A 131,584-nucleotide genomic window follows, 5' to 3' on the forward strand; every position below is an offset into this window, starting at 1 on the left:
ACTTACCACCAGGTGAGATTGCAATCAAGAGCCAACTTGTAGTGGAATAAAAAAAGAAAAAAAATAGTGCCCAGTTATCATGTTAGCATGCAAATATGTTCTTGCTTTTTGAACTGCATAATTTTAAATTGTTGATATTGTCCGTCCAAGAGCTTTCTCTCGGACCTCGGTCCTTTAGTATTCTTTTCTCCTTGAATAAGCTTGCCCCGTCAATGAAGAAGCTGCTTGTAATATTAAAATAACAGCTTTAAACGAAACGGCTGGACTAATACTGTCAATGGTGGCAAGTGTAGGCAGGTGTACCTACCTAGTATCGCACGGGGCGTTATATTGGCTACATTTTATTTTGGAAAACTTCTACGAAAAGCGTAACCGTAAGAGACAAAAAGCCATAGCTTATCTATTTTTTTATAGAAACTCTAACGATACGCATAAGCGCACTGATTTTTTTGTGTGATGTAATCAGTTATAAAATATATTCTACACAATCGCAATCACAAAATATACATCAATGTACCTAAATATAAAAGTTGTTTTTTTATTAAATCACTCAGGTGTACTATTTTATAACCAGCGTTTGTAGAAAATAAACCTAATGTAGAAAATCATTGAAAATTGCGAGAATAGTAAAATAGTGACTCATCAAGTGGCAGGCTATGTAGTGTCCCCAATTGTCGCAAACCCATTACGTGCTTAGGTACCAAATACCATTTAGAACCTTTTTAAATAAGTGTACAACTGACCTTAATTATATATAACAAATTAGGTAGGTAGGTACTAATACTTAGTTGGGGAAAAGATTAAATATAGATGTTGCCTGACGAAATAAATCTATATTCACATTGTATCTATACTAATATGATAGATGCGAAAGTTTGGATGTATGTTCGTTACTAAATCACGACTTAACGGATCTGGATGATATTTATCATGCTTATAGTTTGTAGTCTAGAATAGCACACTTACCTATGCTCATTTTCGTTAAACCTAGGCATCACCTAAATCTAGAAATGTCTTAAGGATTTAGGCTAAAAAAACGTTTCATCAACTCTTAGGTGATAACTAAGTATTGTTGATCTCCTTAGATTACGTGTTACTTATTCCGGCGTTTCGGAATTATACGCGTATGTACTAAGTAATTTATTATCACTCGCTTATTGGGTGAAGGAACACATCGGGAAGAGAAATCGTTGTATGAGAGTTCTCCGTAATGTTTAAATTTATAAAATTGATAATTCCTCCAAGTGTAGGTAAATACACTAATAAAAATTATAAAAGTTATAAAAAAACAATGTGTCATCTCTTGTTTCAAACATTGTAATATGGACCTTCGAAAATGTAGATCGAAACTGCAAGGTTTCCTACTAGATGACGCTAGTCCCTATAAGACTAATGTGAAAGGCATATACTAATTTCGGCATCGACGGTAGGAGAGCCGTAGTTTAATTGGAGAAAGAGCTCAGGCCGCGATTGCCAGAGAGTCGCCTTTCAAATCCTGTTGGTTCCGAAAATTTTTATATGCATTTTAAGTTTATAAAATTGTTATGTCCTCCAAGTGTAGGTAAATCACTAATAAAAATTATAAAAGTTTCAAAGTGCTGTGTAATGGATCGGTAATGAGTTCATAATGATGATGAATGATGATTCTATCTCGAGCGAGATGAAGCTCGAACCGACATCATTTTTTTTTAAATTGAGAAACTTTCGTCCAAATTACTAAGACTCACAATCATAAACAATCAATACAATAAAAATGTATTTATAAAAAAGGAACGCGTGTCGCCACACAGCTGCTCTCTGAGTCCTTGACACAGTTTACAAAGTAACAGTTCACTGAAAATTTCACAGACGATCACGTGTGAGTGTCTATTCGTATATCACAATTCCCGTGACTTCAGCCAGCTTTTAAAAATAATGCTTTGTTACTTGGTAGGTGCGATAATCTATACTTATAGTAAAACTTTAACGGGTCCAGCTCTGTACTACATTGAAGATATTTTGATACTGAAGTCAAAACGGTATTTTTTTCCGTTTTTGTCCGTCTGTTTGTCAATCTGTCTGTCTGTCTAGCTTGTTTTTCTGTCTGAATCTCGGCCGCGCATCACGCTGAAACCACTAAATGAATTTAAATGAAACAATATTATTTAAGTTCATGCTACGAGGTAGGACATAGGATACTTTCTATCCCTTAATTCAGCACAGTCAGCACTGATTTAAATAATTATTTTTGTGCGTTTATAGTATCAGTATAGTTTTATCTAAATTTCGCGTGGTTTTGCTGAATATGATTATAAGTGAAACCATCGCTTAACACTTTACAGGGCATACAAAGAGCACGTCTTGTAACGTCACGCCCTTCAGACCGGAAAACAGCAGTGCAACAATGCTGCTTAGCGGCAGAAATAACTATGGCAATAGTACTACTAACTAACTAACTGAACTATTTATAGGCAAGTGTACAAAGTGTCATTTTTATGCCATTAAAAATAATAATTACGTAGGTAAATCTGGCGCGGCCTCAGAGGATAAGACATTGTAATATTATCGTTATCAATGGCATTAAAACTTCTATAACTAATGGTTTTATTAAACGTGATAAGACGTTCATCTTGAGCCTTCAGCGTAAGTGGCAAAGATTGTTGGACACTTATTTACTTACATGCCTGCTTTGAAGAAAGGTGTATGATACCGAACAATCTTAAAGCATATTTCACAAGCTATTATTTATTTGGCTTAGAAAGGAATGTTGTTTAGAAACAAAAATATAATCTATTATAACAAAGGCATACACTTCTTTATTTATCACATTGTTTGTGCCAATTTATTTTATGTTATAACAATCGTTAAAACCGGCCAAAACGCAAACCTGAGAAGGCCTGAGAAGTGTAACGGCTATACGCTAATGATAATGGGGATAATCTTCACCTTCGACAGCGTGTACATCGGACCGATTGCCATCCACTGCTGTTCCACAGAGTTTCAAAATCCACGGGCCTGGGCTAGGTACTGGTTTTTATCGGTTTGATGTCATATGTCAACCTCGTTGACAGTTGTCAACCGTTGCGGGGTCGCCATTCCAGCACCTTGTAACCCCAACGATCAAAGTTTGGTAGTACAATATAATATTCAAGTGAAGATGCTTTCGAACTAGGTACGAGATAATGTGCTCATTCGATCCAGGAGATGACTAAACAGCCACACTATTACAATCTTAAGGTATACATCTAAGTCATAGGATAATAGGGAAGTATCATATTTTTTGCACAATACTTAGGACGATCGCATCGGAGTGTGATAAATACAAACTAAAATAGTTTTTCTTGAATTACCTAATAAACCTTATGGGTATAATTAGGTAAAATAATTGTATAGGGTCATTTCGCCTGTTTGCGTCCACTTAGTGGAGTTGTTAGGTTTGAACGTGAAAAAAAAAATGTCCGTGCGGTAGTTTTTAATCAAATATGGTTGTAATGTAGTCCCTATATAGTCTTGTCAAGTTTAATGCACAGTTTTGGACAACGCATCTGATGTTTTATTCTACACAGGTACAAATAGCTGAAACAGGCGATTTTCCCATTTTGCGTCCACAAAATCCAGATTGCGTCCACCTGTTTAGAAATAATTAGGAAGGGAAATAGGAAATAAAAAGGGAAGCTTGTGATTTTAATCAAAACATTTATTTAATACCTAATTGCTGATATCATAAAAGTTAACATAAATTGCACTTCAGGATATTTTTTTTTCTCCTCCAACTAACTCCATTAATAGATTCACTATTATTTCGAATATCATGTCGATGGCTTTATGCGGTTCTATTTTACCATTTCGGTACAAAGCCTTTAAAATTGGCCAAGTGCGAATCGGACTCGCGCGTTCCGTGTTTTATTTTAGCAATAGAAATACATCATCCATGAAAATTTCAACTGTCTTACTATCACGATCAATGAGCTACAGCCTGGTGACAGACGAACAGCGAAGTCTTAGTACTGGGTTCCTGTTTTTACCCTTTGGGTAAGGAACCCTAAAAATGGAACAAAATTCAAATATTGGCATATACATAAAATAATTTTCGTATAATAATTGTATATTTTTAGGTTAGGTAGGTTATAAAGAGTATATTTAAATAAAATTATATAAATTTTACTCTATTATTTTCGTGTGATAAAAAGATGGACGCAAAATGTTATAGGGTTTCTTATGTAGGAAAACTGTGCGTCCAAGTCTGATTTTTGACATTCATTATCTTTTTTTATATTTCTAATAATATGGACGCAAATCGGCCATCATATTATGCATGTTAATGTTGTTAAAATTGATAGGAAGTTTATATTGTTTTTCCCATGTTATCGTATTTAATTAAACATCTTACTCTTATCTTAATCTTACTGAGAAATAGTTAGAGTAATCTGCGTCCACAGCGGACGCAAAGTGGTTTTTTTATAAATTTTATGTACCAGTTCGCGTCCACCTTATATAAAACTGTCAGTAGAAAAATATAAGCACAAACATCGTTATTCCTATAGTGTGGTTTTACAATTAAGGTCTAGGGATAACAAAGTATTCTAAATTTCACATAAACACCTTAAATACTTACCGTGAAAAGTACAGCAGCTCACTATTTTTTTTACAACAGATTCGCGCGTCAGCACTTGTTGGTTGCACACGCAAGATTAGTTTATTTTTCATTAAATTTGGGTTGCACGCACAGATCTTTTGTTTGTGTGTGAGTACCTGTCATAGGTCCGAACATCAATAGAAGCGCTCTTGTTTAGATTGGTGTGTCGGTATTGTTATTTTTCACTGTTGTTAAACAGTGTACCGTCGTTTGGACGCGAATTGGGCGTCGGACGCGAAAAGGCGAAAAGACCCTAAGTTCTAACGTATTCCATACTTGGAACAAAGTCAAGAAAATAATGCGAAAATCTTTCGTTAGTTTCCAAGTATCCGCACATTGCAAACGTCCTAGGTTTTTGACAGACTCTTTTTGTCTTTATCCTTTTTTTTATTACGGGCTGGAAATCTTCTGGGATTCTTACCCACTCAAACCCCCTTGGTCGCCACCCTTGACACGTGATGGTAGCTCCAGGATAATTATATCCTAAAAGGCAATGCAAAATCTGTGAGTTAATTTATATAAACTATACAGATAAGACGCCAAACCTTTACAGCACTTGTGTCATGTGTCTCAATATTTATAAACGGTATTGCTAACTAGAGATTCGAGCTCTGCTGAGCAGTAGTCAATAGTCATTGCGTGCGTGCGCACACTCGGAAACATGCACCGGTGAAGACCGAAAGTAAATATATCGTAACTAATGTAAATAAACAAACGTGAATTCTCCTGTGACAATTTTTCATTTACATTCAACATGAATAACAGTTACAATATGAAGGAATTCAGCTCCACGTAAGTATTTATCTACTGGGGATTTTGTTAAAAATGTTACGCGCTAGTATTTTCTGTCATACTTTTTATGAGACTTATTTCATACTACGCACTTTAGAAAGTCAGATGCTGAATGAATATTAACGATATTTTAATGATACAATTTCTTAACAGAAATAAACACTAACAATATAGCATTTTGTCTCGGTCTGTCATATTTCAAAGTTTTCCAGAATACGCTCAACTAGGTTGCAAAGGAAAAGCAGGTTTGTTAAACCAGAATACCAGTTGTTTGCATCATGATTTCTATTTTCATTTTTAATAACCATTATTCTGAAGTTTAGATCGTGGATGTCAGATAGAGATATGCTTCATAATAACGCTCAAATTTTTGTTGTTAAAAATATAATATATGATAACAATGCTGTATAATATTAACATTCATGCTGCATTGAGAGGCTAAAGACCTGCAATGCTACTCAAGTATTATTTGGTGGATTACAGAAACCCCATATTAACAGACAAATAAGGAAATCTCGTTTAAGATTTTAGTCATTTAAGTTTCTTCACGTCATGAGATCATCGTTTAACGTTTGCCGATTCAAGTCTGCGGACCTGCGGTATATCAAAAACCAGTTTACAAGAGGTGCAATTTGTAACTCGTTTCTCAGAATCGGCTCCAACGAATTTCATGAAATTTAGTATACAGCTGGTTTCGGGGGCGATAAATCTATCTAGCTAGGATTCATTTATATTGGAATCTCGGAATCATTTATATTGGACATACGACTATTTTTTTTAAGTCGACTCTTTCGCGGACGAAGTCGCGCGGGTCCGCTAGTAACAATAAAAAAATACAGGATTCGTCTCTCTAAATCGAGTAACATTTGGGCCATTTTGCTTTGATGTTACAGTGATTCGATACTCGAAAAAAAACTTCTACGATTGCAAGCTCGCAAATCTTATGCCCACTGCCCACTGTTTTTAGTTTGACCCAGTTTATATATTAGTAGGGCATTGTATTATACCTATTCTATTCCGATTCGCATTATTTGGCGGTTGTTTTTCTTAATAACTTCTATGTGGTATCTTTTACAGGCTACGTACATTAGGTAGTTTTGATATCCCAATCTAAGAGAAAGCTACAAAATAGAACACTGAAATTTTATTTTAGATCACGTCCCGTCGGAGTGCATTTGCGTTTTGTAGCGTTGCATTTGCGTTTTTAAAAATAAACTAGCAACGAAATATACGGAGATTAGTGCCAAATTCCTATTGCATTGATAAACCGCAATCAACTCGTGCAATAAATAATACTTTGTAACAATCTATAAAAAAAATACTGAGACAGTATTAAAAATAAACATACTTATTTTTATATGTAGACAGCTGTATTCATATCAAAAATAATAATCATATGCAATTACTTTCGAAGCACTGAGAAGGCTGAGAACATGCAAAGGTATAAGAATCCCAAACATGTGGAGTTATCACTGACTGAACCTCTATGTGCAAGGAAGATATCACATATTTTATATGCATCTTTTTTTTTTTTACCAGCCTTTGCTCTCAACTTCGTATATTATCGTTTTTTAAAAGAATACCGCGGCTACCGTTTATTTAGCTTAACAAAAAATACCTCTCCTAAGTACCAATACAACGTGTAACAGAATTACGAAACAATATTGAACGATGCATAAGTAAATTTCTTAAGGAGTCCACTATACTGAAGACCATATTGAAGATAAAAGACCGATACGGGCATATGCCATATAGCACCTACGCTAAACGATGTGTACTTACCTAATAAAGTGACCGGAGTCACATGATTTTAATTTTGCATGTGATGTTAGGGCTGTATCTGATTTCTTCCAGTAAAAACTATGGCAGTGATTTACACTAAACTGTTAGATTTTCGGTTTCACAGATACGTCTAAGAGACAGTACATGTACCTCTAAATTCTGTGAAGTTCGGTTTTTATTTACAAGTTGTATATATCTAGGAAGGAAGCTTTAACTATGCAACATTTCGCTAAGTTTGATTTAGCTGCAAAACCGTGCATATTATTTAGTTAACCAAGATTTTTTTTAATTCCGAAATATCGTAGAGATTTTTGGATTGGATTTCTAGTGGAATGCTGTGGCCGTGGCTAGACATTACCGTCAAAGAGGAGCCGATACGATAACGCAAGCCAAAGATTTAATATTAACTACCTCATCCCTTAAGATTGCAGTCAAGAGCTATAAATCAAAAAAAGAGCTCGGCGGCTTTATGTGCTGGAGTAACGGCAATCCTAACTACGTACTGATACTGAGATTCTTTGGGCGGACAACCCAATACCTTATCATTTTGATCCAACCCGGAAGTAAAATACAAGACGTAGGAATCATAAATCGAAAATGCTAACCATTAAACAAAAGAGACAGTTAAACTTATAGGTACCCAAACATAAAAAACTGTTAAATACATATACCTAAGTCACAGAATTAAGAACATATAGAATCCTCATTCAGCAATTATTGTAATCTGTATGCAGTGCATTGTGTCCAAAAACAGTGAAAACGCCCAACTTACGTCTCACTTTACGACTGCGGAATGTTGGTAGCTCACAAACTTTTCCCGTTTTATTGTAAACGTTTAGAACAATAGATGTAAACTACATACTTCCAACTGCTAAATGGTATGAAGTGACTAACTAACTGAATTTCGAAAAACAACTCTAAAGTGGAGTGGTTTTTGATGCTTCAATATTAGTCGTGTACACAGTTGTATGTTCCTAATTATTTGACCTCAGTTGACAACAGGTAAAACGTGTAACCGTGTTTCCAATTTATTACCTAACGCAAGCCATGCAGTAATTATTTCTTTGATCTTAATCTTATATCGTAAAGTGAATAGATATCTATGATACTGCGCATTTGCATAAAGTAACGTAAAACCGCGTACCTACTTTAAAATATACTAGTTTGGTTTTCATCTTTTTAACCCTTTACCCGTGTTTTATTCTGTTTATTCGCTATAAACTGTAGCTGCATCGTTGGTCTATTAGTTCAAATACTCAACTCCGGAGCATCGCGTTATTAAAAAACATTAATTACAATCCTGCAACCATGTCCGGAGAGAACGATAGACACTCGCCAGTCCCAGTGAAAAGATATCACAAAAACAATATATTTCATCAATATTTCAAAAAAATCTAAACAATGTTGGTAGATAAAGGAAGATAGAACTCACGCCAATACGCTAAGCAATTATTAAATAGATTTATACTTATGTGGCAATTACGATAAAACGCATATTTCCCTAACAGGTACCTACCTATGTACATATCTCTTACAAGCAATAATATAATATCTTGTATAGATTTTTATTTTATAGCATAGGCTTTATTTGAATAGGCTATATTTTATATAGCATATAGGAGTATAGGCTTTATTTCATAGTATAGAGCTTTTGTAATAAAAATTGTTGCTGCCTGCGCCAGAAGTTGGAATATGGCTTTGCCTCGGAGGGCACGTTTAGCCGTTAGAACAGCGTTCCCACCCAGGAGGCGCGTATCCTCTAGGACAGGAAGCCTATGTTGATAATGATTTGCAAGTTCTCGACTCGACTACATCCTTATTGATGGTACCTAGCTAAGTGTGGATGCAGTCCAAACTCAAACGACCAAAATAAATCGTAGCAAGTTTATGTTGGTATGAATATATATGAAGAATCCTACTCATTTTTGGCATTTTATACATTGACTAGGATTTATATAAAATTATATATATATATACCATACTGTAAATATTATAGATACGCATGTATTTAACTACCTAACTGTACTGTATCTAAATTCAGATTGTGTTTGTTCATTGAATGATTGTTGGTGTTTATTGATATACTTATTGTTTGTTGGACTTAAAATAAGCAATGTCCAATCATCACAATATCTAGACAAAGTGAAGACAATGCGAGGTATGTGCTATGAAAACAATGATTTCTTTTGTTATCAATCTAACAACAGCAACTGAACACTAGGCTAGGCTATAAAATAAACAATTATGTAAAACTGAATAGTTGCGGTTATCTCAGAAAGAGGCCATTATTCGGACTCTTGAATCATCTCAATGTGAGGTATACATTTAACAAAGTAAAATTGTAAATAATTAAGTAAGTATTTCAGCTACCTACATACAGGATTAGAATTATAAATCAGCAAAATATCAGTTGTTTACTTTTTTATAAATCTTTCCATTCTTTAATAAAGCAAACATTAGTAAAAAGCAAGAAGAAAGTAAGTTGCCGCGCATCGCTTACAGATGTTAAATATCGAAACTATATAAGATAAGCAATACAGTATTCAAAAGTATCACAGTACTACAGTATTAAAATCTTTGTTTAAAAATAAATGTTAAAATGTTTCATTTTCATTTCAAACCAAAGTTCAAAATTAAAACATTCTTAAAAATTGTTTATTTTATAAATCAGTTATAATATAACAATTATAGAACATGTGGCGACACGCCAACAGCCTAGCCGTTCTGTCCCAAATCCCATTAGATCCTACTTTCCTATTGTGTATACTAATATTATAAACTTGATAGTTTGTGAGGATGTATAAATGTTTGTCACTCTTTCACGCAAAAACTACTGAATGGATTTATATAAAACTTTATAGTAATATAGCTTACACATCAGAATAACTTAGATTATCTTAATGTACAAAGATAATAATAGAAACATATTTTTTCACAGAGCAGTCATCACAGAAAATGGAGTTTTCCCTTCTACAATTTCAATCAACACAATTAACACAAAATGTAAAGAAAATGAAGTTGAAAATGCCTACGAACCTTTTCATAATAGAAAAATGGAACATCCTAATTCGTAAGTTTTAGATACATACATTTTGCTAGATAAGGAAACAATAATCAAATCAACTAAAATGGAGCAGAATAAACGCTAGGTTCTTAAATGTAAAAAAATACAGGAACCATAAAATAATACAAACAAACAAGACATCAAGAAATAAGAACAGCAAATTGTAGGCATGCAAATTGCAGTTGCAAATTATTGCTGCAAACAATCTCTTTGTTGATGTTTGGAAAGAAGCTTTTAATTACATTTTTTATACACTTTCAGGGACATCAGATCTTTTGCCAATCTTTTAAAATCCTCATTGGGTTCAGGAATACTCGCAATGCCTGCTGCATTCAAAAACGCTGGGACAATTGTTGGTATATTCGGCACAATATTCCTAGGATACATATGTACGCACTGTGTTTATTTATTGGTAATTATATTAATTTTTACAATTAGCAATCCACAAAATATACCTTGACATTTCTTTTATATTTAAGTTGGTTGACAAAGTGAACCTCTCTTATGTAATAGGGATAAAAAGTTTTGGCGTTCTGAGGTTTTCCCACTAACATAATATTCTACAAATAGAAGTTGGTCTTATCATTCAAAATTTATCGATCTTTCAATCATCAAATCGATTGCTCTGAAAATCCATTTTACTCCTGATAAGATTAATTGGAATGTTTAATAAGTATTAACAATTTGCAGGTTAAAACTTCACAAGATGTATGCAGAGTTACAAAAGTTCCATCTCTTGGATATGCGGAAACTGTTGAAGCAGTATTTGCAACGGGTCCTCAGCCGTTACGGAAAATGTCAAAAGTTATGAGGTAAAAACTAAGTTTTTCGTATAAAATGAATCGAATACCCAAGATTCTCAAATCGAATATTGATGGGACAGACATTTTTTGTTAGCACGCAATATCTATCTGATATCGAAGTCAATGCCATATTCATTAAAAGATTGATTGTAAAGACCCACCATCGCCATAGATTCTAAAGAATAGATATAATATTATCTACTCAGAAAAATCTTATAATTTTTAGACCTAGAGACAATGCACCTCAGTATTAATTTTATTCTTTCCTTTCTTCATCTGTTAGTTTTTTTTATTGATACATGCCCCATGTAAATAGCAGTTCGTACACTATATTATGTTGTACTAACGCTATTGACTTTTCCTTGTAGCGAAATATATTGGAAATTATAATGATTCGGTAAAGTAAGACTGAAGTACGACTTTTTGGATTTAAATTTGGCGTTTACGTTTCCTCTGTGGCTCGGAGAGCCCGTTTACCCGTCAATCCCGGTAATTATCCATCTCCTTACACCTGATATATTCGTGAACTAAGAGTTGCGTGATAATTATCGTTAAGTGCTGGAATGGTGACCTTGCATCGCGAAACTCTGCGGGAAACTTGGTAGACAAGAAACCTCATGTGAGTCGCACGGAGCAACTGGACGCACGTTGCACAAGACCGTTGAATTTTTGAGACCTTGCAGGATCTCGAGGGAGAAGAAGAGGAAGGAAAGACCTTTTTTCAACAATGGAAGTCCATCGGTTGATATAAAGATGAGGATGGTCAGAGTTTCAATGCATTATACATGTACGCTGATTTGTGATAAATCAAACAATCTTTTCAAAATCAAATCAACGACCTACCACTACCAGTGATCGGAACGTCAAGCTTTCTTATACATTTTTCATCACTTAATACCGCAATTGTCTATTAAATTGATGAGCTTATGACACATGAATGAATCTACACAATCATGTTTCAGGATATTTATAGATTGGGCGATGGCCATCACAATTCTTGGCGCTTGTGCTGTCTATGTCATCCTGCTCGTGGAATCCGTTCAGCAGGTATTTTGGACAGATTTCAACACTATATCACATCACTATTAATTTTCCAAGTGATTTCCATTTCAATTTGAAATAACTAAAATTGCATTTTTCAGATCGTCGATTATTTTTATAAGAACAACAGTCTTACTACCACATTGTACTGCTTAATGTTCCTGGTGCCAATTTTAATATTCACGCAAATCAAGAATCTCAAATATATAGCTCCCTTTTCTGGGTTTGCCAATGTGTTATTGGTTTTAACTTTTATGATCTGCCTGTACTACATTGGCGCCGAATTCCCTAGTTTCGACTCAAGACCAATGTCTGTTCCCGTTGGACGTTTACCACTATTTATCGGGTTAGTGCATTTTGTTGTTATTTAATTCGTATATTTAAAGGATGTTTTCATTATAATTACATTTAAAATATTAATAGACATTTAATTCAAAATTTCCTACCAAGAGAAGTACCTATACCTTACGGCCATGAGCCCCTTAGATATTACGACCATATTCCATAACGATCTTTGTGAGAGCCACCAGCAATGTTTTTTAACTATATTATATTTTACTTTTTTATGATAAAGTAACACTGAATTTGTTTTTTTTTTAGTACAGTTATATTCGCAATGGAAGGCATTGGAGTAGTGCTGCCAGTAGAGAACACTATGGCTAAACCTCAACATTTCCTGGGCTGTCCAGGAGTATTAAATATCACAATGACGATTGTAGTCCTACTTTACATGATCATGGGGATTTTGGGATACCTACGGTATGGAGAGGCTGCAGAAGGAAGTATTACGCTGAATCTGCCTACCGAAGAAATGTAAGTATAACAAACATTATAATCAGATTTTGTTAATTATAAAGCAAATTAAAAAATAATTATCATTTAAAACAAGATATTTTACGTAGCTTACGTACCTACTATTAAACTGTTTAAATAAAGTTCAGTTATATCGCATAAAAATATATGGTTTGTACGTTATTTTGATTTCAATAAAAAAAAATATTTTCTTTTAAGGGACTTGAAAGTCATGGGTGTTCTGTTATCAAATTGATCATTTTAATATATAAGAAGAAAAAAACATAACTAATGCTCAAAAATAGCCTAACGACAACATAGCATAAAAAGCGTTCCCCGCATGCGTTTAGTTGGCTATTCACAATGATAACGGATTAACTGCTGGCCAACCATGTGTTGCATGACAGTCACTAGCACCAATCATGTATTTTGTGATTCAATTTAAAACGTGTGCAGACTCCTCTATGTTTTTTTCGTTCGCTCATTATAAAAGATATTTTTTGTTTAATTATTTTTATAATTCTTTCCAGACCAGCATTAATGGCAAAAGTATTCATCATCTTAGCAATCTTCTTCACTTACATTCTACAGTTCTACGTGCCAATGGAAATCGTGTGGCGTAATACAAAACATTTCGTAGGCCAAAAATACCATAATATTGCTCAGGGCGTTATGAGAGCGTTCTTCGCTATTTTAACTGGTAGGTAGCACGTGTTTTAGTAAAATAATGGTACCTTGTAAAATGACTATTGTGACTAAAAAAATGCTACCGAGTAAGTAATAAAAAATCAAATGGCAGCGAACTTTTGTTTCGCCTGACAAACGATCCAATTAAAGGGTCCTTCTCTAATATAGGAAAAACAATCGATCATCGTCATTATCACTTCAATCGATTGACGTCCACAGCTGGATTTAAGTCCTTTGTAGGGAGGTCCAAAATGCACGGTCCTAGGCCGTTTATTTTTGCGGCACCCAGCGACTCATTGGATTTCGTCTTTCCATCTCGTTGGGGGCCAACCAACGCTAAGTTTACTGGTGCGGGGTAAACGTTTAATGCCACTTCAGTTAAAAGAATTAATATAACATAAATAATTCATGAAGTAACGCAAATGTCCACCAAAGGAAAAGTAATGGACTTTGCTAACCTAGCCTTAGTACTTATTAGCAAAATGGAAGTTATCGTAGTATATTTTCATTGATAATGTTACAATATAACTAAACTGTAAAGTTTATGCCCGCGTGTAATGGTGCCAAGAATGCTGGCTGCATGTCCGCGCTGAACAGCTAAGCAGATTATTTGTGCAATAAATGGGCCAGACCTCCTGTCACCAGATGAGGCTATCAACCGCGATGTAACTATTTTGCAATTAGAATCAATGGCCGCAGGGTATCCACGGCAGATGGAACAAATATGGCTCCCGGTTTGATGCTGTCTCCCCAATATGAGATGAGGCCAATACGTCAACCTCATAATGCGTCCTACTAAAGCGCCCGTCCCCGTTCCGTGTGGTAGTCAATTTGGCCACAATTATTTTAAAGCTACTGCTATTGCTAGATAAAATCTGTAACACAAAATTTGAGACTCCAAAACGATACGGGATAATGTTACGATACGTGAAAGCGACTCCACGTTTGTGAACAAATCTTATACCAAGGGTAGTCATCTTACAGGCATGAAGATAATAATGAGTTAAGGCGGACACAAGTGGCCAAAAATCGCAATAATGATTTTAATAATAATAATAATTCCTGTATTTGTAAGTTTTTGTAAGAGATTGCAGGGGTACAGAGCAAGATCTTATTGAAATGTAATTAATACCAAGTTACAATGAACCATGAATAGCATGCAAATGTTTAAAAAAAAAGAAGTTATTTTTTTACATTTACCAATTCGCTACAAAAACAACTGGGATTTTTTTTTATAATTGAAGGACCAAGCAGATGGCAAGTCCATCCAACCAACGCCTACAAAAAAGCAAAACTTCGCAGGGCATGCTAAGAACACCTTTAATTACACCGGCAACCACGCACTTTACCGGAACCGGACCGGAATACTGCTGCAGAAATATGCATATTTCTGCGGTAGTACTTCCCTGGAAGAACTCTGTTACAAAAGCACTATTACTAATAATGATTGTGATGTGGATTCATTTAAAACAATGCGGTGTCACACGGCAGTTGTCAAAGATAGGGTTTCATATAAAGATTTTGTATTTTCAGTGATTGCGGCCGCCTCGTTACCACGGTTAGAACAAGTGATTGGGCTCGAAGGTGCATTCTTTTATTCATTTCTGGGCCTTATTGCTCCTTCGCTAATGGAGCTCATCTTCTGCTGGGAGCGGGGACTTGGAAAGTTTAACTACATCCTAGTCAAGGATGCTTCTCTCATCGTCTTCGGTATCTTCGTTTTAGTAACTGGAGTTATGCAGAGTATTAGAGAAATTATTAGGACTACTTAACGTGTGATTTCAGGTGATAATAGTTTTAATAAGTGTAATGTTTGATGAGTTTGTAAATAATTGTGACAGATGTAGGAATCAAGTATTATTTTTACATTTTTTAATTATTTAACTTAAAATGGTCTACTTACATTGCAGTGAGATGGTATTACATACAGGATGTGAGAATGCAGTCTTTACAGATGTCCCGATAGAATGTCTGTCGCAAGTCAGTTTTTATACCTAGATGTTACACCATCTCAATGCTTAAAGTGATTAATAGTACCTTAAAAATCTACAGTAATACATTATAATAAGATATTTGTTAATCTGTTTTATAATTCTAATAAAATGGTATAATATCTTGTGATATCTATTTATTTATAAAAGTTAAGTATCTAATTCTTTACCCGCGGACGTTCCAGAATATTTTTTTCTGCTACACGTACTACTGTTAACACAATTTTTTCACCACATCCTCGATGAAAAGGTTGGAATGAAAAGGCACAAGAAAGCGAGGATAGCGGAAATCCTTTCAGCCTCACCATACAAGACTGATGTATAAGAAATTTGGCATGAGCAGGTTTAGATAGTACGGTTAGACGACAGCGTCCTTCTCTGTGAACTATGCCAATGAAAGGTATCACTCCGTGCTTTGATTTCCTTTCCCATTATACCCCGGGAGTTGGGGCAGAATGCGAATTTCCCGTTTATTTCATATAATAATAGAACTGTCCTATCCCTAGATCCCATAATATTTTTTTGATTAAAAACGCTGACGCAAAATATGCGCTACGGCGTGTACTATTTCGGTTGAAAATCGAAACCAAGATGGAAATAGTCCGCAACATGTCCCCATAGTAATTAGCTAAGGACAAATTAGCTAAGGACAATATTTAAATGAGCTGATTTGTATGAAACGTAACGTAATTACGGAATATGGCTTACTAAAATACTGAGTGAATGAACGTAGGTACTGTGGCGAACAACTCAAAAACAAATCTTGTAAAAGCCTTAATTAATTTATTTATTTTCGTGGGGAAATCCTCCTGATTACCCCGCGGGGAGGCGCAGAGATTATGTCAGACTCTTGCTGAATAAAACCCCACGGTGTTCCAACTCTCCGCTTAGGGATGGAACAACAGGAGCGCATTCACACAACCGCGACTCCGCCAGCGGAGTCCGCCGAAGCAGACCCATCCAGACTTACGACGTACCCAGTTTCGCCAGTAAGAAGTGTGCTGGAACAGTAGCCCGCCAGCCATCTCAAGAACCGTACTGTGGGTGACGGACAACCCCGTTCCCATCACCCACAAGTCCCTCGAAGGCACCAGGAGCATAACAGGTGGAAAAGAAACACCCTCCAGCCCCCGGCCTTCAATCACCAACGGCGAACGCAGCGAACGTCCGCCGTCAACCTGACCCTACAGCCCTATTCCTGGATGGGACACAAACCCTCCAATTGATGGGGACAACCGACCAAGTCCTCCCACCACCACACTCCAGCAGCGAAAGATTCGCCGCCCGCGCCCTTTCGCCAGTCACATACCTGGTCGGACCTTCCACCGCTTTGGGTCAGTTACCACCTGGGTCTATCCACTGCGCCCTCCGCGTGAGATAGCAGGGACACCTCATTGGGTTATTAGCCATATATATCATAAGAGAAATTGTCCAGTATTTTAATTTAACCGCTTTAATTTTAAATTTCCTTAGTATGTTTTTAATTATTACCAGTTAAAATTAATTATTTCCCATTTTAGCAGACCATTCCATATTTATTTTTACTGAACAATTATTGTCTTTATCTAATATTTCGATATTTTAACTAAACGCTTCACTATTTTATTCACGAGTATAGTTTCACATTTTTCTGGAAGATTTCCAACAAGAATTCCAACAAAAAAAAACACGTAGCAACACATGATAATAAAAATATTTAATATATCTAACGACGCGACGGTTGTGGATTGCCCGGAAAAAAAGTTTAGCAAATACTTTTTAAATTGTTGGTATTATAATACCTAAACATTCGATTATTGCATTTAATTTCGTTATCCTTTGTAAAATACTAGAAACTAACAGTAATTTTGTAATGTTTCACTAACGCTATAGTGAAATACTATTAAAATTGAGGAGGCTATACTGTTGATTGAAATTGAGTCTAAGAAGATAACTTAGTTTTATTTTAGTCCTGATTCTATTCTGTTCATTATTCTGAGGTTAAACTACAGACCTCAGTGCTTAACTGTTTGTCTGTGGTACCTATCAACTTTTTTTTTTTCTATGTATGTTTCTGTCGGTTTCTGTAGTAGGTAGTTAGGTACGCTTTCGACGTCTTTCAAAAGCAAATGTACACTTTCAGATACAAGACCTATGTGTTTCTACACTTGATGAGCAATACATGCTTTATATCAGCAAACTACCTATTAGCCAACAGGCATACAGTATTCTAGTAGCATATTGTGTATTCAAGGCTTCATTATAGCCTTATAAAGCATGTCGTTATAGCTTTTGTTAGTATCTAGAGCCGTGACAGATAATTAAAAAAACGAATAAAAGACGCGCCAGTTTTAAATATCCAAACAAAATTGTAAATGGATGAATAATATTGTAAATGGATATTTTCCAAAAGTAAATTTATAGCTAAAGAATATTTAGAATTATTTTTATTTTTTCATTACAAATTTCTAGAAATTAATATAGTTTAGAAATTAGAATACCAAAGAAATACATCGGATCTGCGTCATTCTGACTTCCAAGAAGTGCGAACAAAATTCTAAATTCTAATCTAGGTCAGACAGCGAAGCAAGCATGGTTTTGCAGTCGTCCAGTGATCTATTCTTGGATTGTATTTTCATGTTAAATGGTTTTGGACAAGTTACATTTACCGGTGCGGTAACAGCAAGATTTTTTAGCACGTCCAATTCACTCGACTCACTACTCACATTGCGTGACACATCTTACAATGCACGAAACCTTGATTTAACAACAATACAATACTTACAGAACGAATAAAAACTGAAAAGTTGAAAACCCACATGGTTATAAAAAGTGATTAGTTATTGAAATTACTTCTGTGATTGTGGTATCCTATCAAGTGATTTTATTTATATAGATAAATATGAATGCGAGCCCTAATTATGTGAGTGTTTAATTATTGTAGATAACATTTGATTATATTACATAAAATAAAATTGTTTGGATTGATTGTCGTATGTAATCTCTACGTGTGCCGTGACTGTTGTTTTCTTATCGCTTTACTGGATAAAAAGAAAAACTGCAAGTATTTTTAGTCCAGTAGTATCTCTTAGATCCGTAGGATAGCTAGTTTTTAACAATAATAATGAGTTTGGTTAGTACATAATTTATTCTGATTTCCTCATTGTATGGTCAAGTGGTTATTTAGTTATTGATGCTATCATTCATTTCTAGCATCGCGAAGCTAGCTTGACGTGGGTTGTATCGTTCACGACAACATTCGATTATTCGATAGTTAATTATGTACATCACAAAGTTAAACTAAGTTCATTGTCATGCTCGCGCTTAATTACGGATTCTAAACTATTACGCGAAGTTCATCTGACGTGCTTACCAAACTTGGTATTTTGATAACATGGGTAACACACTGTTATCGGATTTCCTTAATACAATTCCAGTGCGTAAAACAGAGCCTTTATAAATAAAAGTTATAAGTAACAAAGTTTGATAAAATCTCATATCTTATATCCAAGAAACCGTGTCAAAGTTAAACATTGGTTTTAAATAAATATTTTATAATTTTAAGAGAATTCTATCATTCTTATTTTGAGATGTATTAAGATTGTGTGCAAATGGGCTTTACTTTAGTGTTTGCGTTTGATTCAGTTTTAGATAATAACTAGAAATTATTTGTCACAGGTACTACCTATTGTGTTTGGAGTTGGGGCTGTGGTAATCTTAACATCGGTTTTGGCACACCTTGTATGGGGTAAAAAGACAAAAACCCTCAGGAAAAGTAAGCCACTAATAACATTAGTGGATTCAAATGTAAAGTATCCTTTACCGTTAACTGAACGTGAGGAAATCAGCCATGATACAAGAAGATTCCGATTGGGCCTACCCACTCCAGAACATGTTTTGGGTAAGTTTGTGATTGTCAGATGCATCAATTTCAAAATGATAATTATATCTTAATCTTATGTTCTTTTCTCAGTTATAAGCTTGTATTAGTTATTTATTGAATTTCCGAATTATCTATACTAATATTATTAAGTTGACCATTTTGTTTTTATGTTGTAACACAGTCTCAAAGATCAACCGTCTTATTTATATTTCTGTTTATTAGAAATGTTTGCAATGTATCTTGCTTATACCTATAAGTTAATATGGCTGATAGCTAAGTGAAGGATACAAATGAATCTAAACGCCTAATATATTTTTTAGGGAAAACTACTTAAAATCTATCAAAAAATTGCTAGTACATTTTGTTTTGTGTACAATTTATATGTAATATAGCAAACAATATAACATCACAAATAAAGTTAATGTTTGTATTGATATTGTGCTTATAATATGCTTACCTTTTGTTTTTCAAATAATCATATTGCAAATAATACTTGTAAGTGCATTTCGATAAGGTGGATCCTCGTTTGAAGTGGTGTTATCAGTAGCTTTATTATTTCAGGACTACCCATAGGACAACATATACATCTATCAGTCAAAATAGATGATGACCTTATTATCAGAGCTTACACTCCAGTATCCAGTGATGAGGAAAAAGGTTATGTTGACTTGGTTGTAAAGGTAAACAAAAAGAGATTTAATAATCACTTTTTATAAAAACTGAACTGAAAAACTTTAGAGGTTTACCAACTAATTAATAACAAAGAATAACCAGTCTGGTTAAATAATAGCCAGAACCTGGTTATGCACAGAGATTATGAGTTTATTTCTTTCATAGACTAGTAATATCATTATAAAATTAATTACAATTTACCTAATAAAGTTTTCTTTTGATGGAACCAGTACAAAAGAAAAACATTACTATCTTTGTAGCAATTTTTCTTGCTCCTATTTCAATATCGTTATAATATTATTAACTACATATTTAGTTTCGTTCTTGATTATTGTCTTATGTTATTCATTTTAATATACTAGCTGTGTTAGCAGCCATACATATAAAGTTAAAGTTAACTACACTCACACACACATAATTTCGAAAGGGGGTATTTGGACTTGGATCACTATTATTTCTCATTTAAAGAAAGGATAATAATTTCAAGTACATAATTCACATACATTTTAGTTTCATACAAAAGTAACCTGAGAAAATAACTAATTACAATGACTTGACATCACAATAATTGTGTAATGGTTGTGGGGATCACAATTAGAGTCTGTTTTGTTAGGCTACACCCATATTTCATCTGCTGCAATTCATGCTCTACATAAAGGCCTGTCAATTTAACCTATAATGGAAGTAAAGATGTCTGTTTGGCCTGTGCCCTGTTATTAGTACCATCTTCCTGAGTGAAACTATCTAGGCGGCATAGTGTTAGTTGATAGTTCGTATTTGGGAATACTTAGCTACTTCCCTTAGTCACCTGTATTTGCCCATAATTGTTAATTCGTGCAACCATATTTGCTTGTTTAGGCCCTGTCATCTTAGACTGAAATGAATGAAATTAGGCAGCTGCCTTGTTACCTGGGACGGGGGCGTGTCCATTGTTTCACTTTAAGGTGATGTTATCGGGGCCAGATAATGTTTTTAGGGCTTTGTGACAGTCATATAAGAGCTGAGAGCATGCTTTCCTACCAGCAACTGCTTGTACAACACCTTCGTTATGTTCTCACCTCTCAGATCTAATGTTATTTGAATGTTTGTTTAACTATGATGTTGGTTTTTTGGCCTTTTATTTGGATTATATCATATCAATATCACTCTAAGCAACTTACTTCTATACTTTTGCAAACTTTTATGTCTAAAGACTTTTGCCCTTATAGGTTTATTTCAAAAATGTCCATCCCAAATTCCCTGAGGGAGGTAAAATGTCACAATACTTGGAAAACATGAAGCTAGGTGACACTATTGATGTACGCGGGCCGTCTGGTAGACTGCAGTATGTGAACAATGGTGCATTCCTGATAAAGAAGCTAAGGAAAGATCCACCAGTCAAAATCACCACCAAAAAGTTGAATATGATTGCAGGTCAGTGTAAAAATATTTATTTAAAACTATTATTTTAAAATCAAAGAGAGGAAATTTTGAGCAAAGATTATTTTATTTAAATATTAATTATTCCTTTTGTTGAATTCCCTGAAGCTGTGGTGATCTTTTTGGTCTTATAAATGAGAGGTAGAGGATCAAACCTGGGCCGTTTTGGAACATATGGTCAGTGAATTTTCTCCGGGAGGTTGTGGCTAGTTACCACACACGTACCGTTCACGAAGTCGCGTAGAAAACGATTAGGGTTAGGGTTTAATTTAACCGCCAAAGGTTACCCTGCTGGTAATTGTAGTAGAATGAAATAAAATAGTGAAATAAAATAAAATAGTTAAATATCGACATTTAATGACCTTTACACATCTCTGTCAATTTTTATCAACCTTTTAGAATTTTGAATAATAAGTTTTAGCTCACAATGTATTCCTAATTTTGCCGTCTTACCACTTAGGTACGAGTATAAAAGCCATACAATAGAGGAAAACTAGCTTTGCGGTTTTTTTTTTTTACACGATCTTATCTATTGGGCTAAAATATTTTAGAATTCTATATACCTAATAAATGTTATCTATGTGCTTAGTGTCTCGAAGTTTCAATGATATTTTTATCAGTAGGTTATTATGATAATAATTGTCACGTAAAGATAATTTGGTCTCATTGATTATTATCAATATTTTGTCTAGTTTTGAATTTAATTTTAGTACCACCATATAATCGCAATGAATATATTTCTATTCAGCTATACGAGATAACCGATTTACTATATCTTTTCTCTGTCCAGTTATATATTACCTAACTGTCATCTGATTTGACCTCTAAATCTTGTAGGACGAATTAAATGATAGTGATAAAGAGTCAAGTTGTTTATTTATGTTACGCCGCTGAGTGCTACTAAATGAGGTTTGAAGAACCTAAAGTATTAAAAAATGTATGTCGGTAGTTCTTAACAGCGAAAAAAGATATCTTATTGATGAGATTCTTGACCATATTTCTTAAAATACGTTTTACATTTCAGATGTTTTTTTTAAGTGCGTTTCCTTACTCATTAATTAAAGTATTGCGATAAAATATAAATAACTATATGGATATGTAGTTATTATAATTAGATAACATAATATCTTGGTAAAAAAAAAAATAATTACTAATTAAAGTACTGGTTCTTCCTTCAAGTGTACGTTAAAACACATAAAGATATACAATTTAACTTATACTGAAAGCAACATAAATATTGAAAAAAAAAAAAAAAAAATTGCAAAATCCAATTTGGTCATATCACGCTCTATAGTGACGGTGAGTAGCCACTGGACTAACGATGTACTAGTGTCTACTGGTTATTTTTTTTCCTGGGTCGGAACCGAAATGGTTAAAAATTAGGTTTTGCTATCATGATTTTTGTTTTGTTCCCATATGCCGTGTAGAACTTTATGTTATCACGAAAATGTGATAACAGTATTAGAGTAGCGCGGATCGAATGCTCTAAATCCCTCTGTGTAAATGAAAACCGAAATATTACTTCACAGGTTTTAGAGTTAATTAAACCATTAGTTTTTACTAAAATAAATCAGATACTGCCAACATCACATGCAAAAGTAAAGTCAAGGGACGTAGCGTAGGTACTATGCACGTGTCGGTCTTTTATCTTCAATAGGGTTGTCATAAGTAATCAATTAGAATGTTTAATTAGTTTGTTTTGAAATATGATTATGTGATATATCTGTTTCAGGCGGCACTGGTATCACACCAATGCTACAACTTGTAAGGCATATATGCACAGATCCATCGGACAAAACTGAGTTGAGTTTGTTGTTCGCAAATCAAACTGAACAAGATATCCTTGTGAGACCCGAGCTTGAGAAATATCAAAGGGAGCATCCCGAACAGTTTAAACTGTGGTACACTATTGATAGAGCAACTGAAGGTAAGTCGCTTATCATTATTTTTTGCCTCTGTGTAGGGTGCAGTTTTTTTTTTTTAAGCCAATGCTTTCCGATTTTCATCTGACAATCCTGATGGTAAATCGGAAAGCATTGCCAATGAACAGAGCAACACTTCGAACGGCAAGGGACACATCTTAAAGTGCCGCTCTGTGCAGTGGCGTGCACTGGGTTTCTTACCAAGGTATGCATACAACAGGAGAATTGCATAAAACGACATAAATTCTGCTCATATACGAGTTATGTATCAATTTTAGGGTAGGAAGTGCATGCCACTGGCTCTGTGTCCTGTGCCTGTAACTATATCGCCGACCACGCCTCTCAGGCCGTCAGAAATAGGCACGGCGGTATTTACGCTAACGTGCTATCACAAAAACCTGCCACTAGTTGTCGTGTCGTGTTTTGTGTTTGTATTCTCATATTTTAAATTTCTTGTTTAAAATTTAAAAAAAAATTTTTTTTTTTGCTTTTGTTAAATGTCAGTTTACGAGTTTTTTAAACATTACATCGTAACTTTCGATGGTTATAGTCATTGTCTAAAAGTTGGTGAAACGTTTTTTATCAGGCATCCGATTTAGTGAAAACCAGTCGTCTAAATTATAACGTATTTTCAACTAAATGTTACTGTATCATTGAATGTATTATTTTCAGGTTGGCCATACAGCACAGGTTTTATCAACGATGAGATGATCAAGAACCATTTATTTCCTCCCGGCGATGACGTTATTGTACTCATGTGTGGACCTCCCCCAATGATAAACTTCGCGTGTAACCCTGCCTTAGATAAATTAGGTTATGCAGAGAATCTACGTTTCGCATACTAGTTTACACGTGAAATCTATAGAATTATTAAACTCTGGCATTTTACAAACTCGATCGAATTTTGTTCATTCATTACGTACATTCCGTCGTAGGTATACCGAATTCACACTGTTTGCGCACAGAATTTTGCGCAACGTTGTCTTACGTTACACTAGTGACTAATACATGTGGCCCGGCCCCACTTCCCCATTTGGAGCCTTATATATGCATTTTTTGGTCTCGCAATCGACCTGTAGTCAGTGACTTGTCTATAGACAGGATTGGTCACTTAGACAACCTGAGTCACATCTCAGAGACTAACGCAACATGTCTACTAGTATGTAGTATTTTTAAGATACAGCCAACGACACTTCGATTATGTGCGTTCAGCATTTTACATTGATACTAGTTTTTTATATGACCAAAGCTTACAAAGGGAGCGTTCATACGAGTAAAATACGTGAGATGTTGAAGGGGGCCCTCCCCCCTTTGGTTGAGTCAAATCTCATCTAATCTTACGTTGGAGAGAGGGGGGGGTCTCGGCCAATATCACGCTTTTTTTTTTCGACACGACAGGGGGGGGAGGGACAGAAAATTCAAAAAAACACGTTACGTAATTTAAAAAGGTTGTCTCAGTGGCGTGAAAACAGGGTTCTTGACCAAGGTCATCAAGGTCCGTCGCCTTTATAAGTTATTCAATTTTTTTAGGGTAGGCAGTGCTTCTGTGCATGTATGAAGTGCACGCCACTGGGTTGTTCATAATTTTTGTTATTTGTATAATAATTCTATTGTTAACGCTTCTTAGATATAGGTATGTTGAATCTTTGAACTGGTTGTAGTGGTAAATGTTTTATAAGGCAATAAACTATTATATTATTATATAGGTATTATATTTTTGTGTTCCTATGTTATTTCACAATACAAACTAATACGAAACCCTTAAAATAAACTCCTCAATCACACAAAGTAATCTTTTTACATACTCGTAGTACAATACAAAATCGCTCCAGCTGTTTGTAGGGCTAGTACTTTTAAACTACGCAGCGGATTTTAATCTAGTTTTCAGCAATAGGTAGACTGATTCAATAAGAATGTTTATAGATAGGTAGGAAGGTATATTATAATGGAAAAAAGCAATGAAATTCAAATATTTGTAATGTGATGTCGTAAAAAACATATTTTTATGCATTATTATTGCAAACGCTGGCTAAACCTTTTCATCATCATTCTCATCGTATCAACCCATTACCGGCCCACTACAGAGCACGGGTTTTCTCCCACAATGAGAAGGGGTTAAGGACGAAGTCCAGTGCGGATTGTTGGACTTCACACACCTTTGAGAACATTATGGAGAACTCAAGTTTTCAGGTTTCCTCACGATTCCTTCACCGTTGAAGCAAGTGATATTTTAATTGTAAAAAGTTATGTGAACTTAAAAAAGTTAAAGGTGCGTGCTGGGTTTCGAACTCGCCACCCCGAAAGTGAAGTCGAAGTCCTACCCACTGAGCTACCACCGCTTCGCGGGATATAAATCACTTGACTGCCCACATAATTTTCAACGACCTCCTGGCGCAACGGTGAGCGCTGTGAATTTTAGTAGGAGGTCGATTCCCCGCTGGGTTTGGAAATTTATTATTTCTGATTTTTCTCTGGTCTGGTCTGGCCGGCTTTGGTCGTGGCTGGTTACCACCCTACCAACAAAGACGTGCCGCTAAGCGATTTAGTGTTCCGGTGCGATAAATATTACTACCATACTCCCTAACAGGTTAGACCGCTACCATCTTAGACTGCATCATCAGGTAACACAAGGTGAGATTGCAGTCAAGCGCTAACACAGGCAGGAGACAAAAATAATATCCTGACAAGGGATATAGTTAACGTGTCTACGTGCTAAAGCACGGGAGCATGGAAAAGAAGAAATTTACCCCCGTTTATTATTACACATATTATTTTGATATTATTTCCACTTGTGCGCCAGTGCTCTGAGAGTTGATAAAGCTGTGGTCAGTGGCGTGCACAGGGTTTTTGACCAGAGTATGCATAAAGCAGGTACATGGCATAAAATGTGAAAATTCCCCTCTAATAAGAATTATATATAGAATAATTTGGGTATGCAGTGCTTTTGTGCATGTATGAAGTGCACGCCACTGGCTGTGGTAGAAGATAAATTTTCATCCTTTCCCCGGGGAGAAGAAATTCTCCTGCCCATACTAGCCGTGCTGTAGTGGAACAAAAAAAAATACATTGCTATTTAATTACTAACTAATCACTCCCCGGTGATTCACAGACCAATATAGCCCCAGGAGACTGAATTATCAATATTGCTATTTTCGATAAACCCCAATACTTTCTTCACTTCAAGCTTGACATTCTTTCGTATAACAAGTCATGGATTTTCAATTAGAAAAGTTATCAGCTGATCTTATAGACGAGGACTTTGCCAAAGTTTTTTACGGTTTACACTTTCAACAAGGCATAATGGGGCGGTTGAATGTGAATATCAAATACGGTTTTGCAACCGCCCCGCCGAAATTATACTTTTTTTATGCAATCGCAATTTGGACGACGGCCATTTTGTCCTTAATCGGTGGATCACTACAATGTGAAATGGCGGAAAATTCCATATTAATTAACTTTTATTTTAAAATTGGCCACGTCCTTAATGTTTTCCTAGTGATGAAATCCGTTGTAAGAGATATGCTTCAAGGAAATTCAGGCAGCGAGTTTTACGTAAAATTACAAAAAATTGACCGGGATTTAGATTATAAGGACGGTAAAGAAATTAATACAAATCTTGCAAAGCTTGATGTATATCTTACTATTTGCCGCATTACAGGCGCGGTTATTTTTGTTACGGTATTCAATGTTTACTGCTTCAAAAGTTTCTGCCCTTTCGCCATTTTTGCTTTGTGGCCTGAGTTATCGAACATCTCTGATACGGTCGTGGTCACTTTTGTCATTTATTTTGTATCAATTCGGGTTAGTTATATTAACAAGACACTAGAAGCTATTAAAGACAAAAACCGAAATGAGATGAAATCGTGTGGAACGATTTTGTTATGCGTGCGATCTTGTTCTTCGGATGAAATAATATGGAATCGATTGTTAAATGGTATGAAGAGTATTTCAACAGTAATGGCAGACTTTATAGATCTTTTCCAGTATCAGGTAGGTTCCTTATTGTATCTATAGCTTATGAATGAATACTTACACTTTTATTGTACACCAAAGAAAAAAGTAGTTACAGAGAACAGCGATGTCAAGTTAGTCTTTTTACAATTAGACGGTCGATTGGCGCAGTTGGCAGCGATCTTGCTTTCAGAGTCTTAGGCCGTGGTGGGTTCGATTCCCATAACTGGAAAATGTTTGTGTGATGAATATGAATCTTTTGTGTCTGGGTGTTTACATGTATAATATAATTATGTATATTATTCATAAAAATATTCATCAGTCATCTTAGGTACCCATAACACAAGCTAAGCTTACATTGGGGCTAGATGGCGATGTGTGTATTGTCGTAGTATATTTATTATGTGTACATTTTAGTTTAGTTTCAACAGGGCCCCAATTTTTCTATTAGTTCCCCGGGGCCCTTAATTACATGAGCAGACTGCAACCGGCACGGCTCCTTTTTAGGGAATCTCATTTTTAACTCTACTTATTTATCAATTTTCCGCCCAGATATTTTCGTATACGTGCCAATTGATGATATGGATAATGATAACTATTCAATGTAGTATATTAACGATTAAAAATCAAGTAAGTAACCATTTTTTTTTTCAAGATATAGATACTTACGTCGTACCTTTGCGGTTTTCACTGACAATGTAGAATGGTGATAACAAAAGATTATAGTTTGTAGTAGGCTTAGAGTGCTTAGACTATTTAGCGTTTAGAACCCTTAATACTTTAGTATTAAAGTGACGCTTGTATCAATCAGCACCATATTAAATAAATAGTTACTTAGGTATCAAGCAAAAAACTTAAGGATAGGATTGTAAGAGTTATATTAAGACTACCCATAAGTTTTTTATAACTCTTAAAGGAGATTTTCTTCGCTTTATATCATCTGCATACCCTGTGCATACCCTCTATGCACGCCACTGGTATCAAGAGTGGTAACTAGTAGCGGACTAACCTGTTAACAGAATGGCAGTCTTATTAAACCCATATCTCAAGTCGATCTCTACGCGGTATCGTACCGTAACGCAAAATTGCTTGGCGGCATGTCTTTATCGGTAAGGTAGTAATCGGCCTTGGTAGTCGCCTCCCACCAGATCGGACCTAACAAAATTCTGAAATTATAAATTCCCAAATTGCCCCTACCGGAAATCGAACCCGGGACCTCCACTTACAAGACCACAGCGTTCACCATTGCGCCAGGGATGCCGCCGAAAATTTCAATAAATAAAGTCAACATTATCACATTGCAGCTTCCACTACATAATATAATGCCTTCAGTACTCGTCTGTGCAGGTATGATTGTCTTCAAGGCTTATTTTTTGGCTGTTTGCATCACAGCAAATTTGTTCACAAACAAATTGGAGAAGGCAAGAAAAATTTGCGTCGATATCAGGCATAAATTTGAAGACAGTATGTATATTTTTATCTGTTTATTTTTTATATCAATATTGACTGTAGTCGTTTAGATCATTAACTAAATGGATTTGACGGCTGTCTTATGAATAATAAAAACGAACGTAATCAATCTAATGGATCACTTACCACATATTAAAATGAAATACATGACACAAAGTTTTTGAAAACGTAATGTTTTATAATTCAATATTTTTAAATACTGACCGACCCGTTATGCGGCCTTTATCTTGTAGCACCGCCTTAGAAAATTTAACTCACTACATTCGGTATCTCGACAACGACGTAACCTTAATAGCTAAGAGGACCAAAAATCATCAAATCGGCCAAAGAAAAGCACAACGAAATTTAAATAGGTACCTACATATAAAAGTAGGATTCTTCGTCAAGGCAATCTCGCGAAAGAGACAAAATAACTCTAAAGTTAGGCTTATAAATAAACTAATAATCACAAAAGTTGACTATAGTCGTCGTGCCATAGTGACCAAGTCTGTCCAATGTCTACTATTCATTGGTAAAAATACATAAATAAAATTAATATTTTGGTGTACTTCGGCGGTATCAATTCAATCAATTGCAGTAGTTCTATGCAAAATAAAAAGTATTCGAATATATAGTTGACAAACATATATTCGAATACTTTTTATGTTGCATAAAAAAAAACAAATAATTTGACAAACAAATTAATTTTTTTAATTTTTTATCACTTGTGTATTGCTTTGAGTTACTGTAAATTGGAAATATTAAAGGTACTCCTTTAATATTTTAGTAACTCTGAAAAAAAGCAAAACAACTGAAAAGAATCATTGTGTAGGTAGGTACCTAAAATTATTTCGAATTCGACCATAATTTACACACAACTTATTTTTCAGGCATTTCCAGACACAATGCCAAGCGTATGCTGCTGTTATTAGAAGCAATGAGCGACCTATCCATTTATGACATTTACACATTAGGCATTCGTGTACCAGTAAAGCTAACGGCGATCATGGCTACATACACGATAGTCCTCTTGCAATTTGCATTAGAGTAGGTCGTGGTAGTGGCAGCCCGTTTTAGTTGTCATTACCTAGTCTATGAGTTTTATTTCCCAAATAGTTGCAATCATGAAAACTGAATATCTATCATCCGATATATTAGAAGAAGGTCATCTAAAACTGTTTTTGCCGTTTCGTATCGCACAAAAGTTGCTGGGATCTTGCAGAGTGGACGCTAGAGATAGATTTGTTACCTCACTGACAAAGGCACAAAAGCTTTACACCATATTATGTGTATTAATCTGTACAGCATTATATATAAGTATTGCTATACACTTTTTGCCGAAATTCTGGTCTTATCAAAATTTATATTACTTGATTTTGAATGCACTTGTATTGCATTACACAACGTTTATCTGCAGTATTATACACGTTCGCTTCATTAACAACGAAGAAAATGTGCTGTTTTACATTAAAACCCATGAAATTGATCGTATGCTCAAAATTGATAATTATAAAATAATAAACAATTTCATATTTTATACAAACAAAACAACAGTTATACTGAGTATAATAATTTTATTGACGCTATTCGCTAGCACATTATTCGAAGATATAGTAATCTTTTCCAGTTTCATCGGACTTTTTTACAGCGAACTTACGTGTACGTTAGAATGGTTATATTGTTTAAATCTCTTAATGTTTTTCTACCTACGTCTGCGTTACATAAATGCAATAATAACTAATCACATAGACGGCACTGGGGATATAAAGATCGAAAATCTGGACAAAGTAAACTTTCCCAGTATGAAAGTTTTACGTTTTGTAGCATCAAGAACACATGATTTCGATTCTAGCGAAACTGACGTTTATCTGAAACATATTTTCGACGAGCTATTCCGATTTCAAAACTTGTACAGATTTCAGGTTAGTATCTATATACTTACCATCATTGTTTATGTAGATGTAGTATAGATACCCATGTTGTAAATGTTAACAATATTATGAGATGTGAGAAACTTACTTTTATTGCTAGAATCTAGATAAATTTATTGTCCTGAAATTAGAAAAACATCCTGAGACCGCCCACCACCACCAGAACTTTAAAATTAGTCCGTTATCAAGTCCCAATCAGATCTGATTTGTATAAGCGATAATTTAAAAAGTACTGTTAAAAACCTCTAAAAATTAGCAGTTTGTTTATTATTATTCGTAACATTAATATTTTCCAGTGTCTAGGTGTTTATCTATATATTGTAAGTATTTATGTATATTATTCATTAAAAAAAAAATCAGTTATCTTAGTATCCATAAAACAAGCTACGCTTACTTTGGAACTAAATGGCGATGTGAGAATTTCGTAGTGAAATAGTTGCGTAACAAACATACACATACCTATATATAGATATATATACTCTCGTCTTTATTGCAGTAACAAGAAGCATCTTGACGGCCGATTTGCGCTGTGGACAGCGACCCTGCTTGCTGAGCCAAGGCTGTGGGTTCGATTCCCACAACTGGAAAATGTTTGTGTGGTGAACATGAATGTTTTCAAGCGTCTGGGGTGTATATTATAAGTATATAAGTATTTATGTATATTATGTATATAAATATATTTATCAGTTATCTTAGTGCCCATAACATAAGCTACGCTTTCTTTGGGGCTAGATGGCGATGTGTGTATTGTCGTAGTATATTTATTTACTTATTATTTATTTTAGAGATATACATTTTAAATATAAAAAAAATAGCAATCTTAAGAATACTAAATAAATACCTGTGTACTTTACAGATATTACTCTTCTGTTTTAAATTCGTCATAAGCACATTACTTTCGTTTGAATATGGACTTTTGGCACTGCAAAATAATGTGAGTACACTGAATCATCATCATCATATCTCAACCGATTACCGGCCCACTACATAACACAGGTTTCCTCATACAATGAGATACAATGAGATGAGAGTTTAGGCCGTAGTCCACCATGCTGGATGAGTGTGAATTTGTGGACTTAACACGCCTCGAGAACATTATGGAGAGCTCTCAGGCAATGTAGGTTTCCTCACGATATTTTAACTTGCTTGAATTAAGCATGTTCACGCACGTAACTCCTCAAAATTATAGGTGCGTATCGGGGATCAAACTCTGTCCCCCCCGAAGCTCTAGCCACTTGGCTATCGCCGCGTTATCTAGTTGCTTAATGTACTGTTTCTTTTAGATCCTGACGTGGTTAGAGTATACAATTTTACTAACAATAACTTCTGTCGACTTGCTCACGATTATTATCATTTGTGTACGAACTGAAGCGTTTTCGAGGGAAATTAAAAAGACGAAATATTTATGTACTACTGTCCTATCTCTATATTATGGCGGTAAGTATTTATATATAAATGCAAATTGTTTATTAATTTCAATATTAAGCAAACTTATAGTATTAGAAGCTAAATTTAACTTAAAAGAATTAAAAAAAATCGATCGCGGCATAGTATTAGTACATAGCGGTCTACTGATATGTCTTATACTAAACTTTGTTGATTATGTTACTTTCTTAATATTCCTACAACGTACTAATTATAATAGGATTTTGATATACAACGTGTAACGGAATTACGAGATAATGTTGAAATGTGCAATATAAGGAATCACCCTTTAAAAATATTAATTCAAAAGAACCATATTTATTTTTCCACACAAAGTAATTCAAAACGTAATTCGAATTCCACACAAAGTAATTCGAAATGTTTACTTCTGTCAACCCTATTGAAGATAAAAGACCGACACGTGCATAGCACCTACGCGACGCGACGCGTAGCTAATAAAGTGACAGAAATCACTTGATTTTACTTTTGCACGTGATGCTGTATCGGGCTGTAAGGCTGTATGTGAATTATTTCAGTAAAAACGATGGCAATGGTTTACTCAAAAACTATTGGCGTTTCGCTTTCACAGATAGGTCTCACAAAATAATGTACCTCTAAAGCTTCTAAAGAATTATTTTAATATTAATAGTACAAACTCAACTAGATATCAAGGAAAGAGGTTCTTTCTTTAGATAAGAGGCATTTATCAGTTTAAATAAATTTTAAAATGCATTTGTTAAGTTCAAGATATACCTATAAGTATACCTAGTTTCAAATCAATTAAGTAAGATTTACATGATAAATAATGGAGTAGGTCAAATGAATTATTGGTGTGTTTTTGAACATTTTTTACGTTTTTCAATCTATGTTATTATTTCTTAAACATGCGGTTCATTAACCATAATGAAAAGAAATAGATATCATTACTTTTTGTTTACGTATCTATTGCGCTGTGAGCGAAAACATGTATAGATTTTTTAAACCTCTTTTGCCGTGCTCAAAGAGTGCGTAGTGTGAATTTTTATTTAAAATTATTATTTTTATGGTCGTTACGATGTTCCTTTACTAAAAGGAGCGTGGATAATGCAGCAAAAATGCCCCTTTTCTGCGCTCCTTTTAAGTTATCAGCTAAAAATGTATGGGCGTCGAAGAAATTAAATTCAAATTGTTTTCAGGGCCCTTAAGACAGAAAGCAATGAAGATGCTGAAAATTATCATAGAGAGACCACCCCGATTTTCGGTGTACGACATGTGGCATATGGACGCTGCCACTATGATCAATATGATTAACTTAGTTACAACACTAATGGTCACGCTATTACAGTTTGCTTTGCTATAAATAAAATTAATGTTGTTTTTTTTTTATGTATACAACGGGTAACCGTATATTTCACATATGTATGTAAAATATTGAATAAGCATATTTATTTTTCCATACAAACTAATTCAAAACATTTTAAGTGTTTACCTATGACAACCCTATTGAGGATAAACGACCGACACGCGCATAGTACCTACGCTACGCGACGCGTTCCTAAGTGATGGTGAGTGATGGAGTCGCATGATTTTTATATTGCATGTGATGTTAGGGATGTATCTGATTTCTTTCAGCAAAAACTATCGCAGTGGTTTACTCAAAAACTATTAGGTTTTCGGTTTCACAGATAAGTCTCAGAGGCAGTAAATAATGTACCTACCTCTAAAGCCCGTGACGTGTTATTTCAGTTTCCATTCACACGTTATATAGAGAAGCGCTTGACTTCAATCACACCTGATGGTAAGTGATGATGCAGCCTAGGTGGAGCGGACTTGCTTCAAAAAAAGTATCATCGTCATCATCAACTTTTTAACAGCCTACATTAGCCCCGTAGTGAGAATGAGATGGCTCAAGGCTGTAGTCCATCACTCTGGACAAATGCGGATTGGTGTACTTCACAAGCTTTTGGGACCTTTCTTCTCTCAGGCATGCAGGTTTCCTAACGATGTTTTAGTACACCATTTAAACCACATGATATTTTTAATTGCTTTAAAGGGGTTTTTTTTTTAATGAGAGGGGCCGAAGCCCTAACCGCTAGCCTATAACCGCCTTTTTAATATTTCTATAATTGTTTACACATTATGAGCAGAAAATAGAAAACGAAAAAATATTAAAAAAAGATCAATTTCAAAATTGGTAAAAAAAAACTAAGCATACAAGGATAGATATATCATATATTGTCAAAATAGAATAACGTATTTAATTAAACAATATTAAAACACATTAATTCTGAGTTATTCCAATACATTTTGATTACTGAAATGATCGTCAATTTATACATTTTGCATTTATAAAAACTGTGTAAATATTATGAACTATGCTTAACTTAATATAAAATGGACGGAATATTGTCGTTTAATCACATCATAGGCACTAGATTATGTTATTCTTAATTATAACAATAAGGCTTTACAATTTCTAGCTCTCAACAATAACATGGGTCTTTGAACTAGTAAAAAAAAACATCATAATTATAATCGATGTCATTTTTTCTGCTTTGGTTATAAATAATTGACAAATGATGACAATGGTGTCATACTATCTTCTTCTTATTTTTTTGCTTTTATTGCTTTTAGGTGTGCCAATTCGGCACGTTGTACTTCGCCAATGTCGCGTATACTTTGGAAGATCCACAAAGGTGATTGTCAAAAGGTAAACAAAGATTTTCAAAGTTTTTTTTTATAATAAATTATAATGTGATATATAGTCATCCTATCTACATCCTATTGTTATTGTCAGTTTCGCAAAAAGTTACATTAATCATTTTTCCCATGATGTCTTCATATTTATTTATTTACATTCTTTAAAAAAAAAAAAACAACAGAGATTAAACTTTTAAGCAGCCTTTGGTAACAAATTATTCTGTCATGTTAAAATACTCAGCTGTTTGTCTTCCCTAATGTAGTCATTAAAAATTAATGTACAACGATTTTGTTCTGCTATATGTATAGTAGATTATGAGTCAAGTAATGTTACATTGCATTTTACAGTCGAGACGGTATTTAATGAATTTGCTAAGAAAGCCGAGAGTGTAAAAAGTAATGTACCATACGCGTTTCATATGACGTTTTCCATCACACTTGCGAGGAAAAAAAAACAGGATAAACTTTTAAAAACGTTCTCTTAAAGGAACTAAACATATTATGCTGACAATACAAAATATTAATTACGAAAAATGGCAAAAAGGTGAACTGATATACAGCCAACATAGTTAGTTGCATAAAGCCTATATTAAAAATATAATCAAGGTAATATTTTCGTATTTAAAACCTCTTTATATTAAATAACTTTATAAAATTTAACTTTCGGGTATCATAATAAATGAGGCGGTAAAAATATTTAGAATTATATTTTGTTCTTTTATGAAGGAAATGCCTACTATTATTTCCCACATAAAACCTCTGTGTTAGTTAAATCAAAAGAATCTGTATTACACAGCTAAATTAAAAATGGCCCATCTGCAAAAATATAAGTTGCAGTGAGGTAAAAACTAAACTTAATTGGGTCATTATAAATAAATCACAAGTACGGTAATTTTAAATAAAACACGCGTGTCCTATATCTTGGAATGTGAGCATTATAACGATGTGATAAGGTCCAAGTTACGAGCAAGTGTGATGAAAAATATAATGCTTAGATCATATGTTATAGACTAGTCTGTACTGTGCTTAATACTAGCCTGAACTGTGCCTAGTACTCCGATACATTGCAACTGTTCTTACACATTATATTATATATACAGGGATAAGGCATATAAGATCTGTGAAATAATAATACTCGCTACACAAACGAAGTAATACTGCAATTCAAATAAATTATTTACAAAATATCCCTTTAATATAATACGCAAATTAAAAGAGCTGTCTATTCTTGATTTTTTATACCAAAACTATTTAGTATATGTTAATTTAATATCATCAAATGTTTCCAGCATTCAAATTTAAAACAAGTTCTTAAGATGCAGTTCTTTTAAACATAGTAAAATAGATATCGACCATATTATTAAAAAAAAAAATTTTTACTTCAAATGAAGATGGAATTAGTAAAAACTAGATGACAATTTAAGATTTATTTAAAGGACAACGCTCACCCTTAGAAAAAACCCAGACGTAACTGGTGAAATATTTGTCTCGGTTTTCTCTTTACAACTATGTAACTTGTATATTCCAATATCAGAGGCTAACTTGTAAATATATTGCTTTATCTTTTTGTCCAAGCAAAGTATTTTAAAAGGAATTTTCACTTTTACCCCTATTTGTAACAGTGAGGTTTTACTGATGCCCAATAAATAATATAAAAGGTAGATAGTGGATATTGAGTTTCAGCTTGTTATAATCAGTAGATTCCATTCTAAAATGCTGAATTATATATGCTTTTTAATACTTCACTTAAAGGTTATTTATGCTAAACACTACTGATATTGGATTTTTAGTCAGATAGGTCTGTTTTGTTTTGGTTGGATTGTGCATTCTCCTTTAATCTTAATTCTTTAGATCCCATATTAATTGTGTCCCAAAGTGATTCAGTCTATATTACATGATTTTTTTATTAGAGTTGTATATCAAAACAGTATGTTTCTTGCCATTGAGATGGTGCTTATTAAAGCTAAAAATAGGATTGAATTAGAATTTACCGACCCACTATTACAGCGATGATCAAGGAAGCAGAAACACCATATGGTTTCATCATACCAGTCTCTGAAAATATAAAATTATCACTGAAAAACACATGTGATACTTATATTGAATGAACGGACGCCTGCCATTGCCAGACAGGTGATCAGTCCACAGTAAGGACCATTCCACCCTACTTATAATAGTGTTTCTATTTGTTTATTTGTAACTTATTCATGGATACAATCTAAAATTTATCACTTATTCTTTTTTTTGTATATAGTATAATATTAAAATACTCAGCAAATAAAAAATTGTGCAGTTTGAGGACCCTTCTTTTAACTCCAAATGTAATTTAAAATGAATAGTTTGATGCTTTAAATTGAATTGTGTTATAAGTAACATTTATGTAGGCACATGGAACAATGTTTCATCAAGTTACATTTTGCACTTTGGTTGATGTTACTTGTTTATTTAGATAGATTTATTTATAAATAAGCACTATCAATTTCAAAATAATAGAAATGGTGCACAAGTCGATTATACTTCAAATAGTCCATCAGTATGAAAATCAAAACAAAATATTTCAGATGCAGTTTAAATCATTTCTGCTGTTAATCAATATGAGAATGTTCAATACACACATCTGTTAATTTGGTTTAAGCTAGTATTACTTTTATTGCTTTAATTAAGTTACCTTTTTATATCCAATTCTTTGATAGTATTATTGACAAAGTTTGCTAAATTGACATCTTTGGCTGCAACACGGCAACCTTCATATGTATCAGCTGGTATATCAGTTCGGAATGCTTTAAAATTACTGAGACAATCTCTTGTGATCACCTCCTTGGCTGAAAACATAATTTCATTGAGCACATTTATAATTTTAATTACTCTAGGTAGGTATAGCATAATTATCATTCTGATAGTGTAAGTGTGTGTAGAAGTCGCGGGCAACAGCTAGTTATTTTATAAATCTCTCATCTTAGATGAAGACGGTCTGTGGCCAGTGCAATATTAATTTGGCTGTTAATGATTTTTAAAATAGCTTAAACGATAATTGTACCTACTGAAATTATAAAATGAATCAAAATTGTCATAAACGCAGTAATCCTTAACATGTTGATTTGCCACTACCAAGCATAGGCCTCCTTTCTCTTAGCAGAGCAGGATTATGAACATATAACAACACAACATATAACACAACATTCCTTAATGGTGACTGAATCCAGGTACGGAGGGCTTTTTTGGTCATAATCATATGTCAACCAAAATGGCTATGCAATGGTATGGGAGTGAGACCTATGCAAGCATATAAATCTGACCAAATAAAATAATTTGGCCTAGCAAGAAATGCAGAAACTTCAAAGTTAGTAAAGCTGCACTAACCTGTCCCTATCAAAGCGAGGCAAGAAGGCCACCAAAAGGTGATCACTGGAGTCTATTATAAAACTTACACTTCTTACCCTCTACCTCACATTGGACCCAGCACAATAACCACTAGAGCAACTTTAAAATTAATATAATTTACATCAATATTTATAATAAAAAGTTCAATCTGGTGTATTTAAAATTGAGGCTTTGATATAGAGGTTTGTTCTTGAAATTTGATACTTACCCCCTTTCCTCTCAATCAATTTAACACAGACATCTTCATTGTCGAGACAGGGACTCCCTAAATATCCAACTCCTCGCCAATTGAATGGTTGCCCACAGCCTGGAGTGGCTGTTGTGCATTGATAACACCATATTGCATTACCTAACAACAAAATTTTGAATATATAATTAAAAACCAAAAACTTTCTTTCAAACATCTTTGGTATGGAGAGGTCCGAGGTTCCCTTGGAGAGTGCATAATTTTACCAGGCTTAGTGTGGGCGTCCAGCTAACATAAACCAGTCAGTATAGGGACCTGACACCTGAGTTTTTACAGGAGATGCCACACAGTCAAGCTTTCATGTAAAAAAAGTGTATTTTCTAACATTTATTCAATAATTCTTCTATTGAATAACTTACTAAGTGGTATCAACTGTAATTTTCAAGTATGGTTTCTGAAGCTCTGCCAGATTGGGTGGGTTCTTTTATAAATTGACAAACTATGACACTGCTGACTGCAAAATAAATAAAATACTGCAACTATGTATTGCAATAGATTACTGTGGACATTTTTTAAATGTAGGATACTACTTCGCATTCCTTACTAACAAAGAAGCTTTGTTGTGCAAAATCCATTATTTCACTACCAAGTACTACCATGAGACTTTTGAAATGGTCTTGTAAACCACACCCTAGTGCCCTGCATTTTACAATGGCAGTTATTATGAATATTACTTACATCCGTTAAAAACTGCTGACAAAATTATAGTAAACACAATTATCTGCATCTCTGATGTGTGATTAGATTACTTGTAAAATAACATTAAAGGGGGAAATTTAAAGAGAAAATTGATCTTCATTCGCACACACCGCAGACCGCGTCTATTTATTTTTTATTTAATTCAAGTTTTTAATAACCTGCTTTACGGCTTTGGATTCTAGCACAGATTATTATGATGCTACGTAGGTTCTGAATTTTAAAGTCTATCTATATTTATTTAAATCTGTAGTCTGTGTAAAACAAAACACTCACCACAGACTACCAGCAACTTCATAAATAACATAGGTGTTTATATCCTCATAGTGTAAATAAGAAAAAAATGATTTATTTTAAAAAAGCGTGGCTAGTATTCATTAATTTATTCCTTTATATTTGTTAAAATATTTTATACTATTCTTAAATCAAATTGATTAAATTTTTTTTTTTTTTTTTTTAGTTTGGTTTTCTATATAAACCCATCTAAAACGGAATTCCTTGAAGGACCACATGAAACCACAAGCAATTAGATGAGGGTAAGATGCGCTCCACGAGATTATTATGTCTACCCATTTAGGGTCTACTTATGTCATAGAAATAGGACGAGAAAATGGTACACATAATTATCTCTTAGTGGAAAAGTTTTGAAAATTTTTTTTATGCACATCCTTTCCCTAGCCTTTCCCTGTGTAAGGTAAAAGTGACTGCTTAAGTTATTACCTACATACTGCAGTAAAATCATATAACCTACAATGTTAAAGCCGGTTTTCCACCGCGAAAGGAATAATGAGCGGGAAACGATTAGGCGGGACGGACTCCACTTGTAAGAAATAGTTCGATCCGACCATCTCACCTCTTTCTTTGTGGTAACACTGCAATGTAATTTGTCATTGCGAGTCTTTCGGATTCCGTAATGAGTCCGTTCTATTGCCTAGAGCTGAGCGAGTTCATTCCAACTCTTTCGGCTCGCTCAGTCCTTTTCGCTCGACTTTGTATTGGTGGAACTGGAAACACAAGTATGCAGTTTACTCTTGCGAGTTGAACGGAGTCCTTTATGGGTCCGCTCCGATCGCGGTGGAAAACCAGCTGTAGTCTGATCTTAAGTTCGTAAGGTTAAGGTAAGATCTATAAGGTTTAACTCTGACTTTAACTCAGATTTAAAAACAGTTAAAACGAGACACGCAAGCTCTTAGGTCTAGCATATTATATCTGTCTTGTTTTAACACTAAGAGTTGAGCGTCTACATAAGTCCGTCGTTATAATATCCTTAACTACAGTTTACTCGAAGTGGGAATTAATAAAATTAAACATGATAAGTAGGCAGACAAAGAATAATTAATTATTGTGCTGTAAAACAATAATTTAGACTTCAGTATCTTCAACTGGTTGTTCCTCTGGGAAAATCGCCGCCCTAAGCATCATTAAATCTTCTTTATTCAAATCGATGCACATTGTACCAATAACATCCTCTATCCCTATAGTACCGTCATTACTTATATCAACTTCTTTAACTAGATTTTCTAAGTTCTTTGGTGGCATCTTGTGACCTTGTTTTGCTAATATTTCCTTAAAATATTCCCTGTCTATTGTACCGGCATTATCCGGATCTAGCACCTTTAACGCTGCACGTAGTTCTTCCTCAATCGGAAAGTCCCTTTGTCGCAATGTCACCATTTTTAAAAACTGATCATAATTTATATGGCCTTGAGGATGCGGTGGCCTAACACAAAATGCTATGAGTTCTTGTAACTGCTCTGGTGTATATGTCATTAGAAGTAATGCTTTCAGCATGTAAACTAATTCTTTTTCAGTTATGTATTCATGAATATCAGTGTAAGCTGGGGTGTAGTTTTGAAATACTTCCCAGAGCTGTTCAACTTCTGCCGTTTGTTCTGGTCTTAGTTCAAATTTAGGTTTAATAGCTTCTGAGGAATCACTGAAATCAAATGGTGCAGCTGGATCCGGAGGAGGAGGCTCTACATATTCCTCCTCTTCAAGTTGCTCTTCAAGTTTTTGTTCATCTTTTTTTTCTTCAGCTTCAACTTGCTCACCTTCTAATTCTTCCCCAGCAAGTTCTTCACCTTCGCCAATTACTTCTGGCCTTTCTTCTCCTTCAGTATGTTCTCCCTCGATGTGTTCACCTTTTAACTGCTCTTCCTCAGTATGTTCTCCTTCAAATTGTTCCCCCTCCACATTTTCTACTTCTGATTTAACTAATCCTTCTCCACCAAGTTCCGCATTCTCTCTACCTTTAGTTTCAAAGCCTTCACCGGCATTTGTTAGTGGAGTTTCAGTATCTGCGTTTTCAGGTTCCATGTCTTTATTTCTATCAATTTATGTTTACCAGTTACCACAAATTTACGTGAAATAGAAACTAATTTAATTCATACCAGGAATTTATCCTTGCATCTGGGTTTCCCGAACTGCGTCCTTAGGATAAGTACTAAATTTTCTGTGAGTCTATCATATAGACTTAGACTTTCAAGCGACATAAATTCGAGAATATCTATAAAATCAACTACAACTTCATCACGTACACTATCGATAAAATCGAACATTTAGGAAGTCCTTGATAAAGGTAAAATGATCAGAATTGTGACAAAAACAATAAATAGAAATTATGACAGCCATACTTTAAAGACCGAGACCTAAAGACTTTTTTATCTTTGGTTGTAATAGTAGATATCAAAATGAGTACCTAATCACTGGTCTGTAAAGAGGTCAGCATGTAATATTAAGTACACACGCCTTTTGAATTTAAACACTATTTCAAGGTACAATAATACCTGTGATTTCTTTTAGATACCACGTTAGCAGTTCTCCGTAAACTAAGTAAAAAAATTCTATCAATAATACTTAGTGTTCAAATGGCCTATCTAGTAAAACTCTTAACTTTAACACTGCCTATTCTCTGCTTGGAACAAAAGCTTCTAAACGATTATAGCGCCCAGGTACCTAGTGTGTACCTACCTACTAAACTTGGCACGGATACAGTAAGTAGATACCTACAATATCATCCTTCAATCATGACAAGCATTCATTAATTGCTTACTACTGTAGTGAGTGATTTTCGGAATCAATTCAAAAGTTTAAACCACTAAATGTTGGTGCATTGCAGTTGCTACAAATTACCTACTACATAACATTTGACTAACATTTGATTTATTTTTTATTTTATACCCGCATATCTTAATCATCATCATCATCATATCAATCCATTGACATCCCACAGGCACGGGTCTCCTCGCACAATGAGAATGGTTTTAGGCCGTTATTTACCACGCTGGCTGGCCCAGTGTAAATTAATAAACTTCACTCTACTTTGAGTACAGTACCTTGAATACCTAGAGATCTTAGTGATGGAGCTCCTTCGCCGTAGAAGCAAGTGATATTTTTATTCCTTAAAACGCACATAACGTAGAAAAGTTAATGGTGCGTGCTGGGATCCGAACTCGGCCCCTCGAATGTGAAGCCGTAGTCTTAACCAGTAGGCCTTCACCGCTGAACCTTAGTCGATTATAAAGTTGCATCGTTATATTTTATATCTACACTAAAACTTAACAGTTAGTTTGTATGTCTGAAACGGTCAGTCAGAAATAAAAAATCTTCGTTTGGTGGGCTATATTGAGTAAATGGTCGACTATGTAGCATTACGCTGCGATCCCTAGTTGACGCGGGTTAACCCGCAGGGCACAGCTAATAATAAATAAATAATGTGATATAATAGGATTTGATAGTTGTATTATCAAAATATGTATTAAGACATATTTTATAAAAGATAATAAGTACCGAAACAGTGACCGGTTAGTCTTCAACTATAACGCGTTCATAATAATAATATAATAAAAGTTACATCGGTCCACGGCCAACGCTTTCAAAAAGCGCATCATGAGCATTGGAGAAAGATGCCGGCAAACGATGGTGAACGGTCGCTATGACGGTGGTGTGCGTGGGCTGTGTGAAGTGAACAAGAGGACGTTTGAATTTAGAAGGCGGATCGCGCGGGAATATCACGCATGCGCTCATTCAACTTGTTTTCCCGCGCACGTTTTGGCGGGAAGCAATACCATTGTTCGATTTTTAATCTAAATTTAGTTTGATTTAATAATTCTAGTAGGCACCTCCTGTGGTAACTCTACTTTGGTGTGAAGTGTTGTTAATCGTCGTTGATTTTCAAAGATCTGTCTCCTACATTCCAAGATGGTAAGTTAAAACTTTTAATTACCAGAAATTGGGACGGGGACATTTAATTAATTATTTGCCAAAAATATAACTATGGGATAAAAAAGTCGTTAATAAAATACTTAGGTAAATTATTTTCTATATCTAGGTAATCTGCGACACCCAGACAAATCTCTTTTTCCAGGTTCTAAAAGGGCCAGAGTTTTTTTTAAGAAATTACTCTTAGATCTATGCGAATATGATATTCATTTTTATTAGTTTCTTTAAGTCTAAAAATAAAATACTACAATAATATTATAACATTTAAATATTTAATAGGATGTTAGTCTTATAACTTACAATTGTAACATACCTTTGAATAGACAAACGCAAGTAAGGACGGATTGACAGATTGAGGTGATTTTTACAAAAAAGGAATCCTCCTTTTGTGTAAATATAGATAAGGTAACCCTAAATAAAAATACCAACTTTAGAACTCCGTTTAGTTCTATTTAAAAGTTATAACCTGCGACATTCTTAAATGCTATGTCGTCTACAACTCTACATACAATATAAAATTAAATTCAGCAAAATTGTCTTCATTAAATAATTAAACTCCCCGTCCGCGTCGTCGCCGCAACTCACTTGCCCAACACAAATTACTTTTGGTGTACAACTTAGCAGACCATGGAACTTACCCTTTCTTTGTAAACTCGATACCTATACTGCAATTACTATTGTTTTTACTTTCAACCTACCGCTTTGTATTCTTACCTAATGGTTCCAAGAAAATAACTACCGACGAAGTTTTAAAAAGAGTCCTAGTATTTTAACACTGAAATATGCATGTTGAACATACATGGTATCCTCGTACTTAAAATAACTGAAATTGGCTAACTAAAATATTAAGAGAGCGAATGTTAAGTAGCTAAAATTCTGAAATTTGGCAACTATTAAATAAAACCCAATGTAACCTTACTTATCCTGATTTTAGATATTAGACAAAAAGACAACACTTTTTTGAAGCGATTTATTAACTGAGTAGTATTTATATTTGACCGCTCTAATTTTTAATTGATTAATTATTGTTGGTTTCGATAAATTATTTCTAACTTTCAGCAGATCATTTTATATTAAAAGTAACTAAACAATAATTATTGTTATAAGTTTAGTATTTTGAAAAATAACGGAAAAGCCTAATTACCAGGAAAAGCAAAGGTCTTACATTTATACGTATAAAATAATAGACAGTGTAAATCATAGCAAAAACCAAGATACAAAAAATTTATTAATTTTAAGCCACAGAAAATTAGAGCATTATTTTTTAATTTTTTTTATGATTTTAAAAATATTTTTATTAGGGATAATTCCTAGTTCAGTAAGAATTCCAGTAGCATTCTTTCTGAAATGTATTACATTTCGTCGTTAGTCTAACTTTATCTTTGTCCAAGGCTTCCCACAAATTTTATCCACAAATCAGTATCATAAACCACCACAAGGCCGGTTAGCGGTTTGGATTATTTCTTAAACAATTACAAATGTATTATTAGCTGTATTAGATACCAATGATGTATTCCTATTGCGGTGGTGCAAATAAATTTACAACTTTGTCTTGTGGTATTCTCTTATGACATGATTTTAAAATCACGTAACAAAATATGATCCTGTTTAAATGACAAAGAACTGGCCAAGTACGAGTTAAACTTGCGCTGAGGGTTCTGTACCGCAGAAGGTTACTTATTAATCTTCTAGTTATCTAAAGTATCGTTGAAACCCGGTGAAAGCCAAATTGTAAGGTCTTTTTTAAGGTCCAAATTGTAAAGATTTGCGTAGGAACGAAATCGAACCTCGGCACGTACCTCCAACTTTTTGACTCTTTACCTTTAATGGGTTGATTATGATGACTATGCCTCGCAAAAAATGACTCGTTTAATATATTTTATTCTTATTTGGAACGTCTAAAGAAAGCAAGGAAAACGTGAAAGTAACAATCGAAAAATCGAAATTCACAATTATGTATTGATATAACCATTTCTATTGCCGCTATAAATTAGAATATACAATGAAAAGAAAAACATATTTATTACATTTCATTTGCAATAACTCTATATGAAAATATTTTAAAGAAGTACAGTATTTAACACATGAACTTGTGGTAGCTGGATAAAATACAAAAAATTTTAAAAATTCAAAATTCATTTATTTCATGTAGGCCTAAATCAAGTCTGTCTGTGTGTAGTGACTTTACCACGGGTTTGGAAGGCAGATTCTACCGAGAAGAAGCCGACAAGAAACTCAGCAGTTGCTCTTTTCCAACAAAAACAATTTACATTTTAACATTCATTTGTCTATCTTGTGAGAGATGAAAGCGGAGCTGGATGCTTCCAAGCAACCTTGTCATTAAGAAATTCATCAATTGTATATTAACCTCGGTGTGTAAATAAATGTGTTTTAACATATTCTTTAAACTTATGCATTGGTAGGTCCAAAATTACTTAAGGAATCATATTATAAAAGCGTATACTCAATACCACAAATCGCACTAAGGAGTTGGTTTTCATTATTTTATTTATTATACGTAACTCTAATAAACACAATACTAGGCTGGTAAGAGCGTTGAGAGAGGGCAATTTTTCGGCATTTAAATGGTTTTAGTGTTACTACAATTATTCGCTAAATGGCCGCGTTCAGATTTTATCTGTAAATTTAGCATTTTTGACATTGATAAGATACATTTGAAAGTGAACTCTGTAGATCTCTCCAACCAAATTAAAAATAACATTGTTGAATAGCTAGTTTTTGTAAAATAGTTTAGAAAGTCTTCTTAATAAAATGAATTTTGCCTTTTTATAAATGAACAAAAACAAATCAATGCAAAATTATATCAGTTTTTCACTTAACAAACTTCTTAGGTGCTTCTGAGATAAAGGGGCACCCAAATTTATTTCAGAAATTTTTAAAAATGAGTGTAAAAATTAGGCAGGGAATATGGTTTTATCAATGACTACATGATCATACTATACGTGATAAAATGAGAAATTAGGAGATCCGTAGATGAACTAGAGTTAAAATCGGCGGGGCCCATAGCTCAGAGAGCCAATGGACCGGTAAACGCAGCGTTGGTCGATCCACAAGGCGGACAAACGTCATAAAACTACTTAATCGCTGAAAACAGGAACCGGGAATTTTGTAAAAAAGACCTTACCTAGACCCTACCTTTTTTTTCCATTACAAGTTAGCCCTTGACTGCATTTTCACCTGGTGGTAAGAAACGATACTGTCTATGATGGCAACGGGCTAACCTGTTGCAAGTTTTAGCAGTTCTATTAAACCCATACCAATAATCGGTTTGTACACGACATCGTACCGAAACGCTAAATCGTTTGGCGGCAGGACTTTATCGGTAGTGTGGTAAACAGTGGCGTGCATAGAGGGTATGCATATAATATAAAATGAACAAAATCTCCAGTACAAGTTATAGATACTAAAGGGTAAACTTTTTTTAACTCTTTTAATGCCTATCCTTAAGTTTTTTATAATTCGTTCTGGAGATTTTCTTCATTTTATATAATCTATATAATCAGTGCATACCCTCTATGCACGCCACTGGTGGTAACTAGCCTCGCCCGAAGCCTCCCGTCAGAAAAATGAGATGATGATAATAATAAAATCAAAGATTTCGGCAAACACTATGCCTAAACTAAACCTATACTAGCGTCTAGCTTGTCAGCAAAAGCGAATGTCCAATTGGTTCGCGGACTAAACTCCGAATCGCCCAATCTCCATTAGGACATAGACGTGACTAACACATAAGATTCCCGTTACTCCGAAGTCCGATTGCAATATAACTGAAATCCCGACCCTATGAATCAGTTTAATTGGCCCTTCAAACACGTTTCACTTATAATGGGTCTAAAATTTGGTGATATCTCCAAAATCAATGATGTAATGCGAAGTTAAACAAACACAAACCTAGTTGATAATACATATGGAAATTCCATCTATCTTTCATTTTTGCGTTGGTTCGCATCATGGAATACAAAGCAAGGAAAGAAAACGTCAAATTAATATTTATATTCGGTTCATGATAGGTACATATTATTTTCTTCACCATAACAGCTTTACGTGATAAAATAACATTAGGAGCTATGGAGTTTTAATTAATAAACAAACAGGCTTAAGTAGTGCCAATAAAGATATCAAATTCTGTTAGCCAAGTTAGGTATCGACTGACGGTAAGGCATTGCGTAATTTTCAAGGATCTATTTAATATGTAGAAGTCTCGTAGAGTTCATATATTTAGGTATTAACATGACAAGCAATAAAACATCATTAGTACGTACCTACTTATTTAGAACATCTGGCTAACCTATTTTAACCCGACATCTAAAAATTCGTCCACTCATTATTACCATCCGAACGCTTGGTAAATTTTTTCGATTATTTTACTAAAATATAATTGGCGGTACCCATGGTACTTGTAGTACCTATACATATTAGTAAGTACCTATATTATGTATCTACGTGTTGCATGTAATATTTTCATCCACATTAACTATCTACGTGACATAAAAATTTAACATTGCAAGGTTTATTCTTGAACTTTTAGACCAAGCTTTAAATGTAAAAAATGCCATGTTATATTATGATTAGTACTTTTAACATAAAAAGTATTCGGTCATGCTTGAAGCATATAAACTTCAAACAACGAAAGAAAAGTAAAAAAAATCGAATTTAGGTGAAAAATTAAACAGATACGGTTCCTAATGGTTCAAGGTACACAAAAGATAGGTGTACCATTATAGCGTCAAACTTTCAAAGCATCGTCGTTTTCCTACATGATGAGCCCGATTGAAGTTGAGAGCTTATTACGTGCATTATGGAAATTATCTATAGCGTAACTATTTAATTATGGGGTAAGACGTCACAAGTTGCCGCATAGTCCAATATTCTCATTTCCACATATTGAACATAAAACTACTAATACATTTTCTGAAAAAAAAAATATTCGATAAAAATAGTCTGTATAAAAATTTAACAAAATTATTTATTCAAAAGAAAATACAACTGAGTTAGGAAAAAAACGAAAAAAAAAACTGAAAAACTACTGACGTTTTAAATAAAAACTTAGCATTTTTAATTTAAAAAAAAAATAATAATTAATATAAATCTCATAGGAGCCTTAACCATTATAACTAAAAGACTGAGATAAGCACCTAAGGCTGCGCGCGCAACCCATTTATCTCGGCCTTATATCTGAGCGCGTTTCATTCGGAAAATTCGCCCTCATTTGATTTTCATAACGCACCAAAAATCATAACTAACTATATAACACCCAGCAATTTTTTTTAAATAGGCAGATTGCATTCACCAAATTATGTCTCTACAAACATAAAGGCAAAAATCAGCCAAGTTCGGTAGCAAGAACGTGTGGAAGAAGTTCTTGGATTCTTGGAGATAGCTATAATAGCTGCAGTGTCTAGTTATAGTCATAATAATTGTTACAGCAATTGAATCACCAATACCTAATAGATTTCCTTATTTTGGTAATATTTTGTTATTTTTCTTGTAACCTTTTAGTTGGATCTAAATTCTATCACGTAGTACAAACTAATTGTTCGTAAAAGCCTTGCCAGACACGCATAACGTGATGATCCTTGGGAATGACATAAATCTGAACGTTTGCAATTAAAGCTCGGCCTTGTTATTCTTAATTGATAAAATTCACAACTAATGATGCTCATACACGGATATTTTTTAAAGGTACTAGAGCTTATTGATAAAAAGTATCGATTATTGACAGAACTAAAAAAAATATCCGTGTAGAATATCTGTAAAATATACTTATATCCGTTTATGTCTACCCCAACCTGTTAGCCCGCAGATGGATACTACTTAGGTATATGCTACGGTCTTAGCCATACATAATAGTGCTAGTATATGGATAAATCAGATAAGAAAAAGAGATCTAATCTATTTGAAAAAGAATTTAAAAAGAGACAAGAAATATTGAATTTAATTTGAAATTTTGGTTTTATGGCTATGGTGTACGGACTATGTCGTAACAAATTCAAACGAATATTGTTTTATTATACCAGAAAAGACACCTACACTTCTTTTTATTTTTTTACCAAAAAAACATTTTTAAATTTTAATTCTGTTTATTTATTAAATTAAACACAGACTAAAGACTGGGCACAAAACCTATAAAATCATAAACTTAAATACTTAATTACGATAAAATGGCTTGTTGTATGCACTTATGTTACAATCTAATAGATATGATATTATGGTACATGATTATAGATTGAATCTGTATAGTAAAATATAATCTGTATTTTTATACTCAAAACATAAAATCATCACCATCATCACCTCAATCTTTTGAAAAGTGTGTTCACAGTTCACACTGACAATGATAAATAGTAAAATATCAAACGATAAATACAAAATTTTACTGTACTATTTAAAAAGTTACTGGATATAGAGCAAACTTAAGGTCATTCTTACGCAATGAACACAACATGACCCATCAATAGAATGTAATTCGCTTTGTGGTTATCATTCGCGTGATTCTAAGCATTACTGCAATGTAAATAAATGCTAGTTCAGGCTGACAATAAATTTGTACAGTTTTCATCCAATTTGTGTGCACCACAAACTCGGTGCTCTAGTTATTTTGCAGCAGTCTAACATAATGTTATGGCGTCGCGTTCTTTTAAATAATATGTAGAAATATAAAACAGAGGTGATAATGATTGTGAGTGTTTAAATTAAAATAATTTTATTAAAACAGTAAGCCGTGTAGTGACGGCAACTCAAAATACAGTTGCCACCACCCCTTCCTTTTTCCATAGGTGTCGTACGAGGCGACTAAGAGGGAATATAACGGTTATACGGTAACGGAGAAGGAGAACGGGCATCAGCGTCCTCTGTACCTTCTACTTTCTACTACTTCTATCTACTGCGGTCACAAACCCGTCTGCCCAGCGTGGTGATGATGGACAAACCCTCCCTTTGGGAGAAGCCTTTAGTCCAGCATTGATTGACATTGACTGTTGTAGGCTGTTGAAAACCGAAGACAGACCTCAAATTGAATTCGGAAATCAATAACCCGCTCTGAAAAAAAAACCGTCAACGTAAAAAGCTACTTATCAACAGAATTATGAAGTATTAGTACCTCTGAGTTCTTCATCCACGTTTATGACGGATTGAAAAAAAAAAACCGTGAGAACCGATGCTTCGGTAAAAGATCGTCTGCGGTAAAATATATGGCAAAAATTAAGTTGATTGATTGCTAAAAAAGAGGCCAAACAAACAAACTTTCGCATTTATCTTATTAGTTAGTTATTCGCACTGTTTTGTATATCCGCTTTGCTACGATTATATATATGTTGCCGCTGTAAATAAAACAAGGAGTAGATACTAATTAAATTATTAGTAAACAGGAGTATTGACTTTTGAGTTTCGCTATTACATTATTATTCTTGAGACGCAATCAGGCCCTTAACCCCTTAAGGACCATTTGCAGCCATAACAGATTTGTGTACAATACTAATGTTATGACAAAATACCCTGTGGATTTAAATGTTTCCTTGAAGGTTGTAATATCAATTAGAAAATGATTGCGGGCCTTGTTGACATGTTATACAAACATTAGATCACCGATAAATTGAATTTACACAAACACTTAGCCGAATATTATAAATCCATTTGCATTCTGCTTATTGTTATTGTATCCATGAGTTTTTTCTAAATATATTATTATACGTACAAATTGACCACACTACATAAAAACACCATCAAAGTAAAATAAAACTAAGTGCTGATAATTATTACTATGAAATAAAGTTATCTTAGCAGTGAGTAACTGGGACAAAGAACGTTGGTACTAACCACAGTACCTACTATCAGTCTTGGAGGAGACTACGAGTAGGATTCCTGAGTTTTTTGCCGGCTTCTTCTCGTTAAAATCTGCCTTTCGAACCGGTGGTAGAGTCACTACAAACAGACAGACTTGACGTTTCAAAAGTGCTTATATTATTAGGCCTACTTGAAATAAATGAAATTTGAATTTGGAATTTTTTGAATTGTGGTATTAGATAGGTCCAGACTATAATTAGTTTTACATCTAGGATTTTTTGTAAACGGGCTTTTTGATTGATACTATATTATGACCCGCTCTCACTAGTTTCCGTTATTATCGAAGAAAGTAAACGTTTAACTAAGTTTTGTATTTTAAAAATCAAAACATTCGACACTTAGTGTAATATGAGTAAGATACAAAACGACGATAGAAGGAGGTCAGAGGAACCTCAGAAAGTCGTGAAACTGAGTGACATCGACCGCCCTTCCACCATTTTGGGACTAAAATCCCCAAGACTGGAGATTTTGCTTTAGAGCTACTGGCATCGCACACTGGTAACCGCAGCGATGGCAAATCTCGCTAGGTGGATAGATGGCATCAAGTGGAACATAAGCTGCGGATAAAAACAGCGGATCACGTGAATTCCAAGATTCCTACCTAACTACCTACCTACTTCGTGCGATGATAGTGTGTCAGTAAATTATATCAGGTAGAATAAAAAAGCTCTTGGTAGTGTAACTAAGTTATTGTAATTGAACACTTTAATATTATCCTACTACCAAGACTCGTACCGCTTGAGAAACAGTAACTTTAATAGATATTGCCCAAGTTGTAGTATATTGATTCATGATTACTACTTATAGGTGTAAAATTACTAAGAGAATGGCAGATGGAGACGCATCCGAAGCCGTAGGCTACATCTTTAGTAACAGAAAATTATATATAAATCTGTGATTTATGGTCATTATTCGGATAAACTATTTTAATCGACTGTATATTACTTACGTCATACTAAAATAAATCCTATTTTAGAATCCGCAAACAAGTTAAGAGTTTTGTGCAAAGGTTTGATTTGAATCGATTTTTGTGAATGCGACCAAATAAATTATATTATTATCAATATTATCATCATCTTTATAAAGTACTAACTCATTAACAGCATTCTACAAAATTAGAAGTGTTTGACACGCTTTTGAGAACATTATCGGGAACTCTCAGCCATGAAGGTAAGCTAGGCATCCTCCCAATGTTTTTGCTTTACTGTCAAAGCATGTGATATTTAATTGTTTAAATAAATAAACATTATCACTATACTTATGAGTATTAAATAAGAGTATGAAAAGTAAATAATCAAAAACAAGCCGTGATAGACCAAAAACATCACCTAGCGAAAAAATTAAAAGATTCGATAACACCTAGTTTTCTTCTGATGATAAAGTAATGCTAACCTGCCTAATGACACTCTATTTTAGTAAAATTGTGAAGTGTCGAAAGCCTAAATTGCAGTAAAGTAAGACTGTGAATGCGTGTTCTGTTTCAAAACCATTAGGCAGACTTCTATGATGATCAACACTCACAGTTTTGTTACGCTCTCTAGTCCATATGCACTTCGATATAAGTAAACAAGCCTAAGAAGATTGGGTTACATCTCTCCAGGCATGATATAGTATGACTAAACGATTTGTTACGTTGTATTTGCAACTAGCTGTTGGAAAGTCGAGATACGGTGACCATCATACTAAATCATATGCTAATGCGTAGCTGACAATGCGCAAGGGCGAATAGCATTTTCTGTAACATTTGATTTTGTAGGACATTATGACGTAATAGAGTTGGTATAATATAGACCTTACGCATCTGACTAGTTAGTAACAACACTTTTCTCCGACGCGCGACCTAATCTACGCTACCTAATCTTTAAGGTCACTACTAGATACTATTTGTCTTTTTGAGTTGCCTTGTCTTCGGCTTTCGTCTATTGTTATGATTGAGCTTCAAGCATGCTTCAAGAATTTGGTAACTCTTTATAAATCATACGAATGCAGCCGCTGGACTCAAGACGAGTGGTTTTTGGAACTCCCTTCAAAATACCAATATCCAGCAGTGAAAGTCTATTGATGATGTCATATTAATACTGAACGTAATGAAGAGAAATTGAGCTTTGTGGCATAAGATAAATAAGTCAATTTGTAAACTCTAACCAAGGCAAAAGATATTTCAGACTCCACGGTCTTTTGCCGTTAGAGTCCCGTGGACTCAATCGATAGCATCTGTCCATAAGTAGGTACTATCGTAATTTACCAATACTGCACTTTCCGGTGCAGATTTGCCATTCTAGCAAAGGTGCAAAAATCTACAACACCATGATGATGTTTACAACACCATTAAACAGATTTTTGTGTCAGTATATTTATGTAAAGTTTATTTTGTTATTTTTCTAAGTATTGTTATTTTACAAGAGCAATAAAAATAATATACGGAATTCGTAACCCAACGTATTATTATGTCTCATATTTTTAATTACAACTGTAGTCTACCAATCCGCACTTGGCCAGCGTGTTAGACTACGGCCTAATTCCTTCTCATTCTGAGAGGATACCCATGCTCTATAGTGGACCGGTAACGAAAGGTGGATGATGATGATGACTAGGTACTTTCATCAACTTTGTTAAGTCCACTGCTGGAATATAGGCCTCAACCAAAGGAAGGGTTTTCCCACAAACACCACGCTGTGCAGACGGGTTGGTGATCGCAGAAGAAGGTAGTAGTAACACAGAAGACACTGGTGCCCGTTCTCTCTGATATACCCGTCACTAGTCACACCGTCCGACACCCGCGGGAAGAGAGTGGTATATAGTCACCACACACCACTGACGAAAGATTGTGAGGATAGGATGTATGGATGGATTGATGTATGTATGGATGGATAGATAGATGGATGTTTGTTACGCTTTAGCGCCACACCGAATGAACCGATTTGGTTGAAATTTGGCAGAGATACCTATCCCAATGTTGTCTGGAATAGCTCATAGGCTTCATTTTATCCCTGAAAACCATTCCTCTGTTCTGCCGCTACCACACGGCACGAACGTTAAGTATAATAGCAAAAAGACAGTTTTCTTATAAATAGCTCGACATACTCGTTGAACGGTTAATTGTTAACTTTCATCCATTGTAATGAAAAAAAAAAAATGTATATATATATAGTACTAGCTGTTGCCCGCGACTGTTTTTAAAGTATTCAGTATCGCTAAGCCTTAAATGAGTATAGTAGTATATATATAACATGTGACTGTCAATTAATTATAGACAAATAATTTGCAATAAAATAAAATTGCGACTATACTTAAAGATCTAAGCTATCCTATCTCTTAAGTTGGACCAGACTGCTCACGGTGTGTCAATTTAATTTAAAATCCATCGCGGACAAACATCGTGACAGGAGATTTATATATATTAAGATAAGTTTACTAGTTTAGTAACTTTTTTCATTATAAAAAAGAGACATATAGGTATAGACAGGAAAGCATTTAGATTTTCCTAGTGAAAGTGAAATGCTCTCGAGTCTCGAGGGAGCATATTGGACAATATACCTAGTAGGTATGCGCCGCCGTGCGCAGGCAAACATCGAATCATGTGATCAGTGAAACATCGGAAAGTCTTCGTAACAGCACTTTTAACTTTAAGTGACAAACAACACTCTTACGTGAAAGTGAAATAAAAAGTATCTAATGACACTTGATGTACTTGAAGAAGTTCTTAGATACAGAATGAAATAACATTGGAAACTATTGCTTCGCAGTAGCGCTATTTCAATTTGGTGCAGTATGCCTACTTCTGAGTACTTCCGGAAAACACTTTAAACCCTCCCGAAGACATAACGTAACCCTCACGAGACTTTGTGAGACAAAATTCCTGGTAGGGAATTTAACAAGGTATTATCGGGTTATAGTAATAGCAGGGCTCCCCGTCCAGTACGGAGACCATTTTCTCCCCGGGAAAAAGGATAAATGTCAGCTCCCACAGCTTTATCAACTCTCAGAGCACTGCCGCACAAGTTGAAAATTATTTAAACTTGGGGAATATAATATCAAATAGGAGAAGTTTACCCCCGTTTATTATTACACATATATAATTTTATTTGGAGATAATCTCCTATAATATTATATATTTAGAGATAATTATATATGTGTAATAATAAACGGGGGTAAACTTCTCCTATTCGCTGTTCCGTGGTTGTGCAGATGGACATGTTAATTATATCCCCTGGGCGCCGTAGAAAGTATAGAGGTACTAATGGCAGTAGCACTCACGACGCCATTGTCTTATAAGTGGAGATCCCGGTTTCGATCCCCGGCAGAAGCTACGTAGAAATTTTCTCCGGAAGGCTTTAGCTAGTTACCGACAAATACGTACTGTCAAGCGATTTAGTGGTTTGGTACGATAAAGCCCAATAAATTATCATATCATGACTTAAAAAGTGTAAAGCAATTTCCTTTTCTTACCGTCATTGAACAGTTTTGCCACTAGATGAGGTCCTTCACTATGATATTGTTTTACGTAGAAATAGATTGCAAATGTGAAATCTGATATATGTAGCACAGGTTTATTTTCAATTAACCTTCATGTACATATTACATGTATGTGTATTGATATAGACGTAGAGGTAGATATTATTTGGCAATTTAATCCGTTATACCGCAGTATAAACCTCGGTACAATTGGCATGTGAAGGGAGCAACTCAATACCTTCACAGTTAAATATGTCGAGCTAGTAATAAGAAAACGATTTACTATGGAAGATCAGATTACTGTTGCCGCCGCCCCCCCCCCCCCCCCCCCTCCTCTTCCTTGTCGTACGAGGCGACTAAGGGACTATAACGGAGAACGAGCTGTAGTTTCCTCTGTGCTACTACTACCATCTACTGCAGCACAGCACAGGCAGGAGTCAAAAATTATATCCCCCGATTATAGCCCCCGACAAGGGATGTAATCAATGGCGTGCATACAGGGTATGCACAGGGTATGCAGATGATATTAAATGAAAAAAATCTCCAGTACGAGTTTTAAAAAACCTAAGGATAGGCATTTTAAGAGTTATAAAAAGCCTACCCTAAAGTATTTATAACTCGTCCTGGAGATTTTCTTCATTTCATATTATCTGCATACCCTCTATGCACGCCACTGGATGTAATTAACGTGGCCACCTGCGGAAACATGGAATAGTTTACTCCCGTTTATTATTACACATATATTATTTAGATATTATTTTCATTTTCACTCGTGTGCCAGTGTTCTGAGAGCTGCAGGGCTAGCACGGGCAAGAGACAAAAACTATATCCCCCGATTATATCCCCTGACAAAGGATACAATTACGTGTCCACCTGCTAAAGCAAGGGAATATGGAATAGGAGAAGTTTATCCCCGTTTATTATTACACATTTTTTATTTGGATATTATTTCAACTTGTGCGCCAGTGCTCTGAGAGTTGATAAAGCTGTGGGAGAAGATAATTTGTTATCCTTTCCCGGGGCTATAATTGTCTCCTGCTCATACTAGCCGTGCTGCGACCACCAACTCTTCCCGCGTGGTGATAATAATGAATAAATGTACTACGACAATACACACATCGCCATCTAGCCCCAAAGTTAGCGTAGCTTGTGTTATGGGTACTGAGATAGCTGATGAATATTTTTTTATGAATATAATACACATCAATAATTATAGTATACATATGTATAAACATCCAGACACTGAAAAACATTCATGTTCATCATATAAACATTTTCCAGTTGTGGGAATCGAACCCACGGCCTTGGACTCAGAAAGCAGGGTCGATGCCCACTGCGCCAATCGACCGTCGCAATGTAAGGGCATGATAATGGGCAAACCCGTTGGGGCGAGACGCGACGAGAGGCCTTTAGCCCAGCAGTGGACTGTAAAAGGCTATATTAATTGGATGATTGGTGATTTCATAACCTTCATGAAGTGATAAGTAATGGGAGGACGGGATTGGAATGCAACGTTTAAACATTATGCAATATTTATTACGTTTCAATAGTTTACACCTTTGTGTAATTAATAGGTGTATGATAATTTTCCTTCACGGCAAAGTATTACCCGCATAGTGAATTTTACTATGGTATCTACGGTAAATAAATAATTGTCTCAAAACCAAAAAACATTCTCAGTAGTAATTTTACAGCGTTTTTGATATTAAAGTATGACTTTTTTTGTATCGAGATAATTTTAATGAATCTTATGAAAAGCGGAAAACCATTTCGTCGGAAAGAATATGGTCATGCCAAAAATTGACTTGATTGGTTGGTGAATGAAGTATCACAGGTGGGAAATCATCAGGTAAAAATCTATTAGAGGAATCCTAGAATACTTTAGGGAATTCTTCAAGTAGATATTATAGGGATTTGAGTATTTTTCAAGTAACATGTGCTTTACTTGTAACCTTTGATGATGAAGACCATTGATGGTTACCGGAACTACACAATAATAAATATCACACGGGTTGAGACTCGATGCAATTTATGCTCGTCACAATAATGAAGCATGTTCAGCATGGGGACGAGAAGGCAATTATATCCCCGGGGAAAGGATAAAAATGTATCTTCCCCCAGCTTTATTAACTCTCACATATATTAAGTGGAAATAATATCCAAATAATGTATGTGTAATAATAAACGGGGGTAAACTTCTCCTATTCCATTTTCCCGTGCTTTAGCAGGTTGACACGTTGTCAAATTTATATCCCCTGACAAAGGTATATCCTTAATCGGGGGATATAAATTTTGTCTCCTGCCTGCGCTAGCCCTTGTGATGGTGAATAGCTGGGAGAATTCTTCAACACTAATTAACGTTGTAAACGTTGTGTGCGTTAAATATTGATTTTTCCCGGCTTTGATATAATCAATATTTTGTCAAAAGTTATGAGCCATTAGCATTAGACATTTGGCTTTTAGAGCTTAGATAATTGCAATGCAACGCAGTCTGGTTTTGTTTCAAAAAAATATTTTCCAGCGCACCATCGAAATACCGTGTTTTTTTTTTTATGTTAATTTAGTTTTAAATCCTAATATTTAATTATGTTTGTTGTACCACCTACTTATTTCTTATAACATTTTCTTGTATGCCTTTGATTGCCTGGAAGAGATCGCTATTTAGCGATAAGGCCGCCAAATTGTACGTTCTACCTTATTGTGCTGTTGTATTTATATCTCTGTAAATTTTCTCCGTGGTGTACAATAAAAGTGTATTCATTCATTCATTCATACCGTGTAATTTATTGATATTGCATGCAGTGATAGTTGTTATTGTATACATTATTTTATTTACATTATTTGCGAAAAAGTATATTTATTATGATTTTTTTTGATACAAAACATTGATTGATCAATTGATCCATGATGCCTTAGTGTCCATACAATACGTTAGGCAACGTATTTGCGATCTACATGAGACGAGTGGGTGTGTACCTGCTGTGTTGCAAAATTCTAACATCAAATGGCTATTGTTTATTCTAGCAGCTATTCGTGAATACAGTATTTAGTAATTTTGTATTTCAGTTGAGTCCGATTTTGGAGTAGGTAGGCAATGTGGGTTCCGGTCTTTAAAGCGTGCTTGCCGTAGTAATTACAGGCACATGTCACCTTTCCGACTAAAGATTTCTAATAGGTAGTTTGTTTTTTTAATTCTTGAATTCTGAACTAAAAAAAAACAAATGGATAGAATCAGAATAGTCTTAAGTCTTAAGTCTAATTCATTAAAAAAAAATTGTAGCTGTTTGTCATTGAATGTCACCCAGCTGTAAAAATAATTAAAATTATTCTTTTCAAAAAAAGTTTTCATTAAAGAAGATTTTCACATCATTGCAAGAAGCAAAATCGAAAAAATAGTATTAGAGTTCTGATTCTGCGTGGTGATGCATAAAACATATAGACATATATAAATTTAACAACATACAGATTTGTGCATAGCGCATTATAGTAGGCTTACCTAGAGGGTGGGTGAAACGGGGTTTTTCTACAATCGTATATTTGTCATTGATCAACCACTGACACACAATTATTTTAAAAGCAAACTTGGGGTCCGGTCTGTTCTGCTGTTCGGACATAAAAAAACAGCAGACCGTATCGAGTATCGTATCGACGCGGTGTATCGGGACTGCGTATTGCGTATTATTTACACCCAATACGGAATACCTATGCGAACAAAAGCCAATCTACATGGAACGGGCCTAGGCAAAACCCAGTTTTCTCCCCGGGGAAAGCATTGGCGCACATGTGAAAATAATATCCGAATAACAAAATGTAATAATTAACGTGGGTATAATAGTTCTCCCATTCCCTGTTGCCTTGCTTTGCCATTTGGACACGTAAATTTTATACCTTGTCAGGGGATATAATCGGGGGATATAATTTTTGTCTACTGTCTATGCTGCCGGCGTATCGGAACCGCGTATTATGATTGCGTAGTGTGTATCGTGATACGCGTCGGCTATACGGATTCGGTGATCCATTGGACTTATGAAACCATTCCATTACATTCATATATCTACAATACTTAAAGGCACTAGGTAAGAAACCATTTAAAAAAAAACAACGGCTGTTTGTTGTGTGTTGTCACTTGACAATTATTCATTGTAAAGTCAAAATCTCCTGAGGATGCTCCGGTTTCGGAGCGAAACGTGCGTAGAGGGTACCTTGCCGAAGATCATTTTGGTGTGGAGTATAAGGAATGAAGAAATTATAAATTACACCACAAAGATTTTCCTGGTTTTCGCGGAGCAAATCAAGCTTAATTTTCATAACGGCTGTTTATTTAGTTAACAAACAGAAGACATAGGAGCGGCTCATTTTTTGCGCAAAAGATCAGCGTGGCTATACAGCGCGGAAATGCAGCCAGCCACAGAATTAGGAACATACAGACTTAAGAAACCATTCCAGTACATTCATATATCTAAAATACTTAAAGGCACCGCACTTGACCGCTTTTACAAAGAATAGGCGTTGCACATGCAAATACTCGTACTTGCATCACAATCATTGACACTGCACCAACGAAACAAATTGTACCGCCGTTTAAAGGTAGATTGTCCTTGATATGTCCCTTGCTTATACATCGTGACAGCTGACTAAAGATCGTGATAAATTCATGTCGCCTACAAACTGCAAAACGTATTGGGCTTAATTGGTATACATATCCGTTTCTTTCATTCCGAATAACCAATTAAGCTTTCAGAAAATTTGTCTTATTGCTTTTGCTTCTCTTTGCCCTAGAATACTTGCATGCTTAATACATTCGATTGCATAGGTGGCCTTGTGGTTAGCATGCTCAACTACGGATCACAAGGTCCGCGATTCTACTCCCGGCTTGGCCAAATCTAAGTATTTGGTTTCATAAGTGGGAGGTCCCGGGTTTGATATCCGGTAGGAGCAGCGATTCTCTGGTCTGCTCTGGTGGGAGGCTTCGGCCTTGACTAGTTACCACCCTACCAACTAAGAAGAGCTGCTAAGCGTTCTAGCGTTCCGTTTAAATAAATAGAAACAATTAAAATAAAAGGAGGTTTTTATGTAGATATTTAAATGTAGATATTTTTATTTTCCTTGCTTTAATAAAAACCCACTTATAGGTGTAAGTGGGTCTTTAAAAAAGGATATTCGGTTCTAGTATGTAGAATTCGTTTTAAAATATGTTATTATTTAAAATATGGCTAATTATATCCTGTTGGTACCCAAAAAAAAGATTAAACAAATAAATAAACGAAATGATGTTTACATTAGTTTAGGACAGGTAAGTCGGAAATATACTTTTTCCAGAAAATTAAACAAAATTTAGACAAGCAAAAGACATGGCTGTACGGTTATATACCTTTACCTTTTACCTGCGGAAAAGAATTAAGAAAAAAAACGTGTGTGAACTTATGTACACGCGTTAGAAGTTATACTTCTTTGGCGTAACAATATAAAACTCTTTTCAAAAATTTTATATTTCGCCTATGGAGGGTAGAGGTAAGGAGAGTCATCTGTGTATATGAAAAAGTGTCGTCAAAATGTATTAAATTAGGATGGCGCCACATTTGCATCAGGGTAACTCTTAAAAGAAGCGCCAAATATAAATATTGTTAGAGTAGGCTTGAAAAATAAACAAGGAAGTATGGAGATACAAGGAAGTAAGGTTATATTTACCACAATATTTTGTACAACGTAAGTTGTTGAAATTCTCAATAATTAACTACTTTAGTCGATAATGACATTAAATTTTTTAACTCGGCATTCTTCAATTCATCTACGATTGCTACATTCATACCATACCCTGTGCATCCACCAGCGCCATTGTGGAGGATTTTTGAACTGTTATTTAGCGCATACACTGGACACTTTTTCAACTTTTCTCCCATATAAGATGACTCTCCTTACCTCTACCCTCCATAATTTCGCCTTATTCTACGTTTGTAGAAAAAACAACACTAACAATAGGAAAAAGGCATTGTTTGAATTATTGAAAGTCAACTGTCAAACGTTTTTAAAAATACTAAAATGTTGACTAACTTCATTTTTCCAAACGCGCCAAAAGAAATATAACTAAAAAAACTATTTAAGAAAATTGAGTTTCGAACTGCAATTGAATAGACCCACCTGGCGCGGCGTGACAATGACCCAGAGGTCCTCTGTATGGACCGGATGAAAAATAAAAAAAAACTCAACCTAGGAGGAATAACATTAGAATAACATATGCTAGGAACAATAACATTTCACCTTAACCTTCTCGACCTTGCTGATAAAATCAAAAAACATCTTACATAATTAGGTAGGTAATTCTTCATAATATAATGTTTCCTATACGAGTAAGGCGTTACTAATCGATCACAACACCTATCAACACGATCTTAGGTTATTTATTAAAGTAAAGAGAACAAAAGCTCGTAAGTCAAGGCAAAGTTTTACAGAATTGATAAGCTTTTAAAGGGCATGTTCATAGAGCATCTATTGTAAGTTCGTTCATACTATGGGTATTAATCGACCATTGGATGGGTAATTAGGTGCTGCTTTGTTTTCAGTCACGTTTATGGGCCACAAACGGGTAATAAGTTCTATTTATTCGCTCTAAACAATCTTCATTAAATCATCATCATCATCATCACATCAACCGATAGACGTCCACTGCTGGACATAGGTCTTTTGTAGGGAGTTCCAAGTTCCACGATTCTGAGCCGCTTGGATCCAACGGCTACCAGCGACGCGCTTAATGTCGTCTGTCCACCTCGTTGGGGGTCGACCAACGCTGCGCTTACCAGTACGGGGCTGCCATTCCAGCACCTTGGGACCCCAACGTCCATCCTTTCTCCGAACTATGTGCCCGGCCCATTGCCACTTAAGCTTCGCGACTCGTTGAGCTATGTCGGTAACTTTGGTTCTTCTACGAATCTCCACATTTCTGATTCGATCGCGTAGAGATACTCCGAGCATAGCTCTCTCCATCGCCCGGTGAGTGACTCTAAGCCTTCTTATGAGGCCCATAGTTAACGATCTTCATTAAATACAGGGTAAGAAACCATTAAAAAAAAAAACAACTTCTATTTGTTGTGTATTGTCTTGAGAATTATTATTAATTGTAAACTCAACATCTCCTGAGGATGCGTAGAGGGTATATTGCCGAAGATCTGTTTGGTGTGGAGTATAAGGATTGAAGAAATTATAAATTACACCACACAGATTCTCCTGCTTTTCGCGGAGCAAAATAAGCAATTTCATAACGACTGTTTATTTAGTTAACAAACAGAAGACATAAGCGGCTCATTTTTTGCGCAAAAGATTAGGGTGGCTATAAAGCGCGAAAATGCAGCCAGCCACAGAATTAAGAACATACAGAACCCCTCATTCAGCCATTATTGCATGCTGTGCATTGTATCTAAAGAATGTGAAAACGGGCTTCTTCTTAGACTAGGATGCGTTTGGAACCCTCGTAGCTTTAGTTTTAAGTTTACGAATGTGGTTATCGCCATCACCTCACTACCGTGTAATTCTTATGTACGCATCAAAAGTGCCACCTGTGGGCCTACTTAAATAAAGATATTTTTGACTTTGACTTTGATAGTGTAAATAATAAGGATACACCTCGCTGTCTTTATATATACTCTAAACAACAAAAGCTTTGGGAACGTATGTAATTTGTCTATCACCTTGGGCTAATGTGGAGCTTGCTTCCATTCTGATCGTTAACGGGCCTATTTGTTATGTCTCCAGGAAGGTTACAACGGTTTCGTCACGTCACGTCGTCGTAAATTCGTCGTGACATTGAAAAAGTTAAAAGATTTCGCAAGCATGATGCGCTTACAATTTAATAAAAAAAACACATATTAGGTAGGTACTTAATATCATGCAAACACAATTTAAGACATACGAGTAGCTATCTATTTGGAAATTCTTTTAACGTTACCACTTCTTACATTAATAAACCCACCGAAAATAAAGACAATTAGTTAATTTAAAGTTCTCTATAAATTCTCTCCATAAAAAAAAAATCGTTTCTGTACGTCGTTTCGAAGACACAGGGCATACAAACTGTAAAACGCTCTTCCTACCATCGGCCGGTTATAAGTTATCTATACTAGTAGTAGTAGTAGTAGTAGTAGTAATAGAGCTTGATGAACGCAAGATAACTCTTTGTAGAACGTATCTAAAAGGCTAGACGATGAGGATTTTCCACTTGGTGAGCCAACTACTTAGTCCATTAATTATTTATTAAAAATAAAAGTTTTCTAGATACTGAGACTTTGAACGTGAAACTTCTTTATGACCTTATTTTTCAAAATATGATCTACTATATGTACTTACCTTTACAGAAATTGGTTACATAAAGTTAAATTAGATAAAGTTTAACAAAAGGCTTTTAATATCATAGACATGAACACAAATAATACAATTATTTCATTTTACCTTATGACTATTAAGGTAAAATGAAATAATTGTATTAATAATTAATAAATAATTATTACAGCATTTCATTAATTGTAATAGAATAATTGCCATCATTGTAATCGTTATTAGGTATATATTTTTGTTATTAAGGGCTTATGTTAACTGAAATATGTAATATATTATGTTTACATTCCACAAAATTTAGCAACCGAGTAAAAACTCCATCAATTGTAGTGCGGATCTTGTTGTTGACGTTTGTGGACTGTTAAAAAAAAATAGAAAAAGATGGTGCGTAACGGAAAAATGTGACGCGTAACCGAAAAATGTGACAGTAATTTTTTTTTTCCAACGCCAGTGCTCTGATAGTTTATAAAGATGTGAGAGAAAATAAATTTTTATCCTTTCCCCAGCATTGGCTCACAAGTGGAAATAATATCCAAATAATATAAGTGTATTAATAAACGGGGGCATATTTCTGCTATTCCATGTTCTCGTCCTTTAGCAGGTGGACACGTTAATTATATCCCCTGTCAAGGGATATAATCGAGGGATATAATTTTTATCTCCTGCACGTGCTAGCCCTGCTGGACAGGTGAAATCACATCGGAAAACGCAGCAATGGTAGACCACATTGACTACGTGGACAAACTATATCATGCACGTTGAACGGTTCGTCAAAGTAGAAATAATAAATAAATATACTACGACAATACACACATCGCCATCTAGTCCCAAAGTAAGCGTAGCTTGTGTTATGGGTACTAAGATGACTGATGAATATTTTTATGAATAATATACATAAATACTTATAATATAGGTAGGTACATATGAATACTGCCACTGTTAATCGGCCGTCAAAATCCCTATAAAATACTATGTCTGTAAGTATTTGTTTGCGTATCCTAATATCCTCTCTATTCGGCTCAGTCCGTCTCCGCTCCATAGATTATTTATTTATTTTGCGAACGAAACCACATTTCAAAACTATACCTAGATAAGTACTTGTTAATTTTACAACCTAATATTGCGATATTATGCACTACTTAGAGCTTCCCACGTATGTCTCATTCATATTCTGCCGAGATTTATGAATGAAATGAAAAGTGTAGGTAGATATCGGTATACATTATGGGAATTATCTTAAATTGTGTTAATTGAATCAATTAATCGGTAATTGACTTAATTCCCAAGAGTAGATGTAAACCTTTAATGGCCTTTCTCGTTGCCACATTAGGGCCAGCCAAATCATATTTTACGACTTTTGTTAACTAATAATTATGATAAAAAAAAGTTGATTATCTTTTCTGGTGCAAACGGTAATAATTGGGACCAAAAAGGTAATATGTGAAAGATCCCGAATTAGATAATGGTATACGGGTGGTGACCCGTGACGGCAGATTAGAATACAGGCGTCACCACCCCGCCTCTTCCCGCGGGTGTCATACGAGGCGACGAAGGGAATATGACGGAAAACGGGCATCAGCCTTCTCTGTGCTACTACTACGTCTACTGCGATTACCAACCCATCCATCCATGGGCAAACCCTTCCGTCCTTGGGAGAGGCCGTTAATCCAGCAGTGGACTGTACAGGCTATTGCACAGAAAGTTTTTGTTTTTGTTTTTCACAGTTTGCACTCTCTTGTCACAGGCTCGTGTCAATGGCCGCAAAATCAGCCTTATGCTGTGCATTAGCAACAATGCTCAGCGCTTATTTTCAGCCTGCTCCAGTATCAAACTGAGCAAACAATCGCATCGCCCGTTGCGTTATTACAAGAGTTAATTTTTGATAAAAAAATTTAAAAAAAAAAAAAAAAAATTAAACAAATAAAACTAACACAAACAGTACATATTTAACAGTTTAAAGTAAACAAGTAAAATTGTAGACAAAATAAAAATAAAAAAAAACGTTCAAAAGTTAACAAAACAACAAATATATATAACTGATTAAATGACTTCCTGTTTATTTATTTATTCCAAACAGAACTCATTTTGCATATAATGCAGTCTTAGATGGTTGCCAGCTAGCTTGTTAGGGATATGGTTTTATTTTGTAACCTTAATCGGTTTCTACGCGACATGGCGTTGAAATGCTATGCCACTTGGCGTCACGTCTTTGTGGACTAGCACGGCAGTTTCCTATCATAATGCCGATGTTTGTCGAAATGTGTTTCATTTAGTTTAAAATTACTTAAAGCGTTGTTTATTAAAAAATAAATCACTTTTTGTATATTTATAATTATTTTTAGGAAATAATTAAACAATTAGGTACATACTCCACGATAACCGATAGTAAGTAGCTTTAATTTTGTACACGCGTTATTGTCTTTATAGAAATACTCTTTTGTACAAATACGTTTCTAAGTGATAACACCTTTCTCATCTATCAAAGGTATCCCCTTAATTAGATACGAGACTGTCCGCAAATTACAGAATAGATAAATCTTCTCGATATAATTACGATATTATGTTTCGTTGCTTCTTCAGTCATCACAGTGTTATCTAAATTTAATAACGACAAAAACGGTAAATAGATATGTACGTACCAACCTAAATAGATAAGTTCATAATTGATTTCTCACAGCAATGAACATTGAAGGAAATATTTAGGTTACTACGCGTTTTATTACGGTTTTTTACAAATCCTTTGAGGACTGTTTGTTTTCCTGCACGGCTAGCATGGACAGGAGACAATTATCTCCCAGGGGAAAGGATAAAAATATATATTTTCTAAAAGCTTTATTAACCCTCAGAGCATTGGCGTACAGGTAAAAATATTATCCAAATAATGTTTGTGAAATAATAAACGGGGGTAAACTTCTCCTATTCCATGTTTCCGTGCTTTAGCAGGCGGACATGTTATTATCGAGTTCATTGGTTGAAGGAAGGACAAACAGACAAACAAACGAACGAACAAACATCCTATCGCATTTATAATATTAGTAAGGATTAAATTCATCTCAGGAAGGTTTACTCACGATGTTTTCCTTCATCGTTAAAGCGACTAGCCAGTGATATTGAATTGAATAAAACTGTTGAATTGGAGATCGAACTCCGTCCACCGAAAATTATCAGGAAATCCTAACCACTAGGCTATCATTACCGTTTATTAAATTTTACTAAAATATTTAATTACACTTACAAAGATCTATGCTTCAGTACCTTGCGTGCCGCGAGGGAGTTATGTCTACCCATTATCTCGTCTACCTCCTTGTAGAGATAATTATCTCGCGGCGCACATGTTAGCCTTACAGGTATCAAATAAAGGAGTGGATTATCTAATGTATATGGGAAAGACGATGACCTTACTGTTCGTAGGTACTTTTTTCCTTTCCCAAATTATGTTATATCGGTCGTTACGTGCCTTTGTTGAAGCCTGCATTCGATACAGATTACAGACACGTCCTTCTATAAATCACATTTTGGAGTTAAAGTATCAAATTTATGAGCTGAGTTCCACAGATCTACAATAAAGATAACACGGATCATCGTTTCACCATATTAGCCCAATTCATGACCTACGTACATATTCTACCTAGCTATTGTGTTGCAATAGCACCGTGAGAGAATGCAGTTGATCTAAGGATTTTTTAACTTAAGTAGGTAGGTACTGACTTTGATAGGCCATGGCTAAACGGATTTTTATTACTATAATACAACCGTTCTGGTTTACTACCAGTTGAGATTGAAGTGATGATGCGTTTGGGATGTTTGTGGGCTAACCTGTTAACCATAGAAACGGAGGAGTAAGTACGTAATTTACCGCTCGTTTTCTATGCATTTGACAGAACGTTTGACATAAATATGTAGTGCAAAATTTGCGACTCTAAAACGAGTGGCGTTAGGTCCATTTTACTTTGATAGCACTGTGTTTAATACTCGAAAACGACTCCTCGATTGCGAGGGAGCAAATTTTGCACCAAATCTGTAGATTTAGTGCGCGTCCTGTGATTGGTAGTTTTACACCGTACCGCAGAGTCACAGAAACAGTTAGACGCTTTTGTTTTAACGCGATTTATCAAAGAAAAGTGAATAATCATTAAAATATAGCTTCTGATAAGATACAAATCTACTCAGTTGCAACTTCTTACTTGCCTTCGCTGCACTGAACATTTATTGCGTACATTTTGTAGCTTTATCTTTATTTAAAATCACGAATTTCTACGGGTCTCCTACCGAAACGATATTACTTCAGAGTAGGTACACCACTCATTCAATGAATAAAGAACATATAGAAGTCAGCCATTATTGTATGCAGTGTTTTGTGTCCAGAAACAGTGATAACGCTCCACGCACGTCTCACTTTACGCCCGCGGAATTTTGCTAGCTCACAAATTTTCTTCCATTATCCCATTTTATGGTGAACGTTTAGAACATGAGAGGAAAAATAATTACTGTCAACTGCTAAATGGTATGAAGTGTCGTTTGTTTGAGAAACCATTCTAAACATATTCTTCAGTATTGAAGAACACGGTACACGTGTACACTTATTTTCTTAATTTTGTGCACTCAATGCTTAATCTTAAAAAGCTTTCCAAATAGCAAAAAATTAATGGGTTGGTTTTATAAACGTGCGTCATGAATTTAAAATAACTTTTAAAGGCTTTCGTTCCCGCATTGTGAAGAAGGGTTATAATGGAAACATATACCTAGGTATGAAAGCTTCATATCTGCATGTGATAGACCTACCTACATGAATTATGATTTTTTAGATTTTAAATTACAACGACCTCCCATCGTACTTAGTGCATAATATTATTTTTTTATGTTTACAGAAACTATCAAGGCGATCCCTTAGAAACATATTCAGCGTGCTGTACCTAGTACATTTGACCTACACCGTGACTGCGACTCAGTTCGCGTCGCATGTAAGCGTGAACACACCCACTCGAAGCTTTTCTCACGGAGTTGGCGATCCAGTGTCCGTACTAGAGCGGCGAGCGTACCATCGGCTCCCACAGAGCCCACCTATAAGGAAATTACGCAGTAAGTATGTAACTATAATTTAAGGAGTTTTTACACGGGGCAATCCGTCGCTTGGCATGCCATCTTTATCATGAGGCAGGAAGCTGAAGTGGCAATGGGTGGGGTAAATTGGGGTCCCAAGGTGCTGGCATAGCAACTCCGCACAGTTTAACGCAGCGTTGTTCGGTCCCCAACATGGTGGAAAGACAACAACCGAGTCACTGGGACCCTCTGGAAATAAGCGACCCAGGACCGTGGATTTTGGAACAGTGAGTTCAAATCTGGATCGCTTTCAAAGGACCCATTTCCGGCAGTGGACGTCAATCGGTTGAAGTCATGATGATGATGCTATTCTTATGCAAGTACCTACCTACACTTGAATGAGTTTCTTACTATACCTACGGTTTACATATCGTCAGTTAGCATATTGTACATGTAACTGATGCCAGCCACTTGCTGAAGATACTGGTTACTGACTGGGCTATTCAACTTGCACGAGCTTTTTATGATGGCAAGTTCCGACGCATATGAGTCATAAAGATTGATTGCAGCCACCATCGACATAAATACACGTGTGTGTAATTTAGAAGCGATGCATCGCTGCAATCTGCTTACAATTGATCGATGCGACGGATTGACTGTGTTAAATAGACATTTAATTTTATAGTGTCCATTGTGAACGGCGGAGAGATCGATGCAACGACACAATACGTTTTGGATATTTTGTACTTGGACGCTTGTCTCGTAGTTGCCCATTCACTCTTGATTTGAATATACTGTTTTTTTCTGAGATATTTTCAGCACTAGCCCGAGATTTGGACATTGGCGATATCCTGCACGTCATAGCTCGCCATGCTTCGAGGAGCATGTTAAACCGGTTATTAACACTCAAAGTTATAATAGTCGTTAAAAGCCTTCCAACAGACAGACAGACAGACAGGCAGACATACAGACAAACAGACAGATAAAAATTAAACAAAAAACTATTTTGGACTCAGTATCGATTATAAAGCATCCTCCGGTCAAAATTTTTAAAGTATAGTAAATGTGCAGAATTAATCCACTTTATATTAAGTTTTATTATATAATTACATATTGACCTTCACCTTTCGACCTTGTAGAATACCTACCGATAGACCTTGCGATAAAGTTACAAACTTTGGTAACTCGCAATCTCCACCTGGCAGTCATCCAATAAAGGGCTTCATAGTGAAAGCCTAATCACCAGTTTGTCCTTGGATTTAGTCGTAGGATACTTGCGGTTCAAGACCCGGGAGTGTGAAAATCCTGACAAAATTTCTTTATTTCAGACAGTCCTAGTTTGTAAGCACTTTTGAAAGGTCAAGTCAGTCTTTTTGTAGTGGCTCTACCACCGGTTCGGAAGTCAGATTCTACAGAGAAGAGCCGGCTAGAAACTCAGCATAACAGATCTTAAGAATTTTCTACCTTGTGAGAGATGAGAGCGGAGCGGCCTGCTTCCAAGCAGCCGTGTCGTTTAAAAGTATGTCTAGCTCTGCTGGACATACTTTTTACCTGTGTCCTTTGGCTATCAATGGATTTGTCTATTTTGTTCAATAGTTGGTCAGTAATAAATAATAATTTAAGGGCCAAGTAGATGGTCAGTGGAAAACATACTAAACGCTTATAACAGAGAAAGCTAACAGGGAAACTTCGCAGCCGCAACGTGCCGCTCTGTGTCCATAAAACTGATGCGTAGATTTAGTCCCTAATGTGCCTGTGATGACACCGGCATCCTCGCCCTTCAGATCGAAACTCAACTACGCTGCTTATTGGCAAAAATAAACATCGTTGCAGTAGGTACTTTTCCGAAAGAGCTCTCTCACAAAAAGTCTACTAGGTACTACCTACTATTAAAACTCCATTAATAAAGATCAACGCAACAAAGTATACAAAATAAAATTTTGTTTCAGGGCCAACTTCGCAAAGTCATGGTGGCTATCCCAGACACAAGCCAGCCATACCTTTCCACGTTGAAGAGGTACATCGTGGCAACACCATAAGACCATGGCATTACAACAACTTCATGGGTAAATACGTAATAAATATGATTTCTATTAATTTTAGTATTTGTACAGTAGGCAGTTAAAGTAGAATAAGATAAGTAGCTAAACATGAGCACGTAGTTAGGAAGTAGGAACCAAACCAACCAAACCAACTAAGGTTAAAATTTTGTAATTACAAATAAATTTATAAAAACATCTTTTTTCATGTAGGCCTATCACAGGCACTTATAAAGCGTTCATAGTTCATACATATATGTTTCGGTACATGATAACTTTTTAAAATACTTAGGGTATTTACCTACTCACGGTGTTGGTATTAAACAATTGTAGTTAGAAAGTTGTAAAACTATCAACATAGTGAAAAATTGGAAAGAGCACGTGGAAACCTACAAAAACACCAATTATCAAAACTCACCTCGACGAAAGCGGGATAACTTGTTACAGGTGTCAGTTATATTAAACCTCTACTACTAAGCGGTTTCTACACGGCATCGTATCGGAACGCTAAATCGCTTGGCGGCAAACTAGAGGAAATTCAGAAATCATAAATTACAAGTTGCGGCGATCGAACCCTGTACCACCCACATATAAGACCACAGCGTTCGCCACTGAGGCAATGAGGTTGTAAAATTCGACTTCCAGAGAAAATGACGGATACTTGTTGGGATCTTTTTTGAAGTGGGATACCTCTTGGATACTTCCGCATCCGGAAAGTTGCAGTAGGTAGGTAAGTTTGATTAAAGCCCACGGAACGTCCGAGTTGAAACACCGTGGGCCACATTGTTCCAACTCGTCGCCTGGTGGCTGGGTCACCAACCTTCACTAACTTCACTAAGTAGTAAGTACCTAAAGCTGTGTGTAAACAAAGCTCGACCGGGGGAGTACTGCCTCCTTACTTTTTTCTGCCGTGCTCCAGTCTAAAGGGTGCGTTACCACCTACCTACCAATAACTAACTCCTTTTCTCTTTCACACAAATAACGTCTAAGATAGTTTACATTACATATGTATTAGATACATAATATGTAGTTGCCTAAGGCCGCCGTTTACCCAATATAGCTCATTCCTGAACTAAAGAAATACATTTTTTTGTATTCTTTATTAGTAGCGTAGGCACAAAGCGCGTGTCAGTCTTTTATCTTCAATAGGGTTGTCACATATAAATACTTAAATTGTTTTAAATTCGTTGGTATGGAAAAATAAATATGCTTCCTTTGATTTAATATTTTTCAAATTTCTTTATTTTTTTAATTCGTTATGAAATATATTTAAGCATGCTTCAATATTATTTTGTAATTCTGTTACACGTTGTATATATGCAGTTAGGTTAGTTTAGTTTGAATTTGAAACTTCTGTTTGTTAATAAATTAGCGTAGAAACAGTAGTTATGAAAAAAAAACAAATAACATTTTAATTTGTATGTTGGCAGCTGTTCCGATACAAGTGCTGCCACCTTCGCCGTACAAAGTGGACTCCCCTGATCCGGAATCCTTATGGCCAATAGGATTGTTCATACCGCCGGTTCCTCCACAGCGATTTGGATCTCTTCGACGCGCTGACACTCGTGTTTCCGGTAAGATATTTCTCTTCCTTAATTGGACTTAGTTAAACAAGAAGGATCCAACATTCATTTAAGACATTCAGAACCTTACAAATAAATGTACCATAACGTCGCAATAATTATGCAATATTCTTCCACACAACTGACAGCAGCTTTCAATGTCAGAGCTTGAAATAACAAAAAAAAAAATGCTTTACTATTGCGTTGTTACGCCAAATTATTTGTAGGGCCCTAAATGTATTTGACGACTTCCCTGGCGCAACGGTGTGCGCTGTGGTTAAAACCAGGTCGAAGTTCAGTCTTTACAAAGGTCAGAATTTATAATATCTGAATTTTGTTTTGTCTGGTCCGGCCGGGTGGGAAGCTTCGGCCGTGGGTAGTTACCACGCTACCGACAAATACGCTCCGCTAAGCGATTTAGTGTTCCGATACGATACCGAAAAAGGAGTAACATGCTAGTCCGTTACCATCTTAGATTGTATCACACTAGCGGGTGTGCAATAGTGGACTAAAAAAAAAGTCTTAAAACTACCTCAATGTGGAATAGATCCATGGCTCACATGTGAGCGATTTATTTGCGTCACCAAATGGGTAAATGAATGGATGTATCTATTCATATTAGACTTTAAATTTGGTCTACTCACATAATTAAGAACCTACCAACAGAAACCATGGTCACGGTTAATATTGAGTTAATAAAAAAATATGAACGCTCCCACCAATAAGTCAGTTTCGACTTTATAACATTAGAGTAAGATGTAATTTATATAAACGAGTCTTGTGTAAGCAACTTCGTAAGCACCAAATATAATCTGTTTTGCAGGATCAGACCCAGAAGATCCTTATCTACTCGAAGGCTCGGAAGCTGTAGCGGCAGTCATGAAGTCTACTCGTCACGGCCAGCTATACTTCCATGACATACCTCACATAGAATCTCTGCTAGCCAACCAAGATCTCAGAGTCAAAAACAACCTTAAACCCCACCGGATCGCGAGCATCCGACAAACGTGGCCATTCAACAGACCCTAGCCCAATAATAAAACAAAACTGTATATTTAAAATTATTGTATATTTTTGTATAAATACTAAGGAAATACTCATTTTATAGCTACCTATACATTATTGCATTTGTAAAAAATATATAAAAATATATTTGAGTCAACCATCGAGTCAATGGTAATTTTATTTCTACCCTAGTTTGAGCATTAAATTCGTCATGTAAATTATCTTCCAAGTATTTTATTCAAACTTATTGTTAATTAAGTACATTAATTATATAAAACAAATAAGTCCTATCTATAACGGAGAACGGCCAGCAGCATCCTTTGTGCTACTAATACCATCTAATAAAATCAACAATCCTTCTGCCTAGAGTGGTGATTATGGGTACCCTTGCGTTGGTAGACGCAGTTTCGTCCAGTTGTGAACTGCTATAGACTTGTTGACACCATACCTACATCCATTTGAAATTGAATACCTATTTTAATAATACAAAGCAGTTTCGAAATAAAGGATATTTAGTTCACCTAACAAAATATCAGTTATAATTAGTACCATTTACAAATAAAAGGTAAAAACATTCAATTTAGTTAAAAAATTTACAGAAAAGTCGAAACTTATTAGTAACTGTCAGAAAGTCACTCAAAGTAGTTGCGTGCACATCAACCAAGATATTCTAATAAGCAGGGAGATGTCACAAAATGTTTTCCATTTTATGTCATCTTCCTGCTCCTGCCTCCAATGCAATGTAACATATCTTCAGGGTAGGCAGCGCTTTTATGCATATATAAAGTATACAAAACAAACCATCGAAATTCAATACATACAGGTACATAAATTTATAAAAATTACACAATAATATAAAAGTCATCTAAATTATTACTAATCTATCTATAAGATCACATTGATAGGACGGAATAACTACAATCATCTTGAAAGTGATAAACTTAACTAATTATTTTTTAAATGATACAAGAAATTAAAGAGTATGATAAGCTGCAGATAAGTATTTGTCTACCACATCAACTGATTAGAGAATAGTTCAATTTAATGATAATTACCTACTAAACCATGAATCACTCATAATAATCAACATTACAAATATCAAGCCAAATTAGAGTAACCAACAAAACATAATTTTACATATTCATTTGACAGTTTTGTTTGATAATTTTCAATAACTAAAAAAAAATGTGTTTAATAACACATTTAAAATTTAGGGTAAAATCATAAAATTAACAAAAAAATCGACATGCTTAATTTTTTTTTAATATTTTTGCAGATAAATGTGAAATTTTATGGAATTATATTAAATTTCAATTTAACAGCACATCTTTAATTTTTTTTTCTGAATAGACGTAATTTTATATTTTTAAAATATGTGTAATGGCTCAATATAAGAATTGAGATTATGAGAATACAAAGGGTTTTATCCTGCTTTTTTTAAAATCATAAGCCACTGTCAAGAGTTCTTATAACTAGATAAAAATAGTAAGAATAACAAAGGGTTCATCACAATTTAGGAATGTACAGATCATTTTCCCAATCAATTCATGTTATTTCTTCGAATCATAGACTAAATTGAAAATAATTATATATAGCAACTAATATAGTAATTAAGATAATGGGTGGTGCAGAGATCTTGTAAGCGGAATTGCAAAGATCCCCATTACAAAAGCACATGTACACTTTCCTGTGATTCCACATGGTGTAGGCGCACCTCTCCTCATCATCACTTGGTGATCTCTGCAGACACATTCTTTGTGTTGCGGCCCCATAGTCTGCAATTTAAATTTGAATTCTACACGCCCGTCTAGCGTTGTTGATTTCTCGTGCTAAATTATCAAGAGAAATCAACAACATTTGACAGAAAAATAAATTAAAATCTATTTTAGCATGTAAAAATAAAGCCTAGTCCAATACTACCTACCTAGCATGATGGACTATGGCTTAAACCCTTCTCATTGTGGGAGGAGACCCATGCCCTATAGTGGGCGGGTTGATATGATGATTATGATGATGTTGATGATGATGAAATAAAGCCATTCCATATAACTCCCCTTCATTATATCACTTTAAAGATTCTACAACTATAGGGTAATGCTACCGATATTAGCATTTTATTAATTTTGCAGAAGAGGGCTGTTTGTTTGATCTACAAAATGGGGCCAAGAGAGTCATTGAGAGATAAATTTAAACATTTTAAAATAATTACAGTGTATTTGACAGAAAAATAAATTAAAATCTATTTTAGCATGTAAAAATAAAGCCTAGTCCAATACTACCTACCTAGCATGATGGACTATGGCTTAAACCCTTCTCATTGTGGGAGGAGACCCATGCCCTATAGTGGGCGGGTTGATATGATGATTATGATGATGTTGATGATGATGAAATAAAGCCATTCCATATAACTCCCCTTCATTATATCACTTTAAAGATTCTACGACTATGGGGTAATGCTACCGATATTAGTATTTTATTAATTTTGCAGAAGGGGGCTGTTTGTTTGATCTACAAAATGGGGCCAAGAGAGTCATTGAGAGATAAATTTAAACATTTTAAAATAATTACAGTGTATAGTCAGTACATATTTGAAATTTTAATGTGTGTTCATAAAAACATTTCCAAATTTAAGAAAAATTTAACTGCAATAATTTAAACATTAGAAGTAAGAATAAACTTACAGTGCAATACTAGGTAACATAAAATTTATAATATGTTTAAAGGAAATTGCATACAATTCTACAATAAACTACCCATTGACATCTCAGAGATGTCTATTAAAAAGTTCAAAGCTTTTATTAAACATAAGCTTATAGAAAAGTCCTATTATAGTATAAAGGACTATGTAATTGATAAAAAAGCTTGGGTGTGTATTATTGCGTTAACCAGGTTGGTCTTCCAATAATTTAAAATAATAATGTGAGATGGTGATAACAAAAAAAAAACAAGCGGCTAAGTTTGTTGTGGGCTTCTTCTTAGACCAGGACGCGTTTGGAACCCTCTTAGCTTTAATTTTAAGTTTACGAATATGGCTATCGCCATCATCTCACTACCGTGTAATTCTCATATAATGTACGCATTAAAAGTGCCACCTATGGGCCTACTTGAATAAATATATTTTTGACTTTGACTTTGACAATCGAAATTATCGAAGTTTAAATTAATATTAAACAATAGTTTTTTTTTTATTTAAAAAATCTTGAACACTATTATATTTAGCCATTTCTACATAATTCGGATTAAGACTTCAAGCTCTCCATAGCCACTACTCCATGAAGAAGAAGAAACTAGAGACAGACTAAGATGTGCCACTAAACAATTTAGTGTTCCGCTGCAATGACTACAATACTCCCTATCAGATTAGCCTGCTACCATCTTATACTGCATCATTCCTTATTGCAGTCAAGGGCTAACTTGCAGTGGAATAAAAAAAAACCCCTTTGTGGGTCTCGTGTAGGAAAAAATGTATTAAATTCCTGTGTAAGGTCAAAAATAGTCACTTTATGATCAACTCCAAGATATCCAGAGAGCATTTTATTTGAATTTGTAATAAATTGGATGATAATAATTTATGATCTTGGTATGATTGGATTTATTTTGGTATGGGGTATCAGTGATGGGATGGATTAGGCCATGGCATATAACCTATCCCAATCAGTAGCAGGCATTAATAAATGCAAGTAAAATTTTGAAGCATCAGGTTTCTTATATTATATAAGCTACCATAGTTTAACTGATGGTACTCAGTAAATAAACTAAAAACCAAAATTAACATACAAATTGGTTATGCAATATTTTTTTAAGGTAATCCAAGCCTTGGTCAACAATAACCGGAGATTAACCATCAAAGATATATTTCAGACAATAAAGAGGACATATTAAGAGGCTCTTTACCAACACTTACCATCAGTCCTAAAGGCACCTGTTGTTCCTTCAATCATCTTTCCACACCAACCTGATGGGCATGCTACAACATGAATACCCGCTTCTGCATCAGGCTCTGTTACATTGAATGGAAATGGGTCCCCACAAGTACCTAACTCACCTCTTGATCTGCATTTAACACAACGTTTATGCAGGCCTAGAAAAAAAGAAACATTGGATTAATACTTAATACTAAACCACAACACAACTTTTTTAGAAACTTTTTATCCCTAAGTTCCCAGGGGAACGGGAATGAATATCAGACAGCCACAGTAACATGCAGTCATGTTAAGGGAACCATTGGTTTTCCTGGCATAAAAAGAAGCCTACATTACTCTCCATCTTTTCAACAAATTTTATCCCAAAAATAGACAGGTTTCTTAGTTAGAAAGTAAAGGAAGCAGTAAGCACCACCAATAAAATAAAAAAACACTCGTATTTGGTTTGGCCAGTCAATCATAAAATATTTACCAAGCCAAAATAACTTTGAAGTAAGACTTCATTCAGAAATTTTCTGCAAGAATTACTTATCACTATAAAATCTCATTCTTTAAATATTTTTTCAGCTACTGCTCCATAACTTTTAATGAAACTCACAGATTATGTGAACATTTTTATAGTTTAAATTTACAATAGTAAGTAGTTGTATCAAATATTTTTGCGGGCTGTCTAATAGTTCCAATATAACGGAAAATATGACTTAGATCTATTCCAACTCTAAGGTAAGGTGAGAGAATCGTATAAGCGAAATCAAATTAATTAATATACAAAACGAAGTCACCAACTCTCACTTTACCTTGAAAACATATCCGTGTCAAAACTTAAAGAACAGTGCAAACTTACAATTTGCTTCCTTAACCATAACCACTGCTGTTAATAAAAATAGAACAATCGTTTGATAATACATTTTGAAGCTTATGAAATAAAACAAACAGTCAATGAGCACAAAATTTAAGTTTTAAAACTCTTCATTTTGATTACAAATCGCGGGTAACACATACACACAAATTACACATTCTTGCCGTCATGTGTCATTAAGAATGTCAACGTCAGCTGTGTATAACAGAATAAATATGCTAACGTGAAATCAATCTTTTTATATTTCCAACTTTATTTTTATCTATGGAATTAGAAACTCATTATGAGGCGTTATCCACCACAATCTGAGATAAGTAGATTATTGTTAATAGCTTGGAGCATGAACAATAAATGGAGATATAAAAATAATGATTAACAGTGTGGAGTGTGGACACTAATTAATTATTATTTGTTAATACCTAACAATAATTATATAGTAGTGCTCGTGCACACTTCTTCAGGGGTTTGCAGTAATGTTATTTTATTTTAATGTAAAGACGTGCGTTACACTTTTGGTTTTTAGTACATACACAAAATAACTATCATAATAAATGTTGACCTCTCCATAGAAGATCTTTCATGCCAAGCAAGGCATATACCAGCTCAATAATATAATAATGTTAAAGATGAAACAAACCCTACATAAATAGAAAAGCGAATAAAATCTGGATCAAGACAGTAATTTATATTTTCTACAAAATCTATATAATAAACGTGGCACATTAATTAGTATCACCTAGTATTACCTTTAGTTAGTAACCTTGACTTGGATACTATTTCGATAACAAATTTCTCTACATTATGTCCATCAATAAAAAATATAAAATGAATCATACGCGTCAATTGTGAGTTGGTGTTCTCTGCCTTAACATATTACTAAAAAAATAGTCAGTTCTTTAACTTCCTTGTTGTTTTTTTGTTACATATGTTTTATAAAATAAACCATATATTTTAATATAAATATTGTACAAGTACGAGACCTGAATGTTTTTCTATGCTTCGGTATTAATTGGGTGAAAAATAGGAATATAATTGAATAATAATAATTTAAAGAGAAAGAGAAACAAAGAATTTAAGAAATTATCATCTTTGAGCCTTATTCGACTCCTTTTCTAATTAAGGACATACTAGGATTATGTGGGTATTTTTCACTAACTTTCTTTTAGTGGATATATTTCGCATAGTTTAACAAATATAACCTAAAATAAACTAAACTATTTAAAACTAAATAAAATCTAAAACGTCCTCGAAACCACCGCAGCGAGGCACAGTTCCTAAGATGCTGGCAGCATTGCCCCTTTGGATGGCCAAACTAATTCGTTGGCCAAGGTAACTGCCCTCTCTATTCTTTTAGTTATATATTTAAAATCTAAATATGTGGGGACATATATAAAGCAGATTTTTGTACATAATAATATCATTAAATTTATTCCTCTATCATGTAAAACCATTTTCTGATCTGAATTGTAAGCTCGAATATTTTTTATTTTCAGTAGATGTAACCGTTCGATAGGTATTGACTGAAGGTTTAGAATGAAAAGATAAAGTCAAATTGTAAGTTATTGTTTTTTTAACCGTATATAGTTCAAATATTATTAAGTTCTACGCAGATCATTAAGCAAGACTGAATAAGGAAAGAGGTATAAACTATAGACTCAATACCATAGCGTAAAGATTTAAAGACTAACATTGTCATTTGGCAAACTTGGCGCTCTCAATCTTCAAATTGAATCAAATTTAGCAAATTTACCACATCAATATGGCGGATAAATGGGAAAGTAAGTTTGTTTATATTTTTTTAACTCTAGTGGAATGTATTTTGTCTAACGAAGTTAAGGAATTAATATTCTTTTTATGAAAATTTAAACTAAGGTCTCTTTCTAAGCTGTCTCGTAACGTTCACTGTCGAACACAAAATGTACATGAATGTTCAAAATTTGAAAAAATTCAAATTTGTAGCCGATTTGACACTTAATTTCTATAAATTAATTTGTGTTTAATAGTAAACACTTGTTCTTTGTACGAATTTTCGTGATATAGAATCATGTTATCGAACATTGTTTAATCTTATTTATCTCTTTTTCTAAAGATTTATTTTTAAAACAGGTACTCAAAGTGAAGAAAGAAGTGTAACTAGATTTCAATATAGAATTAAAGATGAGCCAATGGACACTGATTTACCCGAAGAGGACGAAGTTCCGCCAGCATTCGGCCCTGCAGCCTTGGGTCTCCACAGAGTTGGTACCAAATTACCGCCAAAACCTGCTCCAAGTGAACCTGTGCAAAAACTCAATGCTAGAGGAATGCCCGCTCGGATTAGGAAGAAAAACAGGTTTATATTTGTTGACGATTTTATTAATACATCACCACCAAGACAATCGCCAAAACGAACTCCTAAAATATTGGCCTTGAAGACTCCTGTTAAACAGTATAGTGCGAAAAAACAAAAATCACCAACCAAAACGCCGAGGAGTAATGAAAGGACTGAAGATAAGAGTGAAAATCAATCGCCAGATCGTAAGAGTGGTCAGCGCATTGGTATGAGGCTAAGAAATCTATTAAAGCTGCCGAAAGCTCACAAATGGGTCTGCTATGAATATTTTTACAGCAACATTGACAAAGCCTTGTTTGATGGTGAAAATGATTTCATGATTTGCCTCAAAGAATCATTTCCTCAGTTGACAAATAAAAAGTTATCCCAAGTTCAATGGGCTAAAATAAGGAGAATGATGGGTAAACCTCGACGATGCTCTCAAGCATTTTTCACTGAAGAACGGAAGGAGTTAGAAAGGAAAAGGAAATTAATAAGATATATACAGCAGAGAAAAACTGCTGATATATGTGTAAAAGATTTACCAAATGAAATTCCAATGCAGTTAGTTGTAGGAAGTAAAGTCACAGCAAGATTACGTAAGCCTCAAGATGGTTTATTTACAGGCTGTATTGATGCTGTTGATACTTCCAACAATACATATAGGATAACATTTGAACGACCAAAACTTGGAACTCATTCAGTTCCAGATTATGAAGTATTGTCCAATGAACCACCAGATACAATATGTCTCTCTAGTATTGTACAAAAATTTAGGCCACGCTATTTAATGCAGGAAATTTATAATCTTCACCAACCGTGTTTGTCAAATAAGAATAGTAGCCAAGGAGACCCTATGATTGGATGCAGTGATTTATCAAAACATCTTGACTCAAATGTTGGTAGTTTTCCATTCCCTCTTTTGGAGTTAATAGTGAAGTTGACTAAGATATTACAAGCTAAGAAAAGTAAAATAAGTAGATTGAAAGAATATAATGGTGAGGCAGAAAAAAGAAAATCATTTGGGCAAAAAATGCCTGAAGATTTCGAAAGGAAGTATGCTGCTGTTGTTATTGATCTTGAAAGAATGAATATGGACTTGCAGGAATACATCAATGAAATACAATTATATTGCCAGCAAATAGCTCCAGGTCCAAGTTTAGCAGCTATGTTAGCACCTTCACATCTCAGAGAGAAATGTCGCGATGAAGCAACTCTACTTGTAGAAAAAAATAATAATGAATCAGTCACAGATGCTAATATTATAAATCTTATAACAGATCTCACTGCCTTAATGTTACAAGTCAGGAGTCTTTCAGACTCTGATCAGAATGCCTATGAATTAAGTGTTTTGCAAGGTACTATGGAACAAATTAAAATGAAATTAGAGCCTCCTTATCAAAGACTGTTCCAAAATAATGTGGAGCTTCACATGCAACGAATTCAAATGGGCTTAGGTCAATTCAATTCTAATAGTTGTGTGGCTGGCACATAACTAATATAATATATAATGTGTATATATATATTTAATTATTATTTGTTACTGCTTATTAAACTTTTGATAATATAGCTAATAATAAATGAAATGAAAAGAAAGTATAGAAATAATTATGTATTATGGTCTTAGTTGAATTTTCTGTATTTTATAATTTTCTTAAAAGAATGTAAATGTTAAATATATATAATTTAGTATAATGCTGCTGTGTTAAATTTCTTTTAAGCAAGGAACTACACTGAAACAACAACTGAAATGCGATATGCACATATATTAGATATGTATAATAGTTTCTAACAGAGTAGGTCGAGCTATTGGTTAAAAAACAATAAATAGCTTTTAAGTTAAACTGTTTTTTTTTTCCATTTTAGTAGGGGAATTTATTCATTTCAATTATGTCGTTTTTTGTAATTTAATTATAAATAAAAAGAAATACAAACATATAAGAAATCTTAGTGACATAATTTCAACGTTATTTAAAGTTGAATTCACTAATAATGTGTGCACATATTTTTATTAAATGTTTCTAGATAGATTATAGATAAGGATAGATCGTAATATATAATTCAATTTAATTTTAAATTACTGGATTTAGGTTAATCTGGATAACACAAAAAAACAATTAATATGATCTTCATAGTAAGAATAGGTATAATATCATAATAAGGAATGTCATTTGTAACATGTTTAAGTCAGCACTACAGTTACATTAACATCCATTTTTATTCTTTAAACACTAATCACAGAGATATTTAAAATCATCAGTATACTAGGGTTACATTAACACCCAAATTGGCTTTATAATTACTAGTTATAAAGATATTTAAAATCATCAGTAATGTTTATATGTACTATTATGATACATTTATACATAAATTGATTTAATTGGAATGGCTTAAAAAAGTATCAATGAAAGATTGTTAAAACATTTCCCAAAGTGATTCTAGTGATTAGAATTTATTCAATTCAAATTTAATTTATTTTAAGTAGGTCTAGTATATAAGCACTTTTTATAAGTCGTCAGTTTGTTTCTGATTTCCAAGAAACTGCACGGACAAGCAGCTTTGTTGAAAGAATCATATTTCTACAGGCTTCCAGATAAAGATATAGCACTTATAATAAAATAATATTGTAGGGGTAAGTTAACCATGGGTAAAACTAATCAGTATCATAAATGGTTTACACATTAAAACCAGTAATTTACATCTATTTAGAACATAAGAGCATCTCAATACAAGGGGCAGCCATTTTTCCTCTCCTTACAAATCAAGTTGTGGTCAATTAGCATAACTCAAAAATTATGCTTTGAATTTATTCAGAGTTTCAAGTAGCTCATCTGCATCTTCTGAAGTTTTTACTCTGATTAGAATAGAAGTTGGTTGGGGCTTTGCATCAGGAGTTGGAATGCAGACCATCATAACATTATTTTTACCCATACGCTGTGTAGGCAAAGATGAACTCAATATCAAGTTGATTAAAATATTACCCAAAGCTGTGTTTGCTCGAACTAACAATTGGTATTTTTCAGTCTCTTCTATTTTCTTTATGTAAAGTGTACCAACACCTTTGTCAACAAAGTTGCCATCTTTCTTAACAAATACTTTGCATTTTCTGTCATACACACTATTTTCTTCTGCAATTGGGGTGTATTCCACTTTAGGGGGCTCATCTTCATTATCAACACCTTCATTTATTGGTTCATCGCTTTTCTTAATATTCGTATTGAAAGCAAAAGGTTTCCCAATACCAAACGAAAATGGAGTACTACCATTATTGTCAATTGAGGTTGGGTTGCTAGCAAATGGAGAAGTAATAGAACTTGATGGTTTTATTCCGAAGGAAAATCCAGTGCTTGGTGTTACAGTAGTCGCAAAACTATTAGTAGATGTAGTAGCAGTAGGATTAATGCCAAAGGTAAAGTTATGTGTTTTCTCAACTATAGGACTTGTAGTGCTTGAAGTTAATGAGAATACGGAATTAGATAATGCAGGGCTGTCAGATAATACTATTGGACTTTTAGGTTCAGTATTATTATCTTTTGTGTCTGAAATATTTTTCAATGACAGCTCTTTTTTGATTTTATCATATTCATCTTGGATATTTTTCAGGTGGTTTTCATAATCTTTAAATATTGGACTTAAAATACACAAAGGTGTTTCTTCAACATGTTTTTTTATCCATGCTGATACAGATTCATTTAAACCTCTTAGGTTATTATAGTAATCAAACTCTTTTTCATCTTTACCAACTGGTGTAACTTCAGTTGATTGTGGTGAACTTGCTACAGGTGTTTTACATGCAGTTGTATTATTATTAGGTTTAGTTGAAAATGGAGAGTTGTTATGATTAACATTTGTAGAGGATAGTCCAAACAAGGATGAAGTAACCTGAGGTATTGGTTTATCTGGGCTTGCATTTGAATTTAAGGGGAAGGGGGTGTAGGGTGTTGAAGTTACTGAAGACTGCCCTTTAAATGGATTATCATTTACTGTTGAATCTGGTTTTGATGAGCTAAACACAGATTTTGTAAATGCAGGGGTTCCTCCAGCTCCACTAAATATTGTAGATTCTGGCTGGCCAAATGGTGAATTCATAATAGGTGATGTTCCTGACAAACTAAAGATTCCAGTAGTAGGACTACTTGCTGGCTTTGTGATCATAGAACTAGATGAAACAGCTGCTGTGTCACTTTTAAGTGTTAAAGATCCATTGTTAGACTTGCTACCATTTGTTAAATTTGCTAGAAAATCAAAGGATGATTTTTGTGTCTTGTTGAAACCACTAAATCCACTGAAAATGGTATTCTGCACCTGTAACATAACAAATAACAACTTGATAATCGTTTTTAATAGGATAATAAAGTGCTAGTTCACTACAGCATTGATTCCAATGCTAGTAACGGCAAACAAAACAAAAATCATCAATTTTGATTCTAAATCGATCTAAATGCTACAGAAGCATAGTGGGAAATTTATACCACATCAAGTAAATTCCCCTCTTTTTTCACCCCTGACAACTTTGGGTCAGAAAGTAATGTTAATACCTTCTTTATACCTTATAAAAAAAGTTATGTGTTATGTTTAAAACAACATGTTAGGTTTGCTACAAATCAAAATGTCCTGGTTTTCATTGAGGTCATGCAAAAAACTGTCAAGAGCACTTAAATCTGTAATCATAACTTATCACTATTTTTAATTATTATAATTAATTGTAGTTGGCCTGGTGTTGGCACTTATTATCCTGCTACAGTGCATGGGTCTCCTATCAGAATGAGAAGTGTTAGTCCGCCACACACTGGGCCATTGTGGATTTGTAGACTTCACACACCATTGAGAACATTATGGAGAACACTGAGGTACAATTTCCTAACGATTTCTTTCACCAATAAAACAATTGATATTTAAATGCGCAAAACACACATAAATGAAAGTTAGATTCCCACAAAAGTGAGGCCAATCATAAGCTGTCACTGCTTAGGTACAATATGGTCTGGACTAATTCATAATATCACACTATCCAAAGGGCTAAGCGCTCGGGTATTGAGTTCGCCGTAACGTGAATACAAATTAAGTTGTTAGTAAAGCTATAGTTTAATTGAAAAAGTAGTAAAGTAACTATCAAAACCATATTTTAACATTAAGATAACCTAAATGTTAAGCAGGGTTTTGATAGCTCCTAATAGCATAGAAATTTCAACAACTGAATTGGGGTGATACTATGTCTTACACCTACCACATCGCCCGTAGCTAGAGACCGCCTCTTGGCGGTGCGTATTACACGTTTCTCGAGAATTTCTTTTGGTGCCATTTTAAAACCACCATCTTCCTCCTTTTCAGCTGGCTCCTCCTCATCCCAGTTATCAGGTCCCAGTTGTGTCTCTGCTTGTCTTTTTGATGACATTATTAGCAAATGTTACTTTTGTGAAATTTCAATTTAACATCCTTCGCACCTGACAAATTAATTATACGTGGTGCGGAACTTAATAGAATGCTATTTACGTTAACAGGCACCGCTAAATTCAATATTCATGAAAGTGTAACCTAAAATCAACAGTATCAAACGCTATATAGCATTTTTTTTTCCTTCTGACTTTACACAGATTAACCAATGTCAGGTGTCTTTCAATGTAATTGTACGTGATTTCTGCGCTGATCATTGACAGTGATGATGCCTGATTTTTATTTACTGGTCTGTAATCTAATGTCAAAATTTAAAAACCCGAGTTTAAGAACCCAAGCTAATAAACTTAAATGTCAATTGTCCATTGTATTTAAATTATTCCGCTGTGCCTTGAATCCAGCAATCCAATTATGGAGGGTAGAGGTAAGGAGAGTCATCTGTGTATATGAAAAAGTGTCGTCAAAATGTATTAAATTAGGATGGCGCCACATTTGCATCAGGGTAACTCTTAAAAGAAGCGCCAAATATAAATATTGTTAGAGTAGGCTTGAAAAATAAACAAGGAAGTATGGAGATACAAGGAAGTAAGGTTATATTTACCACAATATTTTGTACAACGTAAGTTGTTGAAATTCTCAATAATTAACTACTTTAGTCGATAATGACATTAAATTTTTTAACTCGGCATTCTTCAATTCATCTACGATTGCTACATTCATACCATACCCTGTGCATCCACCAGCGCCATTGTGGAGGATTTTTGAACTGTTATTTAGCGCATACACTGGACACTTTTTCAACTTTTCTCCCATATAAGATGACTCTCCTTACCTCTACCCTCCATAAATCCAATTAAAGATAAGTTTGCTTCTGCTGTGCCTATTTATTAATGGCAGTCTAGATGGCATTACTCATTTCTACTATGTTCTTTTTTTGCTACGTTCCAATATATTTCAAAGAATATTTTACTCTAGCGCTATTTAGTTGCTACCACAACGTCCCGACCGACCCGTAAATAAATAGTTCCGACCGCGCTCGCTAAGACTCATATAAAGACGATTGGAATGTAGGATTGGGCTTTATGAATTATAAATTGCCGGATTGTTGGTACCTACTTAATACATAGATTTAGGTAGTACATTATATTTTTGCTAAATAGTTATCTACTTACTGAATTTTAACTTTCAAGTTTTGACTTTTGGTATTTATTTAAATATTACATAGTACCTACCAACCTTATTTTAATAAATGCTGGAACAATTTAATTAACCCTCGCAATGTTTACAATAATTATAAGTAGAAAAGTGCGAGAAAGTCCTTAGGACCAAAGAGTAATTTAATTTTAATAGTAAGGAACTTTGCAGTTCAATATTTAGTCTACCTACTTTTCGCGTACTTTTTTGTAAATATTTTTACTTTATTAATTAATTGTTTGCTATTCTTGAGTAAAAATGGAAGTGTCTAATGAAATAAAGGAAGATATTCGTAAAACGCAATCGGACTTAAAAAATGCGATACGTATTCATCAGGTATGTAAATATTTTGCAGATACAAAAAAAAATAGGTACACACATATGTAATTCTCTAATAATTTTGTTTTTAATCCAAAGTTTTTGCTGCTGTATTTGTAATCGCGGTTTTTGTTGTAGTTGCGAATGAAGCTCTCATAATTTTTTTAGTAGTAAATAGCAATAGAATAAAATGTTGAGTTTAATAGCTAGCCAATAAGTTTATTCCATTTGTTCCTTTCTGTTTTGAATAACCTTTTTATTACTTATGTGTCTTAGTTCTAATAGAATGAGTTCTTTTATTATATTTATATGTAAAAAAAATAGTAAATACGAAATAAATGGACTAACAGTTGCCTCAACAGCAATTATTTTTTGGTCTACAGGATGGCATGATTAAAAAATCAACTCCAAATCACGAAACTAGTTAGGTATCTTTCTAGGCAAAGAATTCTCAGTATAAGCATCATCATCATCAGCCTATTAATGTCTCACTCATTGGCCACAGGCCTCCTCTCTGATAAGATTGGTTTGGGACAGTAAATACACCTTGCTGCTCCAATGCGGGTTAGTGGGCTAATATTGATATCAACACCCATGCCTCAGATAGCACCTTAAGCCATGCATCCTAATTAATGTTACCAAAATATTATATTAATAATAAAAGCCTGCCAACCTTCATTTGATCAATATTGCATTAGCTTAAATGCCCTCTCTCCTGTGGAAGATGAGGCATACTCCAACCTACTGAAAAATATTATTAGGCTGACTATAGATAAAATTATAATATACAAATCTAGTAGAAGATAAAATTTATTGGTTATATGTAGTAACTGATGAATATTATATTATGTGCTAGCACTTGTCAACATTCTTTATTTGTTACTTTGTTAGTGAGAAAACCAATGTGAGTATGCTTTAAGTCAAATATTTCTTTATTGAAATAGAATGCACTTTTGATGCATACATACAAAATTTATACAGGATAGTCAAATTATTATTTTATAATTATTTTGAACTCCTCACACATTATGTACATCATAGGACTTCATTTAAAATCGGGCAATCCTAGGTTTTTGATACTTCTTTCTACCTGAGTAGCCTGCTACAGTCACAGATCAATGAGTTAAATATTCAGAATTATGTACTTATATTTATATTACTTACATATTTACAAGTTACAATTTACATTTTCAATTTCAGATATGGGTTGCACGTTTACAAGAAAATGAAAATGTAAGGCACATTCTTTCTATTGATATTTATATGTGACATTTAATTTATCAATATTTATATAGTTACATATTCTGAAAGAATATTTTTATTTTACAGAATATTCATGTTAAAAATAAAGTTATTGAAGCTGAAAAAGATATTATTTCTATAAGTCACTCTCAGGTAATTTTTTAATTATATTTGTTTATTGATATAATGACATGCTATATATACCAATAAAATGTATGTTTAAGACTTATTCGAATTTTTTTTTTATGTTTTTAGAAATTGGTAGTTGACAGACTTCGCCGAGAATTAGAATTATACCAACAGCGTCTGAGGTTAAGAAACAGGCAGATCAATGTTGAAAATGATAATAGATATGTTGCGCAACAATTAAGAGATCATCAACTACAATATTGTAATAGAAACCGTACAGCCTCCCTATTGAAGCCCTCAGTACTTAATGAGATTCAGATTAAAACTGAAAATATTAGCAACGAAACAAATAATGTTTCTGATTCAGATAACGAAAACAAATACAACGAAAAGGAGAATTCACATAACAGTGAGAGAGATGACAGGGATAAATATCAAAGGAATTTTGCACAGTTGCCAAATATTGTTCATGATAGTAGAAACAATTTTGCCAATGCACTGAATAAAGTTAAGGAGTCCTTTATGTGAGTTGCACATAAATATAATAGATAACGGTGTGCCCCACTTTAGGGAATATGCTACAATGTAAAAATCGCATATCTACTTACTACACCTGTTATATAATCCTTTTAAAAAAGTGTGTTTCCATGTTTACTACTTGCGATCCTTTTGCAAAATATGCTAAATTTTTTTTAATTAGTCGTTACCAAATGAATTGAGATGTCTTTTTAAATGAATTCATTAATTAAGCTTATGGAATAAATCTTAAATATTAAGAATTAAATGAAAGATGACAAAGCATGGGTAAGAATTGCTCTTTTAGCTGCCTGTAAGATGTGTGATGGTGATGACAAAAGAAATTCACAATATTGAATATAAATATGTATGAGCGGTTCATAGGTGCCTGTGACAGGCCTGCACAAATAGAGACTTTTTGAATTTCGCTTTTGTTTTTTTTTTATTTTTTTTTTTATTTTACTACAAATTAGCCGTTAACTGCAATCTCACCTGGTGGTAAGTGATGATACAGTCTTAGATGGTAGCGGGCTAACCTGTTAGGGAGTATGGTCATATCGGTTTCTACGCGACATCGCACCGGAACACTAAATTGCTTCGCGGCACGCCTTTGTTGGTAGGGTGGTAAGCCCCGGCCAAAGCCTCCCACCAGACCAGACCAGACCAGAGGAAATTTATAAATTATAAATTACCAAATCGCCGGGATCGAACCCGGGACCTTATACTTAAATTCACAGCGCTCACCGTTGCGTTGAGGGCGAATATGAAGTTAAATACCTGCTTCCGACAAATATAGCTTTAAAAAAAGATAAATTAAATTACTATATGTCACAATTCATCACCATAAAGTATCTGTAGTTCAATCGCTCATTTTTTTTGTATGAAAAATGAACTTCGATATCAATTAAGCTGTAGTCGATAGAGATATAATATAACGTTCAAAATTTAATTTTAGTGGCAGCAAGATCCATGATGTCGAATGGCAAGAAGCCCGATCAGACTCGGAGTCATCACACGACATATCACCAACTCCTTCACCGCCTCCATTGCCTGAGCCAGGTGAACCAATTACCAAAGAAATTTTCCTGAGGTAAGATCTATTCAGATTCTATCATCTTAAACAATTGCAAGCACCGTATTCTGAATTAAAAAGGCATGATAACAGTAGCAGATATATGATTAATGTTTTATGAAAAAAGTAATTATATTTACATTCGAAGTGAGATTGGTATTTATTTTCGATAAATAAAACTGCTAAATCTAGCGATCCGCCATGACAGGTGAAACGCCGAATTCAAAATAGTGACATCACGTCTAATATTACTATAAATGTGAAAGTGTGGATGTTTGTTACTCAATCACGAAAAACGGCTGAACGGATTTGGATGAAATTAAACGTGTCTTTGACACGGAAAAGAACATAGGCTACCTTTTATCCCGATTCCTTAAGTAGTTCCCGAGGGAAAATTGAAAATTGTTCATGTACTAAACCGCAGGCGGACAGCTTTGAACTTTGGTATGCTTGTCACGTATGCTATGGAAAAGGACATGTACTTTCTATACCGATCACTCAAATAGTTCCCGCGGTAAGATTCAAAAGTTTTTACGAGCAAAGCGAGCGCCTCTGAGCGGTTCGAAGACGCGGGCAGAAGCTAGTATAAACATAATTTTATACCGCTTGAACTTCGAATATATGTATATAAAGTATATTGTGATTTAAACTATCAGTTTCTAAGTTTTTGTTATCTCTTAAAATCAATAATCTTAGGACTTACTAAAGCTCTAATTTATCAAAATCAGATACTATAATATCATGGCGAAGTTTATCAATATTAGTCATCATGCCTGTTGTTATCATAATTATTTTTAAACTAGCTGCTTCTCACTTTCTTCGTCCGCGTTTATTACGGTTTTTTAAAAATCCTGTGTGGGCCGATTGTTTTCCTGGGACAAAAGTAATCTATGTTACTCTACATCCTTTCCACTAACTCTATGCCAAAAGTTAGTTTATTGCTTAGTTATGACGTAAAGGAAGGATAAACAAACAAACTCCCTATCATGATCATCGTATGAACCTATTACCGGCCCCGTACAGGGCACGGGTCTCCTCCCAGAATTAGAACTCCACACATCTTTGAGAACATTATGGAGAACTCTCAGGCATGCTGGTTTCCTCACGATGTTTTCCTTCACCGTTGAAACAAGCGATACTTTAATTACTTAAAACGCACAAGACTGAAAAGTTGAAGTGCGTGCTAGGATTCGAACTCGGCCCCCCGAAAGTGAAGTCGAGCTCCTACCCACTGGGCTATCACCGCTTCACACACTATCGCATTTATAATATAATTAGTAAACCTTTATTGATAATGTTACAATAGGAGAGATTACACCTTTGCGTCGAAAGCTGACGTGTAATCCCGACTTTTATACTTAAGATCTAACCTACTTAGTTCTGTATAGCTTCTCTCTGTTCTTCTGAATACATTATATGTTTTTTCTCACTCATGTAACGAACTAACTAAACATGACCTTGTTTTTATTCTCCTCTCAAAGTTTTGTCCTTGACTGCAATCTAAGATTGTAGCGGATTAACTTTTTAGGGGTATGGATTTAATATGGCCGATTGGCGCATTGAGCAGTGACTAGGGTTCATGATTTCTCGAGCTTTTCAATTTCTCGGGTGTCGAGAATTCTGGAGGCTAATTTCTCGAGTCTTCTCGGGTTGTCCTGGAAAATGTTTGTGTGATGAACATGAATGTTTTTCAGTGTCTGGGTATTTATATGTATATTATAAGTATTTATGTATAATATTCATAAAATATTCACCAGTCATCTTAGTACACATAACACAAGCTACGCTTACTTTGGGGACAGATGGCGATGTGTGTATTGTCGTTGTACCTATATTTATTTATTACTAATATGTTTCTACGTCGCATAGTATCAGAACGTTTATTCGCTTCGCGGCATGTCTATGTCGGTAAGGTGGTAACTTGCCACGACCGAAGTATCAACCAGAATAGAGAAATTCAGACATTATAAGTTTTCAAACTGCCTTCCCAAGAATCGAACGAGACCTCCCACTTATAAGAAACTCAGCGCTTACAATTGCGCCAGGTTTCATCAAAACATCATGTTACAATCAAATCACTCTAAATTCCCGACCCAAAAATTATCGATACACAAGGAGTTTCTCTTCAATAAAATAATATTATGGAAACTCACTACATAAAAATGTTAATAGTTTTATGTATCTACTTTTTTCAGGCTTATTGGTCTAATTACGCACACACAGAAAGATATATTGGAGAGAAAGAGAAATGAACGCCGGAAACGATCAACGACTACAAATAAGAATGACTTCGTCTACGGCAACTATGAAATGCTACCGGTATGTAAAATAATTCATGCTATACATCTCTTATTGGATTACTATTGATAAAGAATAATCTCCTCGAGGTACATCATTGCATCGTCTGAGACTCATACAAGACTGAAGTGTATGTAAAATGCACGCGTATTTATATATCTTACGCAAAAACACAATAATAAATAAATAGGTCGTGGGTTCGATTCCCAAAACTGGAAAATGTTTGTGTGATGGACATGAATGTTTTTCAGTGTCTGAGTGTTTAACTGTATTATGTAAGTATTTATGTATATCATTCATAAAAATATTAATCAGTTGTCTTAGTACCCATAACTTAACCTACGCTTACTTTGGGGCTAGATGGCGATGTGTGTATTGTCGTAGTATATTTATTATTTACTATTATTATAAAATACCCACTGGCACAATGTCATGAACATTCTGCTGTGAATCAAATATAATTTTAATTATTTGTTGAAAATATTCATTAATTAACTAAATCTCTGGGGTTAGGAGTGTCAACTTATAGATATAACTTTTATTGTTTCAGAAACGCAAAAAATACAATCAATTTCCCTATTTGCAAAGTCACAGCGATCCACCGCAAACGCGCTCGGCGAAATTGCGAAAACAACAGGTACTTATATCACTTCTACAGGTACTTCTAACTTTAACCCTTTCTCTGTGCAAGATATTGTCATATTAATTTCCCGATTCCGTAGTTTTGTTTCAAAGGTTTTGTATAGGTGTTAGACAGACAGACAGATAGAAAGCTTACGCCATTTCTCCGCACTGGCAAATAGCCTAGTACATGGGCGTACCCAGCTTCTGATCGTCAGCGGCTGTTTTGTAAAAAAAAATTTAGAAGACCATCTATAATCGAGACAGTAACTGCATTTAAGAGAGTTCACACATTTTTTATGACATTTACGCGGGGGGGGGGGGGGGGGGGAGGTAACTGCCTTCTCTTGCTCCCCCCTCCTCTGGTTACGGCCATGGCCTTGTATACTCAAGCAAAGGGGCCGCCCGCGGATTTGACTTGATCAGTGACAGACACTGTGCAGCGTCCAAACAAACTTATCTGAGATTCAGGGTGCGAAGAGTCTAATTCTAGAGTATTAATTCTAGAAGTTTGTGTAATAAAAAAATTAATAAATGATCTATGGATCTATCTCTGTTGCCTCAGGCGCTCTATAGAGTTTGTTTTGTATTTTAATTTACTTGTTATCAAGTTATTTATATTAACAATTCTGCTTAATTTTCGGGGGCCGAGTGTGAATCCCAGTACGCACCTCTAACTTTTCTAAATTGGGTGCGTTTTAAGCCATTAAAATATCACTTGAATAAAAAGACAAAAAAAAAATCATTTTACTAAGCATAGACTTAAAAAGTATTTAAAATATCTCTTCATAACATATAACTACGACGAAACAGAATAATATAACCTTATAAACGGAAGTTCATGCGGACACGAACATACAATCACAACAATCACGTACAGATGGGCGCACATACCCATAAACACACAAACATAAACACACACATGCATACACGAAACCGCACACACACACATACACACGCGTTCCAGTCAGCGTAGAGAACTCAACACACCTTTGAAAGTTTCCTTTGTTAAAGTGCACTATATATTATCTCAATGATTGATTCAATGTTTGGAAAGGCACTGGCCCCTAAGATACAGGATTTCCTAGTTTAGGGGTCAGGATTCCAAAGATTTATTGTACTGAGTTTTTCTAATAAATATTGTCTATTTCTATTTCTATTACTTGCTTCAACGGTGAAGGAAACATCATGTGGAAAGAGTTTTCATGCCTGAAGAGTTCTCCATATTGTTCTGAAAGGTGTGTGGAGACGACCAATTCGCACTGGGCACTGAGGCAGCGTTGTACGCAGTGTACGTCTTTTTAACCATTCTCATTTTGGAAGGAGACCCATGCCCTGAAGTGTAATGGAGAAGGGGTTAAGGCCGTAGTCCACCGCGCTGGCCCAGTGCGGGTTGGTGGACTCCACACACCTCGAGCAGTTGAAAATTGGGCTAAAAAAGTGATGATTATCTCATGAATAGTAAATTATAATGAATTATCTAGATGTAAAGCTGTTTCTTTTTAGTGAAATTCATCTTCATTCTTGGCTATGTTTTGTTTTTATTTAATGATAACGAAGTAATTTTAGGTACCTTACTTCCTTGGTCTGAGTTAGAGAGTTGCTATTAATCACCACACCATATGAGTTATAACGAACTCTCAGGCATGCAGGTTTCATTACGATGTTATCCTTCACCGTTGAAGCAAGTGATATTTTAATTACTTAAAACGCACATAACTTAGATAAGTCCACCTCTATAGCGTGCTAGGATTCGAACTCGGCCCCCTGCAGGGCTAGCACGGGCGGGAGATAAAAATTATATCCCAAGATCAAATCCCCTGAGAAGGGGATATAATTAACGTGCCCACCTGCTGATCACTGGAACATAGAATAGGAGAAGTTTACCCTCGTTTATTAATACACATATATTATTTGGATATTATTTCCACTTGTGCGCCAATGATCTGATAGTTGATAAAGCTGTGGGAGAAGATAAATTTATATCCTTTCCCCGGAGATATAATTGTCTCCTGCCCATACAAGCCGTGATGAAGGTGAAGTCGAGCTCCGACCTAGTCGAGATATGATGATGATGAATTAATGTGTTAGAAGACATTGGGACGTTAATTGGCATCTTCTTCTTCTTCCTCTGGGCTTGTCTCCGTACTTGGTCGGCCGGAACCCTTCGTTGTACGTAGTGCCACTGGTACGGCTCCCTGCTGGGTCACTCCAGCCAGCCGAGCTAACTCAAGAAGCTTAGCAGGCCGCCCAGGTCGCCAAGTGCTTCAGGGAGTGATGCTGGGGAGCCAAGGTATGCTGCGCGTTGTTCCTTTACTCCTCTACATTGGAGTAGTACGTGAGTCGGTGTTTCATCTGCCTCCATCCATGCTCTGCACAGAGGACTGTCGGTTATACCTAAAATGAAAAGGTGTTTGTTTAGTGAGCAATGCCCTGTTATCATACTTACTACCGTCCTTAGTTTTTTCCGACTTAGTTTTAGTAGTTTGGTTGTTAGTCGTGTGTTTAGGTTCGGAAAGACCTCCTTTGTCTGTTTACACTCATTTCCGTTAATCCATAGCTCTGAGTGTAAGAATTGCGTCTCTTTATGTAGCCATGTTTTGTATTCACTGAAAGGTATTGGTATGATCGGTTCCGGACCTGCCACTTTTGTTATGTAAATAGTTTAATTCTTATTTTTAGAGTCAAAACAACAAGTCATCGCGCGAAGGCTCTCCGTCTGGATCATCATCCGAGAATAAAGCAGGTATGAACAATATGCAATGTTGGAAACATAGAATTAATAATATACAGAAACCGTGAGCCCAACTAATATTGAAGCATCAAAAACCACTCCACTTTAGTAGTGTTTCTCGAACAGGCGGTTAATCGCTTCATAACATTTAGCAGTTGACAGTAATTATTTTACCTCTAATTTGTTAAAAGGTTAAAAATAATGAGAAGTGAAACAAACAAAGCAAATAATAGTATTAGTGCCAGTAGGATGGTAGGTAGGTGGTAGTTATTCTGGTAACAAAAGTTCACTTATCATATATAATTTAATATTATATCGTTATAATCGAAAAACAAAGCAGATGGCCTACCTGATGTTAAGTGGAAAAAAGTGGCGTGCACTGGGTTTCTAGGTCTCTGTGGGTACCAGGGTATGCATACAGCAGTAAAGTTGCTTAAAACGGCAAAAATCCTCCTCCTATACGAGTTATTTATAAATTTTAGGGTAGGCAGTGCTCTTGTGCATGTATGAAGTGCACGCCACTGGTGGAAAACCATCGCTAAATTAGAATTTTTTTTTTTTTTGTTCTAGGTTGGAGCAATGCAAAGCCTGCCTGGGTCACTTCTTTGCCAGCCGGGCTATCCGTAGAGCCGGTTTATACGCCCACTAAAAAAGTTTGCCACGGATGTGGCAGAAATGGTAACTATTTTTTTATTTATATACTAGCTGTTGACCGCTTTCTTCGTCCGCGTTTTTTACAAATTCCGTGGGAACCGTTTGTTTTCAAGGGATAGTAGCCTATATTACTCTCGGTGTTATGACTGACTCTATGCCGAAAATTGGTTCAAAAACTCTATGTCTAGGGCAAACAAACAAACACACTTCCGCATTAATAATATTCATTAAGGATAGAGGATTCTCAGGAGGGTTAGCAAAGAGATCATGGCATCGGTAAAAGGCGTGTAGCTAGCAAGAACATGGATTATATATATATATAATATATATATATATATATATATATATATATATATATATATATATATATATATATATATATATTTATAATTATTAGAACTTATCTGTATATTATAAGCTTTTTAGCGATAAGCCTGCCCACTGTACCTGTGTGTTTTATTTAGTGTTTTTTTTGTTTATACTATGGAGAACTCTCAGGCGTGGAGGTTTTCTAGCGATGTTTCTCTCACCGTCAATGAAAGTGATATTTAATACATTATTTAATTAAAACGCGCGTAACTTCATAAAGTTAGTTGCGCGTACCGGGTTTCGAACCCGGTCTCATGAAAGGTAGGCCGAAGTGTGAACCACAACCAGTGGCGTGCATTGCATATATGCAAATAAGCAGTGCATCCTACCCTCAGGTTCTTACAGAGCCTTCAGATAGGAACATTAAAGTTTTGTAATTAAAAATACACTTAAGTAAACAATATGTGACATAAAACAAAAATATATTACATAGGAAACTTATTTTTCTATAATAAATTAATGCACTTCGCCATTCGACTAAGCTAAATTGAATTTTACTATTTCTACTCATTCAATGTTTTCATCATTGCCCATTTTCTTATGAGCTTTAGGGCCCTAATGACATGTTATGTTATGTCACGGTGGTTTTAATTTTATTACGTAGAAAACAATTATCTTTCAAAATTCTGCAAACTATTTAGATTTATTCATCCAGGTTTAAGAGAAATCTTTTTGTTTAAGTTGCTGAAATTGAGGTTATATGTTATTATTATCTATGATTTACAAAAAACAACTTGCCGCAAATGTTTATATATGGTGTTGCTACGAGTACATATAACTATTTTTACACTCGATATTTGAAATCGATTTTTGAAGTTGTGTTTATTAGGAAAAATGATATTTGAATCATCGAAGCTTTCTTTGATTAGAAAAAGGTTAGTTTAGGACGTAATTAGTTAAGCAATTTTCGATTTCACGTGATTCGTTCAACGATTTTCAATAAAATATCTAACTACTTGTTAGATATTTTATTATTATTTTGAAGTTTGAATAAATGTAAGTAATCATTTTAATTAGTCAAAAAGTATCGTAATTTTTGAATTGATTTCTAATAAATAATTGATTTAAATACAGCTCCGATATCTGGCAACATTTAGGTTCTATTTTGTAGGTTGGCGGTTGTGCAAAATAATATAGTCATTTAATCAATTACTTATTGAGTCTTTTAATGGTAGGGTAAAAGAAATGTTGCTAATAACAAATAAACAAAAAGAAAAAGACATTTTTTTGGATTAAATATACATGTGACACGCCGCCTAATCATGGGCCTTTGGTATTGATATAACTTAATATATAAGAAGCTATTTTAGTTTTGAATAAATTGCATGAGTTTACATTTTAAGTGTTTCCTAGGTTAAGTAAAAGGGGTTACAATACGTTTTTTATTTGTAGACGTTCCCTCTTTGCTGGTGTGGTGTGTGTCGTGCTCCGTGTGGCAGCACACAGGCTGCGGGGTGGATGGACGCTGTGCTGGCTGCAGTGGCCCCCTTCCAGACCCCGCTGCATGCGCAAGCGCACCCACACACAACCTTGACTTGTATAGAGGTGAGCACGAGTTTATATATATATATATATATATATATTTTATATACTTGATAGTAAACGCCTTGTAAATATTTGCAACAACCTGACCAACCCTGGCATTGATATCATTCACAATATATTAAAACAAATTTAACAAATCGTGGTTACTACACGATTAATGAATTCCTTAACGACAAGGCTGCTTAGAAGCAGGCCACTCCGCTCTAATCTCTCACAAAACGGAAAAATTCTAAAGATTGTTAAACTTTAAAATTATGTTGGAAAAGAGCAATCTGCTGAGTTTCTTGCCGGCTCTTCTCAGTGGAATCTGCCTTCAGAACCCGTGGTAGAGTCACTACAAACAGACTGACTTGACGTTTAAAAAGTTCTTATAAATTAGGCCATTGAAATAAATTAATTGTGAATTTTGTATTTGTTTTGAATTTTGATACCCTAGAAAGTGATAGTTAGAAAATTGTATGTGAATTAAATATAAATAATCTTTATTATAAAATTTAATATTACTTATCAATCTGTTATAATAGATTAATTCATATTTACATTATTATATTTAATAGTTTTTAGGTTAAATACTTATTTTAGTTTTTATTTTTTTATAAATGACCGGAGATCACAACTATAATGTTGTATACACCTGTAATGATTATTGTAATGGTACTAGACAGAATTTGTAATTCTAACACATAATAACATTCTAAACGTTTGACGGCCGACCGGCGCAGTGGGCAGCGACCCTGCTTTCTGAGTCCTAGGCCGTGGGTTCGATTCCCAGAACTGGAAAATGTTTGTGTGATGAACATTATTGTTTTTCAGTGTCTGGGTGTTTATCTGTATATTGTAAGTATTTTATGTGTATTATATCCATAAAAATATTCAACACCTATATAAGTGCCCATAACACAAGCTACGCTTACGGTGGGGCTAGATGGCGATGTGTGTAGTGTGTGTGTGTACTATGTCGCAGTATATATAATTAATTTTTTTTATGAATGTAGTCAATTAATTGCTGGTGTGTCTTATGAATAAATAAATAAATAGTACCCAATAAGTCGACATGGCGATTTTGGTACGATTAGAAGCGGGGAAAGGGCAGGTTTTGGATTCTGGATGTACTTGGCGAGTGTAGAATCTATCAAGTACTGAATGAAGCGGGTAAACAAGCATAGAATTGCGTCGTGGTGGGAGTTGGGTCCGAATCTGGAAATCTTGGGAATAATGATGGGTCTTCTCTCAGAATGAGAAGGGTTTCGGCCGTAGTCCACCACGCTGCCACAATGCGGATTGGTGGCCACCACACACCTTTGAGAACATTATGGAAAACTCAGGCATGCAGGTTTCCTCGCGATGTTTTCCTTCACCATTGAAGCTAGTGATATTTTAATTGCTTAAAACGCACATAACTTAGACAAGTCAGAGGTTCGTGCTGGGATTCGAACTCGGCCTCCCCAAAGTTAAGTCGAAGTCCTACCTACTGTGCTATCACCGCTTCTTGCATCTTTATGTGTTATTACAATTTCAAAGTCAAATTCAAAAATGACTTATTCATGTAGAACGGCACAGGCACTTATGAAGCGTTCATACATTTAACATGTTAATGCTAGTGATGACTCGCATTCGTTAACTTATAACTAAAGCTTGGAATAGGATAACTAAAGTTTTGGAATCTTGTATGATATTTTGTGTAGATAGTTCAAGCAATGAAATACCATATTTGCGTTTTATTAATTTAATGTTATTTTGAATCGAACACTTAGCGCGGATCCGAAATCCGCTCCATACTATACTATAAGTTCGAGCGATATTTTATCTGTTTTTTTTTTTAGATAAACTAGCGGAAAGAAAACGCCTGCAAGAGAGAAACATCGAATTATGCGTAGAGTTGCGTAAACTGGAAGCGCGGGCGGCTACCTTAAAGGATAATTTAGACGAGCACAATGCTGAGAAGCGACAATTATTAGCGGACCAAATAAAAACGCAAAGAAACCTCCAGAAACTATTAGATTTCATAAGCCAATTCAAAGAAACGTCCATTAGTGTCAGATCAACCTCAGCCAGCGACTCTGGCAGTGAAGTTAGTAAAAGCAACGAAGAATAAAACGGTAAGAAATATTAATAAATAGCTGTTTACTAATACACGGGCAGGAGATAAAAGTCATATCCCCGATTATAAACCCTAAACCCCGGGAGCATGGAATAGGAGAAGTTTACCCCCGTTTATTATTACACATATATTATTTGGATATTATTTCGACTCGTGCGCCAGTGCTCTGATATTTGATAGAGCTGTGCAAGAAGATAAATTTTTATCGTTTCCCCGAGGATATAAATGTCTTCTGCCCATGCTAGCCGTGCTGTAGTTTTGATTTTAAAATTTCCCGAAGGACTTCTTTATTTGTTCGGCATAAGTATGCCCAGTTTATAAGCACTTTGGAAACGTAAAGTCAAGCTGTTTGTAGTGACTCTACCACCGGTTCGGAAGGCAGATTCCACCGGGAAGAGCCGACAAGAATCTCAGCAGATTGCTCTTTTTCAACATCATTTTACAGTTTACAATCTTGTAGTCTAATAACGTTTGACTTAGTAACAGATTGCTTTCTAAAACTATTCCATGGAAAACGAGAACCATCCTCATAAAAGGTAGCCGATGTACACCAAATAATGTCAGTATGCAAAAAGGCGTTGCGCTGTTGCTGCGTGAAAGATGTACAAACGTACACACTATTGCGTTAACAATATATATTGGTACGAGTAAAATAATACAGAAATTAAAATGATACCTTTTTTATTTGTTTCAGATACACGTAGTGGTAAATGTTGGATATAATATTAAATTGTTATGCTGTTTTGTGGTAGATGATAAATGGAAATAGTAGGAACTTTTATACGTACTTAATTATAGTTTATTTTAATAAGAAAATGAAAAAAAAAACATATCACAATAATAATTATTATTGTCGCCATAAAAATTTACTAAATTAATAAAGTGTCCAAGTTCCTCAGAACAATAAGTACAATCAAATATTTTTTTGTTCTGCTGGTATACTGAAAATGAAATTAACTGATTTATATGCGACATTTTAACATTTTTTTTGTTACAATCAATTATTTTTTATTTTTATTAATACTTCTTTTATTTGGATCAAAAATTAATTATTAGCTTCTTCTGTTAATTGTATTGAATATTCTACTTGAATAGTTATTTGAAGTATGTAATAATGAAAGTAAATAGTAAAAATATAACCAAAGTTGAAGATGTGGTACAAAGTATTATCAAAGGAAAAGGTAAACAGTATTAAGTTGGCAGATGATCTAATCTATTTTGTTTGTTTTATGTATGTCTCTGTGACTAATCTTTCTTACTTCCTTCGGCATTAAAACTCTTTATGAATCTTGGCTTCCTGTACTACTTTTCTCCACAGGGTTCAACTGTCAAATTTTCTGTAGACTCTCTTCCACAAGCTATCCACCTTTTTTTGGTCTTTATTTGTGTGACTCTGTAACTATGGATTCGATAATAGCGCAATTTTAAAGCATAGTTTTAACATAACGTTACTTTACACGACTCTTAAAAGCCCAAACTATGAAGGAATTGCGCGGGCGGGCATTGCAACGCGGTGGGTAGGGGCCCGAAGGATTTTAATAAAGTGTTAGTGTAAGTTCTTTAATCAGTTGACTTAAATAAATAGAAGGAAATGATCGTTTAATGAATAAACGGATGAAATCATTCTCCAGTATGAATAAAAAAAAAAGATCGATAAAGTCGTTTTGTTTTTCATTTGGATCATTCGAGAAAGATCCTTTGTAAACACAAAATCTTTCAAATCTTTCCTGATCTCGGGATTTAGATTTATTTTGATAAATCCTTTAATTGAATTGAGTGTTAAATTTTACGTTTAATATTTCCCACGGATGCACCCGCGCCGTCGTTGTCCGTGAGTTCGCGCCTAAGGCAGATTTGTGAACTGCGAATTTATGATAGTAGTTTGTACATTTTCAAGGTCATAGCCGCACCGTTCGATGGCACTTTTCAAGTTCACACATTCCTGAGTGTTAGGTTTTCTACCTACGTTTACTTGCTCGATCGCGTGAAAGTTAACTACGATTTATATGGAATCGAAAGAACGCCATCTATTGATTCCCAGTTATACTAATTACACTAGGCACTATGAAGTCCCATACACATAGACAGTTAAGTGTAAAGGAACGATTGCCGTAATTGTGATTAATTTTTGTAACTTGATGAACGCAATACAAAGTACAAACGCAATACTGGAGCTTTAATAATAAATCGAAATAAAGCAATATTTATTACTCGAGTAGTATTTTACATTTTTTTGCGAATAGTGATTATGTGCAAAAAAAAATAATGTTTTTATGCACTTGTACTTTTTTTTGATAGTATTTATTGACGGGCCAATTAGATGGACCACCTTAAAAACAGATAAACAAAGCAAGTGCAGAAAACACGTCCCACAAAGTACTTTGTCATACATACACTGTGTCCATCACACCATGTAATTTATTCTTTTCCTACAATACTTATTTAGAAAAAATGTTTTATTGGTATATTCCAATTAGAGGATTCGATAACCGGATTCCGCATCTCGGGATTCCGGGGTCCCGGTCATATTTTAGTCCCGAAATATACGGGATCAAATTTAATGAATCGCGAAAATCAATAAAAATGTGCGTGAAACGAAATGCACTTACCTTGATTGGACGTCATTTGCTGACGACCGGTACCGGATTATGCCCTAGAAATTAAAATTTCCTTACAAAACTAAAAGATAAATAAAAGATTGATTTTTATATGTTTAACAGTCTTTTTTGTTATCACTTTCCTTTACCCTGGCACTATCCCGGGATCCCGAGATTAATTGTAGTTAATATCGAAATCCTGGGATTAGCAAAATCGACCAGGATCGAATCCTATAATTAAAATCCACACCTTGTTCTTGTTAGTATTTTTCGGTAAGATTTGTTAGTTTATGAATTAGCACCTATTGTGACTGATGAGTAAATTAATTTTAAAATCGTTTATTGTTAAATATTTTTAATTTAAAATGAATTGAGTAGACAAAAAAGTGTTAATTATTGAGCCTGATAAGAAATAGGTAGGTATTATTTAAATTATATTAAACAAATGTCTCTGTGTATGTGTTACAAATATATGTATTTTAACTGATGAGTTAAAAAATTAATTGAATCTATCCATTTTTTTTTATTCTTTGGTTTTATTAGTACAAACAGTTTAAAGTTGTATGCTTAAAGAAGTAAACTTTTTACTATGAATTTAAACCTCGTCTTACTACATGATTGTTAATTTGTCGTTATTTCTTGACTAATTTTGTGCCAAATATTCAGCAACTTGGCAACTTTAAAATGATTGTTTTTATGTTCAATTTAGATTTTTCCTCTAAAAGATTCTTCCGAATAGTGAGAAGTTATTACATCACAAATTTGTGAAACCTATAAAGCATATATCGAAGTTTATAAACCTATTTTTATGTATAGTATCATTGATGAATATTAACTAGAATCTGAGGAGGACCAGGGCTGCTTCTTAGCGATTTAACCTATCAGTTATCTGTGGTCATCAATATTGAACAGCTTCGACGGGGGTGATAACTTCTCACTACTTTACGAAGTACACTATCTGTGCTTCCCAAATATGTTATCTGAATATTGTATAATGACGTGCGTAAAAAATGTTTACTAAATATAATAAGAAGCGCACTCGACAATGAATCCGTATTAAATTGTTTCTGTGATAATACGAGTAGGTCTGTTTTCCTGTATTGTTTTAATTATTAGGTTGATTACTGAGATGACTATGAGATGTAAATAAATTTGTGTAAATTGGTAGTTTTATTGTTTATCATCCAAATCCACCATACTGAAAAACTTGCGATTTTAAAATAAACATATACCATAAATTTAGCAAAATTAAAAAAAAATAAGGCTACGTACAATACAAGGTTATTGCTTCGTTTAAGTACTTTTTTTGAAGAGGGGACTATGCCAGTTCCAGTACTTTTTTTCCTAATGTGACATCTCGTCTTAATTGGTCAATACTGCGCTCCAACAACTGGCACTCGAACTCCGATAAATTAGTATATCTCTGCATCTCACCAGCTCCACTTTTATCCACAAACACTAGCCCGGAGAAATAGGACGTGCCGAAATCATTATTCTCAACGTAAGCATTAATTTGTGTGGGACGACTGTACAGAGCGTCCAGAATACCTCTGCTAAATTCAAGAATACCATACGCTACTGATAGGGTTGGCGACCAGCCTTTTTTAGCATTGACAACATCTTCCTGTGAAGAACGAATTTTTGAAGAGAATTCTTGAATACTTTGCTCATTCATGGTACATGTGGGTTTTGCTTGGGACAGCAATGGGACGATTGTACTGTCCGAGTGGCCTCCGATTACAGGTACGCTGCAAGCTTGGGGATTCAAATCGTTTTCGGCCGCATATAAAGCTTGCACTTTTAAAGGGTCTCCACACGTTATCCCGAACAATTTTCTCGGGTCATACTCACCGTTGTTTCTCATCACTTCAGCGGCCATCGGGACTAGAATGTTTATCGGTTCAGTTGCGATTCCCACAAATGGCATTGGAGAAATTTTTGCGACTCGCGCTGCTAATGTCTTTATGAAGCCGGCATTTGTTTTGAACCAGTGCTGCTCGGATGTTCCAGGGCTTTGTAAGATGCCACCAGTTGCTATTATGAGGTTTGAACTTCTTAAAGCTCGTTCAAGAGTAGTTTCTCCGATGAAACCTTGAAGAGTGGAGTTAATAGGTACATGTGATAGATCAAGTACGACGCCTGATGTGTGCTTCAAGTTATCGTGAATAACGAGTTTCGTTATCAAAGGTACAGATCGTAGCAGCAATGAAACTGTTTGCCCTATTTCTGTTGCACCTCCAACAACGCATACTTGATAATTTCTTGATATTATGTTGATAGGGATAGAACGCAGTAAGTTATTTGCTCGAAACATGTCTGTTTTACATGAAAAATTTGTTTAAAAAATCATAGTCAATATATGATGTCTACTAGACCGAAAATTTGGCATTTGTGAGTGTGAAATTTGTCAGTTTTTTGACTAGACGGACAAGACATTGGTAGGACGCGACCGCAGACTATCTTCCTGTCATTGCTTTAGTTTATCTTTGTGTTACCAGCGAACGGGAAATTCCATTCGCTGGTCACGCACGCAATGGGGAGCATCAGGGTGGTTCGCTCTTGGTGCGATCATCAAATAATGGAGATGGACACGAAAATTTGCTTGGCGGTAGACCTTGGCAACTTAAGTAAAATGTTGTGCGGTGTGTCAACTATCCCTATCCCTACTTCCCTATCCCTATCCCTACTAATATTATAAATGTGAATGTAAGTTTGTTTATTACGCTTTCACGCGAAAGCTACCTAACCGATCTTCCTAAAACTTTATACATATTCTTGGAGGTATTAGAAATAATATAGTATACTTTTCATTGAAAAAAAAATTACGTAAGATAAAAAAATGTTTGAGATTAAATCTAAAAATCTCATATATGACTATATGTGTATACTATGAAGCAGTACGCTGCCTCCCAAAATACGCGGGCGAAGCCGCAGGGCACATCTAGTAAGTTATAATTTTTACTCATACAGAATCCAAGTGGGAACTATTTCTGAATTCTTCAATTCAATTATTGTTTATGGCTTTTGTCTGTGCCAACTGGGCACAAGGTACTTCGCCAATGTCTTGTAGATGAAGAAGGCACGGAGGAGATTGATCGGTGAAACTTCTTGATTCTTAAATAGTAGATAAAGACAACGAAGTGTCAAAAAACTTGACACTTGTATTATCGTAGAGGAATGAATATTCTGTAGGGGCAAATTTGAGTGCTGTGAAATTATAAATGTTTTCTACGAATTTGAAACTATCTACCAATAATGACTTTATTGAAGTCGATAACAAGCTTTTTGCGTTCTACGATATTGTTTAATACGAAGCTAAAGTACTTGAAAAACTACCAGAAAAAATATATTCATATAGCCTTAATTGGGGCAGCTAGTAAGACCGGAAAAAATACAGCATTGCTTCTGAAGCAAAATAACCACATAAGTAAACTCCACTTGTATGATGATAACACCAGTGTCCTAGGTTTGGGCTTGGAACTGTCTCACATACCTGGAGGACCAATCGTGACTGCCTTTTGCGAAGACCAAAGTTTGCCTGACGCTATTCGAAATGCTCATCTCGTGTTAATGGTTTCGAGGATTCCAAGGAAACTGGGCAACACTCGGGAGCAAATGTTGGCTACCAACGCTCTTCCGGTACAAAGATTATGTAAAGCGGTATCAAATATAAACCCAGAAGCGTTTCTAGCTTTCACAACCAATCCTATAAACTCTATTGTACCGTTTGCGAGTGCACTCTTATTCAAATACAATGCATGTAGCCCCTGCAAAATTTTTGGTATAACCCACATAGATACAGCAAGAGCCAGGGCTCTTCTGGCTAAAACTTTAAACGTGAACCCGAGATCTATCAACGTGCCTGTTATAGGTGGTCACTCAGATGATACCATTATACCGTTATTTTCAAACATATCGCCAAGCCATTACCGTGTTAAACCTTGTCAAGCGGATACGTTAACGCGCTTAGTAAAGAAGTGTGGGACAGAAGTGTTGAATTATAAACTTGGTAATGACTCTGCAGTTCTGGTCTTGGCTTGGTCGATTAACGAATTCGTTGAGAAAATAATCCAAGCACTGTACGGAGGCTGTGTGGTAGTAAACTGCTATGCTACCAATCCGCATTATGGGACTAGATTCTTCTCTGGTCCTACGAAAGTAGGGTCACATGGTATTATAGATACGTGCATCAATTTCCAAATGAGCGACTTTGAGAGTAAACTTCTGGAACGAGCTGTGCCAATTATCCATCGGGACGTCGCTCGAGGTGAAGAGCATGTTAATGTCGTTGAAACTGCACCAAATTTGTAAGAAAATAACTTATGCCTTATTTATTGTTGTGTTATGTTTGGTTTGAGTTGATGTTTTACAGAATTTAAATTTTACAGCGCTTGGCTTATTATTCCTATTTATTGGATACTTACCTACCCAAATATTTAAAAATAACGTTGTGGGAAATCTTACATCTTATAAACGCCAAATCGAAACCGATGACGAAAGTCGAAAACCTGCCGTCAATACAACTACATTTTCTTCTCTTCGGAGATGCCAACTCACACCAATATCCTTTTGGTGTCAGTTGACATTTTGACAGATACATTTTCGCGACCTCGGCAAATCCTAAATAACTTTACTACTATTCTATTACAACATACTAGCTGTTGCCCGCGACTTCGTCTGTGTTTGATTTTGTTATTTGATGTGGCATTAAATTTAGTTGTAGATCTAAAGTATTCAATATCGCTAAGGTTTAAATGAGGGGTTTGACACTGTTCACCGAGGAGTTCTGTCCTCTATCTCCAACCACAGTTTAAGCTAAAACTAAACACATATTATACCCTCTATAGTACAAAAATAAATATTTAAATCGGTTATAATTTGTCAAAGTTATGGTGTAAATTCGTCAATCACTCATCCCCTCTCCCAAAGGAACCTAGCTTAATGTCGGAAAGAAAAGTATCCTATATTACTTCTAACACTTCCAAGAATATGTGTACAAAGTTTCATGAGGATCGGTTAAGAAGATTTTGCGTGAATGCGTAACAAACAAACTTACATTGACATTTATAATATTAGTAGGGATTAGTAGGGATTACTGAGTAGGTGGTTTCCTTATAAATTTATAGACATAGTCAACCATTGAAAAACATTGACCGTTAGATTATACAGTCATAGCTATGCACTAAATAGTTTTTGGGATAGGAGAATAGAGTATAGGAAAGTTCAATATCGGGCAAATAGCATGGTGTGGAACTAAGCGGCCATCGGAGTCGCATCTCATTCCATAGATCGTATAACTACCTCGGCGACGCTACGCCGGCCACTATTGGGTTTAACTTTAGGGCAAGGTGCACATGACGGGCAAAACATCTAATCCTCTTGGTTCTGCGATCATACGCTCTATACTGAAAAGACTATAGTTATATTAAAGCAACGCGTTTAAAGGTAACAATGTTCTACATAGAAAAGTAAAGCACTCCTTATAGACCTGTCTATATAACTTGAATTATCATTATGTAACGTCTTTGCTCTTATAGAAAGCATGGACTTGTAAGTATTTAAGTAGGTATCTAATAGAAAATAAAATAATTTTAAAACTCATAGAGAAAAAGTCAACCTCTAATCATAACGTAGGTACCTACATAAATCGTTAAAATCAAAATTGTTCCTAGGTTAAAATAATTTCTAAGGCGCTTTTAGATTAAGTTGGTTCAAGTTAAGTGAAATCTTTTTTATCAAAGAAAAAAGCGGTAAAAGTAATTGTTTCGTTTTGTGGTTTTTGATTATTAAATTATTTTTCATACACTAATTAAGTATTCACAAAGTTTGATTTAAAGAAAATTACGTATTGTTGGTATGCATAGTAACTCCATCATCTGAGGTGAGCTCTATGTTATCTATATCTAACTTATCAAGGTCACGTAACAGTCTCATAAACTACTCATCTAACACTAAAATTGCATACCGTCAATATGACTCGTTATCTCGTGTGATCTTAACCTTAACTAAACCGTTCAGTGCTCAGAGCAACCGCAAATAAGGTTCGTAACGACAGGGTTAACTTTAAGATAATCGTCGTGTGGCCATACGGGGGCTCTATAACGTTGCTCTTAATGTAAGGCCCTGACTGCTGCATGGCTGTTTGAGGGTTAAGGATCGTAAGACGGGTGATTATGTGCCCTTTAACTTGACTAGATGGCGTGAAACTATTCTGTGATTATATGGGGTGTTGTTATTTGACCAGGGGTATCGTTTTAGGATTTTTGGACTTTTAAATCTTATTCATAAGTAAATATTGTTAAGGTTAATTATGGTAAACTTTAAGAACATTAGAGGTAAAATAATTAGGTACTGTCAACTGCTAGATGGAATGAAATGGCTTACCGCCAGTTTGAGACACACTACATGAGTGACGTGGTTTATAAATATTAATAAATATATTACGACAATACACACATCGCCATCTAGCCCCAAAGTAAGCGTAGCTTGTGTTATGGGCACTGAGATGACTATTGAATATTTTTATAAATAATATACATAAATACGCATAATATACATATAAACACCCAGACACTGAAAACATTCATGCTCATCAAACGAACATTTTTCCAGTTGTGGGAATCGAACCCACGGCCTTGGACTCAGAAAGCAGGGTCGCTGCAAACTGAACACTTTTGATGTGTACATTACATGTAAAATATGACATACAATTAAGTTGATGGCGATAACTAAATTCATCAAATTAAAACTAAAGCTACGAGGGTTCCAAACGCGCCCTGGTCTAAGAAGAAGCCCACAACAAACTTAGCCGGTTGTTATTTTTTTTTGTTACCACCATCTCACTTTGTCATTTAAAACTATTAAAGAAGCAACCTGGTTAGAGCAATAATTTACACTTTACTTTTTTATCGTTGACGTAGTCCTTAAATACTATAATAGGACTTTTCTATAAGCTTACGTTTAATACAAACTTTGAACTTTTTTAGAGACATCTCCAAGATATCAACTGGAAGTTTATTGTAAAATTGTATACAATTTCCTTTGAATTAAATACTTATTTTATGTAGTGTAGTATATTGCACATAAAAACACACGTAAATTAGAAACGGATAACAAAATGTTATTGGTGCTTTTACCTAGTACCTAAGCAATGACAGCCTAGTGGCTATAGAATTGACCTCTCTCTTATTTGGCACCTCTAACTTATCAGAGTTATATGTTTATACCTAATTTATGCAACAAAATATCACTTGTTTTAATGGCGAAGGAAAGCTTGAGGAGACCTGCACGCCAGATAGTTCTCCATAATGTTCTCAAAGGCATGTTAGCTCTACCGATCCACATTTCTCATTCTTAGAGGATATCCGTGGTAATGGATTGGTAATTATGATGAAAAGAAAAATTAACTTCGGACGTTAGTTGCCTGTACCGTCGGACAAAGGGCGCTTGTCTGGCAATTAAATTTCAAATAGTTCATAAGAATGACGTTTACATGAATGCTAGAAAACGAACATCATGCATGTTTTAAATAAATTGACTGTCAGTTATTCCGGCTAATCTTTAAACGGCTGAATCGATTTGACGGGACTTTCACAGGCAGGTAATTAATCAGCGAGTGATTAGTGCTTATTATTTTTTATACAGGCGTGCAAAACAAGACTACTTGATGCGAATTGTCATGTAGGTAAATTAAGTGTGTTTCTAAAGAAAATGTAACAATCTGATAGGGTTTTGTAGTGCCTACAAACGCGTCATGACACTTCATTGGCATTATCTTATCCGAGAACACCGTTGAAGCCGACAAATATCTAGCTGGTTTAAACCCCTTGGGTGTCATCTGTTGACGCATCGACGTTGCTCTAACGAAAATGGGAAGTGGCTGTAGGCTATCCGTTTCAGTTAAAGGCAAAACTGGTAAAGGTAAGTTGAGGTGAGATATCCAGGTAAGATTTATAATTACAGGGATATTTTAAGAAGGTTAATCAAATCCTAAATCTTAAGATGACGGATTGAATTTAGCGGTGCTGTTCTTTTACCTACCCTTCTTTGTTAAAAAGGATATCACTATTTAATGCAATCTGCTAAACTTAGGTTGTAGGTACTATGTACCTATAAACCTACTGCACACCTACTAAGCGAAGCGTTGCGGTGATGCTCTACTCTCGATATATGAAAGTCAAGGACTTTTCGAAACTTAAAATGACTCTTTTTAAATTGCAGTCATAGGCACGATTAAGTTCTGATCTGAGGGATAGGTATTTGATACTAGGTAAATAGACGATTTTTTAATATCATTATTGATTACGTTTAACTACTTTAGTTGAACGTTGTAGAAGAAAATCTGATTACTTATTTAAAAAAGGACATATTTAGATAAAAAAAAAGCTATTAATGTAAGTTTTTTTGTTTTGTTTGAAAATTCTTTTATTGCTTGGAAGTTTATGCTTGCAAAGTGGTCAGAGACAGAGTGGTCTGGAAGCCACTCCAGGCAAAGATAATATTTGAATCCCATTGATAGTCAGTCAGGATATGATCGAAATCCTCAAAATTTTGTGTGGAACAGTGTGTTTTGGGCTAACTTAAATCACAGAAGTTTAACTTATATGAACAGAATGTTTGAGTCTTTAAAGTCCGTAGAGTTGTTTTTTTCAGTTTTAATTTCTGTTTGAATAAAGAACCTATTAAGTTTTATACAAATTGCATCGTTAGCACAAAAGGCGCTCACGAGACCCGAGACAGAAGAGTGCCGTCACGAGACCCAAGTTTTAAGTACCGCCCGGTCTCCCAAGTCGTTATCGTCAACTTGTTTGCTAACCCGCGGCAAGAATTGCAAATGGCGATAATTCTAACTACGCCGATAAATCAGCTACACCCGTTCAACTTTTTTCCTCTAGGGTGCACCTCGCTCCCATTGTTGGTGATTGATCGTTACTTAAAACTTTCTTTGCGAACTGTACAAGCATGTGTTACTTGTTGAGGAAAGAGTTCGCTTTCAAATGCAAAATCGGTTCCCACAGATTTATTGTCTTTTAATTTGTCTCTTTCTTGTTACATTCGTTTTTTTAATAGTAATAGTCAAAGCACCAAGAAGATGGCTCACGCGATGGTATTTGCCCCTGGCGTAGTGGTGAGTGTATATTAGTGGGATTTCCCAGGTTCGAGCCCCGGTTAGAAAATTTTGCAATCTATAATTTCTGAATTTTCTCAGAGCGTTGGTAGTGGCCGGTTACAACCCTACCGACAAAGACGTGCTGGCAAGCGACTGAACGCGTAGAAAACTCTACCTTAGTTCTAACAGCTTAACTGCTATAATACTGCACCACCATTTGCCACCGGATATAATTGCAGTCAAGGGCTAAATTGTAGAGTAATAAAAAATAGTATCTAACTTATTAAACACCTAGTCATGAGACTAATTATATTACTAATCTCTACTAATATTATAAATGTGAATGTAAGTTTGTTTGTTACGCTTTCACGCAAAAACTACTTAACCGATCCTCATGAAACTTTGTAATCATATTCTTGGAAGTGTTAGAAGTAATATAGAATACTTTTTATCCCGGCATTAAGTTCCTTTGGGAGAGGGGATGAGTGTTTGACGGTTTTACACCATAACTCCGACAAATTAGAGGTTATAATATGTGTTTAATTTTGCCCAATCTGTGGTTGGAGATAGAGGACAGAACTCCTCAGCGGACAGCAGCAAACCCCTCATTTAAGGCTTAGCGATACTACATACTTAATTTTTTTTTAATCTACAACTAAATTTAATGCCACATCATAAAACAAAATCAAACGCAGACGAAGTCGCGGGCAACAGCTAGTTATAAATAAAATAGAGTAACTATTACTAACGATTAAATATAGGTAGGTTCTTATCTAAAAAACAAAGACCTGTTTGCAGTGTAACAAAATATTGACTACTATTGAACCAGACGGAGAAAAGCTATAAATTAGTTATTGATGACACCCCCGGGAGGTAACCAGCGGGCAATGATGTAAGGTCGATTTATAACACACACTAATTGCCCCTAATTAAATGCCATCTATATAAACCTATTGGCAAATGTTTCTATTCTATTCTATTCTCTTTATATCTTACAAGCGGAGGACGTAGCTATCCAAAAACAAGTAATATACAGAGTTCCAAATTATAAACCCGAGGGTGATCGCAATAATAAATCAGAATGAGAAGGGTTTAGGTCGTAGTCTAACACGCTGAACAAGTGCGAATTGGTATCTAGACTTCACGCATCCTTAAGAACCTTATGAAGAACTCTCAGACATTATTATTATTATTTAACTCTTTATTTGTATACCACAACATTAACATTTACAAAAATATAATAAAAACTGAAACGAAAGAAGTAGAATATATGAGGCAGATTTATCGTTTAATAACCATCTCTGCCAGGCAGACTACTTTTTGAAACTATTTTCTACGAACATCACACCGGAACACTAAATCGCTTAGCAGCACGTCTTTGTCGGTAGGTCAGCCTATGTTATTCTCCTTCTTTCAAATAAGTCTAGGCCACCAATCAAGTTGATTGGTGGCTTACCGACGGCCCAACTGATCTTCATCATCTTTATCATAACAACCCATTACCGCCCACTACAGAGCAAGGATCTCTACCCAGTCACGTGGTGACGCTGGCCCAGTGCGGATTGTTGGACATTATGTAGAGATCTCAGGCATGCAAGTTAGAGGTGAAGCGCGAAAGTGAAGTCGAGCCCCACTGCAGTATCACCGCTTTAACCCAACTGATAGTCAGTGTAAAAATATCGCCTATAAACAGACCAACTACTAAATCTGAAGATTCTACGTTAACTCTAGTTGCTCTGCGGATCTCCTTATTCCTGATTAGATCTCTGAGTGACTCTGAGCTTTCTCATCTCACAGCGACTGTGTTTTGAAGCCCGAAGATAGATAGCCAACAAAATACATTGTTCGAAAATAATGGCCGAAATGCACAGAGGCTTGTGAGCAACCAATTATTAAAGAAGCTTGAATTTCAAGCAGCTAAAGTAGAAAGGTGGGAAGCAAGTCTCGACTATAATTCAATCGCTGCAATAATTAGCCGAATTATAGAATGTGCCCGTCTACCGATGAGGCGGCAAAACATATTTAGCGTAATATTTCCGTTGTTCACCGTAGTCCGTACTCGTACATGGAAATGAGGTTTGACATGTAATATGATTTTCTTAGTTACTCTATGGGCTCATGTTGCGCCTCTATAATTATTTTGCTTGCTGGTGAGGTAGTTTTAGCAAACCTTACTATGTTTCAAACTACTATTCACACTACATATAAGAACTTTTATACATAATATGGAGGTTTTTTTTTTCTATTCAGCTACAAGTTTACCAAAGTCTGTAATCTCACCTGTTAGCAATTGACGATACTGTCTACGATGATAGCGGGTTAACCGTTTTATATAATACCATGTGACCCTCATTCTAGGACATCGTACAGAAACCCTGAATCGCTTGGATTTGACAATTCAGAAATTATAAATTGTAAAAATGCCCTTGCCAATGCCATCGAAACCTTTACCTCCCTATAAAACCCCTAGCTGTGGTCCGCCAAGTAGCCTGTGTTACTCTCCGTCCTTAAAACGCCAGAAATCCAGTATCTTGGTCGCTTAATTAGGGCGTGAAGGAAGGCCAAACAAACAGCTTCGTATTTATAATATTAGTAAGGATAGGACACCAAGTCGCCGGGGAGGTGGTACGCCTCCCCGTACGCCTAGAAATAAAAAAAAAAATGTTCGATTGCTCATATTCTCCTAACGCCGATATTGTTATCGAGGCATCATTTAATGGTTTCACACAATGCGATTTGACCTATAAATCGTGTAGAGATCATCAAAACCCTCAAGCTGCCGGCGGCGCACGCGCAATAACTGCACCGACAGATAAACCGCAGAGACGCGTGCGCGCCGCGTGTACGCATTTCATGTCATTTATTCTATGTCAAGGCGTTAGAATTAGGAATCTATTAGAATTGATACGTTAATTTTTTACTACCCTTTTTTAGTGATAATATAGTGGTAAGTGAGGATATAAATAACGTGTCCACCAGCTAAAGTACTGGAATATGGAATAGGAGAAGTTTACCTCCGGTTATTATTTTAATATTATACACATATATTATTTGAATATTACTACCACAGTGCTCTGTGAGTTGATAGAGCTGTGGGAGAAGATACATTTATATCCTTTCCGCGGGGATATAATTGTCCACTGCCCATGCTAGCCGTGCTGGGGGTAAGTGATGATGCAGTCTTACATAGTAGCGGGCTAACCTGGTAGAGAGTATGGTAGTCAAACCTTTAATCAGTTTAATATCTTGCAAAGTTTGTTTTTTAATTAAGTAGTTCTAATACACTGTTATGGTGTGATATTAAATTTTCATAGCATAAACCAATAATTTTTAATTAACTATTATTATTTTATTTTATATACTTATTCAGTTGATGACATTTAAGCATGACGTGACGATGTATTTGATTATTTTAGACAGTGAATAAAAATTATAAAGTAAACTCATCAAACTTAAAAGTTTACTTATCTTCTTAACATACTGTTATAGGTACGCCAGAAATCGCATATATATAAATGTGTTTATATATTAACCTCTATCAATCCGCACTTGGCCACTGGCCAGCGTGGTGGTGGCCACAACTATTCTCATTCTGAGAAAAGAGCCGTGCCCTGTAGTGAGCCTATACTGGGTTTATGATGATGATGTTGATATTTATAATAAAAATAATATAATCACATCATTGTATAGAAGCAGGCGTTACTTTGCGGAAATCCATGATATATTATCAAAATTAAGCTTAATTCAAACATTGATAAGTATGAACAATTATTCATTGTAAAGTCAACATCTCCTGATGATGCTCCGGTTTCGGAGCGAAACGTGCGTAGAGGATCGCCGAGGATCTGTTTGGTGTGGAGTATAAGGATTGAAGAAATTATAAATTACACCACACAGATTCTCCTGATTTTCGCGGAGTATAGCAAATTAAGCTTAATTTTGATAATAATCACATCAAATAAATAAAGCACGGAGGTGTTGATTACCCTGTCTAAATATTGTTAACTCTGCGTCAAAAGTGTGCTTGTGTGAGCACTAGTGTTGTGTGTGCCTGCGAATTTCGAAAAGCGATCAATTAGCACGCGTCTCCATATTTACAATATCACCAATCACGAGTGTCGTTCGTGAACGAGACTTATGAGTACTGGGGATGGCATTAACAGCCACTTGCAATTGTGAGAAAATACGTATCTCGACCACTCCAGACGTACCGTACCATACGTACGTACGCACTTTTTAAAATTAAAGGTTTGTTTATTTGTATAAGCGTGTTTTTTCAGATTTTTTCCAAACAATTATGTTTATTACAACAAAATTAATCCGTAGCGCATTTACCATCATTTATTCATTTGTTAATATTAGAGAAATCAGCTAAAGATAATGGTTGGAAAAATTAACACCATTCCTGCCTTATCGACTATAGATGAAAATAATATAAATTAAAAAAAAAACTTATTTTGCTTGTATTGTTATCGGACCTTGATATATCTACAAAGTTTGAACGAAATAAGACCGTTTGAAGAGGGTCGAAATCAAGTCCAAAGGAGTCGGTTACAAACATACAAACAAACATACAGGTGAACCTAACAAAAAGCGTGAAAAAAAACCAAAACTGCGTGGTTGCGGCAGATCAGAATACAGTTTTCACCATACCTTCTCTTCCCGCGGGCGCGACGTGCGCTGAGAAAACTATTGCTGGTGCGTAAACATTTTGTATGACCCTATTAAAATAAATCTGACTTAACAGCCTTTGCGTTCTAAACCCTTATTAGACCGCCGGTAAAAACTAAAGTGGGTTCAGTGGCGTGCACTTCATACTTGCACAAAAGCACTGCATACCCAAATTATTTTATATAACTAGTATTGATGGGGAAATTTTTCCATTTTATGCCATCTAACTGCTTTATGCATACCCTGGTCGCAAACCTTGTGCACGCCACTAAATGGGTTACATTAGTATCGTATTAATTCTTATTCAAATAAATAGTTTTTTCAACAAGGGTAAAAACTGCTATATAAGCAGTAAAATACATTATGTGGAAGTTATAGCGTTATAAACCTAAGCAAAACTTTATTGTTTTTACACCCGATTTTTTTAAACAAGAACACACCACCTAAAATATGTTTTATGAACAAAAGACAAACGCGGACGAAGTCGTGGGCAACAGCTAGTTTATTATAATTTCGTATTATACAATGTAGGTACTAAAATATAATTGTTTTATTATAAGAATGTGTATTAAATATGTCCGCAAAATATACTAGGTTTAAAACAAAAAGCTAACTATGCTTTAGCTTTTAAATGCAAAATCGCTGACTGTTGTGCTATGACCCCCCAATACTACCCCTAGGGTTACTGATCATTATACTGGTGTTAATACCAAATCGGGATTACACTCCATTAAGTTTGGCTTTGCTATCCGCAGCAGAATAAATAAGGATTATTTTAACTACTATTTAAATGTCGTGAGAAACGAATGCCACTAATAAATCTTGTATTATCTTGTATATATGCAACGCTTTTCCATGAGATTTGAGACATTTGTATTCTATAATCCATACTCTATTCTTTCTTACTGACTTATAAAATTCTAAATTCAAAATTCATTTATTTCAAGTAGGCTTAGGCCTACTATATAGCCACTTTTGAAACGTCATGTCTGTCTGTGTGTAGTGACTCTACCACCGGTTCGGAAGGCAGATTTTACCGAGAAGAAGCCGGCAAGAAACTCAGCAGTTGCTCTTTTCCAATATCAACAATTTACATTTTACATTTTAAAATTCATTTTTCTATCTTAGGACAGATGAAAGCGGAGCCGGATGGTTCCAAGCAACCTTGGCATTACATATGAAAATAAATTAATAAAATGTATTTATTTCGGGCCTTGAGTTGGCGTTAATAATGTTAGAACAATAGTTATTTTGAAAAACTATGTTAGTACATATCAAAATAAATAAAATGTATTTATTGATTTTGATACGTACGAACATAGTTTTTTTAATCAATTTATATATAATCAATGTTTTCAATACTTTAAGTATAAAGTTAGTCAATGTAGAGAAAGTAGAGTTACCGCGCGGAATGCACTCAGCATGCTACTAATTAGTTAAGTTTTAAGTTGTATTGTATCAATAAAGTTTTAGTTTTAGAAATACTTAATTCTTACTGTGCCTACAAAACATTGTTTTTGTAGCAATAAATGGTTATAGTTTTACGCCCGATGTAATTATTCAATCTTATCCAAAATCCTGGATGGCAGATTGAATGGAGTAGTGCTATCCTTTTCATATTCTTGCTTGTAGATAAGGGTAGCACTACTAAATTCAAACAGTTAACTAAAGATTTTAGATTAGATTGCGAATTACCTTCGGGTTTTAAGGTCATGGTCATTAAAGTAAGTAAGCTTGTGTATAAAATGTAAATTTCATCATTTATTTTATTTTAAAACCGAACTTAATTAAGCAATTGTTTAACGTCATACGCTCCACCGGTCCCCTAAGCGAATTATTTTTTTAATGGCTCCGCGTTCATAAACGAATGACCTAGAGTACGTCAAACATTAAGGATCCTAGTCTCTGATCTCTTTAGTACACCACATTAATCTTAGATCGCACTTATCATTTAATTAGATCCAGCGGTCGCCCTTGTGACTTCAATTTTATTTTATAACGTCATACACACGTTCCTCCCTTGCTAAATACATCGCAAATGATTATCGTTGTGAAGTCGCCGGTTACTACAAATGATTAAGGTTCAAATTTCAATGGCATCACTTTGCTTCGTATTTTGTAGTTTCGATAGCATGCGTCCCTACTGTTTCGGTCGTTGTCTATTCGCACTGGCCAGTTGATGCGGCAAATTAGTAGGGTTGTCAATAGCGACAATAAGAAATTTAATTGATGACTTATTTCCAACGGGATCTTAATATCGTTTATTATTATTACCCTTTGTCGGTATATATATGGGAAAAACGTCTGCACTGTTCTACTGTCTACTTTATAACGAATAAATTCAATGAAACATTGTACAAGAAAGAAACGGTAAGTAATGAGAAACCGAATGACACCAATTGGTTAAGAGTAAGTGTTGGTATGACTATTGCACCAAATACTTGGATTTTTGGTTTAAATAAAAATCTATTTTTAAAAATAGTTCTGTTTTGTTTTATAATAAACTTTTTTTTACTATTTAAAACAATTTCTACAATACAGTACAGTCACAATCATTCCGTCAAACTGTTTAATAATTTGATGACGGGATCAGCTCTCTTTTAGTAACATAATAGTAAATTACTTATCTAATACAATGACACAACTTACATCTGCTTTAGTCCACTTGAACTATCTGGTGGTGAGCGCTATGATCTTATAAGTGGGAAGTCCAGGTTTCGATTCCCGGCAACCTGCTGGATTTTACGACTTCTCTGCATATACACGCTAACATTTGGTTAAGCCCAAGATTTTCACATCGAAAAATAACATCGTGCTAGACGCATAGTATTTACGCGCGAATCTACGGGCACGCCTCGTAAATAATATTTATTCAAAAACACTAAATTATGTGACAACCCTGATTGGGTAACCAAACTGCATTTTATGTCTTGCGCCTACCCGCCGGATATTAAGCCCCCAAACTTAATCACGTCCCTCTTCTCTTACAATATTGTACAGTAGAAGGAATTTTTTACGCCACTCATTACACCGTTAAATTCCCACGAATTTCAATTTTTTTACGGCCACCCATTCTTTTATCACAATTACGTTTTGGAAGTAATGCGTTCACGCTGCATAATTTCTAAGTCATTCAATTCATTCGAATGTTCTTAACGTTCCATTTTTAATTGAATGAATGTACATTATGCCGGAGAGTTCGCATCACAATAGACGTAACGCGCATTTAATTTATCTGTGCCTTATTTTGTGAGTTCACTCACGTGTTCCGAATGTTTTGTGTCGATTTAACTGGATATAAATTTTTAAGAAATTGTAGATTTAAACATGAAATTTAGATGTAATTCCGGCTTCCAGCTCTGAATGACTTTTTACTATGAGTGCCTATGTCCAGCAGTACGTGGATTATGCTGCTGATGATGATATTCCTACATTGTTGAATAAATTATAAAACCACACTCCAATAACCTATAAAGACTTCCGTTCATTTTAGTTAACGTCATTCCTTTTTCAAATTGAATAAAATTAAGTTTCCGTCCTACAGATAAGTAAAATATCAGGCCCGTATCTGTATTTATACAGCGAAACGGGCCAACATCTGCCGCTGGAAAAAATTCGGCGCAGCGAAAAAGAAGAGTTTAAACTGTATTTAAATTTGCATCAGCGGCGGTTGTGATGCAGATGAGTGACGTCACGTGCGCCAGCACCACTAATTGACACCCCGCGAAGGGAGAACAGTTTTCGGGAAATGTACTCATTTTTGAGGACACTTTGCGTTAAAGGAATACTTTAAACTGAGTAGCTACCTGCCTTGTTTCATTGTAGTTGCTTTATACCGATTTTATAAATAGGACGCTGAATTATATGCAGTTTTTTTGATTTGCGTGTTTCTTTTTTCTTTCCGTCTGTTTTTCATTCACAGTAAAATTTCGTTTCTACACGAATTTGAGGGTCTTGAGTCGGGGGACTTTGTATTTTATATTAGTGAATAGTAAGCATTCGCAGTGACGTCGTAAGATGAAAACAAACTCATGAGGTGTAATTAGAATGTAATCATATTCATTATTTATTTATTTTTCCTCTTACAGGTTCCAGTTAAGGAAATAGAAGAAAAATAGGAACACAAAAACAGAAGCAGGATAAAAAAGGCGGCCTTATCGCTTAGTAGCGATCTTCAGCTGGTAATCTTAGCATTACGAAAACACAATCTTACTAGCTAAGTGATAAACGATGTTATTGTCTACAGCTTTGACTCTAAATTCATCACCAATTGACAAATCTAGTTAATGGTAATTACTCGAAATCCCATTAACACGTCTATGTGTGTGCGTATCTATGTGTGTTTAAATTATTATTTTAACTAGCTAGTAAGCTTGGACCATAAACGTGTTTCTGTTGCCATAGTAATTTCGTGTGTCCATTTCATTGATGAGCCACTGTGTAATTTTTGATAATTTTGTTCAACTTTTTTCTCTAAAAGTATTGATCTCAAGTTTCTTGAGAGTTCGTTAGCCCAGCAGTTGACTGAAAGAGGCTAAATGATTATAATGATTTTTATCAGATTACTTAACATTGATACCTCCTAAATTACCACAGTTATCATTTTCTAAATGACTACTGATTTGTAAATTATACCTCATACAAAAGAATAATAACGTTTCATTAGAAACAGTAAGCAAACAGATCAGCGGGGATTCAATAAGCAACGTACACATGTAGCACAAACAATATGAGCAAAGGAAAGGCGAGTTAATGTGAAAACTATAGGAAGTAAGCCGTATTATTTGTCAACGGAGGCCTGGGGCGGGGACAATCTTAAAATCAATTTTCATTTATTCGAAGATTATCCGCGTTAGTTCGCCTCGTACACACTCGTTTATATAGAGTTGCTGAAATACTAGACATGCTGAATAACTAATCAAATATCTACGTTTCTTATACACTGAGCCACGTGTTTTAACTCAATAGCGAGCTCTAAGTTGCGAGTTGATAAGGTTGTATAAATAGTTTTTTTTGAAGTTACGAATGTCTTAATCAATTTTTTCATGCTTATAACTGTCAAAAGATTAATAAATAATGGTTGGTTGAAAGGATTGTTTGAATTTTTTTTCTGTCAAAAACCAACTAAACTAACGAGAACTAAAAAATCAACAACAAAAAACAAAGCATCAAAAGTTTAGTCGTTTATCTATTCTAGAGGTTATTCGCGACTTAGTCCGCGCCTCTGAGTAGCAAATTTTTTATATAAAAAATTTACAGTGTGAAATCGAACAAACAAACAACAACAATTACACAAATTCATAAATTATTTTCCAAATGCTGCTAAAAATTATTAGAATCGGACGTTAAAACAAAAAAACATTCATCTTTATTTTATTTTTACTATGGATACAAATTTATTTTTACTATGTGGTTCACGTTACCAAATTAGATGTCGCCACAAGAGTTTACATTGTGCTATGGAAGTTTTTATGGGCTCACTATAGAACCACTCACTATAAAACTGCTCACCTCCATTTTAAGAAGGCTCAGAGTCACTCAGCGGGTGATGGAGTGAGCTATGCTAGGAGTATCTCTACGTGATCAAATCAGAAATGAGGAGACCCGTAGAAGAACTACAGTTACCGACATAGCTCAGCGAGTCGCGAAACTGAAGTGGTAATGGGCAGGGCACATAGCTCGGAGAACCGATGGACGTTGGGGTCTTAAGGTGCTGGAATGGATCCCACACCGGTAAACGCAGCGTATGTCAGCCCCAGCGAGTGGGACAGATGACATCAGGCGAGTCGCTGGGAGCTGCTGGAGGCAAGCGGCCCAGAACCGTGGATTCTGGAACTTTCTACAAAAGACCAATGTCCAGCAGTGGACGTCAATTGGTTGCAATGATGATGATGGAAGTTTTCAACAAATTCGTGCAACAAAAGATTTTCAAATGGAGGGAGAGAAAGATTATTCTATTGTTCTAGTGGTGTATTATCGGTGAGCGCAACACATTGCAGGACGTGTTACTTGCTCTGCGAAGTATTGCTCTGATTAAAGACGATCGATTGCCACTAAGCACTATCCCTCAATTATTACAAAAAAATACAGTTAAAAAAGAACATCTATGCATTTGTTCGCTCTACGCGAACGTATGGCCACGCCGCAATGGAATAGTGTTGGGCGGGCGCACGGGCGAAATCTTTACAAATGTGGTCCGTTATCGTGCCGCCCGATTGACCGTACCGAGCCGGCCGCACATTTCTCAGCCTGAAAAATAACGGATTTATTTAATTTTATGGCCAAGCCACGTGCTGAATGGACGATTGGGCCGCTAGGACGGTCCCGCTTTATTCTAATCCGACTTCGAACAGTAAGGTTAATGTATAGCTCTGTTTTTTTGTCTCTTGACCTGTCATATTAACAGGTACATATAAATGTGGAATAACTTCGGAATTCTTCTTTTGTCACACTCAGACAAAAAACTAAATTATTACGACGTTAAACTACGTTTATTTGTAAGGCGCTACAAGTTAGCGCTAAGACAGAGGTGAAAGATGGTAGCGGGCTATCTTGTTAAGTTTTTTTATTAATTTAGTTTTCTTACATTATCTTATTTTATATGCTTGTAATTAACAGTTTCGTAAGATACAATTTTTGAAAAAGAAAAGTACAGCCCTGCTTCTGCGATTTGATACATCGGCCAGGCTGTTCTTCCTATACACATAGATAAACTAAAATTATAAAATTTTGCACACTTATAATAATTATTACTAAAATTTTTTAATCTACTAAGTATTGTTGAATTTCTTGAGGTCACTCAGGATGGAGTTTACCATGTCGGTGTAAGATTGCAAGGCAGATCTTTTTCGCATCAGAGAGCGCAGCTCATAGGGGGTGACCGTGAGTTCCTTTGCGGGCACCCCAAGGTGCCCGCAAAGGAACTCACGGTCCAGGCGGAGTTTTCCGAAGCGGGGACATTCCCGAAATAGATGGTCAAGGGTTTGGCTGGTGGAGTTGTTATCTTGTTAAGTGTATCACTGTTATTAGTATTAAAACATACCTACCCCCAATCGGTTTCTGCGTTACATCGCTAAACCACTAGGCTAGGTTAGGGTTGTAACCAGCCACTGATGAAGACTCCCTCCTGACCAGATCAGAGAATATTCGGAAATTATAAATACCCAAATTGCCTCTTCTGTGAATTGAACCCGGAACCTCCCACATACAAAATTACAGCGGTAATTTCATCAACATCATCGCGCCGAGGAAATCAACGAAACTGGTTTTTAATTAGTTTTGGAATAAAGGATTGCTATAATATGTTACTATTGTAAGCTCAATGTTATAATGTATGATTTAAAATAAATATTAAAAATGATAAAACATTAGTACATTCATACAGAAAATCTTATGAAAATAACAAAAAATTAAAAAAAATGTTTCTTTTTATGAGTATTATTTGATGAGTAAGATAAGTTAGAAAAAAAAGACAGACAAGAGAGAGTAATTGCAAATTGGCGTTGGTAATTTTATTGATCTGATGAATTTTATGTTGTTCTCATTTTAGGTAATCATTTAGACTATAATTGAGACTCAACTATTGCCCAATAAATTGAAAAAATATAAAGTCTTTCAAATCGAATCGATCTTATACGCCACAGCTAAATAAATTAACCATGAATACAATAATTTTTTATCTGTTCATGCCATAAATCCAATAACTTTCATTGTCGAAAATCTATTTGTTAGTTATATTTATTGCATGTAAATTTTTGTTAAACGTTATTTTAAAAGCATTAGTGGCGTAAGCGATAATTTTTCAAATATAGATTTTGTTTCGTTGCCGATGATAGAAGTAAGCAATTTTTTATATCAAATTCGATAAGATTTGTTTGTCCAAATTTTTTTCTTGGAAGATCTGTTTGGTTTTGTGATTTTCCTGCTTTTCCCGGATTATAGCAAATTTAGCTTAGTATTCATTGTTTTGTTTGTCTGCCATATTGGATTTTTCACGCCATTTTTATACTTTATAGCATATAAGTCACAAGTGTTTTAACTTATAACATATCAAAACAACTGTTAAATTAATACCTATTATTTATCAAAATAGATCCGACGAAGGCAACGCTACCGTAGCACATCTACACATACAATACAATACCTACATACAAATATACTGTTTAATACACTTCTTTTGTGTTTTAAGGTTCTGTTCCGTTCCGTTATGATAAATCGTGTCCGTTATCTAATTAATCGAATATATTGACGAAATTACCTAATCACGTATGTATAGCGTAGAAAAAGAAAAAAGAAACTAAGTTATTTACGGAAATTATTCGTCACTAAATTCCGGGAAATGTAACCATACTATTATAATATATTTGAAAGTGGGACAGTTTGTTTGTTTTTGTTTTGTTGCGCAATATTGCATAGCGATAGCTTGCATCCTAGAGACTTTCTATCCTGGGAAAAGTAACGATTTAAAAAATCTAAGAAACCGCGAATGAAGTCTCGGGAAACAGCTTCTAATTTATAATACGGAACCTTCTAAATCCGAGTCCCGCGTGAACTTGACCTATTTATTTTTCCTTTGCATCGGCAAGTAATAAAAGACACGGGGTTCGGAAATAACGGATACCGGATACCGAAAAGCTCGTTGAACAAATATTGATTTATTTTGCGTTAAATTGTCAACACGGTATTCGCTAAATATCTGTGGTGAATACAGAATTGAATTTTTTTACATTGTTAGCTAACTAATGGTGGAGTTAGTACAATGATTCTTCCCCCGTGTTTACTTTTCCCATGACGTGCTCGGTTGAACTGCGGGGTAAGAGTGATCTCATTAATTTAATCTCCCGACCATAATACTGCGATTCGTCACGTTTTAAATCTCGTCTGAACAGAATACGGATTGTCAATTTTTTTGTTGGCAAATGCTAGTTAGTTGAGTTGAGGTAGTCAGTTGAGTTTGGACTGTGACAGAAAAACTCAAAATTCATTTATTTAAAGAAGGCTCACTCCATAATTACTTTTAAAACGTCAAGTCTGTCTGTTTGTTGTGACTTTACCACCGGTTCGGTAGGCAAATTGTACCGAGGAGAAGCTGGCAAGAAACTCAGCAGTTTATCTTTTCCAACATCGTGCATTGATCCTTGTCCATTAGCTGGCATGCCCGACTTCACTACAAACCTCCTTTAAGGACTAAAAACCTCCTTCTCTCTTGAATATTTTCCGGTATTACACTGTGTTTAATAGCGGTGATAGCCTGGTCGTTAGGATATCGGCTACACTTTCGGAGGACAGAGAACGAATCCCAGCACGCACCTCTAACGTTTCTAAGTTAACGGTAACGGTGAAGAAAAACATCGTGAGGAAATCTGCATGCCTGAGAGTTTTACATAATGTTCTAAAATGGGGTGGAGTCCAACAATCCGCACGAGGGTCTACGGCCTTAAACCCTTCTCATTGTGGAAGGACTCCCGTACTCTGAAGTGGGCCGGTGATGAGTTAGCACTTGACTGCAATCTCACCTGGTGGTGCTGATGCAGACCAAGACGCAACATCATACCGGAACTGCTAATCGCTTAGTGGTTCGTTTTTATCGGTAGGGTTGTAACTAGCCAAGGCCAAAGCCTCCCTAAACCAGATCAGAGAAAATTCATAAATGACTAACTAAACGTAGTGAAATGAAAAAAAAAATGACCACATATTGTTCGATAATTACATTTTTTAATCGCATGTACATTTAAAATGATATTATATTGAACACACTTTCAATATATTAATTGCTAAACAATTGACTGCATCAGCCACGAAACTGGTACCAACAGGCATAATTATAAGATAAACACAAAATGCAAACCGCAAATAGATATTTCCAATGCTGTGTTGCGGTTGACACCATATTTTTAATTAATCTGTAACAGTAATCTGAAAATTAGAAACATTAAATGTTTTATGAATCTGATGAGTAGCAAATGCTAAAATATCTTGTTTCTATTTGTTAATCATGTTTATTGGTTTTTGTCTGGAAAATAAGGTACTGATACACATCTTAATAATATATTTCTTCTTCTTAGGGTGCCGTCTCCTTACGAAGGTTGGCAATCATTAGGACTATCTCTACTTTGGACACCGCTGCTCTAAATAATGATTTGGTGCTCTTTCCAAACCATTGTCGTAGGTTTTTGAGCCATGATATTCTTCTTCGGCCTGCCACTTTATCAATAATATATTAAGCTACATTAATATTGAGTGATAACTCAGTAAACGTTGATAGCCCAGTGGGTAGGACTTCGACTTCACTTTCGGGACGCTGAGATCTAAAGAGCAATCTGCTGAGTATCTTGCCGGCTCTTCTCCGTAGACACTGCTTTCCGAACCGTTGGTAGAGTCACTACAAAACAGACTGACTTGACGTTTCAAAAATGATCATGAAATAGGCCTGCGTGAAATAAATGAATTTTGAATTAGATTTCTTGACTTACTCAATTTCTAATCTTTCATACAAAAAAATCTCGCAAATTGTTACAAAAATAATACGCAGACGCAAGCTAAATAACTCTTTCGTTTAAAATGGTGTTGAATAAAACTTTGTCTCAAAATAATTGTCTTAAACGGATCCGACGTAATCCTCACCTCCTGTCTCCTGGAACCCTCCCCCGTTAAGTCCTAGCAAAGAAAACGGGGAAAGAGAAATTTGCATAAATTAAAGTGGCACCTTTCGTCAGTTTACGAAGTGTGCTAATAACGGATTAAGGTTCTCACCTACTTCGTATGTGTGACATAGGTTAAGTTTAATGCAAACTTGTTTTTTCGAAATCTCAAGTATTTTGTTTCTGCAGTAATTTCATGTTCACTGAGATTGCACAATGCACCATAATATCGCTCGCTGCTCCGCCTACACTTTTTAATTAGTATGACTAATTTTTAATTGCTAATAAAAAAACTGCAGCCTGCAGGCAATGAAAATAATACAAAATCATATTATATCATAAAAATGGAGCTAGGCGCATTTTTCTTATTAAAGCTTTTCAAGGTACAGTCGGGATGTTCTGAAGTGGAAAAGGCGCTTCATTGGCTGAGTAGCTCATGACAATCAGTTTCTAAGCCAATGAGGTGCATCGCTTGTGGCTATCGCCATAACTTCTATTAGCAAATCTCATAGCGAAAACAAAACGGTCATGATTGCTTTACATGCACCATGTGCGATGATAATGCATAAAAAGACACGCTTCTATTGGTTGTACTACGACATTTCAACATTTTTTTCATAAAGCAGGCGACAACCTTTATGCTATTCTGTCAGTTTACGAAATATGCTAACATGCGAGCTGATTTGGTGACACGTGATGCGCCATGTGCTTTGAGCAATTTGAGGATTTAATTTAAAGTCTTTTCGAAGAATAAAGTGGGATATTCAACCAACACCTTGGCGTTGTCGGCTGAAAATTAGGGATCAAAAATGGGTGACAGAGAACCCAAAAAAAATGCAAAAAAATTTCAACCTATTCCACCGTTAAATCTTAATTTCAAGGTTTCCAATCAAAGTAAACACAAATACCACAAACATTTTATTAAAGTAGTAGTAGGTTTGTGAGCTTTATTGGAGCATACTAACCGTTACACCGACGAGTCAGATGCACAGAAATGCACATTCACATGAGTACCTAACATTTTGTTATCTCATAGATTGGTCTATTTTTTTTTGCAATAGCACTACAAAGAAAGACTTACTCTGACTTAACGAAACCCTCGTGATTTGTAGTAGACTATGTTTTAAACCAAAACTTAGTGATTATACATATTTTTATCACGCGACTGTCAAAAAAAGAGTTGTTCTCAGGGTTCACAATGATGGCTGGATAATGATGTTGTATAGTTAGAATAGTTACATCACATAAATAGTATTACCTGTGACACTTGGGAGTGACAAAGATAGAGATTTAAAAAAATTATGACGTCGTATGACACCATTTTCAAACGTGACATTGTAGTGTTCAAAAACAGTTTAATTTGTTTTTTTTTATTACGTATTTAGTTAATTTTGGGTAAGTGTCTACCTAACAAATCTTTCTTCTCAGCTCAGTATTTGGTAGGTGAATAATTTATCGTTTATCTTAAAATCAGAGAAGCGACGCAGGCCCCCGTAATAAGCAAATGATGGCATGTAAAACGGGCGAGCCAGGCAACTTCGCGTTACTTATTTAAATTTTGTTTACTCCAGTTGTTGTAATAACATGCCTCCTGACGAACAATTAAGTTGATTTAAATTTGCTGCTTTAATTATATCTTCAAGAGGGATATATTTATTAATTGCCGACGTAAAACTTTTTCAAAAACCGACTAAAGTTACTACATAGTAAAAACAGTATGGTTGAGCAAGCTTTTAGAAGTTGAACGGTAATAAGAAACGAGGAAAGGATTATCACTAATCTGGACCTAGCAGTGGTAAACTCAATAGCACAGAATAATAAGCCCTAGTCAAACAGAGGTTCCACAAAGCCAAGATAGACCTTACTGGTCTCAGTAGAAATGGGCCTATATAACCTCTTTACACTGTGGCAACGTTGTCTTAATAGTGTCGGCATTTACCACGACATCATAGGTGTCGAATAACTGCATTACTTCTATGGTACCTGCTGATATAGTGATGATGATAGATTCTTTTACCAGTGGGTAAAGGCGCGTCCATAAATTACTTAAGGTGTTTTTTTAATTTTCTGACCCTCCCCCCCCCCCTGGTGAGATGTCGTGAGATTTTATTGAAACCCCTTTCCCATCCCCCAATCACACGTGAGATTTTTCAAAATGTGTATGTCTTACGTAAACGCGTTGGATTGTTATTGTACAAAGACCAACGGAAAAAAATAATATTTTTTTGTTTCAATTAGAAAAAAAAATATCTCACGTATTTTATGAACGCCCCCTAATAGGTATAGAGACTTCACAGACTAAAAATATTAACAAAGATGGAGGACTGGTGAGATTGCAGTCAAGAGCTAACTAGTAGTGGGTTTAAAAAAAAATCAATATGAACGGCTGCCATTAATGAATTACAAACACTAGCCGCACATATCACCTTGCGATCCTTTCTCACCTAATGACGACCCAAAATTGCAGCTGGTGAGAATAATATCTGAACAATCTGCACAACCATATCTGAAAGCAATATCGACTATACCAAGGCGACAAAAGTAAGCTGTTAATTAAACAAAAAATCTCGTGTAAAAAACAAGGTCATTAGAAATTAGAACAAGAACATTTAAAAGATAATGAAGTTAGTAAGAATAGAGTAAATCTAATTTTGGTCTTATTGCGATATTTGTGGCAAAAAGTATAGAAATGTAATTGATTTAGGCTTGCGTCTCCCCTACCTATGAAGTTGTCAGTAATACAGTACTTAGATATTTGCAAACTGAAGGTCATGAAAACTGTTTACATAATATCTGAGAAGCTGCTCTTAGGTGATTGTTCAAAGTACCAAACCGTTACAAAAGGTAATTAAATAAAATAAAATAAAAATTATAAATGAAAATGGTCCGAACGAATACTGATTAGAAAGCTTAAATTTCTTTGTTTAAATGAACTAATCACTCGGATTTTTGGTCGGATGTTAGATTTAGAAAATATTTTGCGCATTTGATGTGGACGTGCCAATGAAATAATAGCGCGGGTGGACTGTAGGTCAGGATGGAATGTACGGAATGCGGTTATAAAGTTGTATGGGATAATATTTAGCCGAGGTTACTATAAAATTTATGAATTTCTTAATGACATCCTTGCTTGGAAACACACAGCTTCGCTTCGATCTGTCACAAGACAAAATCATTATTATAAACTTCTTCTCGGTAGAATCTGCCTTCCGAACCGGTGCGGTGGTAGAGTCACTACAAACAGACAGACAACAGAACAAACAGACTTTACATTTCAAAAGTGCCTATGTTAAGGCCTACTTTTAATAAATGAATTAATTTTCTTTTGAATATTGTTTATCGCGGGGGTATATTGTCGCGGTGAACGGGTAGTATTTTAAAATTGGAATACCATTGTTTCACAATTAATGGTGTTAATTAAGTGTTGAAGTTTAATTTGTCGTCATCCTCATACAAAAATTGTTGACTGGGCGTCTCTCCTAATGGATAGACGCTTGCAAATGCCAAATCAATTGATATAATGACGAGCACTGTATGTAAGGAAATTATCTTCTCCGTGCCAAACTTGGCAATTTC

General features: G+C 35.0%; 12 protein-coding genes across 18 annotated transcripts; 7 read left to right on the plus strand and 5 right to left on the minus strand.

The window, feature by feature from the left end:
- The first annotated feature begins 5,208 nt into the window (after nucleotides 1-5,208).
- Nucleotides 5,209-25,147, plus strand: LOC120624151 (NADH-cytochrome b5 reductase 3). Of its 4 annotated transcripts, XM_039890522.1 has the most exons (14): nucleotides 5,209-5,407; nucleotides 10,128-10,259; nucleotides 10,515-10,665; nucleotides 10,944-11,065; nucleotides 12,019-12,103; nucleotides 12,199-12,443; nucleotides 12,698-12,910; nucleotides 13,420-13,589; nucleotides 15,110-15,294; nucleotides 19,225-19,447; nucleotides 19,991-20,109; nucleotides 21,310-21,514; nucleotides 23,253-23,447; nucleotides 24,115-25,147. In XM_039890522.1, the coding sequence occupies exons 1-14, from the start codon at nucleotides 5,370-5,372 to the stop codon at nucleotides 24,285-24,287; spliced, it is 2,256 nt and encodes a 751-aa protein (XP_039746456.1). In that variant the 5' UTR covers nucleotides 5,209-5,369; the 3' UTR covers nucleotides 24,288-25,147. The 4 variants fall into 4 exon arrangements, with proteins under 4 accessions (XP_039746456.1, XP_039746454.1, XP_039746455.1 ...); XM_039890520.1 differs by lacking the exons at nucleotides 5,209-5,407; nucleotides 10,128-10,259; nucleotides 10,515-10,665; ... (4 more) ...; nucleotides 13,420-13,589; nucleotides 15,110-15,294 and adding an exon at nucleotides 18,013-18,469 and having other exon boundaries at nucleotides 24,115-25,143; XM_039890521.1 differs by lacking the exons at nucleotides 5,209-5,407; nucleotides 10,128-10,259; nucleotides 10,515-10,665; ... (4 more) ...; nucleotides 13,420-13,589; nucleotides 15,110-15,294 and adding an exon at nucleotides 18,532-18,679 and having other exon boundaries at nucleotides 24,115-25,143.
- Nucleotides 25,148-26,652: 1,505 nt separating this feature from the next.
- On the plus strand, nucleotides 26,653-28,511 carry LOC120623924. Its single transcript, XM_039890217.1, has 3 exons — nucleotides 26,653-27,432; nucleotides 27,946-28,023; nucleotides 28,413-28,511. The coding sequence occupies exons 1-3, from the start codon at nucleotides 26,653-26,655 to the stop codon at nucleotides 28,509-28,511; spliced, it is 957 nt and encodes a 318-aa protein (XP_039746151.1).
- A 1,088-nt stretch (nucleotides 28,512-29,599) lies between these two features.
- Nucleotides 29,600-33,537, plus strand: LOC120623863. 2 transcript variants are annotated; one of them, XM_039890138.1, is made up of 5 exons: nucleotides 29,600-29,889; nucleotides 30,470-30,764; nucleotides 31,630-31,707; nucleotides 32,057-32,210; nucleotides 33,374-33,537. In XM_039890138.1, the coding sequence occupies exons 1-5, from the start codon at nucleotides 29,759-29,761 to the stop codon at nucleotides 33,535-33,537; spliced, it is 822 nt and encodes a 273-aa protein (XP_039746072.1). In that variant the 5' UTR covers nucleotides 29,600-29,758. The 2 variants fall into 2 exon arrangements, with proteins under 2 accessions (XP_039746072.1, XP_039746071.1); XM_039890137.1 differs by having other exon boundaries at nucleotides 29,600-30,764.
- A 2,915-nt stretch (nucleotides 33,538-36,452) lies between these two features.
- Nucleotides 36,453-39,372, minus strand: LOC120623740. Its single transcript, XM_039889939.1, has 4 exons — nucleotides 39,184-39,372; nucleotides 38,467-38,607; nucleotides 37,546-37,699; nucleotides 36,453-36,932 (listed from the first exon to the last, which is right to left on the minus strand). The coding sequence occupies exons 1-4, from the start codon at nucleotides 39,230-39,232 to the stop codon at nucleotides 36,797-36,799; spliced, it is 480 nt and encodes a 159-aa protein (XP_039745873.1). The 5' UTR covers nucleotides 39,233-39,372; the 3' UTR covers nucleotides 36,453-36,796.
- Nucleotides 39,373-39,694: 322 nt separating this feature from the next.
- Nucleotides 39,695-73,843, plus strand: LOC120623742. Of its 3 annotated transcripts, none has more exons than XM_039889942.1 (5): nucleotides 39,695-39,737; nucleotides 68,934-69,144; nucleotides 71,055-71,171; nucleotides 72,575-72,718; nucleotides 73,530-73,843. In XM_039889942.1, the coding sequence occupies exons 1-5, from the start codon at nucleotides 39,732-39,734 to the stop codon at nucleotides 73,733-73,735; spliced, it is 684 nt and encodes a 227-aa protein (XP_039745876.1). In that variant the 5' UTR covers nucleotides 39,695-39,731; the 3' UTR covers nucleotides 73,736-73,843. The 3 variants fall into 3 exon arrangements, with proteins under 3 accessions (XP_039745876.1, XP_039745878.1, XP_039745877.1); XM_039889944.1 differs by lacking the exon at nucleotides 39,695-39,737 and adding an exon at nucleotides 43,158-43,404; XM_039889943.1 differs by lacking the exon at nucleotides 39,695-39,737 and adding an exon at nucleotides 50,106-50,122.
- On the minus strand, nucleotides 40,563-41,832 carry LOC120623741. The gene has a single exon (XM_039889941.1). The coding sequence runs from the start codon at nucleotides 41,515-41,517 to the stop codon at nucleotides 40,564-40,566; it is 954 nt and encodes a 317-aa protein (XP_039745875.1). The 5' UTR covers nucleotides 41,518-41,832; the 3' UTR covers nucleotide 40,563.
- A 1,195-nt stretch (nucleotides 73,844-75,038) lies between the features above and the next one.
- LOC120623805 lies at nucleotides 75,039-78,662 on the minus strand. The gene is made up of 3 exons (XM_039890055.1): nucleotides 78,479-78,662; nucleotides 77,616-77,792; nucleotides 75,039-75,486 (listed from the first exon to the last, which is right to left on the minus strand). Exons 1-3 carry the CDS (start codon nucleotides 78,540-78,542, stop codon nucleotides 75,275-75,277), a joined length of 453 nt encoding a protein of 150 aa, XP_039745989.1. The 5' UTR covers nucleotides 78,543-78,662; the 3' UTR covers nucleotides 75,039-75,274.
- Nucleotides 78,663-80,161: 1,499 nt separating this feature from the next.
- LOC120623671 (protein lin-9 homolog) lies at nucleotides 80,162-82,359 on the plus strand. Its single transcript, XM_039889840.1, has 2 exons — nucleotides 80,162-80,271; nucleotides 80,600-82,359. The coding sequence occupies exons 1-2, from the start codon at nucleotides 80,253-80,255 to the stop codon at nucleotides 82,297-82,299; spliced, it is 1,719 nt and encodes a 572-aa protein (XP_039745774.1). The 5' UTR covers nucleotides 80,162-80,252; the 3' UTR covers nucleotides 82,300-82,359.
- A 566-nt stretch (nucleotides 82,360-82,925) lies between these two features.
- On the minus strand, nucleotides 82,926-86,426 carry LOC120623672 (nuclear pore complex protein Nup50). Its single transcript, XM_039889841.1, has 2 exons — nucleotides 86,032-86,426; nucleotides 82,926-85,109 (listed from the first exon to the last, which is right to left on the minus strand). The coding sequence occupies exons 1-2, from the start codon at nucleotides 86,197-86,199 to the stop codon at nucleotides 83,598-83,600; spliced, it is 1,680 nt and encodes a 559-aa protein (XP_039745775.1). The 5' UTR covers nucleotides 86,200-86,426; the 3' UTR covers nucleotides 82,926-83,597.
- Nucleotides 86,427-87,375: 949 nt separating this feature from the next.
- On the plus strand, nucleotides 87,376-101,837 carry LOC120624140 (PHD finger protein 21A-like). Its single transcript, XM_039890503.1, has 12 exons — nucleotides 87,376-87,728; nucleotides 88,911-88,943; nucleotides 89,040-89,105; nucleotides 89,208-89,605; nucleotides 90,553-90,687; nucleotides 92,865-92,988; nucleotides 93,518-93,604; nucleotides 96,271-96,334; nucleotides 96,893-97,000; nucleotides 98,738-98,890; nucleotides 100,714-100,989; nucleotides 101,686-101,837. Exons 1-11 carry the CDS (start codon nucleotides 87,651-87,653, stop codon nucleotides 100,983-100,985), a joined length of 1,518 nt encoding a protein of 505 aa, XP_039746437.1. The 5' UTR covers nucleotides 87,376-87,650; the 3' UTR covers nucleotides 100,986-100,989; nucleotides 101,686-101,837.
- A 3,008-nt stretch (nucleotides 101,838-104,845) lies between these two features.
- Nucleotides 104,846-105,926, minus strand: LOC120624058 (malate dehydrogenase-like). Its single transcript, XM_039890387.1, has one exon. The coding sequence runs from the start codon at nucleotides 105,900-105,902 to the stop codon at nucleotides 104,907-104,909; it is 996 nt and encodes a 331-aa protein (XP_039746321.1). The 5' UTR covers nucleotides 105,903-105,926; the 3' UTR covers nucleotides 104,846-104,906.
- Nucleotides 105,927-106,843: 917 nt separating this feature from the next.
- LOC120623925 (malate dehydrogenase-like) lies at nucleotides 106,844-107,899 on the plus strand. Its single transcript, XM_039890219.1, has one exon. It carries the CDS (start codon nucleotides 106,844-106,846, stop codon nucleotides 107,897-107,899), a length of 1,056 nt encoding a protein of 351 aa, XP_039746153.1.
- The last annotated feature ends 23,685 nt before the right edge of the window (nucleotides 107,900-131,584 follow it).

Source organism: Pararge aegeria, chromosome 5 (genome assembly GCF_905163445.1).
Source record: "Pararge aegeria chromosome 5, ilParAegt1.1, whole genome shotgun sequence".
Taxonomy (NCBI): domain Eukaryota; kingdom Metazoa; phylum Arthropoda; class Insecta; order Lepidoptera; family Nymphalidae; genus Pararge; species Pararge aegeria.

Excerpts from the sequence above, each read along its gene's own strand:
- LOC120624151 (XM_039890522.1), top strand. The coding sequence starts at position 5,370 with ATGAATAACAGTTACAATATGAAGGAATTCAGCTCCAC. Across the intron at positions 5,408-10,127 it reads ATGAAGGAATTCAGCTCCAC|AGCAGTCATCACAGAAAATG; the intron begins GTAAGTATTTAT and ends ATTTTTTCACAG. Across the intron at positions 10,666-10,943 it reads CGCACTGTGTTTATTTATTG|GTTAAAACTTCACAAGATGT; the intron begins GTAATTATATTA and ends AACAATTTGCAG.
- LOC120623924 (XM_039890217.1), top strand. The coding sequence starts at position 26,653 with ATGGATTTTCAATTAGAAAAGTTATCAGCTGATCTTATAGACGAGGAC. Across the intron at positions 27,433-27,945 it reads TAGATCTTTTCCAGTATCAG|ATATTTTCGTATACGTGCCA; the intron begins GTAGGTTCCTTA and ends TTTTCCGCCCAG. Across the intron at positions 28,024-28,412 it reads TATTAACGATTAAAAATCAA|AATGGCAGTCTTATTAAACC; the intron begins GTAAGTAACCAT and ends ACCTGTTAACAG.
- LOC120623863 (XM_039890137.1), top strand. The coding sequence starts at position 29,937 with ATGAGTTTTATTTCCCAAATAGTTGCAATCATGAAAACTGAATATCTA. Across the intron at positions 31,708-32,056 it reads TTTTGGCACTGCAAAATAAT|ATCCTGACGTGGTTAGAGTA; the intron begins GTGAGTACACTG and ends TGTTTCTTTTAG. Across the intron at positions 32,211-33,373 it reads CCTATCTCTATATTATGGCG|GGCCCTTAAGACAGAAAGCA; the intron begins GTAAGTATTTAT and ends AATTGTTTTCAG.
- LOC120623740 (XM_039889939.1), bottom strand. The coding sequence starts at position 39,232 with ATGCAGATAATTGTGTTTACTATAATTTTGTCAGCAGTTTTTAACGGA. Across the intron at positions 38,608-39,183 it reads GTCAGCAGTTTTTAACGGAT|GTAATGCAATATGGTGTTAT; the intron begins GTAAGTAATATT and ends TTTTGTTGTTAG. Across the intron at positions 36,933-37,545 it reads AAAGAATTGGATATAAAAAG|AGACTGGTATGATGAAACCA; the intron begins GTAACTTAATTA and ends TTATATTTTCAG.
- LOC120623742 (XM_039889942.1), top strand. Across the intron at positions 69,145-71,054 it reads ACCTATAAGGAAATTACGCA|GGCCAACTTCGCAAAGTCAT; the intron begins GTAAGTATGTAA and ends ATTTTGTTTCAG. Across the intron at positions 71,172-72,574 it reads GCATTACAACAACTTCATGG|CTGTTCCGATACAAGTGCTG; the intron begins GTAAATACGTAA and ends GTATGTTGGCAG.
- LOC120623741 (XM_039889941.1), bottom strand. The coding sequence starts at position 41,517 with ATGGAACCTGAAAACGCAGATACTGAAACTCCACTAACAAATGCCGGT.
- LOC120623805 (XM_039890055.1), bottom strand. The coding sequence starts at position 78,542 with ATGTATTATCAAACGATTGTTCTATTTTTATTAACAGCAGTGGTTATG. Across the intron at positions 77,793-78,478 it reads TATGGTTAAGGAAGCAAATT|GCCTGCATAAACGTTGTGTT; the intron begins GTAAGTTTGCAC and ends CTTTTTTTCTAG. Across the intron at positions 75,487-77,615 it reads AGGTGCCTTTAGGACTGATG|ACTATGGGGCCGCAACACAA; the intron begins GTAAGTGTTGGT and ends TTTAAATTGCAG.
- LOC120623672 (XM_039889841.1), bottom strand. The coding sequence starts at position 86,199 with ATGTCATCAAAAAGACAAGCAGAGACACAACTGGGACCTGATAACTGG. Across the intron at positions 85,110-86,031 it reads CTCTAGCTACGGGCGATGTG|GTGCAGAATACCATTTTCAG; the intron begins GTAGGTGTAAGA and ends GTTATGTTACAG.
- LOC120624140 (XM_039890503.1), top strand. The coding sequence starts at position 87,651 with ATGGAAGTGTCTAATGAAATAAAGGAAGATATTCGTAAAACGCAATCG. Across the intron at positions 92,989-93,517 it reads GCAACTATGAAATGCTACCG|AAACGCAAAAAATACAATCA; the intron begins GTATGTAAAATA and ends TTATTGTTTCAG. Across the intron at positions 96,335-96,892 it reads ATCATCCGAGAATAAAGCAG|GTTGGAGCAATGCAAAGCCT; the intron begins GTATGAACAATA and ends TTTTTGTTCTAG.
- LOC120624058 (XM_039890387.1), bottom strand. The coding sequence starts at position 105,902 with ATGTTTCGAGCAAATAACTTACTGCGTTCTATCCCTATCAACATAATA.
- LOC120623925 (XM_039890219.1), top strand. The coding sequence starts at position 106,844 with ATGACTTTATTGAAGTCGATAACAAGCTTTTTGCGTTCTACGATATTG.